Source organism: Accipiter gentilis, chromosome 32, assembly GCF_929443795.1.
Source record: "Accipiter gentilis chromosome 32, bAccGen1.1, whole genome shotgun sequence".
NCBI lineage: Eukaryota > Metazoa > Chordata > Aves > Accipitriformes > Accipitridae > Astur > Astur gentilis.
This window is the reverse complement of record NC_064911.1, coordinates 18,667,789-18,811,967: the sequence shown is the minus strand read 5'-3', so window position 1 is coordinate 18,811,967 and position 144,179 is coordinate 18,667,789.

The following is a 144,179-nucleotide window of genomic DNA, read 5'->3' as shown; positions in this document are numbered from 1 at the left end:
GGAGAACAGATTTTCACTCGCTCTCATCGCATTGATGTGGAAACCCACTGAGGGAGTCTGGAGCCATCAGGACCCTGGTTCTTCTCATTGGCTTCCCAACGTGACTGCTAGAGAGAGGTACAGTGCGCCCTTTGATAGGCCTACATGGCCAGTAACAGTGGGATAACTGCAGTAACAAGTAATAGAAAGTACTACGAGGAAAAGGTGTATTTATAGCTTCATTTAGTCTTCATTAGGTCTTTAGGACTTGAAGTGGCTGAATTTGACACAGTAGAATAGGCACAAGAACACGTTTCTTCTTCCTCAATTGCAATAGCTTTAATTGTTTTAATGTTATCACCGCTATGAATCTCAACTAGCTGTCAAATTGTTAGAAAGCTAGAAAACTGACTGCTGTGAGGATGAGCTTAAAGCAATATGGAGTGGATGCAAATCTAGCATGCTTGAGAATGAAAAACAAGCCGTATGGTGTGTCTGTGCTGTCTACTGTTGCAGGATCATTTTCAGTGATTAACACCCTTGGTTAATTGCCAAGAAGAACTCTGTGCCTAAGTACTGCAGTGAACACTCCTTACTTCTATGAAACTGGAAATTGCCAGTGCAGAGAAGTTATTTTTCTTCTCAACCGAAACACACATTCCAAATCACGTACTTTATATCAGTAGATCAAGATTTGAAAAGTGACCTTGAATTCTGGATAGCTCCTTTTGGAAACTGGAGACCATAACCTCAGTCAAATGAGCAACTTGAAATAAGTTAGAGGCTTCATGTTCAGAAAGATGGCGCTTTTCACTCTCAGACAGAGATGGATCTTTGCACTTATAAAAATTTTTCATCATTTGACAAAAAAAATTTAGATCTTGGACAGTGACATAGACTCATCTTCCAAATAAAGACCCATGTTTCATGTTTATACCACAACAATAGTCTAGGGAATATCATAATAATGTAATTATGATTTTCTTCTTTCTCTACAAATAAACTTTGAGACTCTGATGTCTGACCTTATTTTTAATATTATTTTTGAGTACAGCCACACAATCAAAACTATCAGATGAAGAAAGTACAGATAAACTCAGCCTACCTTTTGACAGCTGCCAGTCATAAGGTCTCTGAGAGAAACATTTTATAAATGTGTCATTTACTCACTGAAATTACTGTGAAGAGGCATACAATGATACCTTAGTATCTGCTCATTAAATTGATCTCTTCTCCTTTTTGTGAAGGATCATGATTTTTTTTCTAATTCAGATGTAAATCAGGGACCTGATTATCAAGCTTGTTACGTGAGTAACAAGTTTATAGGACAAGAGGAAACGGCCTCAAGTTGAGCCAGGGGAGGTTTAGATTGGATATTAGGAAAAATTTCTTCACCGAAAGGGTTGTCAAGCATTGGAACAGGCTGTCCAGGGAAGTGGTGGAGTCACCACCCCTGGAGGTATTTAAAAGACGTGTAGATGTGAGACTTAGGGACATGGTTTAGTGGTGGACTTGGCAATGTTAGGTTTACGGTTGGACTCAATGATCTTAAAGGTCTTTTCCAACCTAAATGATTCTATGATTCTATGATCTGCAATATCAATAAGTAAATTCTGGCTAGCTATGCTTTATTTGGTTTGTGTGATATTCAACACCACAAAAAACAGTGAGAATAAACACATGACACTATGTGTTCCCTATATGAAAGAGCCACATATATTATGTTTTATCTTGTTCCTTTCCTAGTTTTCAGTCTTTGGGATATTTTACTTGCTGAAAAAGTAAAGATTTTCTCTTTTAAAAAAATTGAGAAACTGCTTCCAGGTAAATGTCTCAGAGTACTTACTCCTCTTTGGAAAACCATAAAACAGAGATGGGAGAAAGCCTGGAAGACTTGCAGTTCACCTTGTTAGCAATTCCAATCGCAGTAATGGCACTCAACCTGCATGTCCTGCATGACAGTACATAAAAGCAACCGGGAAAGCCACTGAAATATTTGAGAAGTGGAATTTGATTTTGTAATATGTCAGTGATGTGGCATTCCGTCCTATAAATCAGCAACAAAATCAAACTCCAGGTATAGATAGAGAGATGATGCAATTTGTTAAGCAGTGCATGCATCCAGTATACATTATCTGATATAAAACTGAAATTTCTCATTTGCATGTTATGTTTTTGTAACAGGCCTGGGTGTTAGGTGGCCACAGAAGATGAAACCTATGCCTCTCTGCAGAATTAATGCATGTGGAATATATAATCACTTTAATAATAATGGGAATTTTGAGAACTATGGTATTAATTTATGCTGAGAGAGGTGGTTCCACCAGAATTCAGATGAGGCACTTTCTTGGGAAAACACAAAGAAACTTTCTTTGAAGGTTTTATTCTTCACTTTTGATTTAATCTGTGGTCCAACAGAGCACGTGGAATAAGCTGCCTTTGGTGTCCCGAGCCGTGGCTGACCGTACCTCCTACCAACCTTCACGTGGGAAGGGGGGTTTAGGAGCTCAGGCAGTGCAGCTATCAGAGAGCCTGTCTTGTCATGTCATTCCTAAAATAATCTTGCACAACACGCTCTTGTTACCGATATGTAAGTTGTTGCAATTTATTCCTTGAATATAATCTCTCAATGACTAAAGAAGGTGACCTGCACATAAAGCTGTGTGAAGTTCTATTGTTAAGAGTCCGGTATTGTTCAGAAGTGCTAGAATCAAATAAAAAAGTAACTTAACATTGTTAAAGGGAGCACTACGCATAAATGATATCCCTCTGGAACTGATAGATAAGATGTTAAACATCCTGAGGAATTCTGTATTTCTCCATTTAAAATCTTGGTGTATTTTCCTGGAGATAGTACTGACACGCACAGAAAATACACACACACTAGCACTGAAAAGGTGTATTTCATGAACAATAGACTCCATCAGCACAATTTACCGCGGTATCCTGGGTTGACAGTTTAAGAACTCAGTAAACTACTCTGACAGGTTAAGCAAGTGGTAACAGCGTCATTAGAGCTGTGATGACCCAAGAACGCAAGCGAGGGAAACGTGCAGGGAGCAGTGCATGCCTTATCGTAGCTGTTGGGAAAAGCGGTGCGATTTCTCAGCCCAGAGGAAAGTCCTCCCGGGGCGGAGGAGGTCCCTTTGCCCTGGTGAGGTTGGGGCCACAAAAGCTCTGCAAAGAGCAATCACAGCCTGGCTGTGCACCGCTCACTTGCTGCTGACTTGAGGTTGACGGCTGATTAGTGGAGGTAATTGTGTCAGCCCATGGGAGCCTGGTAATTGCTGGGTTATTGTTGCTTATTTTCGTTGTGGTGTCTAGAAGGCTGGTGCTGGTATAAGAGGCAAGAGCGGTGATTAATGGCTTGAAGTTGAAGGCAATGAGTGAAACCAGACTTTCAGTCCTGACGATCGGGAGGTCACCTACATGCTCCAGGAATCCAGCAGTTACTAATTAATTGAACAACATAATTAAGTTAAACTTAGAACAAATGTTCTCCACCCAACTTAGTTGAAAGATTTCTGCTTCTATTTCAGACTGAAAGGAGATCACTTGTGCTAGCAAGCCTGACCAATATCACTTCTGTTTACAAACCTTTACCTGTTCTACGGCTATGTCGAAATAATTCTTTCTGGTATGTTTGTGAATCTGGCTTGTTTTCCTAGAACCCGTGTTTCTTCCTGATGATTTCCACACTCACAGAATTGCGTACTCCAAAACACAGAGAAAATAACCAACACAATGAAGAGTTTGTTTAAACTATCATGCCAAAGAAGTATGAAGCTAAGACATCCTTAGGCAAGTCATTCATACGGTCAGTTCAGCAAGTACGAAACAGTAACTCCGTCACCACGATCAAAGGGTTCTCACCAAGTCCGTGCTGAAGTGAATACAATACCAGGAAATAAGAACCCATTGCTTGGAAAAAGTCTCTTTTAAACGGAGAAAATTCATTGCATGTGTACTTGTTAATGAATTATGCCTGTCTTTTTAGGTGCTTATAGAGCCTTCATCTCTAGAAGGGGTAATGTAATTAAAGCTAACCTGTGACCAAAAGCTGAAAATGTACTTTTGGATGGAAAGATAAAACAATCATCTGTAATGTACAATATATTGAACTGGATAACAGCGCTTGCTTCAAAGCTCAAGGACACCTCGACATCTGTAATTAGAAGGGCTCTCAGAGGGCATAGACAGATTCTTTTGAATGAGATAGGTGACACTTCTTCTAAAACAGCCCAAACATGAAAGTCTGAATTCTCTTTAACCCTTTAAGGAAGGTAAGTGAAAGACAAGTACAGCCAGTTCTGCTCTTGACTTCGTCTCAAAGCAGATATACTTCAGTGAAAAGTCAAATGGTGCAGCCAATAGCTCTATTTGGCTTTTAAGTAGTAATTTTGAAGTCTAGTGCCAACTGAAGGAGGTTTCCAACCTTAATTTATTGTGGTGTCTGAGCTTTTACAATCTTTCTGGAATTATTTCCTCTCTGTTCCTGAGTGTGCCAATAAAGATTTCCTTTCCTTTTTTTTTTTTTTTTTTTTTTCCCCCAAACTGAAATACAATCCCCTCATAACATAAAAACGATGGACTACACGAGAGGCTGATCCTGACCTTGGAGGAGGCAGCTTACAGAAGGAAACACCTATTTATTTGGAGGAGGGCCCAAGACTGTCTCCCTTCTAAACACTAAAGGGTGAGCGATGGACATCAAGGTTTGAATCCTGTGCATAACAAATGATATTGGAATGTCATACAATTTCCTTCTCCTTTTCTTAAATATTTTAAGCTTCTCCCGCATCTGGATACTTGAGATTCCCAAGGCAATACCTGCCTGTCTGATTCAGATACTGGACGTATCTGTGAGCTTGTAATGGGAACTGCATCTTCCTGCAATAAAGTGAAATAGCATGACTTTAAAAAGCTCATGATTTTGATTATTGAAGTATTATCCCAGCATTATCTGCGGTACAGCCACTGTGGTACAAGAAATAAATTCATCAGCTCTAAAGGGCATGTTATGCTAGCAGGTGAATCTGAACCAAGTTCCTGCAAAAACACGCAGTGAAATCCTACCTCCCTTTCTGGAGGCAGACTGGATTTTAAAGCATAAAATAGATAGAGCAGTTTTAACATTAAACTGTTGCTATGCTTTTAACAGGCTGATGCTATGCACGTAACATAATATAATAATGTGTGTTGACTTTATATATTAGTCCTTTTTGAAGCTTGTACATTATGCTGCAGCATACTGATGGGACGCAGGCAGTTCTGGCTAGCATCCAGGAGATTGCAATCTTCAAAAAATGTTTTTCTTCGTATGAATCGGTATGAAGTAGATTCTGTCTAGGATGGTAGAGACTCTAGAGTGGTAGTGTTGTAGCTCCAACGGTCTGAGAGCGTATGTGAAGTGAGGCTTCTGGGGAAGAACTAAAACTAGTCCCTGGGGAAAGCAGGCAGGCTTTTGGCACAACAGCCCTTCTTTTGAGAACACCGGCTCCTCTTCAGGTCTGAAATAGAAGCAACAACCCAGTTGCTATATAAAGGTTGAGAGCGATTGCTCTGAGTTTAGTTTAATCCCATCAATCAATTAGACAAATCTGAAAGGAAACGCAATTGGTACCTGGGGAACAGAGCAGGATTTTAGCAAGGAAAGATGTGATAAGGTCATTGTGTCCTGTGGGATGAAAGAAAAAGACCACTGATTATCACCTGTGGAACACGCAGGGACAGATTGAAAGAAATTAAATTCTAGCAATTACCAGAGTATGCTAATATTAAACTGTACCAAACAGAAATCATTTGAATTGGTGTATGATTAGCAAACAAATTATTTTATCTGTGTAACGCAAGAAGCTGGTGGAAAAAACCCAATCATTTGAGCAACATATTAAATACTGGAGACATGATTAAGGTAACTGTGAAGGGCACTAATCTTTCTGAAGTTTTGTCTCCAGGAAGGGTTAGAAATCCTGCACGTGGGACACTGCATAGGGATCGCCACACTCCAGGGAGGCTGCTAAATCTCTCTGTTCTTTTTCAGTTGTAGGGACAGATGGGATTAACCTTCAGTAGCCACGGTATTAAAAATAGCTCTTTTCATCTACACCCATGCTATAAGGACAGCATTTAATTATCCCCATCAGCCAGAAACCCAACTGGACTTCCACCGCACCCGTCCAAATGTCTGCCCAGGTGCCAGGGTGATGCAGATTGGTGCTGGCTGGGGTTCGCCTTCTGCCGCTCGGGGCCAGGCGGCGAGGAGGGAGCACTCACTCTCGGTCACGTCACCCCAGACCCGGGGAATTCCACGTGGCGTTTGCTGCCGTGCTCAAAGTTGCAAAGGACGGCCTGCAGGTGAGGTGCGGAAAGCACGTGCCCTCTGAAGCCCCTAAAATAAGGAAAAGAACCTCTGACGGGTCCTGTGACTCTCTCGCAGAGAGGATGTGGGTTGGCAACACACTAAACAGCCGGAGAAAAGTTCTTCAGAGCTTGTCTGCCAGAATTTCAGCTTACAGCAGCTTAAGATACTTTTCGAACGTAGCCCTCCTGCATTAAGTTGAGATTCACAACAACAACAATACAAAGGCTGGATGTTTTTACAAATAGGTTTGAAATTATTTAAAAGCAATGAAAGAGGTAGAAAACAGTTAATAAGAAATGAGTTTCTTTGTTCCGAGGAAGGAAAAGTAAGGTAATAATAAAACCACTGTTCGGTTTTGCACGCAGGTCTTCTTTCTTCTCACAGACAAGAAAATTCTTTAGAGAAGGAAATAAGAATAATAAAATGAAAAACACACTAGGCCACCTTTTAAAGTCAATCTTAATTGCAGAAATATCATCTTTAATTGTAGAAATAACCTGAACTCTGAGGACGGGTAATATGATCAATCTTTTGCTCAAAGTAATTAGATAAATTCAAGAAGAGAGGTGATTAAATGCACATGTGACAGTCATTAGAGTCTCTAAGAACATTCCTTGTCTGTGCTGCAAAGGAGCAAAGCATTTTTATGGAAGTGAAATAACACCAAGTCCCAAGATGTCATGAGAGGAGGAACTTTAATTAGCAGTTAGGATGGCTCCTGGTCCAACAAGACAAACTGGTCACGGTCACTACAGGTCAGGCGGACAAACTACTAGAGAGGAGAAACAGCTTATGTCTTGCCGGTGATTTACACAACTATTTGCTAGCAGACTCTGAATTCATGAGGTTTTTTTTCTGTGTGCTGGAAAGGTTATAAACAACTCCAGCGCAAACACAGCCCTGACAAATTTATTCTGAAAGGCAGTGGGCTTAACGGGGTAACGGTGGCATCAGGTCATATCCCCAACCACGTCAGAGTTGACAGTCTGCAGCCTCTTCCATTATCTACCTGTCAAAAAAGTAGGAGTCCTCAGTTGCTTGAGAGACGGATGCAAAGCTGCTAATTTCACCAGCAGTTGCAACAAGCAGCGGAAGAGCTTTTTCTGGACCCTTCCCGAGCACGTCACTGCCTCATTTTTTTGCCTTAACACTGTGCTCAATCCCACGTGACGTTTCGGCTTTGTGCAACTTGCAGAAAGAGCCGAGACACCGAGGAACGCGCTTGTCGTAAGATTTAGAGAAGCATTAAAAACTGGACGTGAGCAAGTTTTTTCAGAGACTGACCATTTCGCCAGGTCTTGGCCCACCACAGCGTCCCCACCGGCTACATTAAACGGTCAGAGAAGAGGAACTAATAACGCCTCCGCCATGATAATCCTGGGACCTCCTTCAAGGAACGGTCCATGAGCAGGAGCAGAGGCCAGGAGGCTCAAACCTCTGCGTCATCCCGGCAGGCTGCGGGCCAGGAGCAGAGAGAGGTCGAAACCAGCTTCTTGCTGCTGAGGGCAGCCTTGCCAGGAAGGACAAGGGAGTATGTAGCGGCAGCTTTCGAGGAGGGTGCCAACGAAAGGCTCTGGGTACCAAGGATTTCCAGGGCTAGCGACTCACTCCAAGTGATGGGCACCCTGGCGTGAAGAGCCGTGGCACGAACCCCAAGAAGCCACGCTGGTGACTCCCCTGGCTACGTGCCGGACGGATGGAGGTCCCCGCTGCTCCGACACCGCGTACGGAGGAGGAAGGGAAGGTTGCCCTGGCCCCCATTTCTCTTCTCCTGCCAGCCCCCCTCTACCCAGTGGGGGTAATTTCCAGCGGCATAATGATTTCCAGAGGCAGCCGGGTCCACTTGGTCCTGCCAAGGTGCACCCCTGTCCTCACCGGACCCCGAAGATCCTGATGTGGCCTCCAGATGTGTGACGATGCGCTCCCCTGGCAGAGGGTAACGAGCAGCATTTCCCTACGGGCATCACAGCTCGAAGGCTGGCCCTTCGTCAGCCTTTAGCGCGCCGCCCAAGAGAGGCAGAAACCACTTAAACGTTACTTATTCTTCCTAAATTTGTTCTTGGAAACAGCTGAGGAATTATTGTCGAAATATTTCAAAAAAACCCTACCTAAGGCAGAGGCAAGCATGGCAAATTTCAGCTTGAGCAATTCTGCCTAGCGATAAACCAATGAAAATAGGGCTAATGGCAAATATTAAGCAACCTTAGCCACAGGCAGTTTTACTAGCTCCAGCAGTAATATGTGGTGGTTTTTTTCCATAAATACTGCATTGAAGTGCTGTATCTCTCACTCGGCTTCTTTTCAGCTAGCAGCAAAACCCAGAGCAAACTTTTCTGTATGCACAACCCTAATTGAAAGCAAAGTAAATTAAATGAATTCTAAGCAGTGCCAATAATAGCTTCTAGTTATTTTGCAGTAAAAATACCAATATTTTATCAGTTTTTAATAACTATGTTTTCCTGCTGTTTGCAATTGCAAGAAACTTCTTCCAGTAACAGCACAGGATTTCCCGTGTAATTATTCAGCAGGCCCCAAATGAGCAATATGTAAAAAAAAATGCTAAACAAAATTACTGAAATGTAATTGTGCTGCAGAGAAACAGATATAAAGGAGGGGCTATTTCAGTTTCCCTTTGGTGACTTTGCCTTAATCTCACTCCTGGTGAAACACTTCTGTAAAAGTTTTAATTCAATAATTTTCACCGTCACTGACAAATGGAAAGGAAGATATAGTGGTGGATAGCACCAAACAATTTCCAGAGAATATATAATATACATTTAGCCTATTCTATATTTAACATTTATAAAAATAATTCATAATTTTTTTGAGTCTATTCATTACCTGAAAAAAATATTTAAACCATTTATACAAATCCCCTGCATCTCTGGATGCAAGTATCCTGAATTTGCAACTTTTTAAGTACATTATGATCAGATAATAAGTTTATCTAGAATAGTTCTCTTCAAATATTTTTGGGAAAGCTAAAGTTCTACAAAAAAATGAAAGGCTGATTCTTCAGCTGGCCTATATTCTCACTCCAGTGTCTGGATTAATGGTACACTCCGTGTGCCCTTACGTTTTATGAGTTTTGCCAACTAAAAATCACAGGAGATAGCAACGGTTTCCTCATGCAGCTATCCAGGAACAAAATTCCTAGGTTTCATTTGCAGAAAAAGCACAGAAAACATTGCCGTCATCGAGCCTGCACTATGTTCCCAGCTGGGGCCACTGAGCCGCTCGCTCCGAGCTCTCCCCTCGCAGAAGACCAAAAGGGCTTTTGGTGCGTGGCCTGGTTGGGGAAGGGGTCTTTTTTCTTCACTGATTCCGGAGTTTGTAATATCAGAATATCCTCGGGGATATTCAAATCTGCCTTTTTCTTTAACACCGTAGTGCAAAGAGTTTCTTTGGTTGCTGCTGAACAGAAAAACTGAGAAAAAAAAAAATCAAAAGTATCGAAAGGTTTTGTGTTGACAGAATATTTCCCAAGTTGAAAAAAAAAAAAAAGATTCATTCTGGTTTATTGAATATTCCTCAAACACTAGTTAAATGTCAATTCAGCCCCAAATTGTATTTCTCCTTCATGGTACCCTGCTCTATTCAGAAGCCAAATGATCTTATTGTCTCTCCTGGTGAGCCCGGACCATGTGAGAGAATGGAGACTTATGCGAGAATGGAGACTTATGCAACTCCCATGCGGTAACATGCTAATGGAGAAACAGCTTTTTATACCAAAATCATTCTTACAGAACTTGCCCATCCAATTCTAATTAGAAGTAGGAAAATTTTAATGAAACAAAACCATGAATATTTTAAAGACAATAGCCTGCTGGTAAAGTATTTCAATTCAGCTCTTCTGCTTCTCATTCTTTGCCTGCCCTCCAGCCCTTGCCAGTGCCTCTCTTAGGGGACTCGGGGATGCACAAATTGTAGTCTCGCCTCCAAGCATTGGCTACGATTTCCTCCCAGCCAGCTGTGGTCAAAAGACTTGCTGGGGAGAAAAGCTCCTTCTTGCAGAACAGTATTTGTAAGGTCTTGCCAGAACGACTAGACTTATCCTGCACCGCTCCACAGTCACTGGCATGGATTTCTAGTGAGTCATTGCTGCCGAAATAATCCCAAATGGTAGCTTACATCTACAACTATACAAGGTGTTTTCACTTCAGTGACAATGCCATAGTTTTGCCCCTAATTTCATCGATCATTTCTATGGTAAGTACTATGCAGTATGGCTAGAGTTTGCAATCATAATCAAATGTTGTTGTCAGGTGATATTAATATTTAAGGCTGAAACTCTAAGTACACAGTTATGTTAGACATCTTAAGGCACAGATAGCGCCTAGGGAGATTTATTAACTTGGCTCAATACGGTAAGTGCCTAACTTCCAGAGAAATTACACAAATTAGGTACTTAGCCTGCTTAGCTGTTTTGATACACGCTCCTCAATGTGTACCTACATTGGCAGGTCTCTAGACACCTTTAAAACCTACTCCATTAAAGCATAAATCTCCTTACAACCACCTGAACTTTGTTTGTGCTAGGACTACCTCCTGAAGGATATGTAAGCATCTCTCTGCTCCTTCACCCCTTGAAAGCCACGTGGAATTACATATATCTCATTCTGTAGCCTTCAGAGTCCGGGCTCTTGTGCATGAATCAGATCAGAAATTGGAGCCCCTTTATTAGACTATATCTGGATTTTTTCAGTTAAAGAAAGTAGACTACAAAAATGACTCTAGTATTCTGACATGCTAGCAGAAAATTAGCTGGAATGTACCGAAATATGTAGTTATATATAAAAGTCAATGAAGAAAGAAGATTCTATTAAAAACCAAAGTGATCATGAGCAGTAACAGTTACTCACTTTAGGCTCTTTTAACCACATTTTCCTATTCCAGTTTCCATCCGTTAATTTAAAACAAGTGTGAATTTTCTCCGCTTGAATTTTTTTAGCTATAATGGTTGCCATGGTTATCACAAGGACAATTTAAATGTAAGGAATGCACAAAATTGATTTCTAGTGGTTCGTTCTGGAATATACTTGAAGCTCTTGAAGCCTGTGGATGACAGATCTGGTTAATGAAAGCTCTCTGCTCAGTCATGTTTCACGGGTTTGTTCACAGGAACAGTGTCCTGGTTTTGGCTGGGATAGAGTTAATTTTCGTCCTAGTAGCTGCTGTAGTGTTATGTTTTGGGTTCAGTATGAGAAGAATGTTGATAACACACTGATGTTTTCAGTTGTTGCCAAGGAGTGTTCAGACTAAGTCAAGGATTTTGCGGCTTCTGATGCCCAGCCAGCGAGAAGGCTGGAGGGGCACAAGGAGTTGGGAGGGGACACAGCCAGGACAGCTGACCCAAACCGGCCAAAGGGGTATTCCATACCGTGTGATGTCATGCCCAGTATATAAACTGGGGGGAACTGGCCTGGGGGGGTGGGGGGGGGGGGGCGTGGATTGCTGCTCGGAAACTAACTGGGTATTGGTCGGTGAGTGGTGGGCAATTGCATTGTGCGTCACTTGTTTTGTGTATTCCAGTTCTTTCATTATTATTATTATTGTTGTAATTTTATTATTATCAGTATTATTTTCTTCTTTTCTGTCCTATTAAACTGTTCTTATCTCAAGCCACGAGTTTTACATTTTTTCCCCAATTCTCTTCCCCATCCCACTGTGGGATGCAGTGCGAGCAGCAGCAGGACTTCCAGAGGTCTCACATTGCCATGGGGAAGAAGGCAACTCAAATCATCCCCACTGTCGGTAACCCCTGTTAGACTCCTTGCAGCTCTCCAACCTCAACCCTGATTGCTATCTTGCTTTTACTTTTTGTTAACAAAAACCATTAAGCTGGGAACACTGAAATCCCCACTGAGCCTTTTGCTTTTCCAGAACTGCCATATACAGCCTGGCACAGCTGTAATGAGAGTTTCAGAAACACAAAATCAAGCCAATGTAGTAAATTCCCATTGGAAATGATCACTGGCATCTATAAAGTTTAACATTATCCTCTGTCTAATATGAAATCTCTTGGCAGAAATGGTGTAAACTTGTCTTCACTAAATGTATTAGCGGAGATGGGGGATAACCCTTGCTAATAAATAGACTGTAAATACTCCATAGTCAGCCTGCATCTGAAAAGAACAAAGCAAATGGAAAACTAAAGGGGGGGGGGGGGGGGGAAGAGGAAAGGAAAAGGACAAGAAAGAGGAAAGAAAAAGAGTGTTTTCCTGTTCCAGTCAGGATGTTTTTCTCTCTCAAGCTCAAAGTAGAGACTGTACAACTACAAAATAATTTTTCATGCATCCTGCTGGAGGTGGCATCAGATGAATTCCAACTTCTAGACCAAACTAAGGGTTTGTGCAGGCAAGACCTTCAAGACGTGTGAGCTTAACGGTTGCCCTCTGGGCTTTTATGTGATCTTGGCCAAGTCGCTTAACTCTGTGTTTCAGCCTCGCCTGTGCCCTGGCAGTGATAACTGAAGCCAATTGGGTTTTGGAACTATGCTTATTCATAGCATAATCTGAAGGTTGCTCAATAATTATTATTTTGCTTGTTATTTTGCTTTTGGGGAGGATAGAGATAAGGGAAAATTTTCCACTGGGAAAAAATCCAACATCCAGACTCAGACCAAGCTGACATTAACCAATCTGCTAGTAAAGCTTCAGCTCAGTTTATGGGAACAGTAGTCCCTCAGGACTCCCATGGGTCCCGCTTCCCCAGGAGAGGACACCGCTGGAGACACAGCAAGTGGGCCGCAGCGGTCAGTCCGAGGAGCTGTGGGATTCACAGCGGTGGCCCGAGCACAGGCAGAGGCTCCAGGGCACTGCAGGAGTGTCACTGAGGCCGACGAAGGGATTCACACGATCATTTCCATTGCAGGTGTAAAGATGAAACTTGCCGAACTCACATAATTTATGTGTCTTTGGAATTTTTCATGCCGATTTGATTTTCTAGCCCAAACAAAAAGCAACAACGAAACACCTGATTTCCCAGAAAAAATGTTTTTTTCTTTTTCTCCTAATTTTCTCTCACATCCCTTTTTTCCTCTCTCCTTGTCCTCTACCTGCAAAACTTTGTGCTAGCTTATAGGCTTTCTAAGGAATGCCCTAATGCTGCATGTTATAGCATAGTAACACTTTCCTCTTGGCTGGAGCCTAGAAAAGCTACGCCAAAATGAAAGGAAAAAGAAAAAAAAAAGAAAGGAAAAAAAAAAGAAAGGAGAAAAAGAAAAAAAAAAAGAAACAAAATTGAAATTACCCAAGTATTGAGCCTATCTCAAAAGGGAGAACGAGATACATTAAACTTAACAAAAATCCAGGTGTATGGAACAAGCATATACTGCCTTGATTGAAACCCAGAAACATTCTAATTGTTACAAATTGCTAATAGCAAACCCACTGGTTCCTTAATTGAACATTTTACTAAATCACAGGCATTTAATTTCCTCTCACGCATTTCAATGGCATGCATTGCCTGAAAATAAAGCACTAAAAGAAATGTGAAGATTCTGTTTACCAAAAAAAGATTTGTTGTGACAATTAGAGTCATTTCAAAATGATATTTTAAAATATTATCCATCAGCTAAGCGCAGAGAAAGCACATAAATTGGCAGTAATTTGCCTCTAGCTCAAAATAGAGGGCACATTTCAGTAAACTGTCTCGAGTAACCTTAGCAAGGGAATTTAAAGGAGCTTCTCGTATGACTGAGGGGATGGAAAGATCTGGCACTCTGGAAATCCCAGGGATGCAATATCCATATATTCTAATCAAAGCAACTTCATTAGTGCACTTTTGAAAGAACTGTAACTGATTAAATGATAATTAACCAGTGGAATTGATTTTGATTTCAGATCATCAGCCCACACATTGTTAGGACCATTTGACTTAGGGACAGATAACTTGTCTGCAATTTGGAAAAGCAGAATTGTGCGAGAGAATAAGATGTTTTGCCTAGAATGACTCTGCAAGGTTTAGGTTGGTTATCTATGTTTGATACGACCTTCATGAACTAGAAACCTTTTTGATTTCATTTTATTCCTCTGACTGTGCATTTGCAATATCCCTGGTCTTTCTGCTTAAAGCACTGGACCGGCCGTCAAGGTAACCTCAGTTCCCGGCCTGCCTATGAATTTCCACTGGACAAATCACGCTCGCTGAAGGACAACCTCATTTCTTATCTTTCTTCCCTACTAAAAAAGATGTGGTAGTAACTCTCCCCCGTACAGCCATTAAGCCTTGGGACCTGTTCAGACACCACAATGGCAGACACCAGCATTTCATGAAAGCTAAGCAGTTAACATTCAGCTAACGGGACTTTTCGACAAATTCAGTACAGGCATGGGTTGGCATTCACTGTTTGCTAACCAGTCACCCATCATCTCCTCTGTCTACAAAACGTTGCAGATTGAGCTGGCCCTGCTTTATTAAGAAAGTGGAGTTATTAACGTATGGGGAAATGTATGCCCTGAGAATATTGGTACAGGCAACATGAACACTGACGGCTTAAAGGGACAAGCTTTTGAGGAATAAAGTCTGCATTTGGGCTGAAACTACAGGTCCACAGAAATGAATGGCCAAATTCCCAAATAACTTCAAAAGAGCATCTTCTTCATCTCTGAGGTCAAATTCAGTGCTTCAATGAATTTAGAAAATCCACTGGAGATACACAAACTATTAGACATTATTCCCCTATAAGTGGAAGTTCAGCTCTTAATCTTTTTACAAGCCTAATTCAAATAACAATTTTAGCGGAGCTACACCAACAGCTAGAAAACAGAATAATGAGACTAGGCCCTTTGCTTTATCATGAAATGGGCAATAAATATAGCCTTGTGAACTGTGTAAGCCAGCCCAATAAAAGTGCTGCTGTGCAGAAGACTCATAAAACTCTAGCAAAAGCATGGGTAAGATAAACGTGAAACAGTACAGACATGTCAGCTGTGCAAGTCTTACAGTAGTATAAATTATATTTCAGCAATATAAAAATACATTTAATCATATCTACAGAAAACTGTTTTATGAAGGAATGCTGTGTTGTGTTCTGACTGTTCTTCAGCCGAGTACTGTGCTTCCATAGGTCACTTCCACACACAAAAGACAATTGCTTTTGTTCAACTTTTACCCAAATTCTTTCCCATCCATTATAATAAGAAAAAAAATTGAGCTTCCCTCTTTTAGATTTACAGAAGTTTTTCTGCATCTTCTGCATAGGAATTGATCTGATCAATGATGGTAGGCTGCTTCAAGGACACTGACACACGTGACATACACAGAAACCATTCCCACGTCCTGGAAGCCTGGCGTAATTTCCTCGGTCCTCTTCATTCTCACTCTACCATCTCCCCATGCTTTCTCACAAATGGGGGTATCTCAAGTATCTTGTTAATGGGCAAATCTTATAGATCTAGATTTATCTTAATTTTCTGGAAACAGTCATTCCCACCGGCTGTGTTTGCTGCTCTGCTGGGCTACGTCATCTCACAGCAGGCCCTGAAGTGCTTCAGCTCCATTAGAAAGAGTTCAGTCATCCACAGGATTCGGGGATGAAATACTGGCTGAAGTCTCTCCTACTCCCCCCCCCCCCAACCTAAAACCAAAAACGCAAGAAAAAAACCCCACAACGCCTGATCATCTGCTTGCACAGCCCTATCAGCAGCTATTTTAGGGCAGTGTCATTCACCTAAGGCAACCTCTCAACCCCAGATCCGTTGGGCAAATTTGGCTGCCCAAACACTTCTCTACATGATTCTGAATATTATATTCACATTATAAGTCAAACTCTTGCTTTTAATATTGACCTTTATATTTTGACTTCTGTTCACCTTAAGTTCCGAACTGCTCCTTGGTTCTGGTAGGGAATTGCTTTTTCACAGCAACACCCTGAGGCACACACCGACAGAACAAAGAAATTCGGGCTGGCGTGCTCCTCTCTGTGCTCCTCGCTTGCCAACAGAAGTCAACAAAGTGCTAATGCTGGGAGGCCAGCTGGGATGAACCACCTGTAGCAATGCCCAAATTCAGGGCAGTGCTGGTGTCTATGGGCTGCCAAGTTTTTCTGAGTGTCCTCGAGCACCCAGAGTTTTGCGATGGTTATCCGAAGGCTATAGGTTCATCTGGTATTCTCAGAGCATCACGGTTGCTCTTCTCTCCACGGGTGATGCACCCCAGTAAGGAGCCCACGCTTTCAAAGCATCAAGGTAGCAAGCTCATGTACTGGGCAAAGCAGGAATAATTTTGTTGGCCTAGCCTGACAGACAGTGCCGTGAACTTGCCTGGTAAATCCTTTTATGATGCATGGTCCGCAAAGATATAATAGCTGATAATTTTTCTAAGAAATTAATTTCCCCAAAAGAATATACACACCTTGCTCTGTGTATGTTTTGGGCCAACACATGATGTAAATTAAATCACAGCAGTTTTATTCATTCCCATTCTTCCTACAAAAAAAAAAAAAAAAAAAAAAAAAAAGAAACCAACAAAAAAGAACAACAAAAAAAAAAAACACAGAAAAAAGATCAGGAAAGTAAAGTTCTTATACAAATAATATCATAAATATAAAATATTATATTTGTGCTTAGCAAACACCCAAATACTATAGAGTAGGTGCGTTTACATACTAAAAAGGAATCCTCTCTGTGTTTAGGGTCCAGAGAAGATCTAGGAACTGTGCACTGTTGATGAAAGAATGAAAGAATCTGAGAATAAAATGAACATATCTAAAGAAGGAAATGAGATTTATGTGTGAAAGTCAAAGCCACAGTCTTGCCCTTTTAAGCAATCTGCATTTGAGGGAAAAAATGCATCCTGATACTTAGTTCACACAGAATTCAGTAGGTTCTACACATAGACATGGGGACCTGCTTACATAAACTCCAGTGAGCAACATGAACACAGAATAATAGGAATAATGGATTTCTATTCTTAGTACCGAATCACTAATACCAAAGGAAATCAGTGCAGTGCAATTTCTTGTTCAAATACAATTCAGTGGTGTCAACAAACACCATTCCAAATTCATCACGAATTTTTCTGCGCAAGGCTGCATGGGGTAGGACAACATCTCTTTTCATTCCATGTACACCATTGTAATTAAAGACACCATTGTAATTAAATCATTCTGAAATACTCAATCTTGGAACTATTATTTGTTCCAATGCTTCAGAATAATGTTTCAAACTCCCAGCAGAAAGCCCCCATAAAAATGTAGGGGTCCCACCGCGTACGGCATCAGTAACAGTCTATGGTCTAACAGCCTCCACGCCCTCTCCAGCAGAAGCTTTCTGGGTTTATTTGCCCTAGAAGTTGTCTCTACTCCCAGCTCTCCAACACAGGCATGTCAGCAGGTAGGCTCCCCTCCTCCGGCACATGGTTCCCAGGTAGCATTAACGGAGAAGACGTCAGCAACCCTATCTCTGCTGCTTTCTGTTTCACCTCCCAACACCATGCAATCAGCCATTCAAGCTTCTTGCTGTTCCTCTGGCTCCTCCTGTCCCTCCTGCTGGGGGGTGTCACAAGGATGTGCATCTGGAGATCCCGGGCTTCCCCAGGGAACTGCCACTGGGGAACTTCCAGCTCTCGCCTAGGGGCTCTCGCAAACATCCCCACACTGTACCTCTTGGCAAAGGCCAGCTAGTACGAAGTCCCCAGAAAATTACTTTCTTTGGCAGCTTTTGAAGGTATCTGACTTTCTTACTGGCCTTTTTTCCCCTTCTGTCTTTATTAACTTCACCTTCTAATTAGGTCCCATGAAGATGCATCTCCTCATTTTACTTAAAAGGTGCATTGACCCTCTGGCATACTGTTATAACCCAGTAACCTGTGAGTACAGTAATTAAGACATTATAAAACATTGAGTTGATCTGTACATGTTTCACATTCAGAGGAAGAAACGTGTGCTGTGTTGCAAAGGGAACTGGCTGAAGCAAGACAAGCCCAAAGTGAAGCACAAATTAATATTTTTTAAAAAAAAAGTGGGGATTATTCACGGGAAGAGGAGGTTGATTGGAGCAAGGGGGTAGCACCAAATTTGCTTCAAGAAAGCTCCAGGAGCAGGAGGTATAACAAGCAAGCAAAAGACAGGAGAGGGCAGGGCAGCAAGCACTCATTGACTTCTGTAACACGTTCCTACTGCATCAGACTAACTGTACCAGAGCACGTGATAAGAAACTTGTCAAGAATCAGCTCTTGTCACATGCTGCTCCTAGTGGGACCCGTGACATGAAGATGGACCCAAATTGTCTTCACTACCTTCATACAAACAGTCATATAACTCTACAAGGATATTCATGCAAATTCGACAGGCACAACTTAACCATCAAGAAAATCACAGCACCTTTCCTAAAGTGTTTTTCTTGTGAAGACAACTGGCTCATTTTATTCTTATTTATTATTACGTTGTTTTTCAGCCAATAAAAGAAGGAGAATGTGTCAAAACGTCTGACAACACCAAACACCAACAGAGAGATGAAACTGCAGATACAAGCCAGCGCCATACATCACGGCGAGTACAAAGAAGGATTTCAAGCACTTGTTTCAGACATCCCTGAAAGTAATGGTTTATGAGCCACATCCTTTGCTTTTTAATCAATGCAGATACACTGTCTTCAACAGGAGTACACTGCTAAATATACATGTACCAAAACACAACATGATGCACTAAAACAAGTATATCATGCTTAGATCTATGTCAAAGTAAAAAACACATTAAGCGTGTACATGGAACCACACCTAATTGTGCCAATGGAGAACGTAGCTCATTAAATTGCTAGATTTAATGACAAGATTGTTAACAGTACAGAGATATCTCCAAAATCCTTTGGATCATCCTGGATTATCTCTTCAGCTTTTTCTCTTACATCATTTTTAATTTCCTTGGCAGTTAATCCTGTTATAGAGGAGGTTTTGAGCAAACACTTTAATTTTTGCATTTTCTAAGTGGTATATGATGTGAATTGATTTCCATGATATCCTTTTTCCCTTGTGCCCCTTCACCGATTAAGCTCTGCAATAATATTATGTAATGGAGCCCACACATCACCCTTCCCTCTTTTATAAAACAGTCACATCACACCACGTACTTTTACAGGCACCTCAGAAAAATGCCTTGCTGGTTATAAAACCCACATACCATTCTTTTTTTTTCTCCCTCCCCCCCCCGCCCCCCGAGATCCTGATCTGCTTCTTCAACATCAATTATTTATCCCTGTAGCAGCCTGAAAAAATAGGCAATGTTAGTCTCGCTTGTAAATCCTGAGTAAGCGATGTTAACGATTACAGTTTACAAAACCGCTACTGCAGGAGACACCTCAAAGTTCATCAATGAAATAAAGTGCGCCTTAAAGTCTAGTGCTATTCCTATTAATCAAAGTTTTTCCACTTTGTAGAAGCAGGCACACTTTGAGAGCATGTGTGTCTGGGGAACTCGGCTTGCTGTAATTCCAGAAACATTCGTCTTCCCTGCAGAACCATGCAGCCGAAGGAATCAAAGGGGTATGACCTGCAGCGAGAACGCTGGCATCCAGTCCCGCTGACTTAGGTGCGCCCCTTCTGCCTCGCCAGTAGGATGCCTGGGAAGCTGGTCCCTTAAAACAAAGCCCTTCATTTCACGTTTTGCCCACAGAAAGAGGAAAGGTCATGGTGATGCATAGGCAAACGTAACGCAAGTTCAAAAACCTTTCTTCCTCTTTTTAGATTTTTTTTTTTTTTTTTACTTTCCATTATATTAGAAGACATGGTATAACGCCATTACATCCATAGTGCACCTAATAGTTTGAAAGGAAGGGGTTTCTGGAAGAAACAAAAAGCTTTCCCAATTTTACTAGGTATCTGACTAGTGACCATATGCTTTCTCAAATATCATCTTTATCAGCCATGATTTGTTTTCACCTGTTGTAGGAAAAACTTTTTCTCTAGACAGTGATCATGAAATCCAGGTAAGCATGGGATGATAATTTTGGCGTTTGTCTGTTTAAAATGTAGTTCATGCCAATGATAAACAAACCTCAAAAGACACATTCCAGGCAAAGGCAATGTTTTTGTGGATCCCAGGACTCCGTCTCTCTCCCAACAGGCTGCTACTCGACCTTTCCACAATCAGCATAAGAACTCACATATATTTCCATTTTGTTTCCATATTTTCCTTCCTGTGAATCAAAAAGGTTCACACGAAGCTTTATTAAAATCTTCCTAAAAAAAGGATTATGCAATACGTTTTCTCTGCTCGTCCAGGTCTGATGCCCAAACACAGCAAAATCTTGCAAATAGTTGGAACTATCGGAGCCAACCCTTGTCTAAGCTGTCAGAAAAGATTGGGAAGCACCTGCAGAGGAGTGAGGGCATTTGGAAGCATGTCAGAGGGATTAAATAAGGAATAAGAGAACTGTATGGGTCTTTGAAGGAGATAGCCCAGAGAAGAAAAGAACAGAAAGGAGAAGACAGCATAAATAATGTTTCAAAGCTGGAAGTATCATAATCGGGTCAAAAGGAAAAACCAATGGCTTTAGCAATCTTTGTGCGTATAGCTTGAAGGGAGATCAGAGAGCGTGTTGTTATCATAGACAAGAAAGGATGTAAAGGGGTCTGGGGAAGGAGATTTAAAATTGTTTCTGTCTGAGTGTTCCCACTGTAGCATTCATAGCTTCGGTGTTCTAGCCTTACTTCAGAGCATCATCATAAAAATATAAGCAGCATTCACAACCGTTTCTGCTCCTCCTTTTTTTTTTTTCCAAAGCCACACTTCACAGTTTAAAAAACTTGTTTGTGGTGGATGAAAAGACTACAGCTGTATTTATAACACCGAGTTGTTGGTCCATTTAAACAGCAGGTGCAACACAAAAAGCTATCCTTGAGTTTCTGTTCTCCATTAGCCTTGCCAGCAAACATTATCTGTACCAGTTTAGGAAAACTTCCCATTTTCTCTGGCTGTGGGTAGAGAAGGAGGAAAGGAACAGGTAGTAACAACCTCGTATCTCTCTCAGTTCAGGATTTGTGCCAGTTGCATTGTTTATACTTAGGCTTGGTTTTCTGGCATTTTCCCCTTAATCATATATCTCTATGAACACACACATGCATTAGGAGAAGAATACAAGGTTAGGTTTACAAAGTCAGCTACTCAAATGCACTGGAACACCAAAATTCAGATTGTCTTCAAAAATTAGTATCGGTGGGCACAGAACTGAAGCAACATCCTTCAGAACCATGCTGGTATATAATCTCCCTGGCTAAAAAGTAACCGGTGTCTATATTCTATATGGACCAGCTACCGCCAGGGTCAAGAAGCGTGGTGGGCTTTGCAAGTATTTGAAGGCAACAGGGAAACGCACGTATGCACGCCACTGTCCTCCGTTCCTCTGGCTGTGGGGTGTTCAATATCCTCGTGTCTCTGCCATTCATCCTCTCACTGCTTTCCAGGTTGCTCATTTTCTCATCTTCCTTGTACACGTGCCCGGCCCCTGAGACCTCCCTGCTCTGCTCCGGCTCGTGTTTTCCCTGACATCTTATCCCACTGGGATGCCTCTGGTTCACCTCCTGGGTCTCCCCCTGCTCCCTCCCACCCTGGTATTCCCGTCCCGTGCCTGTGCCCCTTCTTTTCGTTTTCTGGTCACTGAGACTTGCACATACAAATCCCCCTGGTCCACGTAGGAAGCACCAGCCTCCGAGAGCTCCCCACTTCTGAACTACATTTCTGACCCTGTCCCCATTCTCCCCTACCTTCTTCCCAGCAATGATGGACACTCTTTTGACACCACACTTGCAGGGCAAATAAAGTATTTTTTCCTTAATTTTATTCTTGGAAACAGCTCTCTCACTTTAGCTGAAATAGAGAGAAAGTCTTGAAAGGAAAAGGCTGCTCTTAGAGTCATTTGTCCTTGCACTGACAGCCTGCCTAGAAGATCTGATCCAGTCCAATGTTGCCCAGAAAATCCTGATACTGTTCAAGTTAGATCATCGGGAAAAAAAAGGAATTCAACTGGAGCACACGACTAATTGAAATTCACCCTGCAGCAAATGTTCTTGAGTGAGCTCTTTCATAGCCCCTGTGGTCAACAGTAAACCGTGTTTATGGACTCTGACCACAGACGAATTTCATGATAGGTGATTTTTTTTAAAAAAAGGAAACATGAACTTCTGTTTGTTCAGCATGTCTACAGTCCCACTTCTGGGAGCCAGCATAGTCATACCAATATATCACTGTCACTGTTTGAAAAACAGCCCCAAATTTATGGCAGGCACAGAGCCCTAAAATAAGCATATAACAAACAGTTCTGGGAGCAGTAGAAGCAACAAAGCCTGATTTATTACAGATGAATTATGGCTGAATTTGCTAACAAACTAAGCTCTGACCACTGCTTTTCCCTCAGCTGAAACAGTCAAAACACCTATTTCACATGTGGCCAGCCTAGTGCAACTGGGGATGAGCTCATGTCAGTCTGCCCCTTAGCGGTCCCCCTGTTTTACCCAGTCACTTAATCAACTTCAAACCTGTTAGAAAATGGTATATCTAAGTCCTCTAGCTCCATGTCAAATTCAGCAAACCAGCCTGAAAGTTACTGGAGGAATTATACGTGCATGTGTATTCTCTTCACACAGAGAACAGTGGGAACAATAAATCTTAGAGTTATGCAGGAAACTGGAGATTTTTTCATCATTTTCCAAGCACTGACATAATTTTCCTCTCCTAAACATCTCTATAATATGCATTGATTCTGTAGATCATACCTGAGCTATTTTCAGGTCATAGAAATATAAAATTCAAATTATAACATGAGGGATCTTCAAAGACCCTAGTGAGAAATAACCATTTCTAGAGGAATGCGTCAAAGCCAGCCCTTGACGCCACTGACTGCTAGTACATGTTTATGCAGCAGAGGCACACACGCTCTGCTGGGGGGCACTTACGTTGGAAGCTTCTGGGTCAAGCAACTAAAGGTCTTTCAACTTGAATTTCACTTTGTTTCTTAAATGTCTTAGTGAGAATACCCAATCTAAAAAATCCTGGTATATTTGATATGATTTCTCCAGATCGCAGGAGGTATGTGCAAAATGATGGCGCATTCCCATTAAGTACAGTTTACACTACAGGGAACAAACGATTCCAAAAGTCAATGACAGTGGAGACAAAGACCTCCTAATGTGAAGTACCAGAGGTGGAAATTACTGGGGAAATAAGCAAGGAGAAAATAAAGAACTGACGAGACAGATGGAATAACCCCAGATTGCTGAATAACCTACAGCAATTTTCACCCCCCTCAGAAATGCAAACAGTTCTTTGAATGAATGTGGTCATGTAGTACACCTACTGCTATTCTGGTGTACCGGTGTGAGTACAGATTTCAGCCCTGGGAAGACTGTGTTCTTTCAGGGCACTCGCCAACGTGTTTGAATACCGATCCTATCCTATCCTTCTTACATCCTCATTCCATGTTGTCAAAATCTTTCAGCTGAACGCTACATAACATGACTCAAAACTGTAACATACAGCGTTCACAAATTCTCAACCATTACTTTGTTCTCCAGAGAATGTTATCCTGAAAATACAAACTCACCAATTCATATTACACTGACTAATTTATATTTTAAAAAAATCTGGATAGTGTCACAAAATACAGAGCGAGACTTTACATTCCTGAAACTACAAGAGGACAATTAGACAGAAAGTAGCTCTTGGAGCCGGGACTGGTCTCCAGAGTTAGCATCCCCACAGCCATTCCTATGGCCAGAAAATCCCAGTTGGAAGTTTTTGGTGAATTTCTGTAGATCAGACACCAAAAAAAAATTTTGAACTTGACTGACTGCCTCTATGAAGCTAACCACTGGGTCTTATCCATTACCTTCTTGATTTCAAGGGGAAGTTCTATGTGTAAACTGGGTGTAAACTAGAAATGTCTATGGATTTGACCTAGTGACTGTAGGTTATAAATTAGAATTGTGTTTTTTTGTGAAAGGTACCTGAAAGCTGCCCCTTCCAAAATCAAAATGGCATTGTGTGCTTTTACTCTGAAGTGACTGCTAGGGAGGAATGCCATCCACTTAAACTTCAATATTTGCTCTTGTTTTAGAGTTTCACAGCTGTGTATGTAGTTCCTGACCCAAGTGTAGTTGACCTGCAAGTCCTAATGATGCATAGCACAAAGTGGTATAACCTTTCAGAGTAGACCTCAGGGTCCCAGTTTACAACAATGACACAAAAAAGATAGTTATGAAACTAAATAAAGAGCTCAAAGTTAAAATTTCTCTTTCAAGATCAATGAAAAGATTTTATTTGAAGAAGTTATTGCCCATTTCTGTGAATAATGAGGCTGCTGCCAGACAACCTAAGAGATATGTCCCCCCAGGCAGTGATATAGAACTAAAACCAAGTGAAAGTGACTACAATATACTAATTAATCAGTGGACTTCCAGCTTCTCATTAACAGTCTCCACTGAAGTTTCAGTAATTCCTAAGCATTCGATAATAAAATAGAACCTACTTTAGGGATCCGAGCAAAACTTAATTCAGCAAACTTCTTCACCTAGTGCGGGGATTGAGTTTTAATCCTAAATCTAAGGAGGGTTAAGGAGGAAAATGCCATGAAGACAGAAAGGCCAAGACAAAAAGAAACAAACATACCAGCCCCAACAAAATGAAAACCAGTAAGGCAAGGCAAGGCAATTTTTTTATCTTAGGGTCTTGAAAAAACGACAGGATTTGGACTGCCTGATGCCATTAAGAGTTTTCTCAAAGGAATAAGAATACTACCATCTACAAATTACTGTCTTTTCAGTTGAACATCCCTGAAAGATTGGGTTATTTTTTAAATTTTGACTTAACACATATAAAATAAAGGGTTTAGTTAGTGGAGCATCAAAAACATTACATTTGCTGAGATGTTCTGAAGAGCCCGTGTCTCCGGTCAGACTGCAGGAAGCCTGGGTTTCAATTACTTTGCATCTCGTGGTGGACAAAGATTTCAGTTGTCTTATGTCAAGGCTAAACTATGAGCTTATTAGATTTATTACCACTTATTAGTCACAAGAAGATCTTGAAGTGTAGGGGGGGGGACAGGCAGAGGAGGAGATAAGAAGGAGGAGACATGCATTAGAGTGCCTGACCAGCCTCTCCCCAAATTCTCCATCTTTAGCGGACATCTGAAGTTCTCTCCCTCAAAACAGGTCTCTCCCATGTGGACCTTCAGGAATTTTGTCAGAATTAATCTCTCCGCGCACTCTGCTGCTCTGTCAGATGTCACTGAGTGACCGGAGGCTGCAAAGTTACTAAGGGCGCGCAGGACATGTGGGCATATGAACCACTATGGCATAAACCTTTTCCTTCAGTAAACCAGGATAAGACCAAACCCTTTGACACGTGCTTTCTGTGGCAGACAGTTACTTAGTCATGAGGAAGTGACGCCAGACAAGGAGGAGTCCTCTTTGGGACCCACATAAATACAGTTTTCTAGGAAATTTTATAGCACGTTGAACTACTGTACATTTTCCTAAAAAGTCCTGCATTCTTTGAAAGAAAAAAAAACAGAAAAATACTTTTCTTTTCCTGAGAGATCCACTTTTCATCTTCAGCATGGTGTTACAAGTTGATGAGGATAAGAAAAAATAGCAAAAGGCAAGGAAAAGCAGTAAGTCTGTGCAGCTTATTCTAATAAGCAATGTTACTGGTTCAGTCAGCCATCTGGCTAAATGGTCCTCCACTTTGAGTTTTAGCATTACAAGTTCCCAAGAAAGGAAAGTAATTCTAAAAATTTTACCATTAAAAAAAAGGTCTGCACACTACAAGAGCCAGTAAGAACGCATTATTCTGGTAACTCTGAAATGAGGTTTGCCATAAATTAGAGGGCTATAGAAAAACGTATTTCAGGGAATGCTGAGTTTCTCCTTAACAAGAGATATAGCCATGTTTTGCTAAATTAAGTCAAGATAACCCCAGAAGGGCTCTTCATCAGTTATTCTGCTGATAAAATACTATTTATGCAAGGCAGTGAAGACCTGAGGAAATCACAAAGGTCTCAAAGAAACATAAAGAAAGAAACTGGGTGACTGTGCTAGAGTGGTGCGCTCAGCTGCACAATGTAAGTGTGCACATTACTTTTCCGTATCTCAGTCTCAGTGCCAGGGATTTATTCAATGCATGGAAGTATGAAGACGAACAATGGCCTTTCTTGCCTTCACAGAAAGCAGCTCCACAACTGCAATAAGCAGATATTCTGCACGGTGCAATGACAGTGAGGGAGGTTTGAGTTTTAAGCTCAATTCTCCTGTGCCTAAGAAGCTGCAAAACTTTCTACAGAAGGTGAGGAATTTCTCAGTATGGGAGAATTGGTGGCTTATGCCAGTTTAGACTCAGTATTTGCTCTTATTTTTGCCCATATTTTAGAAGGTGATGTTAATGATTCTGCTTCAAGTCTGAAAAGAAAAGCAAGACAGGAACAGTGTAGTGATATCTAATAGATCATCTGGACTACCCACCTAAAACGGAGCATATCTGCATTATTCGTGTTACTCTTCAAAGAGACAGTGTCTTAAGCAAAAATTAATGTTTAAAACTGTGGAGCAAAAGGTAGAAAATATGGTTGATTAATAAATGTTCTTGACTAATTCAACAGAACAAGACATAGAAAGGGGAAAGATCTTAGTATTGTGTTAAAAAGCTCATAAAAAAGGCGGTGAGGATAACATCTGCGAGCCATGTATTGTCAGGGGCAGAGGAATAACAAATGAGACAGCCGCTGTCAGAGATGGAAAGACTCACCTGAAGGATAAGTTATTCCATCTAACCATCTCAAGCTTAGGGACCTACAGATCTCCCATGGGCTCTGACTTTTTTTAGCTGGTTTGTAATCTTCCATTTCTGCTGTGAGCTGCAGCACCGTGAACATACTAGAACTCATTTGTACTAAGGATAATTTGATTTTTTGTTAAATCTGGTTTGTGTCAAATGAAAACTCAAGGGATATTATCTGTATTAATGTATACAATGAATAGCATTTTTTAACCAGTTGAATGTCATTTTGTCAATTTGGAAAAGATCAGTAGGACAGCAAGGTGAAACCTACCATGTGCCCAGACAGGGAATAAAAAGAAAGCATGATTTTCAGACAAAACCATTAACTCTTGGAGCTCTCCCACCTTCCTCAATACAGATGATGAACTACAAGCACATGTGGTTCTTTGGTTGCTTCCTGGTAATCCCATTGCACAAACTTATCTGACACCACCTTTAACTATTAACTGATGGGGTGTTGTACGCAGGACTTCAGCAGCTCCCTGGTTATTTCAATCACATTGTACATATTAATTGATAACAACACCAGGGGGATTGGAGAACTCTGCTGTAGTAAAGATGCCAGCCCAAGTCCCTGACCTTAGTGCTATTTGAACTTATCTGTTGAAATCAGAAAACCCCACTGAACTTCATTGTCTTTTACCTGAGATAGGAGGTGCAGGAAGGATGGTGAGAAAAGAGAGAGAAAAGACAAACGTTTTGTGTCGTGGTCCCCACGATGAAGGCACATCCTCTCCCCGAGCTGTGGTGATGCTGCTGCAGGTATCCCACGGGGACCTTCCGCAACAGGGAAGGTAAAGATTGCAGCAAAACAGCGGGACCCCACGAGGTGCTGGAGGGTGTGAGTCGGGGACGAGGGAGCGAGAAAGGCTCGGCAGGCTGAGGGTCTGGGCTGGGCGAGGGGAAGAAGGTGAGAATATGGGGACTTGCTTGGTGAGATGTTAGGCGAGCAGTCAGGGTTGAGGCTCCGGTTTGAGAAAAGGGGTGTCAGAATTAGATATTCTTTCATTATCAGCAAGGGGCTAGGGCTTAGGGTCACATACATCAGCACATAGCTGCTGACCACGGCAACCTAATACTGACGCACACACATGCAAGACCTCTCTTGCTAATACTATATCATGCTCCTGCTTGGGTCATGGCGCTCTGTTTCAACGAACTTTGTAGCTTCTTGCGCTTCCTATGGAGATATACTAATGTGGGTATTTTCTCTCAGTTATCAAATCAAGACCAGCAGTAGGTACCTTTGTACAGCTGACTAAAAAGACCCCCCATGTATTTGCCTTTGACACGTGTAAATGAACATAACCAGTTATCACCACTGAGAGGGACTACATAGCACATTCACTAGGGAAAAACATCATTGCAAAACAATAAAACCCCAAGCAACACGCTTGTTGAAAATCCACCTCTGTGATTTTCACATTACGTATTTGTGTCCATATAGTATTTGAAGTAAATTTCATCTTGTGGTATTTTATATAGGCATGCCTAGTTCAATCACACATTATTAGCTTAGTAAGAAAAGAAACACTGACTTACTAAAGATTACAATGGATCTTTTAGCAGATCTTTGCTCTAAAGAGCAATACGAGGTGTCAGAAATTCCCCATACTTGAAAGTTTTTGGCCCAAGCCCAACCACTGCAGCTCAGTGCCACGTAACATTATCTGCTGAGGTCAGAAAGAGCAGAGCCCTGCTTGTGTGAGACCGGCGGAATTAGTAAACCCTGCTTCTCATCACTGGCCGGCACCCAGGTCTGCTTGGGTTCCTCGTTCCTTCAGTCCTGGGTTTAGCACGCTCAGAGCTCCTTTGGTGGCTTCTCTGCCTTCAATCCTTATGTATCCCTTCAGACTGAGAGAGAAACATGGATGGGGCCGTTCTTTAAAGCAGCATGTTCAAGAGTCATCTTCAGGAACAACAACAACAAAAAAGCATAACAAAAGATGCCCAACAAGTGTCTTTCTAATGGCCTCAAGTGGACTTTGGATTAGGCCTTGGTACCAGTGCTTGTTATCTGAGCAGAATAAAGTCCCATAAAATTGGAACCTAGCTGTATAAAAATTGTGAGCCATTTATATATTCCACTGTTCTTCAGATACACTATAAAGTAGGATTCCTCTACATAACTGATACGTAGAATGGAAGCACTACAAATCTGTACACATACACAAGAAAAACCAAATCTAGCAGCTAAGTGACCCATTCTAGGGGCTGGCTACTATATTGACGTCAATGATTGGAAGGTCTACTCCTTTTTGGTTTTCAGAGGCATCTAAGCTGTGTGGCATATTTAGCATTGTCCATTAAATGGATGTGATAGAAAACTACCACCTGGTTCTTCTTAAAAGTTTAATGTATTCGGACGTTAAGAACAGCAAAGCCCTACAACGCTGAAGCACACCACTGGCTCAGGGACACTCCACAACAGTGAGCTGGAAGAGCCTAAAAATAGGGCCCACAGGTCAGAAGCTGAGATGCCTGAAGCCAGGTAGAGATAAACAAAAGACTTTGTAATTAAACTGCAAAGTAAGGAAAACTCATCAGGTGCCTTGAGAGAAACATGCTCCAGATTCACCAGCAGCTCCTGGGCTGCTTTTGTGGAAGCTGTTGATAAACTGTGACTTGACGTATAACCGCCCTAAGCTGCGTGAGTCGTGGTTGCCTCCACCATCCCTACTCCTCCTCAAAACTCCGTGCTGCTGCTTCTGATTCCTGTGAGCCGCAGGGGTTGTCTAAACTCAGAGTTCAGGAGGTGTTTCTATAGCGGTGTGGACCTCACCCTTTGCAAACTGAAGTTTCAATATATCACCAGTACCGGCAAAGTCTCTGAACAGCTATTGTATCAACGGCAGCCAGCGACCGCGTGATGACAACCCTAGAGCAGCGTGGGAGAAAGAAGGGATAGAAAAGCTTTAACTTGGAGTCAGCTCTCTTGCATTGACATAACTGCAGTTACCATTCTTTCAAGATTACTGAGTACATTTTTTTTCCTTTAAGTGTCTCATCTGAGGCTTTTTCCCTTATTTCTCTAGCTATTTGAGAATATTTATGTTTCTATTAATCTTCTATTAAGACATTTTTCATCTTTTGTTTTATGATCTCACATTGGCTTTCCTTTGATAGAACATCTCTTTTGTTAAGCCACTTCTTTGTGATATTTGGATAGAACAGCCTCTGAAATAAATTAGTCCCTGCCTGCGTCTCCTCTCTCTCTATGCCTTTCCATAAACTTATCCCAAAATTTCAGTGAAATCACAGATTTCAACTTAAAACTTGAATTCCTGAGATTGAAATATGTGCAGTGAGACCCATGACTTTTTATCTGAAGAGGGATAGAGAGCATGTAGCATTTAGTGCATTGCCTTTTTCTCTCAATTACTGTCTGTATTTTTTTCTGCTGTTCTGTACCTTTGCCACATCTGTATTGGAGAGCACATTAGAAAAGGGGAAAAAGGAGGGTGAAATGGATTTTCTGCCTCTAGAGTCATTTCATTCCCCCACTGGTTTCTGCAAAAGGATCAAAGCCGTCTACTAAGGTAGCAGGGAAAGGTTTACAATGTGTTTGTCCTCCGGTTCCCTGCTGCTCTGCCCGAGTCTCTTTTTCCCTTTGCCATTTACAGCATTGGTAGCTTCATTAACAAGGGGTTACAACAACCATACCTGCCCTGATTCTCCAGGGAGCATCCTCTCTCCCTGTCTTCGATTACCTATTTTGCTACTGCTCCACATTCAAACCAGGCCCTTTTCCAGCTAGTTTGACTTGGTCAACCAAACAAGAGCAGCCCTAGCCTGAACGTATATCCCGGTTGAAGGAATCCCTCCTGGGTGGATGCATCCTCACCCGGCACAGAGCCTTCCCAGCTGCATCTCTGCTCACTCCGTAGAGCCGCGGGAACATGGATACAGCCCAGGAATAGGGGGGCAGCTGTGGCTCCTGATACCTTGGCCATTTGTGGCTGGTTCTTAATCATCTGTTGGACCTATGGGTCACGTCCTTAGCCAAAAGCGGTCTCCATGCTCGCCAAATTTAAGCAGAAGAAACAGTCCAGGTTTTGGAGCGTGTGCACCCTGCTCTCCCCCCGCCGCTCCTCCTCACCACCAGGGACTGAAAGCTTTGTCACTGCTAAAAGGCTGGGCTCAGATTAGTATATCACACTTACTTCAGGGAGTTGTAAAGTGTCTGGCTTTTCTGCATAAGAAAACATGGATTTGGATACACTCCCAAAACACTGAAGGGAAACATGCAAAGATAAGTCAGCTCAGCATAAAAACCATGAGAACAATCCTTCTCGGCCAGTGAAGGAAGCTGACAAAAGATTTACCAGTCACGTCTAGAAGTTTGGAAAATCAGTAGTGAAGTATGCTCTGCCACCACAACATGTACCTCACCCGTAGATTTTTATGAAACCAAGACGATGATGAAAATAGAAGGACCTCCCAGAGGCCTGTTTTGCACCAAAGAGGTGCCAGTTCCTTTGGGACCTGAGTAAGAAAGGCATAACTAGCTTATTGTATAAAGAATAGAAGTGCTATAAAAGGTGATAGCAATACTAGAAAAGGTGACAGCACTTCTGATGCTGACAGACGTACTAGAAAAGGTAATAGCAATCTTCCGTCCCTGCTGATGCTGGGAACCCCAGCTATCGCAGCACGGGATGAGCCCCTTCACGTGGACCGTGGCACGGTGCACATATCCCATCTGCAGCCAGGTTCATCCTCGTTGTGGTCTGTAGAGCTTTTATAGGATTTTCTTAGAAGTAAACAATTCTCTTTATGATTCCTGCTGCCAGGGGAAGGAAAGCTCATGGAGACATGCTGCTTCATCTCAAGATAAGACAATGTATGTAGGGGGTGTTGTCCACAAGTACTGCGTGGGACCCTCACACAGGCATCTCCGTTAGAGTTCATCAGTTGAGTTGGTCCAGCAGTCACCGAGTTGGCTGAGAGCGGTACACTCCTACACATCTCCAGAGGAACAAGCTAAGGACAGTCATGGGGTGGGCTCAGGTTATGCTAACGTATGGGTCTCTACAACCAAGGCCTATGGTCATCCTTTGCCGAGATTTGGCTCGAAATCACTATCTCCTAGTTACCATGTCTTCTGCAAGGGCCCACTACACAGATCAAGTGAATCACAGGAAATCTGCTCTATCCCCAAAACCCACTTCCCCTGTGTACAGCAAAGAAAATGTCATATTCTGAGAAAATCAGTTAGTTACTGGAATGTTTTTTTTTTTTTTAGCTGAGTCAAAAAAAGAACTGGAAAGAAAGCTACAATCTACAGTCTCGGTACATTTAAATGTTTCCTTCATTTTGTAAACAAGGTTGAACTGACAGGTAAAATAGCAATGTCCATTCTGTGTGCCTTTGAAAACAGCTGTCAAGGAAGATCAAAACCAAAATTATTTCCAGCCTAAAAGTAAGCTCTGAAAAGCACTGGACTGCATGTATCTCTCAGTCATGCTTTGTTCCTTTTGCGCTGCTCTGGCACAAATGGGCTCTCAAAGCAGCTGATAATGCTGATCACCTTGGAGGGACAGATAAAAGGATTCCTTTCATAAGAAGACCAAGAACATTTCTCACTTCTAGGTTTTGTCTGCCTTGCCACTTGGGAAAGAGCTTCCACCTCCGGAAACTGATTTCTGTACCAAGGAATGCGTAGGTGGTCCTGCTACAATCACAACATGCTCCACCACAGGCCAAAAGTGCAAGCGAGCTCAGCATCCCCATCTTTGAAGATAAATTGCAGCAATTCCCAAATTTTAACTTTTTCCTACTAGCATCTGGAATTGACCAGATGATAGACCAGTTTTAACAAGCTGGCTCTTGACTAAAATATTACTAAAATTAATGGACCTCTAAAACGATGTTCTGCTTTACTCATACTGATGCTCTGATTTGCAGAAGGTAGATGAAATTGTGAGTTGGATCCTCTCTATTTCGACGCAGAGTGCCTAACAAACATGTAGAAATCTTAGGCCACCATCAAAACTTGCTTCATAGCGAGGTAGCTGGCAGGTAAATTTCTTGTATGGCTATTCAGACAGACTCAGAAATAATGGAACAATTTAGGCAGATTTTGGACAGCCTTACCTCTGACTTTTGTACTGCCTAAAGCCCCATTTGAAGTGGGAATTATACCCACCAGAAACTTTTCTTTATGTCTTCTCATAACTTTTTGCATAGCAAAAAAAGTGCTACGAATTATACATTGTTTTTCTCCAGAGACCACTACCAATTCGGCCTCAAAACGTCAGTTCTCCCCTTACGTGCATCTTCTGAAAGACTTTCTGAGCACAGTGCAGGTTATTTGCAGTATTTTATGGCCACTTACAAGACCATTGGCTACCAGATTCTTGTTAGACGTTGCGGGCCAGAAGAGAAGCAAAACCTCAAAACTCTCTGAAGGCCAGGACTGCTGTGCTGATGTAGGTGTACCCCCCCTGAAATGTACGGCACTCAGACCCCTACTGAGCTGCCCTGGTGGGGCTGACCCTGAGCTGGTAACAGTGAGGGTCCTCTGCAATTTAGGGATTGCACTAGAGGACAGCTGGAGAACGGAGGAGACTCTTGCTTCGCATCAGCCAGCCGGACAAGCACTACAGCTTCCTTCCCGCATGGGCTTGGCGACAGCAGTACCACTCCTTTTTGTGGTCCCAGAAGGTAAATGCCACTCTATTCAGACCTTCACAAATCTATTTTAATTGTATTTGGGACATTTCCACCACGGTGGAGAGCGGCGAGTCGATAATTCTGCTGTGGCGGCTGTCCCCCAGCGCTGGTACAAAGCCTTTTAACCCACGCTGCTCGGGACATGCGGAAAGGATGGGCAGTCTTCCAGGAAGCTTTTCACGTGCTGTTTACTTCCAGCAGAAGGAAAGGCTTTCTTAGCTTTCCATTTTAAACTCTGAATCAAACTGTGTCTGAAGATTATCGTTTCCTTATGCAAAATGAATGACTAATTAATTGTCCAGGGAATTCTCTGTGTAGTTCCCATCCCTGAAGAATTTTAGCAGCTGATGGAGTCCTCGAGATTGAAAACGATTCCTGAACACAGGAAGTGCAGTCTCTGCGTGAGTATTTATGATTATTCCACATCATGTTCTGCCAATAATCCCAGTGTTGCTAAAGCATGCATCCAAAGCTCATAATTTATGGCACATGTGATAATGATACATTTCAAATTGTGCACACAATGTGATCACCTGTAATTTCAATGGAATAGCTGGCAACGATACACACCCAGCATGTATTACAGTAGCTGTAGAAGAGTCATTAGGGTGGGATGCGAATATTTGAAATGAACAATGTACAAAATTTGGCAAGAGCTAATAGAACCATTAAAACACAGCTGAATAAAAAAAAGAAGTGTACTGTTCCATACAATGGGAGTGTTTAAAACTATTCAGACCCTGAAAATGAAGCTCTACGTGTTGTTCAGGAAACACAGCGGTGTTACCACCCCTAGCACTGCAACCCAGCCTCTCTCCACCAATTCCTGCCAAGCTCTCTCTCACCAGTACTCCCCGTCCAGCTGTCCCAGCAGTATGGTTGTTCACCTGCCCTACCAGCTTATAAGGGGTACCTTGGGACAGACCTAGCCTAAACCCAAGAAAAATGAAGGATAGGATTAGTTTATGGTTAGCTAAGATCTCTCCATTTCCCCTCTTCTTTGCTGCAGACTCCCCACTATTTTCCAGGACAGACTTCTTTACAAAAACCCTCCGTCTGGAAACAACTTGTCTAAATATGGAAAACCTTTTGTGGCTTGTGGGTATCCTTGCTCTAATATTAAAGGACGTCCCCTTCTTATCTGGAAAGTGCATGGCTGCATTGGGTTTATTCTAGTTCTGACAGAACATACGTAGCGATAACACTTATGTAGAAGTATAAAATTGTTTCAGTGGCTTTTGCAAGCTCAATGAACTCAAATTCCTAGAACAGCTCGGGTGTTTCTTCCTAGCTGTAGATGCTGTAAAGCAAATCCTAGCAATTAATGAGCAACCTTCAAGAAGGCTTGAAGTTGCTTTCAATGAAGACCCAAATGTTTGGAAAAATTTTCACAGCAATCAGTTGCTTGATGGCATAAAACTGATCTGCAATCTCACAAGCACTGTCATTGAAAGGGCAGCAATCCAAACCTATGATGCCACAAAGCCAGTTCATGGTATCCTGAGGGCTGCTCCTGACAGTAGAAAATGAAGATGGGTATAAAAGAAAATAAAAGCATCTTTATAGAGTTGAGCAGAAATAAAATTTCTCCATCTTTTATGAAAACAGTAGCCAAACAAAGCAGAGAGATCCAAGAAGTGTCCCACTTCAGAGGGAAAACCTTCAGTCTGCATTCATACTTTTGTAGATACTGGAGAAACAAGGGAAAAAAACTTTGTAGAAGTCCCAGAGATAGGAAAAACTTCCATCAATTTTTTTTTTTCACATTCTCAAACATAATCAGTGAGGAGAGATGATAATTCACAAATTCTAATATTCCTGGTGAATATGCTGAAACCGTTGGAATTTCCTCAGCTTTGACTTTCAGAACTGCTGCACTTTGACTTTGAGAAGAAAGCCTGGACAGGTCATCAAGTAACCCAGACTGGTTCATCTGTTTACCTTCTTTCTTAACGTATTTTTCACGAAAGACATTAGAAGTACACACTGTCCATAAGGAATCAAAACACCAGGTACTACCGCGTACATCTGCAGAAATGCAGGATTAACATCTCAGTGGATCTTTTGGAAAAAGGGAATGGATCCCGGCTGAATTTCTTAGGAAGCAGAATTGCAAAATGTATTTCTGTTCTCTAGGAATTGCTTTGTGCTCCAGAGGCTGGGTGCTCCAGCTGCTGTCTTTGGGGAGCCTAGGCAGAAGGGCAGCTTAGTCTGGGGACTAAGGCACCACCTTAGGTTGTTCCCTCTCTAAGGCAGGTGTCCTAAATGCAGGTATTATTCTCTTGTGGAGATTATGCTTTTTGTGAACAGGAACTTGTTTTATACAGTTCACTTATGCCTGGGAGGAGAAGCCTCACTGTTTTTGTGATCATTTCCAGAAGCAGTGTCCCTGAAGATGGCACATTTGGAAGTGACATTATTTCATACTGCTGCATAGCAGCAATTGGCACCTTAGTCTATCAAAGATGCTACTTGAGCAACATAAAATATTAGCCAATATCCACAAGGAGAAAAAGATTTCTTCCCTATCCTGAAATACACCTCTGCAGAGTACCTGTTGTATTGCATTTAATCTAATTTACTACAGGGGAGATGAACACCCTCCCCACAACCATGCTATTTTTTAAGAGATTGGTGATTCAGCTGAATGGTGACTAAGCCACTGACAAATTTTCCCTCCTAGCTTGTGTGTATAAAAAGATGCTTTGCTGGAATCTATCATCTGCCGATACCACTATCTTGTTGGAGTGAACAGGGGTTTCCAGTCAAACCACATTACTTTTTTTATCATTTAAAGTTACACGCATATGAAGCTTTTAGCACATTTCAAGGAGGTATCAAGTCATACTGTTTAGCCACAACGGAGAGGATGCAAAATAGCTATTGTATGTGACCGTTGGCAGAAACTGCTTGTTTAATTTACTTTATATGGACTGAATGTATCTTCTGAAAGGATAAACAGATACACATCCAATGAACAGAAAAGCAGAATGATCCCACATGCTGGCTGTTAACCTGCATCTTTTGAGCTGCAGACTAAGTTGCTTGCTCTCTACAAACCGCTGCCTTTGGCGACCACAGTACCACGAGTAAGAACTAGGGACGGCACTGCCGCCTTCTGCGGCCGTTCCTGCCTGCCAGCTACTATAGCAGAACAAGGAAGGGAGAAGGCGAGTTCTTAATTTACATCAGCAGAGGAAAAGAAATTAAATAGGTGAAGGAAGCTGAACTGGAAATGAAGTTAAGGAACAACTATTACAGTCTCCTGGGTGGGGCACTTAATTCTTCTAAAGCTCCTTTGGAAAAATTCCTTCTAGCTACTATAGCAGAAGCTCCTGCTCACGACATTCATCAGGATGTAAGTTTGGAAAAATAACAAACCTGGCAGTTCACCAGCAGGTTTGTCTGGTCCTGAAAAACTGGTTTCCTGGGAAATCATTTTTTTTAAATTCTACCTGTAGTTAGTTCTGTCTGGTTTCTCCGATGCTTTACAAGACTAGATATCCTATTTTCTTGCCATGGTAAGAACCAGTCTTACAGAGCACAAACTAGTGCTTGTCCTTCTCTTCACCTTGATTTTAAAATCTCCCAGCTTGTGTCAGTGAAAGTTGTTGCACGTTTCATTAGCTATTTTGGTTGCTGCAGAATTAAAGACAGTTCAGTAAATAATCTGTCTATTATTTCCATCCTCATAAGTCAATAATGAAAACAATGTCACTCACCAGACAGCATATGCAAATAAATGTGTATATGATAGACTGCAGCTGAATTTGCTGGCATCTAATAAGTGTTTAATTGCTTTGGAGTGTTACTAAAAAAAAGCAATATTATTAGGACTTTTTTCTCGCAAATTGGTTTTAAAAGCATAAGGTCGGTGTTGTATAATCATAGTCTTATAATTAAAACTAAATGGGTTAGAAATTACAAGGCAGAAGCAAATATAAGCTCAACAGCAGGTATACGTACGGCTAAACGTGGATTAGCGTGCGGTGAGGGGTGCTTCTGTGTAGGTCTGAACGCTGTGCTCACGTACTACGCCTGCTAGGAAGCCCCATTACAGCTTAGGAGGAACTGTGGTTATCTAAGGAGGCCTCAGGGAAATGAATTCTTAGCTGGGGCTGGCATGAGTATAAATTAACCAATTAAGGCACCTGTATCAATATAAGCATCCTGACTCATTGTTTAATGGGATAATTGGAATTCTGCAGAGGAAATAAAGTTGATTACAAGGATCAAACAGAGGAAAAGCTCTCTAGGCATTTGTCTCTTGCTTGTGACAAGTTGCAGCTTAGGGGCCAGTGAATCTGTTATGAGGCTGCTGACGTGGAACAAATAGCAGTATGGGGAGTGAAAGATCAGATCATTACTTTTTAATGCTTACAACAAAATCGTGTACATAGTTACCTATGAAGAAATAGACAAAGCTCTGCATGTTTAAGAATAAACATGAAGTCTATACTCCAACCTTTTGTATCTGAATTCCCAGAATGTTCCAGTTTTACCTGACCGTTTTTGATATAATGCAATTCAGCAGATGATTTTTCCCATCACTTTACATGCATCTATAAAATAGTTTGCAATATGGCTACAATCCTAGGTACTTATAGGTGTCTAATCCTTGGCTTTGATGGGTAGACCTGCCCATCAAAGCATATGATGAACAGCTGGTGGAGGAGAAAAAGTCAAAGAGATGAGGAGCTAGTTGGGTTCTTCAGTCCCAGGAGCGATGATGTGGATGATTTACTCTCTACATACAGAAGACAGACTGATCTCCAGAGAGAGGGAAGAATGTAAGGGAAATTCACCATATTCTCAGGAAGCCATCTTTCACAAAAAGGTCAGCAGGCCTTTCACCAGAATATGTTCAATGAAGAAAATGAAATGACATCTGCAACTTATTGTGTCCAAGCATATGCTTTCCTTTGAAGGATTCAAAATAATTTTGGCCAGTGGAAACTGAGGCCTACTTAGCTTCTCCTTCATGTTTCTGAAGAGTAAGACAATTATTTGGGAGAAGAAAAAGAAAATCAAGTAAAATAAAAGACCTGGCGTTACCTTTTCTTTAGGTGTCAGGTGAAAGTTTTGGGTGTACCAGACATGCTGTATTTTATCTGGGATATCCATAGAGAAACAGTAAAGAATATCTAACTCTCTCTTCATTTATTCCCATTCTCCTGGTTTGGTTTGGCTTGGGTTTTTTGTTTTCTTAAACCTGGCAGCCACCATTGGACAGGGAGTTGAACTGAAACCAGTTCCTAAAAAAAAATGCAGGGTACAGTATCCAGCACCAAATACAGTTATACAGTATCCAGAGGCCAAATATGGTTGGATTCAATGATCTCGAAGGTCTTTTCCATCCTAAATGATTCTATGATTCTATGAATTTTGTACCTACTCTCTTGGGAGCTACTGACTCAGGGATGGCATTAGACCCAGGAGGTCCCTCAAAAAAGGCTAAGGCTCAAGCCTGGGCCCCTTCCCATCTCTTACCCTGCACAGGGTAAGTTGTAGCACTACTTGATCTCACCTGTGGAAAACCTGGACAACCACGCTGCCCGCCTGCCTGCAAACCCAGCTCTGCACTCAGGACAATTTGTCACTGAACGATTTCACTAGTATTTGGTCAGCGTGTTTTTCTGCAGTGGGCCACCGTGATGCAATGTGTTTCTCCCTAAAATCAGTACTGAACTCTCGCTTTCCACGCTCAGAAGACATACTTGTGGAATGAAAGAGCGCATGCCCACTTTAACCTTCTCTAGTGCAGTATTCTCTAAAACAAGGGAAAAAGTGTGGTCCGTTGAAGTTTTTATCTATGATGGAGTAATTACTACATATAATGTAGCATTCCACATACCTGGAAAAAATGTAGAGCAGAGCCTAGGAGAAATACTCAACTGAAATATACTGGAAAACGTGGAAAATTCAAACGCTTGTATTTTACACAGTATTTCCCTATATTTCCCTGTATTTACATTGCATTGTTTACTTTTTAAGTCCAGCCCCTACTCTTTGTGGGGCAGAGATGTCTAAAGGACTCCATCTGTAATGCACTGTATCTCTCAGGATGTATTTCTCCCATGCGGTATAGTATGAGAATCCTATAGTTCAATTTGGGAACTGTAGTAGCATCTGGGAACCATGAAATCAAATAGGGACCAGTATTATAACTCTGTTTAGGCTACAGGCCTTTACAAAGTGAAACTCTTCCATTTCAGGAATGTAAAAATATTTTCTTTTGGTTGAAAACATCCAACATTTCTGTTCCAATTCAATGAAACTCTGACATTTCAGTATTTTGCCTAATTTTACATCAAAACCAAATATGAAAAGGGACGGAAATTCTCAATTTCATAATAACTGACACTGCCTAGGACACACAGCACACCATAGCATTATTGAAACTAACAGTAAAAATAAATAAGAGTATTCTTTAAGCTCCAGAACACATGGTGAAATATTTACTATTATTCTCCATAACGAGAGTCTATCCATATTATCAAAGTTCTATGATAAACTTTGCCCCTTCTGGACCTGATGATTTTTGCAAATTGTACAAATGAAACTAACAATTCTTCCCCAGCATTACACACACAGAAATAAAGCATGTACTGACAGAAACTGAGGACATGCAGAAATTCTTTAAATGAAATCACACTGAACGTGCATTAGGATCCGTCTGTAGAAGAAAATCAGAAGAACAATCGCATTAGGAGAAAAGGATGATGAAAAAATATGCACTTTCTACAAGCATGTGATTAAGCTGGTGGCTCAGCAGATACCAGATTCTGCTTTGAAATTTGTTTTATTGACCTGAAGCTTAAGCAAGGGGGATGACTCAAGGGTAATTGACAGGCGAGAGAGAGAAAGGAGTGAGATGTTGTCATACGTGCCCTGAGCTGTTTTCTCACCACAAAACCCTCCAAAACATTATGTAAATGTATGCAGAACTCTTGTAATTAAATATTATAGATAAATCCTTGCTGAATGCAACTATTATGGCTTTCAGATATGCCTGTTCTAGAAAAGCTCACCAAAAAAAAAGTATATATATCACAATAAAATAATGTATTCTGCTCTTGGCATTTCATTTAGCGTAAGGTAAAGTACGCTCTATGTTGCCACTTGCAGCAACAAAGCCAACAACAGCAGCATGTGATTAGAACTCCAGAATCTCTCTCTTTTTTATCTGAGATTGCTTTCTGAAATCAAATTCAGGCAGAGAGAAAAGGAAAAGCAAACAAGTTTACCCCAGCTCTGCAATAGCAAATAATCAAGAGAACTACTTGAGGAACATTAAGTGAAGCACCAGATTCTTCAAATAATGCGATAATTGAAACACAGGTGTTGAATATCTAATTATCAGCAGATCTGTCTTCTCTCAGAGAAGGGAAAGGGCACAGAAGGGTTAGCTTGTGGTGAATGACGCCACAGGGGGGGGAAAGAGCCAGTCTGGGAACTAGAGGACAAACCTATCTCAACCTAAAATTTGTCATCAGCTATGTTGAACAGGCAGTCTTTTCAAATACATGACAAACGACACTGCTATTCATAGAGCAGGCATAACACAGGTTGCCACACCGTAAATTGTTACCGATGCTGCCCCGGGGACCAAGTGATGTTACGCATTCAGCTGTAGAGCACCACAAAGCGAAGGTGTGCTCAAGTGGAAATTACAGCTAATACAGTAAGAATTATCTAACAGTTATGTGTGACTAACCTTTTATGGTTTGTTGCAAAAAAAAAAAGAACGTCGAGGCTTTTAGCATCTCTCTTTGCACTTGCACTGCATTTCAGGAAATGAGAAACCTTTCATCTCTGGCTATAAGGCAGTAATGTTTTTTGTTTTGACATCAGGTCTGGGGAGCAGATTCATCCAAACGCTCCACATCAGTCCTTGATTTGGACAGCCACAGGGAAAGGGTGCACCTTCAGCCTATTTGTAGCCTCCTACTTACTGTCTTTTAAAATATATTTTAAGGGCGGCACCGGTTCACAAGCCAATCAGTTCAATAATGCTGTATGCGTAAAAATATGTGGATAATTCTCTTCTGGCTTTTTCATGCAGCTTCATGGAGAATCTTGGTTTCAGGCCAAACAACTGCAAAAGCAAAGCTTTTCCCCCTCAGCATTTTAGTGAAATGCACATAATGCATCTTTAAGTAAATTAGTGTTGTAACAGGTTTCAGCTGATCCATCTTGGGAAGTCAAACAAGAACCGAAACCAGATCCTGTTTTCAATTTCCCCTGAGCAGCAAAGTGATTTGAAATCCTCCCTTGCCACAGGAAGGAAACAAATAAAAAACAAATTTGGCAACTATTCAGTAAATATATGAGTTTATCCAGTATTTAAATTCAGGATCCAAGGAACTGTTTACTGGGGAGTGGCAATCAAAATATCCAGTAATGGTAGGAAGCAAGTGGGACGCTTCAAGAAACCCCCTTCCTCTGTAGTCAGATGCTCTGCAGCATTTACAAGGGAAAACTCAACCTGGAGTAGGCAACGGTTGTCAAAGACACCCCTGTGAAGAGGTGCAGAACACCTAAATAGCCGTGTACCGTAAGTATACCTATGTTTTAAGGGACAGGCAAAGTATAGGTGACGATATGAGCAGATGCCACTTATGGGAAGAAACAGTACAGTGCTGTCTAAATGATACAGATTGTAACTTCAACTTGCATTATGAAAAGGGGTGAAAAATAACCCTTGGAAGATTCCTGCAGAAGGGTGTAGCCATCAAATCAGTAATGAACGCAGCAAGCATTTTAAAGCAGAAGAGCCCTCACCTTTATTGCCTTTAGGCCTGATAGGATTATGTGCAGTTTGTCATGTAACTACTACTGGAGTTGTCTGAGATAAGTAATTGTATTTTCAAAACTGGAAACAAGATGGTCTCACTTGAAAGTTCAGTACTTTCTTAAAATATTTATGTAGTAACAGTGGTCCCTGGCAAGGAAATCTAGATGTGTTGAATGAGAGGGCAAAAACAGTAGCTAAGCATTAAATTCCATTTTTAGTACATACTTTTTCCAAAAGCATAAAAACATAGTGTATGGTTCCATAGAGATAGCTGAGATCAAAACCCTGAAAGAAGATTTCTGTTTCACTGAGTGTAGTTGACTAGCATAAATCAGACTGCCCCTGATTTTGCCAAAGACACATGCATGTTAAATTATTTTTCTTAATGCCTGTTAGTAGAACTGGTACCAAGTAACTAAAATTAATCACTTTTTGTATCATTGTTGCTAATGTGAGTGTGACATTCTCATTTGCTTTTCTGAAGGTCACGTCTGTAATGCTCATCACCAGTGGCAGTTTCTCTACGGGTAAGGAGGCAGCACGGTTATCACGACATCGAGCTAATTACGATTAGCTTGAAGAAAGCAAAGGATCCCTTCATCACCAACTCTGCAGGACAAAAGGAAGGGGGAGAACAAGGGAGATACTAACATTTTATATCGGAAGCGCTTGATTTTGTTCTGCTTATGTGGAATCACATCTGAAGAAAGTGAAAGGAGAGAAAGGGAAAGTATTTCCTGGGTCCTCAGAAAAATAACAAATGGGTTGTTAATTGGCAAGTGCTTAAATGGCTGGTTCTAATCAGGGTAAATGGGCTTGTTTTTCCAACACTGGGTCTCACATCAAAACAACAAGAAACAATTGAAAAATCTCTGCAGAAGAAAGCAAGAGGAAGTGGGTTGTCACCAGCTGTTCGAAGACAAGATCCTGCAACAAATGTGTAGCAGCAGATGCCATGTGAAGCACGGGGAATGTAAATGCGTATGAGTCATCTCGTAAGCTTAGGTGGGGGACAAGCTGCAGGACAGATCCTGGGGGGAAAAGATTTTTGTGGCTTTAACCGTTTCTCCACTTGCTTTGCACTTTGTTTGAGTACACAGTATTTTTTTTTTTTTTTTTTTTTTTTTTTTTTTTTTTTTTTTGGAAGAATGTGTCCTTAAGCCCTGTTAAAGAGCCACAAGCACCCGGGAAGTTTCTTACAGAGATAGAGATATATCATGCTTTGAGCCTATGACGTCAAAAAGCAGATGGTCCAGCATCACTGTCTGTCCAGCAGGGAAAGTAGTTTAAGACATTTCCCCCTTTCCCCTCTCCTTTTAGGTTCATGATAATAATAAAAATTGTTAAAAGGATCATTTTTATAATTTGCAACATTTTACTGATTTGTTTTCCACTGCAGCTTCGTAAATAGCTCAGCTGGCACGCTGTGAGAAAACAGAAAACGGGTGCAGTGGCAGCAATAGAAGAACTACCCCCTGGGTCTCACAGCGATAATCCCGAGGATCCCACCTCAGGTAGGGTGTCCCTGGGCAGGGGGGTAAGTCCTTGTAACAGTTAAAGCATGACGGAACTGGAACTGCAGGTGACAGTAGGGTGCACTCCAGGAGATTTCAGTAAAATCCTGTTTCTCTGAAACAAATAGCAAGAAAGAGACAGAGGGAGGAGTCCCAGACTCAGCTCCTGCCTTGGCTGTCCCAGCTGTACGTATCTAGGCACTCTTATGCTCTAGTCATTATAAAGTACACACTGATTTACACGATCCCATAATCTTGTCACAAAATAGGCCACCAAGGATTATCAAATTTTCATCTAATTGCAAAATTTTCTTCTTGTTTTTCCCCAGCAACACCAAGCTCTCTAAGGCATTAGCAGAAGACATTGCCTAGAGGTGGATCTACATTTTGAACCCATTTTTATGTCTCGTGATACCATATTACACCATGACAGATCTTGAGAATTCCCTCCTGCCAGTCACCCTTGAAGCAGCCATCCCCAATTTCTCTACCAAATTTGTACTGCTTAACGAATCACAGACAAGGAGAGGCTTTAAGGTCGTTGAGCTCTGGGGTTTATTGTGCTTTAAAGATGAACTCCAAGGCTGACTGGAAACAGTGATTTCATTTTGTGAAAAAGTGATATCTTTTGATAATAGAGTCTTTCCTGGTTTAAAAAAAAGAAGGGGGGGGGGGGGGGAAATGAACAAAAAGAAAAAAAACCTGAAAACAAACCAAAACCAAAACCCACACAAAAAAGTGAGAGAGGATGAGAAGGGCAGGCCCTCAATAGCCAGTGGCGCAGAGAATTGGAGATTCACCTGTGACACAAGGGACACTGCGTGAGTATCAACCCAGTGGAAAACCCCTTAGGCGCTGAGCTGCACAGAGTTATCATTTTCAGACTCCGGCAGGGTGATGCCGTGAACCCGGCGGCAGCAGGGGTTCAGCTTGAGCTTCTGCCACGTAAACCTGGGGAATCCATCAGCGGTCAGGACGGCGGCATATAAGATTATAGTTTCTGTTGAGATAATTTATCTGCAAAGCTACTCTTTAAGAAACAAAAAACCCAGACGCATTTGTACCTGATCACAAGAAGAAGGCTTGAGGATGGCACTTTGCTGTATCTCACTGCAGAGTTCAGGCAGACACCGAACATTAACGAGTCCTTCTCCTGTACCTGGACAAATTAAGTGGGAAAGGAATGAAATGAGCTCCTACTGCTCTTCATCCCTTGCTTGTCAGACGTGCAGTTAAAAGAAACTCCTCGTGCCATTATACGTGATTCGAGCCAGATTTTTCTCCTGGCCCATGATGCTGTCACTGCTCTGATGGTATTTCCCACGGCTGGCGGTCAGGGTCCCACGTGGGGAGGGCTGGGACAGCACTGGGGACCCTGACAGCACCCACGCTTGGTCCTCACGCCTGGGAGGTAAAGTGTGAGGTGACCAAATCTATAGCTCATAGCGGTTTGTTCTTCTGTGACAACAGCAGAGGGCAAGGCAGTTATTGTATTTCCAAGGGAGGGGAAATCTAGCCTGTCTTGGTTTTGTCGTTAAGTGATTAGATTTTACGTTGTGCTTATGTACTTCTCCTAATCAAATTAGCGTGTTGGTTCAAAAGCAGCCTAGCAGAAAAGCTCTCATTTTCTTACCCATTCCGCTTCATTTATCACCTGGATTTACCAAAATTGTGAGGATTTTTCTTTTTCTCTGCCTAGGCCCAGTTCTGCTTAGCTTATAAAATTTGAAACATTCATAGCCCAAGGTTGCAAAAGCAATGAATATTTATAATCCCATCTTCCCAGCACACTCAGAGGTGTCTCACAGCTTGACTTCACATTAGAAATGTCCCACCTGTGGGGATCATTCAAAAAACCACAGATTACAAGTCTGTACAACACAGAACAAGGTCAATACCCAAATTATGGGAATTATCACCTTAAGAAAGGTTGCATATCTGATGATGCACTGCACCAACACTGATTTATAGGTGCTGTACTAGCACGACTCTCCCCTGTGAAGATAGTATTTCAGCTATTCAGTTAGGACACTATTTCCTGGTTCTTGTTCTGAGCCTTCTCGTGAATGAGCTACAAACTGCGTAATGCACTCCTCTCGCCATTGACAAAGTTATCCCGTCTCCAACAGCAAGGAACAAAAACAGGTTTCTCACCTAGCTTCAGAGCACGGGGAAATATTATAGTTTAAAGAACATAGTGACTAGTGACAAATCACAGGCAGGACTCCAATGATGAGAGCTGCTTAGAAAATACCGTCATTGAAACTGCGTGACCCTGCAGGTACCTTCTGTTAATTCATTGCAAATATCTTTCCTTTTCTAGAGTGAGGCCACACTTAAAAAAACCAAAACCAACCAAACAAAAAACCCCCCACTCCATCTGCCTCCAAAAATGCAAGTAAAACTTAACATTAATTCAGATGATTTTCCTATTCGAGACAGAGCTATGAGTGTTACAGTCCATTTTAACACTTGTCAGGAAAATATGGTTCCTTCCATTTTGCAGAGAGGAAATTAAGGTTCAGCAGCAGCACTGGAATTAGAAACTATCCAGAGGCCATTTTAGGCCAAGAAAGTTTTGCCATTGATTTTAATGCACCAAGATAGAATGTATCCTCCAGTATCCTGCCCTTTCCTATTTTCCCCAAACTTAGGGTGAACCATTAAATTGATGCTTGCCCTGTAAATCCCATAAGCTATTAATGTAGTTCCCTTAGCTGGAAAATAGAATAATGACCTGAAACTACTGTAGAATATTTGCTACTTCAGTGAAAATTAATATCATATTTTATCCTAATTTTATACCCACATCCAGCCCTTCCTTCTGCAAAGGATACCAGAAGGAGCTGGATATTTAAATGCCAAAGTTCTAAATCTTATCTTCAAATTTTTAATCAAAGCGTTTAACACAGAAGTCTTGAATTTCCGCATTTCCACTTTATATACTTCTCTCACCTCATTTTTTTCTGCTAAGAACGAGGAAAAATTTAAAAACTCAGACGTGTTTAGGAGTTTTTTTAAATACTAATAAAGTTTTAAAAATGCTTTATGTTTTTCAGGATTCCACTCTCCTCCATACTCCATAGCTTGGGCTGGGACTAAATACAAACGTCTTCCATTTCACTCAGGTCTAAGTTCTCAGTTTTAAGGTAGGTGGTTTTAAAGTTTCAAGGTATTGCGTGCTATCCTGCAAATCACTTTTTGTCCACAGTCTCCTATTTTTTATTTTTTTTTTTTTAAATTAAAGTATCAATTCTTCTTCTACTACCTAAAACAACATGGTTCACTAAACACATTTTTCTGATATTGGATGCAATTTCTGGAGAAAGCAAAATCATGAGAACATTAAAATGGCTGGATGCCCAAGACACATGTTTAGCTATAGAAAGCTCCAGTCAAGTCTCCTTTCTGTAGGAATTAAAATTTATGGCAAGGTCTCCAGTTCCTCAGGCAAACACAGCAGGCTATTAGATTTTCTCTTAGTGGTGTTTAGAGGAAATAAAGGAAGCGGCAGTGGGGGAAAAGGCAAAGTTGTTTTCTCTCACTGTTCCTTCTTGCCAGCACTTTTCAAAAGTTTGGTCTTTATTTGTAAACAGTAAAAATAAGTCGAAACTTCAAACTTTCAGGAATTTTTTTTCTTTCCTTCTAAACTTCAAACCCTCAAAAATGGAATGCCACCATTTGTGTGACTGTGCTGTCAGTCCTTCTCCCTTCCAGTTTGTGACGGTAGACTGGCAGATGATAGTCCGTGCCCTGAGGATTAGCTCAATGAACTGACCATGAGAAATTACTGGACATGGCATAAAACAGAGCAAGAACTTAACAAGTGTTACAGATAATGCCATGAAGGATGACCGAATTTCACAGATGGTTGAGGGAATGATGTGAAGATGGCCAAATGGGAGGTTTAGATTGGATATTAGGAACAATTTCTTCACCGAAAAGGTTGTCAAGGATTGGAACAGGCTGCCCAGGGAAGTGGTGGAGTCACCGTCCCTGGGGGTATTTAAAAGCCGTGTAGACGTGGCACTCGGGGACATGGTTGAGTGGTGGACTTGGCAGTGTTAGGTTACTGGTTGGACTCAGTGATCTTAAAGGTCTTTTCCAACCTAAATGATTCTATGATTCCATGATTCTATGCAATCTCACAGATAATGGAGGGGAGAACTGTGGACATTCGGAAGAGTGAAACCTTGCTAAGGCCACCAGGGACTGCTAAATGATTGGCCAGGTAACCCTGTCAGAAACACCAAGTTTGGATACAGATGCAGCAAAAGTGAGACCTGTGGGGGAAAAATAACCAGAGCGGGGTTTGGTTTGAGAGGAGACAACGGTGGAGAAAGAGAGTTGATCAAGGTGAACGGGAGAACAGGCACGGGAAACGGAGCAGAGGGGACAGAAGGGGACAGCTGAGTTGCTGGTCAGTTTGCTTGAGCTCTGCGCCTGATCACCGCAATCCGTCCTGTCTTCTCATTCAACTCAACTCCTAACTATTTTTTGTGTAAGGACTTGGGTTTGCCTAGCCCGGGAATTATTGCACAGACCCTTTGTGTAAGAAATAGTTGCAGTCAGGCATCTGTTGTTGGATGATGTATTGCCCACAGCTTCTGTATCCTGTCATCCTTGTTTGCTTCATTTTTTCCTTTGAAGTTAGGAAAGAGAGATAAAAGACTACAGAAGCAAGAGAGGCAGCAGCATAGGGAACATGAAAAATTTCAGAACGACAAACTCCCCCATAAAATCCTATCCAGACGCTGCTGTTTATTGTTATTGGTTCATTGGTGCCCAAGTTGCTAAGCTTTTTGGCAGGGAAAATCAGAACATACTGGACTCCACTCTGCTGTAGCCAGCATGCTTCCAGTACCCAACGTAATCAGTTTAATGCCAGCTCGAGTATCTCTGCACTGCAGCATTGCCATACTCTGTCTCAACAAAGAAGATAGAGAGCTAAACAACTACACCTCCACTCAAAGCTTCCTCTTGTTCTTTTGTCCTGGAGGTAACACTACAAGCAGCACTAACAAAAAGAAATAAAAAATAAATAAATTGGCAGTAGTATTGCCTCTGAGATCTCAGTAACTCTAACTGTAATAATCTCAATAAATTAGATCATTTGAAGACCCAGCAGAAGCTTTCACAAAAGCCACTGAGACCCAAGCTATCCTATATATAATACTGACAAGGGGAAAAAAGGGAAACTCGCTAAACCAAAATACAATCTTTAAGCTTCAACCTTGAATTAATAATTGAAACATCGTGTACCCTAACATTACACGTGACATGCTGTGGCATGGCTCCTCTGATGTGCCAAACTCACAGACAACTCCCTGGTTTAGATATTATTAGTCTGCTAACTGACACCCTGTGTGCCTTAACTCTGCCATTTCTAGGTAAAAATAAAGCCACGGCTGTAAAACATGGTGTCGACACCCACGCATGGCACTTGTCTTTCCACTGGAGCCTTCCCAAACGATCAGTTTACCAAGGCCAACCCCATTTGGCTGGTACCATTCTCTTGAAACCCAAACTGAGAAGAAAGATTATTGTTACTACACGCATAACACCTGACATATTTTACCCACTGAAATGTGCTATAAAATACATTTCCAACGACTGGCAGTGAAAGAAGGACTGGCGTTGGCTGCCACTATGACAGGTCCCTTCCTCCAGCCTTTTGCCTGAGTTGTGCAAAGCCCCTGTGAAAATTAATCCACACCCATGAAATCAGACTTGAGGAAAACCTCGGCCTGGGCTCTCGGGTATTTCTACAAATTCTTTCAACTTTAACCTGTGAAATAGATGCTGGTTTTCGACTGTTAGCAATTAGCTCAGTGTGAGAGGATGACAAGGAGGAGACTCTGGGCTCTTGTTCAGTAACGATACCGCTGCTCTCAGTTTGTCAACCAGCCAGGGACAAACAGTTTGTTGTGCAAGTGTTATCATTTTACCGAGCAGATCCCCGGTGTCACACTACAGCTGGCAAACAGCAGAAACAGAAGTAGCTCCATTAAAAGCATGTGCTGTGCACCAGCCTTCGAATGGGACGCTCTTCCCACATTCGTAATCTTCACTCTGGCTTCCCCACATCCCCCCTTGCCACCACAACTTTTGAAGTACCAAGTTTGAAGGTTTTCAGCCTGCTGAAAAAAACCAACACATTTACCAGTCACACAGTGAGAAAGCTATTTTTTCCAAAACGTTACATTTAAGATTGATTCAGAAGCGTAATGGAGTGGGACCCTAGCTGAGAAAAGGGAGAAAATGAAGTTAATTAAAGTGCTGTCCAGCTGGAACTTGAAAATTCTTCAATCGAGGGAATATATCATACCCTGCCCCTTCCCATGTACACTGAAAAATAGAAACTGCTGTGGATTTAATTAAAACTTTGACATAGTTTTTAGTTAATACTCTTTACTTGATTTATTATTATTCAATCAAGATGCAAAGTTATGACCCCCATCATGAAAAATAATGTTTTCCTCCATTATAATAATCTATGTGATTTTTTGTTGCTTTTGAATTTAGGCAGAGTTTTTTATAATACCGGGGGAAAGCTGAAGAACATAAGTATTGCTAGCTCAGCTGGTTTAAATTGGCCTTGTTCACTTGATTCAAAGGCGGAGATTTTTGCTTGCTATATTTTGCTCGATAAATTTTAGTTGTTTCTCAACAACGGATTTCAAGCTAAAATGTCGTGTTTAGAGACAGACACTCAGAGATCACACAAACCTCTTTCTCCATCAAAGCCCATAAACCAGGGCCCTTCACTAGTGTGGAACTACTCTGCAGCTAATTGTTTACAGGCCCACCTCAAAGCACCGGTGTACTTCATTATAACCTCTCTGTGGTTTCCTCATCACCTACAGAACCCAAATCCCAGCTCACCAAATACACCTGTATATAATTACAAAAAAATTCAAACGCATTCCTTCTCCCAACTAACTGCCAGCACAACAACTCAGAGGTCTTTTGGCACGAAGAGCAGTAACTTCTGTACCAGCATCCTTCGGGTCCAGTGCCACGTTATGAATAAAGGATGAATTGGAAAGCACTGCAGGGCTGGATAACTCAACGGCGGTCGTTGTGTAAGTACCATCTTTTCACAGCGTAATCTGTAACCCAGGCAACCCAGATCTTTTTTTCGAAGGGGGCAGGATCGGAAAATAAGGTCTCCGCTACCTATAGCCTGAGATAACCGTCGCCAACAGCGGAGGCGTGGGCAGGGAGACGTATCTGGTAGGAAGGAGATGGGGAGAAGCTGAGGAGGCTGCAGAAGGGTCAGAGTCAGGCAACTGGGGAAAGGAAAATGCTCTCTGATGCCCACACACCCTCAACCGGCACCACTGCTCGCTTACAGGGTCTGTTTTGTTTCTTTCTTTCTTTCTTTTAAGTTGACCTATGGTTTTCATAAATTAAAATGTAGTTAGAAAAAATACAGATAAGTATAAGAGAATTCTAAAAGAGGTTTCCCTCCCTCAGCATTACAATAGAAATTAAGAAAGATAACAGATGGCCACAGTGTGCTCTCTGTGGCTTTCTGTCCCGCTCTCCACCTCAGCAGTGAAGATTTTATGTCACATCAAAGATTCATAGAATATGGATTTAGATGCAAGAAAATTCTACCTAGAGTTCAGAGAGACTATACTCTTCATGTTAACAGTTTTTAATCTCTGTGGTTTTTCATTGTTTCGTACCCGTTGCAAAAGGAAAGGAAAAAGACTCACAATAATTCCTTAAAATAATAAAAACCTTCCTTTTGATGTTTTCTGTCCTGTAGACAAACTCACATAATGAAAGAATATGCGACACAAATTAATCCCCCAGTTTAACATAAAATGTGGTGGATAAATCCATAGAAAGCATGAAACAGTATTGATATACTTCTATTCAAGTATTAGAAATGTGTTTCCATGGGCCTAGGATAAACCAGAAAAATAGATAAAAAGACTCAGTATACCTTTTAATGTTAAAAAAAAAAAAAGAAGAAAAAAAAAAAGACATGAAATCCATTAGGTATGGGAGCTGAAATTAACAAATCGGTATTCCTGAAATTAATTTTTCATATTCATAGTAGTGCAGAAAAACTAAATTTAAGGCAATGTGGTAAAGAGAAACAACATTTACATATCTTCTTCTAGAGCAGGAAGTAGTGCTGACAAATACACATGGCGCAAGAGAAAAGGAAACGTTACAACCCTTTCAGCAACCCTAGGAAGGTCCACTTAGAAAAAATGCTTCTCTTTAGAAATTGTCTACTGTAGCCTTTGAATTTTCAGCAGGCTTATTTCATGTTAGCCTGTTTAATCAACAGAAATCAACTCGGTGCCTCACGGAGCACACTGCAGAAAGCAAGGAGCCATCGAGGACGTGCGGAGAACAGAGTTAGTGCATCCACAAGGGTTCAGCATAGTGTCGATTTAAATTAACCACCACCATATAAATGGTAGCCTGAAAGATTTGTTCCACGACATGCCTGCTCACCGCTCATACTCGGATGAGTCTGAGTATACACCACAAACATTTGCCGAGTGTCTAGATAAGCGTTTGCACTGGTATTAGCTGAGTAAATTTACACTGAGTTCGCACAAGCTACAACAGAGCCGGGAACGTCAATCTAGAGAAGGCCAAAAAAGATAACAGGTTTATCGCGTGCAGTCAATTCCCATCTTTTGGGTAACACAGTGGGTCAGGCAGATCCACGCAAGAAAATGCTTCAGAAAAGAACATGAAACAAAAAAGTAAGAAGATGTCTGTATGCAATACCATGCAAGCCAATGCGTTAGGATAATGGCAAGCTCATGTTCTACTTGCTTCAGTTTCCTATTTCTTATTGAATTAAGTAGTTGGAAAGGATGGATGATACCTTGTGGCAGAAAGAGGTGAATTAAAAGGAAAGAATGAAGAAAGTAAGAAGGCGAAGGGAGGCAATCAAGAGAAGGTTGAACAAATTTTGCCAATTCACTGACCTTGGCATATTCTGTTAGATTTTTAAACCACTATTTTTTGCTTTAAAAAAATACTCAACATTGGCCACGTGCCTGGATGAGTCAAAAAGGAGACACATGGGCACTCATTCAGACAGAGCTATTTAACATATTGTCATTGTTCTCTGGAAATTATTTCAGATAATGAATGTTCCAGAACAGAAAATTCTTCCTTTGGTACAAATATTATGGAAAATATTTAGTTTAAACCAGTCTGCTAGTGTATTTTTACTATAACCCTATATCTTTGATTGTAATGATAGCAGCCAAAAATCCATGAAATAAACAATGGAGGGAAAACTAGGGCATCAATCACACTATGGAATGAAAAATGCAATCAGAGCTACTTTTAATAAATGCTCACCCAGCATTTCCGCAGTTCTGTGTTTCTTATACAGAAACTTTGACATTGCTAAATATCCTATGCTGATTTTTTTATTTCCAAAAGAAGTCATAAATTAAGCAGCCTATTGTGCTCAGAGGAAGGTTATGATCACTGTACTATACGTCAAGTCATTCTTTCAGACTCTGCACTAAAAATACAACTTTGCGAAAATCCCTGCTACTGCTAACAACCCTGTGAAGTTCTTTGAAGTGCAGCGTGACTGTCAAATATGTCAGCTGCTGAGGGAGCCTCTTGTGGTGCTCGAGAATGAAATACTCGATTTGTGAATCAGGAAAAGTGGAATAGAGATGTGCTGACATAGAATTGCACAGGTTCAACGGTCCCTTCACCAGCACTTGAGTTGGGTACGCAAACGTCAGCTGCCAGAGGTAGATCAAAGCACCCCAGGGTGCCCGCGAGCTCCGCGCGGCACACGGGGACGCTCGGAGCCGTCGGAGTCCGTCCACGCGCCGCACCGCGACCACGTTAAAGCCTTTGCAGAACAGAGGCCAAAATGCAGAGGTAGGCGTTACAGGAGTAGCACGGGGAGTCAAGTATTTGGAAAGATGATCTGGGCAAACCAAATTGAAGAGAGCGACCCTGTGGCTTGAGGCATCCCGCGAGCCCTCGGGGCGAATGTAGCATCTCCGGCGCAGTCGCAGGTTGTAGATCTGCTGTTTGGGAAGGGCGTTTCACAGCCTCTCCCCCAGAGATATGTTTTTTATGGCGTAAAAGAATACAGCCTCAAATGCTGGTTGTCGGGACTCGTTCCTAGAGTTAGGCATTATACGGGACAACACCTGAACCGCTTTGATTATGACCCCGTTATGTTAGCCACTACCCAACATACTGTAAAACCCCCACTCCAAACCCCAAAATACTAACATCCCTCACATTCGCACAGCTTTGACTGCGCTAAGCATTTTTTCAACATGTTAGAAAAAAGCTGAGCAATGAAGAACACTTAGTCCTTCTCATTTTCAAATTATAACTATGCCTCCTAACCAGAGACTGCAAAATAAAATTATGTCAGGGGACTCGGAGTTCGCTGCTTCTTTTGTAACATAATGCAACACATTTTAATTTCTTCATCTTTAAAGTCATAAAAGAAGCTGCTGTCACTCTGCTGACAAAAACAGATTTCTCTTCTTATTCCCAATCTCAAGATACCCCCAGTTTTTGTCAAGTTGAGTCTGAGCTAGTTTAGAGATTGTTATTTTTTTAATGTAATGGCTTAGCTCTTAAAAAGCTGACATATTTATTTGAAGGAAATAAACCAGAGCAGTTTTACATCTCTTTCTAATATCTGAACATTAAAAGTATTGCTGTATGCTTTTATTCTCCAAGGTTGAAGTCTCACTCAACCAGCTTATTACAGTTTTAATTTTTGTATTTATATAAAAATTTGAATCTGTCTCCCCAGATTCCTCCCAACTCATGACAGAAGGTAGCCAGAAGTGAAGACTGGCATGTGCTATACTCCTCAAAATCACTTTGACATGTTATTCCACCTGGTGTACGTGTGTTTGGTACACTTTTTTTGTATTGTCACAAGAGGCCGCTACTCTGGTGAGCAGCTCCGTGGTGGAAGAGATCATCAGGTTTGCTAAAGGTGGAAGATGAAGCACTGAAGTCCACGAAATTGCAAATCTTACCACAGTTAATCTGAAAATGCACGCCAAGCATCTGCCAAGACACAAAGGCATGTGATTAAAGGAGATGGTGTCAACCTTGTTTGAACACTGCCTGGATTTTATACCACAGCCTTAATGTTGTTTAAAGCAAATGTTCATATCAGGCTGTCAAAAGGGTGAATTTGCTTTATTTAAAAGAAGATGTATAGCTAAGGAAAGGTGAGGGCAATTACCGGCCTGTAGGGCTACGCAGGCAGAGCATCAGTCACACCCCCAGTAACGCAGGGATGTCTGTGAAAGACATAAGAAATAATCAGAGTTTTTAGAAAGAAGACTCTCTGTACCAGTGTGCAGATGAACCTTATAATCTTGTAATGAGTTCCACAGATCTCACAATTCATATGAACAATAACTTTCAAAGAATCTGTTAGAAATAATGAAGTTATGATTAAGTGCAAATAAGGAAAGCATGCCAAACCTCAGGCTGAGGTGGCTGGCTAGCCACTGGAATAATACCTTCCCATAGAAACGTTTTTACGTGCTTAAACTAACAGGAGATTGGAATAATTGGTTGGAAAATTTCAGAGGAAATAAACTTTCATTGGAAAATATCATTTTGCGCCCAGGGGGTTTCAATCAGAAAGTTCATTTGGCGTTCAAGCGCTCCACTCCCGACGATTCATGTCCAGGAGCAGGAATACCACCTCCGCAGCACATCCAGGCCAGCAGCCTTGCCAGCTCACTAACTCGAGCTCCGTACCGCAGGGATGAAGCGACCTGGCCCCTGAGCTGAGCCAGCCTGCCCAGACCCAAGGGGCGCACGAATCTTACTGCTGCCTCGCAACTCATCAATGGTGATTTTTTTTTTTTTTTTTTTTTTTTTAAACTGGCATCCATTGTATTTATTTGTTGATTTTTTTCCAATATGTACACAGGGTGTAATGATCCACTAATGTGCTAAAGTTAGCTTCGGAACACTATATTGAAATGGAAAGGGAAAATCTATTACCTTTTCAAGGTTCTCTCTCTTTTTTGTCCAATAATTATTTGTTGAATTTGGCAGAAGTTAATAATAAGTTCCAGGTTTGGGCTTCTTTTTCCAGAAAAAATGTTTTGTTTTAGGAGTGAAAAACTTTGCTCTAATTCCAAATTGACTTAGAAAGGAAATTTTGTACCTCCATTTCTTAATGATGAAAGCATATATAACAATAGTAGCCGCTCCTCTGTTAGTTGTTACAGAAAAAAAAAAAAAAAAGAACCCAGGTATTACTATTTGATCTTCTTTTATAATTCCTAGTTCAGGTATTTAAAACCCTACGTCTGTGACATCTACATGTCACAGACGTTTACATTCTACCCCGTGTAAAGCAGAAATTCTCACCCAGACCCAATTAAGAATCACATCTGCGTGCGCAAGGTAACATTCGCTCAACACCGCATCCAACCCCAGCTTGTACGGGAACGGCCTGGGGGACACTGGGAGGTCAGCAGCAGACCGCAGAGTGCCAGGAGGTAGGTGCCTTTGCTATTCCTTGCTCCCGCATGCTTAGAGATCAGTGGCACTTTTGAGAATTGGCGTTGACAAGACTTGGCATCAGAATGTTATTTTTCTTCCTCTTCTTCCCCCAAAATGATTCTGCACTCTGGTCTTAAAAACACAAACATATGTTTTCACACTATGGAGTCAGTTTGTGGAGTCCAGGGAACATAAACCCTGGCTTGAGGAGGAAAGAGCTTGGTTTTGCCATCTTCCGTCACACTGATTTGTACTTTATTCTGCAAGTACTTCAAGTGGGGCCAACAAACCTGCATGCACAGAGGAGTGCGCTAATCAGGTTAAATCAGGTTGGCAGATTCGGGTCATGCCACAGGTTAAAATATCCATTTATTATTCAGAAATCAAAAAAGCAGATACCAGAAAATAGGAAAAGACAGGACATGTTTGACAAAACCTTGGATGAAGAGATGGGCCTTGCAGACCTCCAAAGGCAAGCAAAGACAGCAGTCAGCAGCTCTCCATCGCACCTCTCCTCTCAGTGGGAGCACTGAGACAACCAACAAAACCTGCCAGAAAATCACTACCTGGGGAAGGACCATCCTCCTTCATTTCTTTGATTTAGAAATTATTCCTGGGTTCTAGTCAGCCACAGGCTCAGCAGATAATTGTTTTATAAAAAGAATTACAAGTATCAGAACTTCAGCAGCTCTGAAATGTCCCTCAGCAAGCAAACAACTAACTCTTCCACCCACTCAGTACACCCCCACTTGTGAATTGCAATTAGCATTGCAAATGCCTTTCCCTTTTCAGAACTATTGATTGTGCTGTTAAATAGCAGCAGAGATGTTAAAATGCCTGAAAATCTGCTTTAGTTTCCATTCCCCACTATCTATCTATCTATCTATCTATCAATCAATCAAAAAAACTTCCAATTCTATACAGCTACCACCACTACACAACCTTCTAGTAATGAACAATATATATTATTCATTCACTCATCTTTCAAAACCCTTATTTGACATGGTCTAAATATTCTTCCCAATATTGGGGGAAATGGTCGCATTGTACATCCCCCCTGAGCACACCCTACATCAGAATTTCATGCCTGGTTAAAGGAACAGTATTCGGCCAGCTCATCTTCTATGACTCTCTTTGGTTTTCCCACTTAATACCTTGCTTTTTTTGAACCTGTACATATGGGTATATATGGATATGCTGGTGTCCTGGTTTTGGCTGGGATAGGATTAATTTTCTTCCTAATAGCTGCTATAGTGTTATGTTTTGGGTTCAGTATGAGAAGAATGTTGATAACACACTGATGTTTCCAGTTGTTGCCAAGGAGTGTTTAGACCAAGTCAAGGATTTTTCAGCTTCTGATGCCCAGCCAGCGAGAAGGCTGGAGGGGCACAAGAAGTTGGGAGGGGACACAGCCAGGACAGCTGACCCAAACTGGCCAAAGGGGTATTCCACACCATGTGACGTCATGCCCAGTATATAAATTGGGGGGAGTTGGCCAGAGGGGATCGCTGCTCAGGCACTAACTGGGTATTGGTCGGCGAGTGGTGAGCAATGGCATTGTGTGTCACTTGTTTTGTATGTTCCAATTCTTTTATTATTATTATGGTCATTTTATTATTGTTTTTATTATCATTATTATTTTCTTCCTTTCTGTTCTATTAAACTGTTCTTATCTCAACCCACAAGTTTTACTTTTTTCCCCCTGATTCTCTCTCCCATCCTACTGGCTGGAGGGGAGCGAGCGAGCAGCTGCCTGGTGCTCAGTTGCTGGCTGGGGTTAAACCACAACAGTTGGTTATAAGGAGGCGGCAAGAGAGCGAGACATTAGATATACAGTTGCTCTTATATGCAGATGTTGCTTGGAAGGGTGGACAGAAGACTGTATTATGATTGGCAGGAGTTCAAAAAAATTCCAATGGCAGGCAGCGAGCAAAACACCACATTAGTACCAGTATTCTTAATATGCCTCATGCAACCTCTGCACAAACCCAGCCATTTATCACATGCCGCAAGACTATCACGACCACCCTATACATAATCCTTTGTAAATTGCTGTGGCACCATGAAAAGATTCACAGCACAAGCTCTGTGTCCAGGAAGGGAGGAGTCAGAAAGATTGCAATTCAAACAGCTTTTGAAAGAGGAGGATGAGCAGGGTATGGAAAATCAACGCATCAGAAGGGCTTTGTCTACCCCAGCCACAGCCGAACTCGAACAAGGCTTCATTTGCATTTGCACAAACAGCAAAGCGCGCCGCAATAAGCTTCCCTAAATTGATTAGCCAGAAGGAGGGGAAAGCAGACCTTCCTAGCAAGTGCTTTGAAGATTTATTTGCATGCAGGGGCATGCTTACACTGTGCAGGTATCACAGGAATAAGGCGATCCAGAGCAGGAGCGTCCGCTCCCGGAGCCACCACCGCGGGAGAGCCCGCTCAGCTAATCCTCAACCGCAGCGACCGAGGCAGCTTTCCACCGAGCGCTCAGTTACAGCTTGGGGAACAGATTAGTTTTTGACGCAAGTTTACCGTGCTTAATTTGATGCTTTCATAGCAGCAGCTCCATCTCCGTAATCAAGAGCTTTTCTCTCTGCTTTCCTATTTTGTTTTTAGGCTTGTCTGCTTGTCTAGCCACAGTATTTTGACAAACGCGGAGTACATCAGTGTTAGGAACGTAACACATTCAAGTAGTGTTGCAGACAGGCCGTATGGAAACTGAGACAAGTCTGGGAAACCATGGGGTCACGGTGAAGTGCTAGGTACAAAGGGAAAAGTTTCACGGGGAGGGATTGTGCAGTGGTTTCTGACACAGAGTTTCAAGCTGAGAGAATCAGCTGCTTTGAAAAAGTCTCACTTCATCACATATGTCCCTTCTAATAAAAACATCAGGTAACCTTATGTTCCAGATATAAAGTACTCAGATAGCTTGGTTATTGACAGCACAATGGCAAATTCTTCATTAAAGCTGGTTTCTAGCTGTATCTCAGAAACTGAACGTTCATTTAAGTGAAAAGTGACCCTGAAACCATTGCTACTGAGGAATCTGACCTTACGTGGGAAAGTCTGCTCAACTCATCAGACAGATTGCAATAATATATCTGAGAGGTGAAAGATAAAAGCCAAAGTACAGTTGGCTTGGCAAAAAGTGTTCTCACAGGAATATATTGTTCCATCAACACTGCCATTCACAGAAATGTATCAGCTTTAGGGAAGATTTCTAAGATTCAGGGGAGTCTGGGGACCAGACAGAAATACCCTCTTGAAAATGAGGATTTGAATTATTTCCTGGACTGGGCTGGACCAGTCGAGCATGCAAGACCCAGGCCAGGAGAGCGGGTTCCCCCAAGAAAACTGCCATCCCCAAACAAAACTGCCACGCACACAGCCGGTCTGTACGAGGAGAAGAGGAGCCTCAACTTATGACTCCTGCACGCCACAAACTTTCTTAACTAATTGGCTCTTCTGAGACCATCGGTTTCCTAACTGGTTAGCTATTCCTTCCTTCCTGTATCTGCAAATGAGAGGGTAAATTTTCCTGTGATAGGAAATTCAGCCACAATATTACATCCTAAGGAGAGTAGTTTCAAAGTGCTTGTTTTTCTCTTGAGACACTATGAGACAGAGTCTATTTGCTTTAATGTCTATGAGTTCAGGAACTCAGTGACCTTTTTATGTATGTATATGAAAGTAAGATTGTTCACCAAGCAGGCAGTCCCACACTCTTGCAGCTCTAATTTATAATTTTTAATTGGAACTACATTTGACTGCTCTAGTTCCAGCACTACATGCCTCAGATTTCAGCCAAGGTAATTTCCAGCTAATGATAATTTCTATCACTCTGCTTTTACGTTGATTTATAGAAACTGCAAGGAAAGATTGGAAAAAAAAAATCTGTTAGCTTTAAACTGTTTCTTTTTTTTATAGCAAGCTGGTTACATTAAGTCAAAAAGGATATTAAACTGCCACTCTGTCATCCAAGAGTAAGCTGAATTAGATTTGCTTATTTGACAAAAATCAGCCAAAATGAATTCATATTTCCTTAAATGTTGCATGCATGCAAATATTCTTAATGCTCGGTGAGCAGGCAGTTTAGGAAACATACAGCATGCTATAAAACCTCAGCAGCATCTGAATGCGAACATCACAGAAAAAGGAGTTACTCACACAGAATAATATGCTTGGACTGAAATCACCATTTCCCTGTACAATTACATACTTTATTAGAGGTGCTTTTTAAGCCAATTAGTAAATTAGATCAGGGTGTTCTGAGTATCTTTTTCAGCAATCTGCAAAACATTAAAAACAGTGAAATAATAAATCCAGGCATTTATACTGAAGCGGCCATGGGCCAAGTTGCAACATTTTGGGCTTACTAAGGAGTTTATAGCCAAATCCCAAAGTATGGGACTCTGACATAAAATGAATCCTTTTAGTGCAGCTGTGTTTATTTTCATACAGAGCGTGCCTACGTTTGTGCTTCAGTTCAGATCATGAACGTACTTTTGAAGGCAGATCTCGCAATTGTTGCCACTTAGCACGCTTTGATTCATATTATGGAAAGGTCTCAGAGAATTCTTTTCAGATTAACCAGATTTTTTTCAAATTAAATCAAACTGGAAGATGGGATTGAGGAACACATATACTGCCCTCCAGCTGCTACAACCATTTTGTCCTTTGGATCAGACCAGAGCTAGTTTGAAGTAAAGCTCACCTGAAATGGGGAAAAATTGCCCACATCAGGTCCTCAGCACCAGCTGGATCTCTTCCTACGGCACTGAACTTCTTGCACGTGTAGGTGTAGCCTCCAGAGACCTACAGTAAGCACCAGAAGTTCCCTTCCCCTCTTCACAAGGAAACAAAATCGCAACCACAGTGAGCTCTGGGTTTCCCAGGCAAAAGCTTTTGAGTCTCTGACGTATGAGTGAAATCATAAATTACCCAACTACTAAACCACAAACAAGGAGGTTTAACCTGATCTTTCCCAAATTGCAATTACCCTAAAATTATCCTACAAAAACACCAGTGACATTTCAAATCAGGCTGGCGTATGCCATTAGGAGAATACTGCCTATGTACTGGCATATTCGCCGGCTTACATGAAAACACCCAGAAATAGATATCTACATTTTGTCTTTATTTTAGACCATAAGGTCACTGGCTTAGGGACCACATCATTGTGATGACTTGTATTTGCTACTGCTAATCAGTTCAGCAACATCATCTCCCTCTGTATTTATTTCACGAAAGCTAAGCGTGCTGGTCCACACTTTTGGCAATTAGGGATTTTCATCTCTAGTTAAGTTATGCGCTGTTACTGAAGTGCCTCACAAGGACAGACAGCCGTAGTAATACATAACCTCCTACAATACATAATGGCATTACTTCAATGTCAAGTATCTAGAGTTGTTAAAATATTTCTTTTAATTTTAAATTTTAAATCAAACCGTAAAAGTTGAACTGCATCTTTTAAGTCAAGAATAAGCTCTGCTTCTACGATCTTAGACTTATCTATATCATTTAGTGCTTTTATTTATTTTCTTTCTGGATGACAAATAACAGCAGTTACAGCTAGCTTTCATGCAGCCAGGTACTGATTAGTGCTCCCAAGGACAGAGTTCAGGTGAACGTCACCCCTTAACTCAGTACCCCCTAAGGGAAGTTTAGCTGTTAATGCAATCTGAAACAAGCGCCAGTAGTATGTAGCACATACAAATTACATAATTATGTAATTGTGCAAGCCTTGAGTAACAAATGACACTTGTATGAAATACGGCATCCATAACAGAAAAAATATTACTACCAAGCCTTATTGAAAAGGGTTTCCTGCCTTTATGGGAACTAAATTTGGATGCGTAATCAAACACCAAAACGGCCATTATCTGATTCTGTTTATCATCTAAGCAGGCGATAATTGTACCTGTCTCTGCCAAGGAACAGCGTAATTTCCAGAGTAGTGGGTGGAAGCCAGTGATATGCTGGGAAGCATTAGGAAATCCATGAGCTGGATGGGAAAGTCTTTGATTCTGAATGGAAACAGAAGGAGAGCCTGGCACATCAGGGCCAGCAGGCTTCTACCAGCCAGGACTTTGAGGACGTGCTGCGTAGACCATATTTGAGTTCTTGCCCACGCATAGTAGATCCACTTTTATACCTTGCCAACAGAAGGAGTTCCACAGGGTCTCCTGGATTTGATACAAGGATAAACTCTATCTTGGGTTTCCCGCGTTCCCATTGCCTACATTGCTCTAAGGCTCTGTGACTGTGTTACTTAATTTCGACATTGCAAACATATAGTTCACTTTCCTTTTATTTGTGCCATGCCATCCCTCCTGGCATAGCAAGCTTTAAGAGGACAACACTGGAGCGCTCTTCAAAGCCTCCCATAGCAACGCAATCCTCCGGGGTCTCTGTAAAGCAGCAGGGTGCACTCCATTTTAATGCAAGGGCCATCTTGGGAGCTCGTAATGCAAGAACCCGTGCGGAAGAGGAGTCTTTCACTGGCCAGAAGCACAGGACTAACACTGGGAAGCTCTAGGAAAGCGAGAAGCAAACGGTATGCCTGAACATTGAAGGTCCTCCAGGAGCTCTTCAGAACAGCAAACCTGAGGCAGGACTTCTGCCTGTCTGTCATTTAACTTAAATCATAGCTGTTCCCTGACAACACAAGACCAATTTGCAATGCTTTGGAGATTTGGTGTACATTTGCTTTGTTTGCCTTCTCTTTATTTGGAGAATATAAATGAGGGAAGAAAAAAGACAAAATTTTCAGAAATCTTGTTCCCAAGGCAGAGAGCAAGCAACCGGAATAGAAAAGCCTTTTCTTGATAAAGAACAGAGGTGTATTACAGAACCACGAACAGAGCAGCACTAATGCAGTAAAATGAACTAAAGAGTGCCTGATGGGCCAGTCAGGTGTATAAACACAGAGACATCAGAAACCTGCTTACACAGAAGCAGTGATGGCATTGAGAAACTTCCCGAGAACTTGGACCATAGCTAATATGTTAGTGCTGCAAGGCAGGTACAGAGTTCACTCCAGGCTGGGAGAACCGACTGCACTTTTGGTTTTCCAAGGGAGGACCCTGCTCATAGTAAAGCAGGAGTTATTTCAAGTCTAGAGATGCAGAAGCACGGAGCAGAAGAAGATGCTTGTGAGAGGTGGGTGGAATCGCCCAAGAATGTTAGGACTGGTTGGGATTTAAGGCTGAAGTAAGTAGCTGTAGGGCAGCTGAATGGCCATATCCCATGAGGAGAATTGGTCGTGCTTGTCTTAATGAGAAGACTCCTATACTGAGGATTAACTTACCTTTTTTGAAAGAGTGCAAAATGTTCACAAGGTAATAGAAGGTCCCAAGATGTACGTTATCTACAGCAAGAGTGGAAAGCTCAGCCCACTTTAGCACTACACAACAGAATGTGATATAATCTGTGTAAAGAAGCTTTGCAGTGAATATTTGACATCTTTTGAGAGATGCAGTGCCGAAACCACTAGAACTTCTAGAAAAAGAAGGAGAGGTTCATGGAAATACGTATTCAACTTGCTAGCTCTGCTAAGTGGATAAAGTGTAAGGAGAGGCTGATTTACACAGAGAGACCATAATAGGCTCAAAGCCAGCTTTCAGCAGCAGGGGAAAAACTGGGCATCTCAGTGGGCATCCAGAAAAAAGGCAAGAGAAAACCTGCCTGCCGAAGTCAGGACTTAGCACTCATTCACAGAGCAGAAAAAGAAACTAAGAATCTGAAGGCCTGTGCAGCTAAACTCCAAAACTCCAACATTCAACACCTTTTGCTATTCTGAAGCTGAAACTTTCCCAGCAGATGCTGCAAATCCTGCCAATTTTTGTAGCGGTTTTGTGAGGTGGGCAGATGTGCCCATTATAAAACCATTGGCTTGAACACAGCATTTCGGTACAGCTTAGTTACTACCAGCATGTCTATTCCCACATTTCTATTCCCACTTATTTTCTTCTTTGTAGTGGATGAAGCACAAACATAGAGACCCAGCAATTAAACTGTCGTTCACAAGGCCTGGAATTGAAGCACATCTTTCCAACAGGGGCATCTGTGCCTAAGTTCGCATTATAGCTAGATCCTGCGCTGTTTCTTTTTCGGTGGTTTCACAGTCGCCTCGGGGCTTATTTCATAGCCAAGCTGCTCTTTAGTTCCCCTTGAGCAACCTCTACTGCAGATGAATTTCCTCTGCCCTACAGCTAGAAAGCTCCACAGGACGGTCTCATTTAGCACCCTTGCGTGGTAATCTCTAAGCGATCAAGGAGCACATGTTTGCAGGGTTGGGGCAGGATGGGGCAGGGACCTCTCCCCACAACCCCATCCCACTGCAGCCAGAGGTGACGAGCAGAACTGGGCCAGCAAGGTTGACCAGGTCCTCCTGCAGCCCTGGCACAGGCAGGCACGGCCATGGGGATGGCACGGCTGCAGAGCCAAGACAAGGAGGCGAGATCAGCTTGGTGATGGGCAGGCACGGGCACGGCTACGGCGACCGTGCAGGGACGCGGTGCCAGGGCCGGAGCTGGAGCACAGCTCCCGAACTAAGGGCTGGTCTCCAGAGGTGGCTTCTCCCAGCCCCTCTTCCCAAGCGGGCTGTTTCCCAGCCATGGCCGACCCCTGGTTGCACAGCAGTACCCCACCAGAGCTTGATGGCCTCCGGCACAGGCAGCCAAACACCAAGGGAGGGAGGAAGAGGCTGCAGCGACGCTTGGTGGGCTCGGGGCCCCGATGCGCACCTCCCTTTCAAGACCCCTGGGCGAGGAGTCCGTGGACTATGTGGTTTTACATAGAACTGAGTACAGTGGGACGCAGCTGGTCACGACTTTTAGGCATTACGACAGGATAAACGCTAAAAAACAACTGTGGTGCACATTTAAACTGCATGTGCTTATTCAACAATTAACAGGGAATGGGTGACTCCAGGGTGCACGTAGCTTCCTACAGTATTCGTATAAGGTCAGATGTTAAGTGCACTGTCTAGCACCGCCAGTAAGGAATAACAAAGCTCAGAGAATTGGAAGCTCCCTCTGCTTAGTAGATCTGTTGTCAGCCTTAATCTCACAGCTCCCATCTTAAGCAACTGCAAAAAAGGGAAGGAAGGGAGCTTTTGAGACAGCAGCAATCCACCTGGAAGCAAAAGGCAGTGTTTTAAAAAGCTGCTTGTATTTTTCAATGTAATCGAACACAGAACATTTAGATATTCAGTTAAACTGCTCAAGAAACTCCAGGAAACATGATATGAAAAAGAAAAAGTAAGTGAGAAAGTCCCAAATTCAGATATGCTGATACGATTTTTGGTATCTCTGTCAGGTATTGTGGTACATCTGTCTGAGCAAATGCAGAGAAAGCCAAACTCAATTTGTCTGCATTCAGCTGTGTTGACATCAGCCATAGATTGTCCAAAAGCCACACACTTGCATAGTAGGTAGGGCAGCACATCAGTTTGCACATCAGAGGTGAGCATATTGGTTTGCCACCAAGCAAATGTGGTGATCCAGCCTCTTGGCCAGCGCTGCCTCATGTCCTGCCAGCCCTGACCACATCTGAGGAGACCTGCCCAGTCTTGCATTCCCCCGACGAAATTTATCCCTCTGTAGAAAGCCACCACAAATCTTTATCTTCCCTAGTTTCTCAGGCTATGATTAGATGATTTATTCCCCTTGCACTGACCTTCTGCTTTTGAATGAATTTTGCCTCTGTTGCTAGATAGGAAAAGTCTTTTCCATATGTAACAGGTTTTCATTAATCCTTTTTAACACAGTGTCCTTTCAAAATCACAGGCCCCAGCATATCTCCAGTTAACACCTGGTGACAGCCGTTTTAAAATCTTGGGATGTTTCAGTATGCAAGAGTTGACTGACTGGCCAAAGAGGACAAAGATACTGGCGTTATGGCACAAATAAAGGTGGCAGGTCAGGTCAGAGATGAACGAGGACGGCGTCCTTCAGACTAGATAGGGAAGGAAAGGACAGGGCACACGGGCACGGCGAAATTGAGGGGCAGAAGGGGAACGAGCGATAGGGAGACAGGGAGAAAGGATGGATGATCCTGAAGTTCATAAACCCTTACATATTTCTTGAGGCTTAGCAGTATTCAGCCAGAAGCAGGAGCTCATTTTATTTAAAAAAGCTCCATCTCAGCACTACAGAAATAGACTGGTCTCTGACTGGCATTACATTAATCGGCCTCATTATCGCTATTATAAGAAAACTTATCTCTATAGTTATATAGGGTATAGCTATAGACACGTACAATATGGCTCCAGCAGAGCGTGATCAGGGACTACCGAAACAGCTAATTTTCTAACAGCAGTGGAGCTATTCCCGTATTTATCCATTCCACTTAGCTCTGTGCCCCGCTCCTCCGAAAACCGGCCTCTGCCACATCCCGACACAACAGATGTATCGCAAGATCTGCTCGTTGGTGACCCAGCATTGCGCATAATACGAGGTGCAGAACAAGAGATGATATCAAGCGGTTGCTTAGTTATCTTTGCTTGCTCAAAGTCTGTAAAGGAACAATGATGAAGCTAATTAATTGAAGGCAATTAGTTGCAGGTATCCGAACAAAGAAAAAATGTACAAAAGGAAACAGAACCACTTTGGATGTGGTCATATCTTTTTCTACCTTGTCTTGATAATTGAGTTGCACATTTGACATCAAAGGAGGGATTCAGTCTGGTGTGAAGACATTCACATTTAGGCATTCGCATGTAAAAGTCTAAACTATTTGTAGTTAGTGAATGCTAAGGACCTTCTTAGGAAGAGCTCATTTGGACACCTGCCTGGGATTCAGATACCTAAACATAGGCACCTTATGTTGTTTGGGGGCCGTGGAGCCCCCAGCCCCTAGCTTGTGCTCCGGGGGGTGCAGAATATCTCCTGGCCCCCTCTGACACCGGCCAGCCCCATGCAGACGTCGTGGGGACCTTTGGGCACCTCAGAGGGCCCTCAGAGTTATCTGTGGGCAACTGACAGCTGCCCACCCTTGGGAGAGGCCTGGTTATGAAAGATGAGGTACACAGGCAGTGTTTGTATTAGATCTCATTCTTTATCTCTAATCTCACCGGTCTTCATATGATAACAACACCTAATTTCTGATACTGTTCCTCAGTAACACAATTTTTAAATTATCTAATTCTATTTATTAAATTATTAAGTTAGCATTTAATTGCTACATTCCACCTCCCCTTTACATGTTTTGCTCTAAACAGCTATTGAATAAACACATTTTAAAAAAAGAACTAGAAAAAGCAAATGCAGAAATTATTTTGACTATCTAAAAAAATTTACTGCATCTGTTTCCATGAATAAATAGCATGGTTTTGTGCTTAAATGTGCATACAAATAATGCTCTGGAAGGTAGACGGTGTCTGTCAGCTGAAGCTCCAGTTATGTAAATGAGGTAATTTACTGGATCTTTATCAAATCCATGAACTCTTTTTTTGATTAAAAAACCCCAAAGAAATCTATATTTGCACACAATTTAGTTGTTTTTATGAGTATATCTGTTTTATAAATGAGCTCTCCACATGTGTCTCCATTAAGGTTTCAGTTCAGATCAAGAATGCATTTCTGAAGCCAAATGTCCCAGTTTTTCCCAATTACCATGCCGTGGTTTGCACTGGGGATCAGTCTCCGCGTACATGGATTGGATTCCCTTCAGGTGAAACTAAACTGGAAGATGAGATTCAGGGATGCACCCATTGCTCTCCAACTCCTAATATGCCTTCAGTTCCTGGGATCAGGGTAGAGCTCATCTAAGGTTAAGTTAATCTGGAATCAGGTACAATGTGTACATCAGATCCTCAGCACCCGATGGATACCTCTACAGATCCAGCCCAGCTGAGCTGCAATATTTGGGAAGTAGATGCAGGCTCAGAGACCTAGAGCATTAGATCCTTAGAGCAGCAGAATCTTCTTCATGTTTTAGTAGATTCCAACAACGCAAACAAATTTGCCCAAAACAGAGTATCTATACAGCTTGCCTGTCTGAAATACTTCTATAGCATCTTTTAATATGAGGCCATCCTTCATGAATAGTTTTCTGTCAAAATACATGGTAGGTTTGAAAGTGCTCTTAGTCCTATTTTTCAGTTAAGGAATTAAACTGTGCCTGAGGATGCCTTCCCAATCCTTCCCAAAAGGAGACACGTGGGTCCCACACAACAAGCTCCTGTCCAAACCACAGGATTATTTTTCTTGATTGTTTGTATATGTAGAAGATTATCCCCTTTGTTTCTTTTTTTTATATGGTGTAAAGGACCATCTATGATGCTGCCTAACTGCTAGGGACGGGACAAAGCATTATGGTGAGCAGGGTATGTGACGAGTTCTCTTATGGAATTCCAGGTACTCCTCCAACACACCTTATCCTAGACCCTGTCAGAGACGAGATACTAGACAAGATGAATCACTGCTCTGATCCAGTATGACATCTCTGGCAATCAAGAGGAAACGTTTTTTATGGCAGCATTGTTTGTAGTTTTAAAAATGCTCCCAAATGAACTCTTCCTTTCTGAGTACCACGGTTTGAATGCATGCTGACTTCCAAGTCTTGTTGATGTCTTCTGATTTCAGTTCTATTCCAGATTTCCTTCAACATACTTTAATTTTCCTGTTTCTCTATTTCTTTGTGCGTGCACTGTGTATGCCCACGTGCAAGATCTATGTGATTCTGAATGATCACCTTTCTTCTTCAAGTATTATGGTCACATTCAGTGCCGAAACACATAGTGCGTTCTTTTCAGAGGATTAATTTGACCTCCAAATGGCCCATCTCTTTGTCACTCAAAGATATTTGACACTCATTTTTCTTCTGGGTTTTCCTTTACTACTTACAAGTCTAAAGATATAAAGATACACACACAAATGTGTGTGTCTGTATGTGTGTGTACACTTATATACACATACACACGCCCTTTCTTTCTACACATTGATCTACCAACATTTGCAAAAGATTGCTTTGCTACATTTCTATGCAGGTGGGTCTCAATCTCTTGTCTGAAAACTCTGCCTCTCACCTACATGATTTTTTTTTTCAATTTTTCACATCTCTATAGCAAATAATTTTCTAGTCTGAGCTTTACCGCTCTTCTGGCTGTTCGTGGACATCACTAATTGTGATGGCTTTTCCTCTCGATCTACACTGTCATTGTATGTCTCAGAATCAGTAGATTGAGATTGTACACGTGATGGGGGATTACAAAATTAAGATTTGGAGAACCATTTAACTACTGTTTTTCAAAAGCTGTGATGAAACAAGGAACCACAAAAGCAGCAAGCAGGGAGACCTTCCAAAGAGGCAAGAATCTGCAGAACAAAATACAGGTTTATCCAAGTGTTACCATACAGGAGATCAGCAGCATGCACAGCAGAGAATCAAGCAAACAAACATCCAGATGAATACATTGTATGAATCATGAAATATTAATGAATAAATAGTGCATAGCATCTTGATAGCTTTTTTGGCAGGACTGTGAACTACATGTTGATGGAACAGGATATAAATACAAGACTTGGATTTTAATAAGGCATTTGAAACATTTTGAAATATTCTTAGGTTCATTGGTTTGGACATACTCAGGGTACCATGTTTTATCTACCTGTAATATCACACTGAAACACCTGACGTGGTATTTCTACTACCCTTCCCCTTGACACTGCCTTCACATTTGGGAAAATGGGGGGTGAGGGGGATGCTAGTTTTACAAATAATAATAATATTTTTGCTTGTGGATGGGACAGCAATCTCTTCTTTTAAAAACTGACCCGAGAGTTCTCCATTATCTACAGTCTCACTTTCAAGGCTGCAGAACCCACTGTTCAAGCGTCACTGGAGGTCAACAAGTGCTGGAAAGAACTGTTAATTAACTGCAGTTCCAAACGGGAAGCATAGCAGGGAAACCTGTTGAGAAACCACGTAGCCTGTCTTCTTGACTAAGGCTCTGAAGAGAGACTTGGGAAATCAAAAAAGAGCAGCAAACTGAGCCAAAATCTGCTGTTTCTAATGTGGAGATCATTATGTGACTTGATCTCATAAAACCCAGACAATAATCAATTTCTTAGTTCGTGGGAGGAGCCCACTGAGGAGAAACACAAATACCTAAGGCAATACACTCAGGAGCCTGGCGATACTGCCTAGAGACATTGGAGGAGATACATACTGGAAAAACGCAGAAAAGCGCATCTGATGAATCATATACTGCAGCATAGATATTCTGTGAAAGGAAGAAAACAGAAAGGTAGCAGTGCTGAAAAAGATCTAAGGAGTATACACAGGGAGAAGGATCAGAACTGGGACTGTGATGTTCAGTAACAACAAAAAATAAACCAAAACTAACAGCCAGTGCAATTTGCAGCTCCTTAAAACAGTTAGGTAGCAGGGAGGCACCAGGGCCACCAGTGGCCCCATGAGCTTACCAAGGTGGCCTGGGACATCCAAAGGGTTGGGTGCTTCTTCCTGATAGCATATTCCTCAAAGCACACCCCAAATATCCCCATCCGGCTACCTTCATGCCAGGATGAATTGGAAGGAGTTCAGACAAAAGCAAGACAAATGACAAAGAGCTGGAGGGAACGACTTCAAAGGAAAGATTAAATGAGCTAAAATATGCATAGCATGGCTAAGGAACAGCTCTAGGTCGGGAGACAGGGAATACAGCAACTACTAGCCATCCTTAGAGGTGTAAACAAAGAGGTCTCTGACAGTAAATAGGGAGGGGGAAGAATTGGTCATCTTATCGATATGCTTTGATTTTTGCTTGGTACATGGTAGCTTTACCACATCATCATGGACTGCCAGCAGCAGGAAAGAGACAAGCACTGAGATAAAGCCCCCTCCCTTACCAGTGCACTTTGAATTCTGTTTTATAATTCATTTGATTGCCTCCTCTCCTCTCTTGCTGCTCTAGGCCAGGCTAATCATTACACAGGGCTAAGGAACCAGTTCTCTCTGAAACCAAGAACATTTCAACGGGGCACGTTCAAAATAATTTATGAACATTTCCAGTATCGCTACCAGATTGCTCCTTCTTCTATCCCTTGTTATTGCAGGGCCAAACAGCCTTGGAATTCTTTGGACTCACATCATTTCAATGAAACAAAATCACAGGTTTTGAGCATGAGAATTCCTCCTCCCATCTGGGTTTTTTTTTCCTGTTTTGTCTTCAGATGACATGCAGAGAGATCTGAAAACAGAGACACCAGTCTCACCTCTCAGGAGGAATACGCCTTGTCCTGGCACCATTTCCCTGTTTAGGTAGATTGCAGCTAATCAGGGAGGGCAGAGACTCCAACTGTGCTCTCCAGCAGCTCAGAATTTGTGCCTAGGACAGTTCTTTCCATATTATTCCCCCCTATCTTCAAATGCTAATTTTGCAACAGCCACCTTTGTACTGTTTTCTTTCTGTTAGATTCTCTGTTGATTACTGATGATGGTAAGCTTTTCCCAGTAAGCATTTTTTTTTTCTAGTAAATCCTTTTGAGGCTATCACTCCCACTATCCTTTTTCTTCCCTCTTCCCCTTTACTCACTGGTGTCATTTATATAGCTCCTTCTGTGTTACCTTTAACATCAGAAGGTCAGTACCTAGACTGCCCTTAATCATACGAGTGAATGGTTAGCACTGGGGAATCTTTTCTCGGAGCATGAAAGACTGATATTCTTTCAAGCAATAACATTAACCCCAATTGATACGAAAGAGTAGTTTTGCTAACAAATGTTTTAAAAGTATGAGTTAGAGCATCTCATCCTTTATGTTCAGTAGCCATTTGACCAAGAACTGGAAGAAATGAAAGAAATATCACTGAATTGCCCAAGTTACACCTGTGCAAAACTCACACGCTGGGAGTTGCTTCGTCTGCTTTTCATTACGGAAGAGCTCCCTACGCTACCATTTGCTTTCACTTTCAGGTCATAGATTAATTTCCATTCACAATGCAAAAAAGGAGTAACACAAACCAGGACGTGAAAAACTGCATTTTAAACCAAAATAAGCCTGTGGAACCTATGACAGGTTGAAAATTTTTAAATTGAACAGCTTTCACTGGAGTTAGCAGCTTGAGTGGTATGAGAAAATTCATGGGAATGTGTTGATTTTGATGAAACTTCCCCACAAAAATTGGGTTTGAGTAAGCTATTATGAGAGTGGAATGTTTAATTTTGCATTTTGGCAAAGTAAAGCCTTGTGGTTTTCTTTTTTCGTATAGAAACCTCTGTGTGATATGTATTTATACTTCAATGCAGTATCATGCATATTTAATAATAAAAATTATATTTCACATTGTGATTTTTTATATTGTTAAGACTGGAGGATTCAGAGATAATAAAGGTGTAGTGATTAGAATGCTACATAGGAACTTCTGATTTTTTAATTGTATTTAGAAGTGAAAACAGATGGAATTCCATTTCTTTACTGATCTGGTAAAACTTTTTTTTTTTTTTTCCTTCTTGTTGCTTCCCTGGTGAGCAAGCAATCAAATTTTAAAAGGATAATCTTTTTTCCAACCTTTGGCTATAGCTAACAGTACTACTTACAGACAGCAGTTTGAAAAGTTACAGTATAATTGATGTAGCATGAAGTGAATCAAGAGGGCAAAGTTGACATGCAGATATTAATGTAATCCGCTCCTCACATTCCAGAGAAGTTTACATTCTTTCCCAGCATGTCATTTCCTTATAGAAAACCACTTCTACCTTCAGAGCACAGCCCTCTCTTGGATGCACAAATGACAGCTTTCACATCCTGAAAGACAGTCTGCAGTCTTCCCTGCTGTCATAGCCTGGACGTTTGGAGGAGAAAAAGACAAATGCCCGCATATTTATTTCTTTTGCATAGAGAGCAGCCAGGCAACAGCAGCCTCTACATGCAGCTGTTTCTACAGACATAGTACATATTTTTACATCAACTCAGAACCAAAGGCGTGAATAAACCTTTTAGCTTCCTAATAACATGCAAACATGCTCAAATCACTTTTGCATTAGATTACTGATTCTCATTTATTTTACTGCCTGAAAACATTTAAGAGTGGCTCAGAGCAGAACATTTTCTTGGTTTTAATTTATTTAATTGTTTGAATAAGCAGACATAAAAAGAAAAGGGCAAATGAGTTTGTTCTCTGAAGGGATGAACGCACTGCTAGCTTTCCAGTGGGGCACTCTATTTTCTCTCTGCAGCACGCACGCTTGCGCAATTACAAAATTGCCAAATAAAGCCAAAGGTTTAGAAACCGCCTTATTTGGGCTGACGATTAAGCTTTCAGGTGCCCTTTAATTAACACAACCACTTGCCAAATCTGACCACGCACTTGTGAGATGAACCGGTTTCCAAATACCTAGTTTGCCCGTGCGGCACCCAGAAGTAAGCAGTTGCATCTGTGATATCTCCCTCTCCAAATGAACACAGCGAGGGTTTCATCTGCTGGTTCAAATAGTCTCTGCCTTCAGCATGGGCACCAGTGTGTGAAGGAGAAGGGGCAGAGGAGCATGAAAAAAAGGAGTAAAGAAGTCAAAGCAGAAAAATACTTAATTAGTGTGCGATGGGGTTTCTCCCTCAGCATCTCTGCTGGATTCCTCCCCAAAGATTACGTAGCCCGTCAGAAAACCCGGCACCACTTCTCCGTATCTCCAGCTGTTCTCCTGTGGCACGTAGGTACTGCAGGCATGCTTGGCTATTTGCTAGCTAGACACGTCAGAGGAGATCCTATAGGATCTCCTTCCTGACAGCTGCTTTTCAGAAACGGAGCCAGCCTTAATAGCAGAAGCCATCAGATGCAGCAGTTGCACAGCACGTCTGAAACGAGGCCACTTGCACTTAAGAGCTTATAAATGGATTTAGTTTTCTAATTTCAGGACCTAAATTTGGGGGGGGAGGGAAGTCTAACTGATCATATGGTTTTCATTATTAACCTCTCTGTCGATGTGCAGATCTTTAATTTTCAGCGCTGTGTATACACACCATAATCTCTCCATGTATAAACCAGTGAAATGGTCTTCCTATATATAAATTCAGCATTCCCCGACCAGTGTATGTACACAGATGTACATGAAAAAACTACCACACATGCCAGCACAGTCTCATACATTTCCCTGTTCTTTTATTCAGCAGTATTGGGTTTTTATTTTTTTTATGCAGTCATATTCCTTTGACAGTATGTAGCTGTCATGGTTCTGTCTCACAGGTTTCTATACATCAGAGACCAGCTTTAAAACTGTTTTGACAGGTTAAAAGCTGGGATTTTTCCAGGGACGGGATGGAGAGAAGCAGGAATGTGAGAAGTGAAAAAGAATATTCCTTGACACCCCCTAATCTCCTCAGTGCAGATGGCACTGTCTTTTTCAAGTAGTTTCTGTGCACAACAGCCATTGCAAAAGAGTGAAAGCCTGAATGCTGAAAATAGTCTTCTTGAGAGATACATACGTATCTGTGTGTACATCTATCCAATGTGCACAGCCGTGCACGCACGAGCAGACGAATGTGCAAAGCTTACCTTCCCTCTTCTTCCTCCCCCATCCATTCACTAAAATTAATAGCTCCCCAAGATGCTGTAGGCCACATTGTTAATTATTGTCTTTCTCTTCTGCACCTGAGGCATCACACTGGTTTAGAAAACAGCCTGCAAACAGATGGAGAGCTGCTGGAGATGAATCTGCAGGTATGTGAAAAAATGGATACAGACTTTACGGTACTGCAGACTCAGATGGTCTATTAATTTTCAATAATATTCCGGAAAAAAAATGATGTCTCTACATGTTTTTAGGCATAATTTGTTTTCAAAAAAGGAGTTGCAGGAGCCAATTACTTTTATGATTTCATCACCATCATTTACATTTAAGGAATATTTATGGGAAAATATTCCAACCATCACTGCACCAGCCTCGCAGCTTCTCAGGTAAGCCTGCCCCTTGGCAGCCAGCTGTACAAGCACAACGCCTGCTGGTACCACGGCCGGGCGTCTTGCAGACCGGCGCCGCTTGAATGGATGCTGCACGCATCCCCGAAGTCTGCCCTAAAGGTCTGCTCCTGCCGTCATGCCGTCACGGAGAGACGCAGCAGAATGGGGCAAAGCCCTTCCTTCCGCACTCAGCCTGCCTCCGTCCCACTTCCAAGAGGCAACGGCTTGGTGCAGTTCCAAGGAAAACATTCCACACTCTCATCCAGCCTGGCAATTCCCAAAAAGTCACTCCAGCAGTTGACGCCCACTAGTTTTCCATCTTCGGAGGCTGAGGATCAAAGCTAGTACAGCCACAAGGAGGAGGCAGGTATGCCGCTAATGGTGCTCAACTGCAGAGGAGGGCACCGCAACGGCAGATAAAGCACCGGCGCCCAGACGACCTAATGCACACCATGCCTGCTTCAGACCAGGTAAAAGGGTTTCCCTTTCAGAAGCACTTCAGTGTGGCCATTTTCTGTGTAAATGTACCCAAGAGAGGTATCTGAAAACCAGAAGCTGTTCTAATAGAGCCATTTTACGCTCTTCTAAGGGAAAACTATTGCTGCACATAGGGAACAGTTGCATTTTCTAAACTGGGAAAAAAGCCTTTGAGACTTGGCTGGAAGTTCAGCTCTGCACAGCAGCCGAATTACTTTAGAAAGGGAATGGAAAAGTTACCAATACATTTATCATATGGCCATCCAAAGGGATCCAGATATTGTAGCCAAGAAGCAAGAAAAAGTGAGTTACTTGTACCATAACCAGATCTCTGATCCATATAGGAGTGAAGAAGAACAGGTGATACAATACAAAGGCCACCCCTTCTTTGCCAGTGTTGGTGTCGTGCATATTTTGTGGAGCAGAGTCTACTTGGTAGGGATTGGGGCATAATTTGTCATGCGTTATACACAATTTGTCATGCTGTTACATGACTGCGTAAAGGGAACTCTGGAACTTAAACATGGTTTAATTTCCTCCAGTACCCAAATGCTGCACATTAGTATTTTGCAATCCAGCGGAGATTTTCAACATCTGCCATCACTGTATGAAATGCTTGATGTATGCAGAAACAACTAAATGCATAATGCATTGTATATGCTACCATACATTTAGCTTAGAATACTAAATCTACTGTCTCTCACTCTTAAAAAACATATCAAATATAATACTTGTGACACTAGGGTCAGCCTATATCGCTATCACCTGCCCAGGTTAATAAAGAGTATATTGTTGCATGACCTTGGCATTCCTATTCAAGGACTGGAAGTGAAGGATTCTTCATTTGCCTTTCCTCCTGTTCTGCAGATGGTGCAAAATGTGAAAATTTAAAGCCAGTAGGGTTAGATACCTCTCCATTTCTCTCTCTCGCTAAAATTGGTTCTGCAAGAGCAGTATCAAGGCCCCAGGCACTCCATCGGCCCCATGGGGAAGAGGTGGAGGTAAAGGTGGTCCTTGGGGAACCGGCTTCTCCTCGGTTCTGCAGAGGATGAGACGGGTAACCCACCAGCAGGGCTGCTTAGCCAGAGCACCGCAGAATTCCTAAAAGCAGTGCTGCAAATACTAACATTTGATCTGAAAAAGACAACCTATTCCAACTGTATTTTAGATTCTTTTCTTTCTGCACTGAATCTTTTGTTTCATTTTGGACAACAGTTCTTCGGTATAATGCAATTGTCTTTAATAAATTGCTTTTCCCAGCTGTCGCTCTCATTGTACCAAAAATTCAGGGTGATTTATTCAAGCTGTAGCAGGGGTATAAGACTAAGACTTTAGCTCTTCTCCGTTCTAACAGGACTGTTTCCTCTGTTAGCTGTGGTTCATTGATGGGGACTATTGACTATGGATATGTAAGAAAGGAAGATGCCCGTTTTTGGATACCTACCAGACAATTTAAGGTTTTTAGGCTGGGCTCAGAGCAAACTTGTCCAATGGTGATGATATATCATAGGCTGCTCCCTGGCTGTCATAGGCCCTAAGATGCTTCTTCCATTGCTGGCTTTTATGAGGGAAAATGAGAGAAGCTCTACAAAATCAATTCACACTCTCAAAATGGTGCTTTAGTCATGGGTCACACAATTAGCCACATCTGCAAAGCAGTACCTTTGCTGATTAGCAAATTCTCGTCTCCAAGAACCTAGGCTAAATTTTAGTTTAAGCACTTTGGTACATGGAAAAGGCATTGCCATTGCAAGCTTAAATGTCAGGCACTGCAGTGGACATATGAGTAAAGGAAGGCTTTTTCTCTGGAAAAAAGGTATGTGGATTTCTGTTTGCAGGTGAAAGTTCTGGTCTGTTTTGTACTTCCCATCTCATTCGTATCCCCTCTTGCTGTTCCAAGATCTTTCTAGCCTTTTGAGCCATACGATATCTTCGTTGAGAAGTATATCTCAGTCAGACTTTGATTTGTTAACTTTAAACTCACACTTGGTAGAAAAACCTTTTACGTCCCCACAAAATAAATCCCACATGACCCATGCTTCTACAAGAAGAAAATCTTTTTTTGTAAACATTTTCTGTTAATAGTGATTAGCACCACTGTCCTGGTTTCTAACTGCAAATTACCTAAGACAATATTAAAGGTATAAATTTATAATAGAGGGACTGGTTTAAGAACAGACAAACATTTTTGAGGAATAATGTAAGCACAGTGGGGAAAAAGGGATGCACTAAGGGGATCTCAGGAACTCTTTTGGTAGCACTTGCTATGTTTCTTACCCACTTTCCTGCGAACATCAGACAGACTCATGCACCTTTACAGGCATGAAATCTACACTGGAGAAGAACAAGTTTCAGAGGAATAATTTTAATACTCCCTACGTCTGTATAAAATACCAGCTTAATTTACATTCAGATAAGATGGTTGTCGTAATAAATAAATATGACTAAATTTTAATGTAGAAATATAACCTGTAATAGTTATTATACCTTAATATACTAATATATAAATATATACGTATAGTTTAAAAATTAATCCTAAATGAATCACACGCTCCAAAATAATTCATTACTAAGAGATTTAGATTGGGTTGCTCTTCCAATCTCTTCCCTCCCAAGATACGGCCAATAATTCTCATTACTGAGGAACCGTGACAACAAAGTTTAGTAAAGCAAATCACTATGATTAATATTGAAAGCTTTATATAGAAAAGCATATAGAATACACTTCTTGCTTTCAGACTGACTTAGTCTCACTGCAGGGTATTAACACAGCCTAAATTCGAAGGTTTACTTCCCCTGGCTCCCTGTACAGTTAAGGACCAGAGATAGGCTCCTGCAGAGCTTTATTCAGAGTGAGAACCTCACCTGGAATCAAATTCTCCAAAATCGTTGAGGGAGCCTAACTACTACACAAGTAGCACTTGAGTCTGGAGTTTACCACTCGACAGCGTATATACTCTGATTTTGCCTCTAGCATCAGTTATCATTTATCTGGGTGCTGAAGAAGCTGACAGATCTGTATTCTCCTCGCTCTTCTTTTTCCTGCACCTTAAAAGACTTTTTGTCCTTCTTTCACCCAGTGGCACCTCACCATCCTCCTCATTTCTCAAGGGTATTGGCTAACAAGGCTTTCAGACGTCATGATCCCACTGTTAAAAACCCAGCAGTGACAGCCATACAGGCCACCTGATTTAAAATTGTCTTAGTCAGCCAGGCGACCTCCGATAAGCCCCTTTTCAAGCTCACCCCACAGCCTTACATTGCTAAGTAACATTATGATCTACCCAAGGACTACCGCTGTATGCATGTAAGCCCTGGTACGCTTACACAGGTAAAATACGGTAACCAGCCTTCCAGGTCTGACAACTAATAACAACAAGGCCTCAGACGAAGTGCTGGAATTTACAAAATCTCAGATTTTGCTAATAAACATCATTGCGTACCTCATATGGATCATATAGGATATGCTTCTATAGAAGACTGCCAATGACTCCAGTGACTGTGCTGAGGTCACCAGAGAACGATCAGCCCAATGCAGACACGTCAAAATGGAAAGAAAAAGCAAAAGAAGAAAAAAAAACCCAAACACAAAAGTTCTCTGTCGTAGGATTTAGCAAAGCGATCTGCTGCGTTTCTGGGGGAAGGGTGTCAGCACTAGCTGGCACCCGCTCCTAGGAGGGGGAAAGAACAAAGTGAATGGCAGAGGGGAGTGAAATGTTTGAACAGAGACGGGAGACTTGATCTAAACTTCAAACAGGAGACACTGCAAAAAGACAAGCAGAAAGGAAGTGTATGAGAAAAGGCCGTAAGGGATGAAAGCAAGCTAGCATGAAGACAAAGGAAAGTAAGATAAAGAGAGGATAATGAGAGCTTCATGAAGAAGCAGTTCTGCTGAGGGACCGTGCCAAAAGCCAAAACCGGTGCAGCTTCAGCCATGGCGCTTCAGTACCAGAGGAGAGAAATTCGACTGAACGGTAGCCAGGAGAGGGCCTAGAGGTACATAAAGCCTGCACTGAATGGGTGCACCATGAGTAAAAATGTAAGGAAGAGAAGAAAATTTGCACTCGTAGCTCATACGTTCTCTCATAAAACCTGAACTTTTCACAAATCAGCGCTGCCGACAGAGCTAAACTACTTACAACACTTGCATGTAGTGCCTGCACCTGTCAATAAGAGTGATTATTAATTTTGTGTGCATAGGTCATGTAAAAAGTCATGTAGTTTCTCTGTGATTTAGTTCCCCATCTGTAAAGCTGCCACTTTTGCTTCACTAAAGGCAAAGAGGCAATAAATTGACAAGGAACAATGTAATAATAAAGAAGCACAAAGCAGATGATTTAACGGCCACATCAGGCTCAGTTCTGGATCAGAAAAAATGCATACAAAACAGTGAAGCAGTTAACTGGTGTATTCTATTATAAAAAATATAAGCAGCTTCCAAAACAAATCTGAAAAGGGAATAGGACAATTCAAAATATCAGTATGAAATTAACGTGCACTCTTTGCTGCAGACAGTCCCAGGCTCCGCTTCCCTGTTACCTCCCATCTAGTAAGACTTCTCCCCCTTCTTTACTCTTGCTCATTGTCAGGGTTTAAAGGACACTGAAGAGCACAGGACGGGTTCATTAGAATTGCAAAGTATCGCTGCTTACCATTTGCAGCAGGGGTACCCTGAATGGTACATTCATCTCTGTTACCACACCATACTGCGAGGTGGCACCAAAAACCAGATGCTGCAATCCAGAGCTAGGGAATGCTAATCGTCCTACATCAGCCCCAAACCCATGCGGAATTCAAGGTTCGCTGTGGTTGACAACATCTGTTCATGGCCATAAATGACTCTCAAAGGCAGTCTGGGGTGGGCTTTGCGTTTTCGACAGGGCCAGCCTCTTTCCAGTGGCCCAGAAGACCTGGGTCAAATTCTCGGCCGTTTCTTTTGACCCCTTGCATCTACGTGAAGGACACAACTACCTCTCCTCAGATCTTTTGAATACCGGGATGCCACCCAGAGTAAATAATGAACATGACCATCTTTTTATTTTCTTAGCTGCCGATCGGTGAAGTAACAATATAAATTACAACTGCAGCCCTCAGCATAGCAGTCTACGCATAAATCCTATCGCATAGCTTAGCGAAGGAAAGCTGTCCAGCCGGTTGCACAGGTTCACCTTAAAGTCATGTCCAGACTGCCACTTGAGTTTAGGCCACCTCAGAAATTTCTACCCTTCCCTGAAGTTTACCTTAAAAATGTTTATATTTTACTGTCTTCCATATTAACACCAGGCATTGCGTTCTGTCCTGTAGCAAAAAGGAAGCAGAACTGAAAAAGGTACACAGGCAGCACTACACTGTGGTGCCAAAGCACGACTAAAAAGTAACTAGGAGGTTGCCGATCAGAGGCTGAGTACTAAGTTACTTTGCATTTGGTAGAAGTCTGCGGTCCTCCTCGTATTGAAGTCAACAGCAAGCCTGCAGTTAATTGCAACCGAAGTAAGATGTATTTTAGGGAGCAACCGTAAAGAGGTAGGCAGGATTATCTAATGACATATACGTATTTTACTAAACGTGTTACTTGTCAACCTAATTAGTTACCCTGTAAATGAAAAGGTCAACCCTGCATAATATTTGCATCTCATCTTTCTGAGTCAAATTTCCTGTGGTAGGTGGAAAGAAATAAATTGTACTGAAGTTGTGAACAGCAGACAGGAGCACTTCGGCAGGCAGAGAAAAAAAAAAAGAGAAAAAAAGCTGTTTAAGGCTGATCTGAAGCTAAGAACATGGAACGCATCCATCAGGAAGATACCGATCCCATGGCCGCCAGCTCCACATGTGCAATTCGTTTTGAATAGCTCTGCAGCCATGCAATACATTGAACCTGTCAGCCACACTTTTTTGACTGCGTCTGTTGCCCTTTACTAATCCACATATGCAAGCCGAGAGCCAAGGCTCATGAAACCACTCCACAGCACCAAGACCATACTTTTGACCCCAAATTGCCATTCCCTAGAGAAGATTTACCTGACATCCCACGCTATTGTGTGCACACTCCAGCTGCGTGCATATTTTCCCCAATTTCCACAGCTGGAGGCACAATCCAGCACAGTACAACCATCCCACACCTGCAGCTCACTAATTTTGCAGCTCTCAGAGCCTTGCACATCTACAGCAGCCTGGATCCCCTTTCTTTTCCAACACTCTTGTCATTTACATATATCTGAAGTATGCAAATTTGACACGAAAACAGATGCTTGAAAGGTATTGACAAAGCCATTCTAAAGAGGTTAAAAAAGAAGCAGCAGCAGCAGCTTTCTTGGGAAATATCAAACAGAAACAAACAGAACATTTCAGGGCAATCAGCAGATTAACCGGGAACTTTTGGATTTTTTTTTCTTTCTTTTTTAATGAAACAGCCGGTTTTCTGTTTCAGTCTGTAAACATCCTACACCAGGAGAGGATCTTCTGAGGCTCTTTGTCCTTGCTAAAGGGCTTTACTTAATGGGGTGTTACATGAAAAAGCATATCTGTCTTTCAGGAAAACGCGCCCTGCGGGCTCGCTGAAACAGTGGCAACAACTAGAGGAAAAGAAAACCATGATATGAAATATGTCCCAGCTAATACAGGTTTAAATATATATTAAGTCACTCTGCCAGGACAGAAAACTCCGACGTTATAAATCTCCCAGCAACCTGCAAGCACTAAGTAGGTGGCAGGGGACCCCACTCCCTCGCAGCAAGAAACCACATCTTCCAGCGGCGTATCCCGCTGTCAAAGGGTCGAGTCTTGCTTGCAGAAGCCGCCCGAGCCAGCTCCGAGCTCGCTCTCCAGCCGGGCTCCTCACTGCAGGGCAGCCACGGCGGCACGGGGCTCGGCGTGCGTCCCCCTGCCCGTGGGCTGACCCTCTGCAACAGTTCAACGGGGACCGGGACATCAGCTGCGAATTTCAAACCACTATAGGTACATCGCAGAGTTGCCTCCTACTTCAAGTGACAGATGATTTGAAATACCTGAATTACGGCAGACTATTTCCTTTGGGAGCCAGGGTAAGAATTTTGCACCCCGTTTTGCTGGCCTATATGTGAGAGGAGCAAACGGATTGCTTAAGATACAATATAAAGAAAGTTTAGCTGATGGCTCGTATTTTGAGACCCTTCATTGCCCAACTGTTTGAACCAAAGCTTTAAATTCAGATGGACTTAAAGAAGGCTTTTTTTCTGGTGCATATATGAGCTTAGGGCCAGGAAGCGCTAGGAATCAGCTAGTCCGTTATAACTGAAGTGAACACAAATTCGGATATAGGCCTCAGAGGAGACCCCCCCAACCTCTTCCATCAGGAAGGTTTTTCCTGAATCCAAACAGCGATGAACTCATGTGCACACTCCTCTACTCACAGTACATCTAAGAACTGCTTCCTTCTGGCACTGAGGCACCCCTCCTACCTGTCAGAAGAGATAATTACTCCTCTGTATTACCTCAATTACACAGAAAGGAACCCCCCAAATTCCTGGGTTTACTCGTAACACTTGCACAAGAGAGATTTAGGAGGTAGCAGTAAAAACTTACATCTCTTTCCCACATGACTCTGGCTAAAAGCTCTCCCTCCTTTCTCATTTGATTTTGACATGGTTCAAGAGTATCTGTGTTGTATGAAACTGCAGAAACACTTTAGGAGCTCTCAAAACCCCCACAATATGTACAACTGTGGAATGAATCTGAAAAGGTTTTGGTGTTTGGAAGGAGAACATCCTGTGTCGGTTTTAGCATTTTATGAGCAATGTGGAAATTCCCAGTGTTTACCTTGCGGGCCCGAGTACCTTTAAACCCAAATTACCTTTGAAGCCAGAAACCAATGGTTCCATTTTGTACCTCTCCGACTGGGAAGAGGAGTGTTCAGCTCTGTGCTGTGCTATTTCCACTGCATCAGTCCCAACTGTCCTAGTCTTGGGTTGCTTTTTGTCCTGCTCTTTAACATACAACTTGATGTAGAAAGCCTGAACAGTGATGCAGACTTATTCTTAAAATAAATGATCCCTTAATCAAAATTGGATGACTAACAAGCATAAAATTACAGCTCTAATACCACGTATAATCGTTTATCTCATTGCAAAGAGGCATACATCATTTGCATTGTGTTCCAGTAGTGTTTTATACCCACTTTACCATAATCTAAATGAGCATGCACAGCACAGACAATTGGAGATTCTAGCCCATCTTATGCATTTGCCTGAGGAGCATGATGTTGTTTGTTTGTGGGTGCTTTTAAAAATTGTGTTGCTATAAATAAACACGTTAAAATGTAAAGACAATGCAGTGGGCAAGCACACTGCCTGAGCAGTTGTGAAATAAATTTTCCACAGAGAAGGGATTTTTTTTAAAACTTTTTTTTTTTTTTTTTCTGGACAGCAATTTTAATAAAGTGTATTTGAAACTTATATGAGTTATGGAATAAGTTCACTGAAGAGAATTTAAACCTGTGGATACATCAGCTCAGCATGTGGGTACTGCCAACCACATTTACAGCTCAGAATAGATATTATTTTCTTTTGCCCACTTCTCATTTTCTGGGATTTACTTAACAGTCCAAGGCAGAGTCTCAGCTTTAAGCAACCTTAAAAACTTTTAAAAATGGCAACCACCAGAGTCTGTATTTCTTTCCTTGAAATTCTGCACAAAGGCCGTAAGAAGCTTTTGCTTCTCCATCTGCAGCATCCCTCCTATACCCAAACCCACCACAGCTGCGAAGTTCAATAATGCATAGTGCTTCAGGGAGAGCAAGCATGGCTTCACACAACAATATTCGCAAAAGTTGATTCCCAGCTCCCATGTAGGACTTCACATCTTTTTCTGACCTTGCAGGTCTGCAAGAAACTGGCACTTAAAACTCTGACATTTTTATGAGAGAGAAGCTGGTCTTCTATTTAATTTTAGAGAGCTTTATGTCTTTTTCCCTCTTCATGGGGATAACTCGCTCAGCACAACTGATCTTACAGCACAGAAGTACAAGGCTTTACAAGCAGAAAGATACACATGGTAAAATACATGGTAAAATGCTCTTGTATGGTCTTAAAATAATTTATCGGTAACATATGCAGCATGAAGATGAAAATATGATATGGTCAAAAGGTTTTATTGTTACTTCACTTGGACTGACCTGCATTACTCACTGCTTGATTCACCATTTGTGCAATATGCTTTTCTGATTCTGCCCACAACCTAGAGTTACCATCCAAAAAAACCAAAGAAGCAGTACAAGCTTGACACAGATTAACCTCAAAAATAAACTACAGCTACATCAAAGAACTGTCAAGTTCTACCTGAAGATTATTTGCTTGAAGAATGGGAACATGACAGAGATGCTAGGAGGATGAATTGAAGATGTCCCTGCTCATTACAGTGGGGGTGGACTAGACGACCTCTAAAGGTCCCGTCCGACCCAAACCCTTCTGTGATTCTGTGATTCTATGAATGATCCTCAGCAAAATAAAACAGATAGATAGATGGATACTCTGCACAGCACATTAAAACCTCTAGAGCTCAGCACGGTATCGTCCATCTTTTGCCATCAATCTATCTTGTAGGTATTTAGCACTTAGGAGAATAACCATATTACATGTAGGTATGTGGTATAAGTACATTTATATGTAGAAATTAAGTATTCTATTTTATTAATCTTGATAAGCATTGCACAGATAGTTTATTATCTGTATGTCCAGCACTGACTGACATTCAGTGTTATGCCGCTGAGGGTGGGTTAATTGCACTCTACTACTTTAAATTCAATGAAGCCGTCATGCTTTCTTAGCAGCATAGTATTAAAACCATTATTTTGTCTTTATTATTTTTGCATTTGTTCCATTCATCTTTTTGCAAAATCAGCTCTTTCCAGTAACCTCCCCTCTTCCATACCAGAGTGGTGATCAACTTTGACCACTAGTTCTGCCTCATTTGTTTCATCTCTTCTTATAAAGCATTTCCCTTTAGCTTACATGCTTTAGTTTTTTCTCCTAAATTCATTTAAAATTCATTTCACCAGCCCTCTGTGTTTATCTCAGCCTAGCTTTTTAGAGTACTCTATTTTGTGCATGTCTACTTATGACATAGTTTCAAGAGGCTCTTATGTCCAGGCGAAATATGTACTTCAGTTTACTTTTCTCTAGCTATTCAGGACTATCCACACAGAATCTCGCTCATTCGTCAAGTTTGATCGCCTGGTCTTTAAAAAGCAGTGATTGTTCTTTCCGTATTAGACATTCCACAGACTTCTCTCTTCAACCTTCCCCCACAAATACAGAAACACCACACTACCATCTTTCTCTCTGTGGATGTTTCCCTAGCTGTTAACAAGATGTGAAAAAAAGACATTCTAAAGGCTTTTCTTACTTTACCTTAATGATTCCTCTGGAATTTGGGAATATTATTCATCTAGATCAGGTGCCTCGTCAAACTTTAATGGTTCCATATACTTAACTGTGTGCTCTGGCATAATCATAAAGCCTTTAATATCTTCTGTGGGAAAATATATTCTCGTCTTCCAGATGTGACCTTCAGCTTATTTTCAGAAATGTCTATAGTATGGAAGAGAAAACACAATGAGTTCTCTGAAATAAATTCTTTACTAACAATAGCTCTCATTCATGTTGCTTTATGGCCTTGCAAGCTAGATTTGACAGATAACTCTGTACATATAATATGCTTTTAAACCCATTTCTTTTTACCATATTAATGTCATTAATTAGCATTATTAATACCAACATTAAAGTCTAAATTTTGCTTATCATCAATTTATCATCAGTATCTCCAGCCTTCCTTGCAGCTACAAGAGCTCTCCCTTTTTCATGAGAAGCATTTTCTTCCTCCATAAGTAATTTTATCCAACTTGAGGTAAACTCTGGATTATCTGGTCCAACCAATCTAGCTTACATTTGACATTCACATACTTTTCACATATGTAAGCGTATACTTTCATAGCTCTTACCTTCTGCAACAGACCGCTGTACAGAACAGAACCATCTGTAGCCATCCATAATGACACATACAGAGAGGGGGAAATTCTAAATTTGCCTCACGCTACCAGACTTGTGACTGTGATACTGGGTATTATAAGACAGAGGTAACAGTTTGCAGGCCTAGCAGCACTTCCGAGCAGTGCTGCTAGTGGTGCAGAGCACCGGAGTAAGAGGACGCATGTAACATCCATGCCCTGCTCAGCCCATTCATTCATGTAGCGCAACCAACAACTGTGAAACTCTTTAGACAGAACTTGAAGATGCTGCCAGGGCCACTGTATAGATGTATGATGTTACGCACACGAGAAAACCTCAGCGTTTCAACTCAGATTTTTCCACGCTGCCCAGGTACGAAGCACCTGTCTGGGGCTCCCCAACATAGGTTACAGCCTGTTGATAGGTCCTGTGTTATTAGCTCTGTATCACTTCCCTAAACGTTCCCTGACAAATGTTTTCTGCATATGCAGAAAAAGGAAGGTGGGTGTACATATGTATCCGTGCGGTGCAGAGGGGCTGGAGAAACTAAGTACACTACCAACGATAATTAGATACTGTCCAAAATACACAAGGAGGCAGTCACTATTGTAAAAGTCTTACAACGTGACACACCACGGCACAAGGCAAGCATTTGACTATTTAAATTAAAATACATACACGTTTATATATTTATACATGTGCTAGATAACTACCTTTGCATGGCCTTCTCCACAGTTTGATCATTATCTGAGCAATAGCGGGTGCTTGTTTAAAACTGCTGCAATGCAAGTTTGCTCTTTCCAAGCAGTGCCACTGAGTGAGTCTACGCCAGTTTGCACCGATCCCACTTGCACCCCCCATCAGTTCATGCTATCACCCTCCTTGTCTGTCTTTTACTGCTATTGTGCCTTTCATCTATAGGACACTTCCCTTTCATGTACTGTCATCCCCACCTTTTTCCTTAGAAGAATATTTCACTTCATTGCTTCTGTATTTCAAGCTTGCAGCTCTCCCGTCTTGCTTTGTCTAATTGGCTCTTAAAACCTTTTTCACAATGAAGTAATTAATGAAATTATTTTGATCAATTTCCAAAATTTTCTAGAGGAAATGCATAATGCATAAGCTTGCATTATAATTTTCTTAGGTATTTAATGTAGGTCATTTTGGAGCTTTTTTGCATTTATTGGGACAGAGGTAAAGAAGCAAGCTTGGTTCTGTCGGGTAGCTGGCTAGGGAAACTGTTTCCAAAGGGAGAGTCCTTAATACCGATCTCTGCTACAACAACTGTTGCCATACATTATCCACCACCTAGGTAATAGAAAATAACTAAACTGTCCTTGAAGCATAGATTAGAGTCTTCCATACTCATGGAAGTGGCCTAACCACTACATTGCAAAATAGGGGTTACTCTTACTCCTACTCCCTAGCTCATTAAGTCTTTGAATCTTCTATATAGTCTGCCATATCATCCTGGGCAGAGTTCGAAAGTACTTATCCTCCCCAGCAGCCTATGTACTGGGGAACTTTCCAGGTCAGACTGAGCTTGTACTAGCAGACAAAAGGACTGAAATGAGATGTCCTCTTGAAAAGGAGCTGAAGAGGAGGTGAGAGGAATCACCACCTACTTCTCCTCTGATTCCCTTTTAAAAGAAAAGATTGATTCTCGGTCTATCTGTTTTTCTGTGAAGAAGAGGATTAAGTGCCTACTTTCATGGCTATAAATCATGCGTGGAGAGAAAGGCACAGTTAAGCACCTAAGCCTCTGAGAGGGTGGGAATTAAAACACGAGTAAGTCCTCAGGGCTTTGCTATTGCTACCTCAGATGGCTCACTGCTTAGGGTTGTGCGCACCATTATGCATCACACAATCTTTCTTTCACATTGTATAGGAAACCTTTGACTCCAACTCAAGGCTAGGGATTCTGCCGTGAGTCTCCAAATATTAAGTAGTATCAAAGTCCTTCTTTGACCAAGGCTTAAATGTCTATAACTTACAAATAACACTTATTTACCTCTTTCATACATACAACACTGTAAATGAAAAATGAAAATGACCAAATGAAAAAATAATGAGAGAAAATGGTGCCTAACAGAAAGAGAAACTGTCAGCTGGGGTTCTCTCCTCATATACTGAAAAAGTCAGTCATACTGAGGGCTGGACACTGGTCTTGAAACATCTGCGACGAAACCTCCTAACTCTGACAACCTGTGCTAGTAAAGTTATTGAGTGATCATGTCCATTTTCTATTAACTTTTGTTTGCGTGTTTCATTTGCTAAAAAGGTAATTTTAGCTCCTAAAACAGTCATTCTAAAAGTGAAACTCAGAACTGTGACCCGGAAAGATCATATAAATGGGATTTTTCTCTGTCATCTCTTTAGGCTTTTGATTATTCTTGACATTGTATAATGTTAAGTTATAAATAGAAAGCATTTTGAAAATGTCATAATATCCTGAGTCTAATAAGAGAATACCAGAGCTGGAAAACATGCTTAAGAAATCAAGTTTACATGGCAAACTCAAGATGAAAAATTAAACTGGGCTTCACTGCAATGGAACTTAACTCTTTTGCAAAAAATGTGAATTGTGAGCTCAAGCTGGAAGCTACAATTGAAATGTAAACATTCCTTATTGAAAGCAAGATGTCGCATTAATAACAACAACCACAAAAGCAGAAGACTTCTGGCATTACTGTATAGAGCAGTGATGCTTTTTCACCCTTTCAAGTGGATCTAATTCAGATGATGTCCCCCAGCTAACCCAAACGTTCAAAGTCCTTGTTCTTGTTCCTCCAGCAGAGCATGAATTTGTTTTGGAATATTCTAGCTGAATTGATTTCTTTTCCTCTCTCCTTTCTTCTCCATATATATTCTTCCCATCTCTTTTTAGGTTTCCCATGTCTAAGCTCAGCACAGGTAAAAGGACCGGTACTGCTGAATACATGACGAGCCTCCCAGATTGTCATAAATTAAATCAGAATGTTTGCTAAAAATCAAACCAAATTCTTTCTTTTCTGTACTTGGAACTAAAGCAAAGAACAATTCTGCTTTAATTTGTACAGATACCTTTGCTAACTATACCAATAACTACAAATTCGCCCCAGACTATGTGGAACAGAATTTGGCCCCTAGAACACGCCTGAGGGTATTTCATGGGCTCAGCATCGCTCTGCTTCACATGCCCAGGGGTCCCTGGAGGCGGCCACCGCTGACTCCGTCGGAGTCTGGGGATGGACCAGGAGAATCACAAACCCAGGGGAATCGCAGTTCCAAGGCTCCCTTTACAGTTAATGGGAAAATAAGCATTCCTCAGAAATGGGTTCACAGCACCTGATTACACTCCTCTTCTCAATACTCTTTCGAAAGAACTCCACTGATGATAATTTTGTTAAGTTTTAATATTTCTTGTCTTGCTAGAATTGTTTTTGACTAGTAATGAAGTTATAATAATAATGAAACCATGGCAATAAGATGATATGTGCTGATGTAACTCTGGTGAAAATTTCAATGAGTGATCTGTGAGATCAATAAAAATTAGACTCTTAACATAGTAAATAAAATGGTTTGGAAGTATTTCAGAAATTAATATGTGAAGCAGAAAAATTTACATATAGATAAGGCAATTTCAGCAGAGCTTTGCCCAAACTGAAATTTCTTCCCATTATACCATCCCATTCAAACAGTCCCTGGTCTAGACAAACAAGGTAACCAGTGAAAAAACAATGGAAAATAACTCTTTCCACTCTAGAAACTTGGCTTCTTGATTTACAATGAAGTGAGGCTAAGACTTTGAGTAATTAAAGGTGATTTGTCAGAAAAGAAAATAGTAGCAAACAGTAACTATGATCAATGCAATCTGAGAGTCAAAGCTGCAGAAGGATAAGATCTGTCACACTGTCACTGCCCCATCGTGGAATTAACACCCACAGTAATAAGAAAGACAACGGGGGTCTTAAACACTCTACAGCTAAGAACGCGGATTTTTGTTCACCTGATCCAAGCATAAATATTTAGCTATAATTGCACAACTGGAGACAGAACACCCTTTGAAGTTTAAGAGTCGTCTGTCTACTTAAAAGCTGTCTTCTAAGATAGTTCCTTTTTCTTCCAAACGTGGCTGATCTGCCTCAGGCGTACACAAATTCTCCTCATTTCTTTTTTGTCACTTGATGTAAAACCAGAAAATTGTCCCTCCCTTCAATCAAGAAAGTTACAATCAATATTATTGTAATCCAACTCTTATATGCAGCGATGAACCTTTTATTTGTCTAGATGAATAAAAATTTGAACTGAGCCTGAGCTCAGCATTTTCTGAGTTTCTGAAAAGGATGTGTGACTTTCCTTTTCACTTTTAAGCTGTGAATTATGGACCATCTAATTGCCTGGCAGCAAATGAAGGTCTTAAATTATAAACAGTGAATTATCTTCTTGCTTTTGTTATTAAAAAGAAAAAAAAAAAAGAAGAATGTAGACAACTTTTGGAGATAATAAAAAATTAACATCATCAGTAAGAAGTCTTTATAAATTGACATTTCTATTTTCTTTTTCTTCCTTTGTCAGCTTTTAAGTGAACATTTCCTGGACTTGATTGCATTAATTCAGTTTTATAAAAAGGGTCATGTCGGACTTGCCTCCATACATAAGTACCAAAGTTTTACATTAGCACTAACTGCAGTCATCAGACGTTATGGGAAAGTTTTGTGTACCCACCTGTGGAAGAGATGAATTCCCACAACCCCAAAATCCTTAAATGCATACAAATGTTTCTTTGTTAATTTTTTAGAAAAAAAATAAAAAGAAGTCCTGTCATGATCCATATTACTTCTGAATGCCTTAACTGCACCCAAAGTGACAGTCCTCTTTTGGAGAGTTTTAGCATCTGTAACAAGTAATATTTATAACAAGTGAAAAGTAGGTCTTGAGAAAATCAAGCTGACATTTAGAGAGCTACATTTGGTGCAACTCAAATTTACTGCAGCTGCAGTATAAATAATCTGAGCACTGCCAAAGATGAGCTACTTATGTCTGTATACACACAGAACAATTTAAACTTCTCCACGTTTAATTTCAAATAAAGGATAGTTTTATGGCTGATCAGCGCAGTACACACGATCTCCAGCGTGACAAAGCCATGAAATCTGAAGGAACTGGCATCACAAAGAGCCCAAGAACACACCGATTTCTTCAAAACTACTCCACAGCCCTCTCCACTGAATCCAGCTGTAATGTGGGAATTTGGTGTAATTCCTACTTAATTACGTTGAATGCTGCTTGCAGATACAATTTATACAAAGGCAGAGACCCAGGGCTCTCTACAGCACTTTACATTTTTGACAGCGCTCGACAGAGGGGGCTGGGAGAATACAGGCCAAGAGGTGACTGGAATTTTTGGACCAACGATCGCTGCCGACAGCATCCCCGCGCTAGCTTCTCACCAGAAGCTAGCTCTCACAGCGAGCTCTCCGTGCCGACGGTGACGGGAAAGCACGGGGTGCAGGAGCCCAGAGATGCTCAGCTCCTCCGCAGGTTTGGAAGGGTCGCGGCCAGCACTGCGACCACCCCAGGGAAGGCGCGGGAGCCACGTCGCTCACGGGGACTCGGAGGCTTCATCCCGTTGCTTTGGCTCCATGAGACATGGGAGGGAGGGAAATGAGACGTTTAGGACTCGGGTGGGCCAAGCCAGTGCTGGAAGATTTTCACAGTTAAGGCATACTGGATTTAAGGAGGGATCTTGGCTGAAGCTTTCCTTTTGAACTCAGTTTATTACTACCTCAAAGTCGATTTTTACAAGAAGTTTATGGAGCATGGACTTTAAGGAAACATTTATGCTATTACAAGTTAAGGTATGAGGGAAGTAATGGTGTGCTGGTTCTTTTAAAAAATGGCATTGGGTACATTGGTGCTTGCCTTATCCACATTTCAGCGGCGACTCACAAACACCCACAAGTATGGGCTGTAGTAGACTGGAAAAGCAACAGGCTATAGAATGATGGTAGAAATGAAAACAGAGAACGCTGCTGACAACCCTTTATTCAGATGTGGTCTCTCATCGTAAAAATCACAGTTCCTATTTCCAAGCTTAAAAATTATATAATTCAGATGGAACTTTCAGGTGTCTTTGTCCCTCTTCCTTTTTTTGGTTTGCACATCAATTCTTAAACTCTTAGAGCTGCGTTGTCATTTTAATGGCATATGAATAACATCCAGATTGCTATAATGTATTGGGTTTCATTGTCAGTTATCCTTAATATTTGAAGAAATGCTGGGCATGCTTGAAAATGTTCCAGAATTTAAAAAAAAAAAAAAAATAATTAGATGTGTGTTAATGTTAAAGAGCATTTTTCTTAAAATCTGTAATTTGTAATTAATTAACTCCCTTTGAAATCTTTGAATTATCTCATGAAGGAATGGAAAGTCTATGTTAGATTTAGGAGAGTAGCCATGCACTCAAAGAACAAATTAATCCAGATTCAGGGTGATCTCTACAGAAACAGAGTCATACTTTAAAGTGCTCATTGCAGCCATTTTATGAACATTTTTACTTTCCAAGATAAATGACTCAATTGCCCAGCAACATCATAGGTTTTGCAGGGATATCATCATCTAAAACCAAGACGCTCTAAACCTTGTAAATTTATAGTTGAAGCTACAATTAAGACTAACGCCTGATAGATTTAGGGAAAAATATGAAGTTACATTACACAGATGCCCTTAACCTTGCCCTTCAGAGATTATATTTAATAACTATATTTAAATATCCTATCCTATTATGATCAACTGGATTTTTTAAAAAAGTGTTCCTTCTTTTTGGCATCCTACAGAGAAGAGATAAAGTTGCTAAAGTACCATACCTATGCATTCCTTCTGTTCGCTCAGAACAACAGCTGCACATACCTGTGGGCATAATTTTGCAGGTAGGACATTAACCAATATATCTGTCAGTCAGGAAGACATATAAATGACTTAAGTTGCACCTGTAATCGAGTGTGCCTACAAAGCGGGGGCCAAAAAAACCACAGGCTGCAATTAAAAAAAATCTACCCCTTCTGGCAAGCCTGACGTGAGTCTGATCTCTGGTGCTATATGCCAATCCTGCCACTAGTGCAGCTCTTCTGAATTTGAAGGGGCTATTCTTGACTGGCCCCATCGGGGAAGGCAGAATCAGGCCCAGAGACGCTCAGATCATCAGATGGATTCCACAAGTGTGATGACTTGCCCGGCCTCATTTCGGACAGCATCTGTCACCCCCACTGCCGATGGCAGTGTCTTTGGAAAACAAGCTGCACTCTTCATGCCCGGTTTCTCAAGAGCAACCGACATCAAGGTGCAGCTGACCCCCCATGCTGTCCCCTAGTTTTATGATTTCTGACAGTGGAACCAAAGCACGGACCAGCATGACGGGGCAATTTAATGCAGGTGCCCTGTTCTGAGCATTGTCTGAACTGGAAAGAGAAGGGTGACACGGTCAACACAAACTTACTGGCGCAAATGTAAAGTCTGCCCCTGTCTGAACTCACACAGGGAGGGCTCTGTGATTCCCTCTTGGCAATGAGCTGAGGATGGTTCCGTGCCTGTATAGTGCAAGGAGCGGAACATCATCTCTTCCACCTGGAAATGAAGAGGAAGAGCAACCCAGGGGCTGTGGCTTCAGGGCTGATCCTGTACTGGGTTGGTCCATCAGATTTGCTCCTCTTCTGAGAGGGCTGCAGATCCCAACGTTAATCTTCTTCAGAAGAAAACAGATGAAAATATGCACAGCGGAGAGGTATCTGTGTACTTTGCCTTTTGTTTGTTTGTTTAGGAGACAGTTATTTCCTCATTCTGTTTCTATACATTTGAGGAAAATATGCAGTGGTTTGAATTGTCTACGGCTCTGTAATATCTTGAAACAATGCATTCAGCTGCTACAACTTGAGCCAAAGGGAGAGGAAAAAAAGACTGATACTATATGACGCTCATTCTATTTAAGATAGACTGCCAGATATACATATGACTGAAGCAAAGGCTCCTGAGTTGCTCTGCCTTGCTGGCCTTAGAAATCGTCAAACTGGTTGATTTCTGCTGTGGTACGCTAAGTAACATAATTAAAGGAGCCCTCTTCTGTCAAACCGTAAGTGTGCTAGTATCTTCTTTGTTATTCAGGTGAGAGAGACGGGCATCTCTGAGGGGGAAGAAATACTATAAGCCATATTTTAAAGGTGGGATAATCTTTAATGTTGGGGGTAGTGAATGACTTGCTCAAGGTAGAAAGTTATGTCTGCATGGAAGTCACAGCCGTTAATCGGCTTCCCTCTACACATTGGCTACAGGTAGATAGGGCAGAAGAGGAAGGGAACTTCCCTGCTCCTGACACCAGCAATGCACATATGACATCCAAAAAAGCACATCTTCTAATCCAGCATGGTTGGTGAGGAGCTGGGCATGCATCAGCTCAGCTTCTACATGCTTATCAGTCATTCCTAACCAACTTTCTTATCATAACTACTTCTTCATATCACTTCTGGTTGCTGCAACGATATGGCCCACAGGCAAACAACTTCAATTTTTTAGCTCATAATTTCATGCATTTCTAATTTATTGTCTCACTTTAAATCTCCATTAAAATGAGAATAGGAGGGGGAAAAAACCCAAGCCCTTTGCATGCTTATTCACCAAGCAGTTTTCTTAGGTTCTTAGAGGTCTAATTATGATATGAAAACATGATTTCCAGCTTTGCAGATGATACTAAATTGGAAGAGAATAAAAACAAATGAGGAATAATTAGGTAGTGCAGCCAGATATAAAAGAATTTAGATCATTTTATATTTCAGGAGTAATAGATGGCAAATGCAGGGCTGTGCAAATAAATTGAGAATAATTAGCCTCACAGCATGGCATAAAAAGAGGGACCCTGTTTAGAAAGATGAGAGGCTATAACACACTGAGTGAAATAACTCCTGAACTTAAGAGGGCAAAATTCACACCTAAGCTTCCCTTACCTATTTGACTTGCTAGTGACCTCAGTGGTACCCTGCTAGAAATAAGATCGCACTCAGTGTCAGCAAGAAAATCACCAGCTGGCCTCTGGGAAAGGAAAGGCTACGTGGCATAGTCTAAGAAGGACAATGTCTTCCACAGTTAATACGCAGGACTGTATTGCCCAAATATTGGGCCACAGGCTGGATTCAGCCTGCAGGACGTCTCTGCCCAAGCCGGTGTCTTTCTCCAGGGACAAAAAGAAGAAGAGCGGGGAGGATACCCCAAGGAAACATCAGCTTTTGTTTGCTTTGTTCGAGTGCTCCTGCAGAAGAGGCTGCAGCAGAGACAGACCGCTTGGCTGGAACGAGCTCTAGGCTGATCAGGAACAGCTATTTTTTATATCCTTGCATTACGTTATGTTCCTTAATGTATTCAGGCCTGAAGCTAGAAGAAGGTTTCCAAGAGTTGAGCCGGGGAGGTTCCAGGAGAGCTGTCAGTGGGAACAACAGTGGGAAGACACCTTGCGGGTTTTAAAATGTTGCTTCATGAACCATGACAGATTATATGCTGAGATAGGAGAGAGCAAGGATGACAAGGGACATCACCCTAAGAGATCACCACGGTTTCCTATGCTGCTGTGAACTGCTTTCCGCTCTATATACTGCTGCCTGCTTCTCTGCTCTTGACTGAACCACAACCTGTCAAAAATGCACTCCCTCTTCTGCATATATCAGCACATTAACTCTCAGCTATGCGATATAGGTCTTCTATATCGCCCCAGGAAAAATTATGCTTTTTTCACAGCAAATGTGGACAAGAGCCTCTTTTTTTCTTGAAGATAGGAAGTTTTGTTCAGGAAGTTGATTTTGTGTTTTATTGAGAGTTGTCTGTTCACATGGAAGGTAGGAGGAAGAAGGGAAATGGACAAATGCCTGAGGGAATTAAGGTCACTGCTGGTGAATCAGTACTGCAAGGGATTACTGACTACAGAATATTTCCACCGACAACAAAATTAAATAGATTTCTCTGAAATAACAAGGTCTAAAATCCATCATTAGCCCACAGAATTTGAAAAGTATTAGGCTGATCTGTTTGTCTATCTAGAGATGCCTTTATGGGGGTGAAGATTTACCTGCATAGGTCTTCTTATGGTAAACTTTTAGCTTGATCAACTATAGCAAAATAGTGACAAAAGCTGCCTTGTTACGGCATTTATACATTTCTTTCTAGCCATGCTTTCCACGGAATAGGTCTGAATTATTAGCCATCTTTCAAAGTATGCAAATGAAAGGAGTTTCAAATCTTCCAAATGCAATGAATCGCATTTCAGCATTGAACGCCCGCGTAATTTATGGCAGAGTGCACAAAATTTCTATGCATTGCTATACCTAACGTGGGTAGCTCATTTCACATTTGAAATTCAATTTTGCTAGCTGACTAATTGATTCGTTTTCATAAACACTCTAAAATTTGTAATAAGAACAATGCTTTGCTGTAAGATACTGTTTTGGGGCTGTACCAAAATTAACTATGAATATTTACTTTCAACAAAAGCCAGTGGGACCAACAGCAACTAATGAAAACATAGTGATTTATCATTTCTTTTCACAATCCCTATTGTTCCATGAGATTCAGCAAAATTTTAAATCTTTTAAATCATCCTCTTAAGATACCGGTACTTTTATTCAATCTCAGTTTTCTCTTCTCTGCCTCCTTCCCACCCTCCCTCTGCTGGCATCCCTCCAGTTCTGTCTTGGGATGTGAGGCACTGAACAAGCTTCAGACACGAAGATTTGGTAGCCACCGTGTCCGTGATCCTTCACCAGAAGAGTTGAACTAGGATGTTTTCAGGGAAGGTGGGACATAGTTTGTTTCCAGAAAGATAAGTCATTCCAAAAACCTCCAACATCTATTCTGAAGTCAAGTCACACCGGTTTCCAGAGCAAAGACCTGGTTAAAACCCACAAGCTGAGACTTCGGCAGTGTCCTCGGGAAGTGCTGCCGAGGACTGCAGCTCAGTTCCCACAAGTCCTAGTGGGTCAAGTCGTGCAGCTGTTTTAGCAATTGCATCCCCTGATCTCAGACAGAAGTGTCCTTCCTGGGAGCAAACATCCCTCCAAAGACCACGCTATCTCACACAGAGAATATAGGAAAGTATGTACCACATGAAAATGAAGCTGGACATATTCCAAGCTGTGTTACAGAGGTACAGCGGGTGACAACAAACCTCACAGAAAAAGTGGCAGAGCCTTTGCACCCATCCTTCACCATCCTTCCTTTCTTCATGCCCACGTACACACTGTGGTGGAAAAAAAAGTACCAGACCCGTCATGGGAAAGGAAACAATATTAAGGGACAAATATGACTGAGAGTTAGGGCACTCTGAACAGGGGACTGACAGGTAGGTAGTAGAGCATCTCTTTCTGACCAAAATTGATGGATCCAGGACAAAATAATTTTTAGATGGCTCATACCCTGACAGCAGCGTGCAAAACGTTTATTTCCAGAAGCCAGAGCCCAGCTCACGAATCCAAGGAAGCACATGCCTTCGGCACGCGTTTACATTTCGGAATAGCAACGGGAAGCATGGGCTTAGCATGGGGGTGATTTGTTAGCCCAAGGCAACTCTTGCATGGTCAGGCTTGGAGATCAGCACCTGGACTGCCCTCCAAAAGGGGTCTGTGGTCTGCCGTAGCCAGAAGGAGAGCCAACCACAGAAAATCTCCCATCAAATTCATCAGCTCTGCATAAAAAGAGTCCCGACTTTGTCTCCCCGCTATTTGGAAACCTGTCACTAGAAATCACAGCTACTGGAAGTCACTCCATGCGGGCTAGGAAGCAAACGCCCCGTGAACTTGCACTGCAACCAGCGTGTTGCTCCCAGCGGGGCTGTGCCCCTGTGCCCAGTGCTACCATTAAACATTTACACTGCTCGGCACTGGGGACCTGCAGCTTTGGACCAGCAGCAGGTGCCGGGCATCACGCTGCCTCTCCAGCAAAACCTGGCTGTGTCCTCCTCTGCACCTTGGCTGTGTTCTTCCCTTTCTTCTTCTGCAGAAGAAATGCAAAGTTTGAGCTTTTTTTGTCTCCACAAGGTTTTCTTGGCCCAAGAACAAATCCTGATATTTAATCCAGGTTTAAATTTTGTTAGTGATAGATACATAAGTAAGTCCTTAAATATGTTTTTTATTTGAGAAAAACATCTATGTATAAATAAAATAAAAACTATTAAAAGGTTAAAACCAGCCCAACTTGCTCTGCAAACTTTTCAGTCCTACAGGACTCGGCAAAAATAGAGTGAAGTACTTCCATCTTCAAAAAGCATTTAGCCAAGCGCTTCATCAAAGGTTAAAGTGCAGAAACATGAAATAAGTGAAAAGTTGGCTCACTAGCCTACAAATTGGCCAAAGAAAGGAAGTGAATTTCAAGAGGGAAAGAATTTATAAGGGGTTGTGATAGAGATCAGCAGTAGATCTTCAGTCTCTCAATATTATATTAACGATGGCACCAAAAGTAAGTTTCTGTTGTCTGCTCCCGATAGTAAATTCTGGCTAACAATAAGCAAAGAACAACACAGTCAGAAACAGAAAAATGTAAGATATTTATGCAGTGCAGTACTGATAAATAACAACACACGTTAAAGAGCACAAAAAGTCAAGAAAGAGATCACTATCTAATGGAAAATTGTTGCAGAATTACAAGGAAAATACTTCTGTTCCAGAAAAGATTGTCTATAGCCAATTCAACTCAAAGTGCAGCTCCAGTAAATAAGACAAGCTGAATTACTGTAGAATTAGGCTCAGCTTTCAGGAAGGCATTTCTTGGGCATATATATATAAAAGGCATCAGTAAAATATATCCTAGATTAAAGTGAATTCAGTACTTTGGTAAAGAGTGAAAGCATATGTATAGGTATGTGTAGGTGCACATTTACACAGTACAAATTGTAGCTACTGGACAGCCCTACAGTGTCTGTGGTTTGTCTCAAACCACATTCCCAAGTGGATTCCACTCCTATTAATTTCATAATCTCATAGGGTGCTCTGCTTTATCAGCATGAGGTCCACTGTAGGTCTAGGAAAGATGGGCAAGTCGCGGCCACCACCTGCCCTGTAGCACCCGAGATGCATCAGGAGAGATTGCACCAGCAGAGATGGAACCAAACACCACCATTATTAGCTAGAGTTTAAAAATAGGGTTTTCAAATTTGTTCAAAGATTCTTCATTTATTCCTCTGAGCCCTGTAGTTTGCTGCACAGTCCACAGATCTGTGAAAGCAGACAAACTCACACCTTCCTCTAACCAAAGAGGCCATGGCTGGCCTTCCATTTGCTGCCTCTCTGCTGATGCCCTAGCAAAATCTAAGATGAAGAATAATATTTTAAAGTACTTTCGCACTTCTTTAGGAAAGAAAAGAAAAGAAAAAAACAAAGCCACAAAAGAAACCTGATAATTTATGTTTTTACGTTGTGTTTGCTACTCCCTATGGTGCTGTCTCTCTAACCAGGCACTCTTCTTACAATTTTACCATGCAAAGTTCCTGAGAAGTAAAAGAGTCAATGTATGTATAAATGTAATACATTTCCTATATCCTTTCCCAGGATGCTGGTTCGTTCTTTGTCAGATCCCAACACTATTTATAGGAATCTCTGCAGATCTTTTTGTCTTCCTGAATTCCAAAAATTAGAGAAAAATATAACCTGTTTGAGAACAGTCTCTTTCAAGCGTGTAACTTTTCCACACTCTGATCTTGAACAACTTTGGCTAGGAATGCAGACAAACACTGAGCCAGGAAGGTAAGAACTGACAGGTGAGATTTCACGTTGGCACTGAACTAGTGGGTTTAGAGAAATTATGGGTTGCTAAAACTTCACTGTGGCCGCTGAGGACACGACCAAAGGATCTGGAGAACCTCACAGAGAAGATGCCTGATGAATACTAGGCTAAGGATAATATTAACAGGGGAGAAAATCTATGCTACTTCACTAGAAGAAAAATGTCATTCTGTGCTCCTGAATGGCAAAATATGCAAATGGCACCACTGAGCCAACAAGTACCGGAGTGGCTAAATCTTTGCACAGAATCTGATTAATTTCTTCATTGTTGAAGGAATCTAAGCAAAAAGTCATGAAATATCTTTCTGGGAACAGGTTTTCATGGTGCAGGTTACAAAGGCAGTGTTGCCTTTGCAAGAGACTGCCTCATTCCTTGTTCTTTGCAGTCAGGTCATAGCTATTTTAGTCCATAAAATATGATTTCTGTCAGAACAATGGCAGATTTTTTGAAATCTATGATGCAAGGCCTATATTAAATGTCTAGGCATGAAAACAAGAGAGCAAGACAGAAAATGTAATTTGTTAAAGACAGCAACTGTTTAACAAAATATACAATGTAATAATAACCATAAAGAATATCTCCACAATAAATGTTCAAAATGAAAGGCTTTTGACTGCTCTTGCTTCTGAAAATTGTGTTTATCTGAGTAAACCTAATTCTCTTTGAAGACCAGACTATCCTTTAGCAAGCATTATTTTCCTGTCAATCAACATTTTGCACAGCCATGCAATTACAGCATCGCCAGAGTTCTCTCGATACTTCATTACCAACAGCTTCCAGTTGTGCCAGTGCCACTCTGGTTTTTTTAAAACCACGCACTCCGGGAATTAGCAGTTTTCATAAGTGAAGATATTAATGAGAAAAAAATCAGGGAGGGAAAGAATGTCTCCCCAGACAGCTTCACGAAGGGCACCACTAAAGAGATATAATACAAAGACAAAGCAAAAGCTGAAGATAAATATTCTTGTTTCAGTTTGCACATTCATTTTCCAGGCATCCAAGAACATTCATGCTAAAAGCAGCGGGAAATAGCCTGGAGAGATTAAGTGACTTCATCTTAATAGATGGTGTTTTATAAGGATGAACTACAGCAAAATCTTCGATACCTCTATGCCTTATAATGAAGGTTTTCCATTTGCGTAGCTAGGGACAAATCCCAAAACAACTAAACCTTGAATTCCACCCAACTGTGGATTCTGGTGCAAATGTGCAAGACTTCTTCAAGAGAAGTAGTAAAATGGGGGATTCATAATTGTACCAGGAGTATGGAGGTGTGGAAGACACAGACTCTGATGCAGTGATTTGAATGGCAGCACTAGGCTTCCAATGTGTAAAACAATAATGGTTTTGGAAAGCAGCAATGAAAACAAAAGCTATTACAGGTCTTTTGGTTCACAGCTTACCAAACACAACTGTTCTTTCAAGGGCAATCCTATCTCAAAGCTAGGTTTACATCTTTTCAATGAAAAGCTTATGATTTTTCCTTTATTAGATTCATGGTCATCTGTGTTCATTCCATTTGACTGATATCCGACTTTCTAGCATTTCAAGTAAATTCCAAAAGCAGAGAAGAGAGATAGTGGGTTTGATGTCAGCTTTATTTTGGCCAGAACTAGATTCCTACTTTCCACTGAAAGACTTGAATCCTTTATTAGAAGTAAGACTTACATGAAAATGAAGATGTAAATTTCAAGCGTATATGTAAAATTGAAAAGTAGGAAACTGAGGACAAACATGAGGCAATGCATCACTGAGAGCCCCAGTTTCTTTCTGACATATCATAACATCTCCCACGATGTCATGGCTGAGTTTTCTGTCATGGAGAGAAAGACCCCCTACTGCAATACATAGGCTTAAAAAAATGGTTTCAATAGGCCAGGCCTTTAATTACTAAGAATGGAAGACACATTCATCTACTGCACTAAATAGATCCCCTTTTCTTCCCATTTTCAGACCCTCCAAATACTGTAATTTTTTAACTATGTCTCCAAAAATCAGTGGGTTTTGTCAAGCTGCACATTACCTTCTCTGGTTCTCATCACATCTCTCCTTCCATTGTTAATTTCTTTTTCACCAAGGAGAGAGAAAATACTTAATTCAAATGGAAATTTGGTATCATCACTTATAAATTGCTTTCCATAATCAGTTACAGAGAAATAACTGAAAGTTGAGTAAAAACTGTCTTTCACGCGACTATGTAAACTATGAAAACATAAATAAAAGAAGCGGTAGATTAAACATAATGAGCAGGAAAAAAAAAATTTAAAAAAATCATTGAAGTAACTTTCAATACACTCAAGGCACTGAGCTAACCACCAAGTCCAGGGGTACTAACCCAGAATACTACAGCTATGGGCAGAATTTCTCCCTCCTTCAAAGTGCTGATGTTGAATCTAATCCACGTGGCTTGACAGATAAAATTAACCTACAAAACTAAGCAAATAAAGTCAGTGTGTGCTGGTCTGAACACAGACTTTCTGTTCTACTGGAAAACAGTGGATTTGTTTCCATTATGAATAGGGACAAAAGGAAAAGCTGAATTTTATTTTGTGAGGAAATTTAATAAAACAAAAATTATTGGATAAATTAAATGTTCCACTTCAAAAAAATGAATATTTTTGTTCATATTTTGACATAATATTATGTTCAGTTAGACTACAGATTGTGAAAATGAGAAGTATTTTTAAATCAGAAACTGCAACATTTCATTACGGATAAGAGCGAAAAAGACATTTTCATCATTTTTTCCTAATTAAATTTTATTGAAAGTGATGTTTTACACAACGTTTTACTACTTATAAATAGAAATGCTTTTTCCAGTGAGAAACATTTATTTCAGAAAACTCTCCAGTTCTTACTTTCACAACTGAGAAAATAATGTGACTGTGTTATCAGTTCATAGGACAACTTTTAAAGGGTTGAGAATTTCATCAGAACCAAATCAAACCAAAATCCACATGGGCAAAAAACAACTTGTTGGAGCTGACAGATCGTTAAAAGTGCAGATGCTAGAGACAAGCCAGAAATTAAGTGCAAACTGTGTTTCCTGTACACTGTATACACTGAAAACCCACTAAGCAGATAAGATAGTACGACAGAACGAAGAGCGTTAAATGTCAAGGGTAGCAGATAGAGAAAGAGGAAGGCAACGAATGCACTTAAGAAGTCGAAGCGATGAAGGAACACTCACACAAATATGCTATAAGGTGAACAAAAAAGATGCTCTTAGTCAGAGGCTATTGCAGCAGCACACTATGGGAAGGAAAAAGTCAGAGTATCCACCAAGACTTTAAGTGTGACCATTACAAAACAGGCAAAACAGGAAGAAAAACAGTCAAGGTATTTTATATCTTGCAGACAGGTCTTTATTCAGAAATCGTTTTGGGGAACTAAAAGTCTGCAGAGTCCCTGGTTATGCTAAGTTTTGTATCAACCAGCAAAAACAGGGAAATAAACATCCCTTTCAGCAAGGGATTAAACCAAGCAATGGCTCAAAATGGCTCAAACCATCCACTTAGCCTTTATTCATACATGCACAATTAGTCCAAACACTAAGAATAAGTCCAAAAAGATGAGTGAAGAAGCTGATAAATCTCAAAATTAGAATACTTATTATGCACTGTATTATGTGCACTTACCCACCCAATTGCAAAATTGCAATCCAGTGAGATGAAGGAAAAGGCCGCACTGCAGACTGTCGTAAAACGCTGCTTGGAGCGGTCAGAGCTGTAGTTTAATATCATGATACAGGAGATCCCAGGTGAGGAAGCTAAGGAGAATGGACTGGAGGTTTCTGCAGAGGTCAAGGGGCGAAGGGGTCAGCTCCAAAGGATTTGCTACGAGCAAGTTTTTCTTTGCCTGCTCTGGGACAAGCCCTGAGAACCTTGCTGCTTTGGAGGACGCATACAAAACACGCTTGACGCCTACTGGTCAGTAGGATGCCTCCTTTAGGAGGCAAAAAACGTTAAGCGAGGAGATGAAGTTTTCCCAAGCCAGGTTCCAGCACGAGACAAGATAACCGGAGGCACTCAGCCCGTGAGACCTGGAGTGCTCCGGCAAAGAAACACTCTTACCTCAGGTTTTAATTTTTATTTGATTTATATCAGAAAGAATATTTAATAGCTCCCCTATTCACCTACGAGCTCTGTAATGCTCACACACAGAGAGTATGCAGATTACGAGACAGACTAATGCCTCTCTGCACTGAAATTACTGTAATAGCAAAGCCATTTTGCAAATGACAGTGTAAGTATCAGCTCCGATAATTCTGGAAAATTAATGCCCCAAATGAAACGCAGCCTCAGAGCCGAGGGAATACATTTTATACTTTAGCCTTTTTATTCTTATTTTGTATATATTGTTTACTACGCTGTTACTATATATAGATATAGCGTCAGATGTGCAAGACTTTTGCAGTATGAGGGGTATGATTTCTTTGGGTTTTTTCCCCCCTGTTTTTCAGCACAAGGATAATGCAATCATTTGGCAGCTTTTAAAAGCGAAAAGGCTTTGGATCTCAAGCTTTGGATCTCGGAATCAGCTAACGTGAATGCTGAGAGCTACTGAACAGAGAAAGGTGACCAGCTTGCAGGGCGAGGTGGAGATCAGAGGCACGCAGCAAGGACAGACCCAGTCTCTCCTAAACTGGGGAAGGGGATGGGAAAGCCACACGCACCTCCGGGCAGCAATTCATTCATCTTATGTGCCTTCAAATTGCTCTGCAGAGGTGCCACTCTCTCTCCGCAGTGATAGATGGAGGCCAAATCATTAGCATGGACTAAAGCAGTTGATTTTTTGAAGGCTCAGACTACTTTAGAGAGATCCTACCCGTAAGACTATCTGACTCTGCAGGAGAGGACAAGGAAGAAAAGCTTCACAGGACATTATCAGAAGAATAATAAGGATGGAAGGACAAGGTGACTGGAACAGTGATGCAAGTTTTCTGGTTGTTCGTTTTTCAATTTGTTGACATATTTCTGATTTTGAGACACAGAGCTGCCTCATCCTATGTATGCTACTAGTAAATCAATATTATTTACTACTAATAACAAACAATTATTTCTAAACTGAGAGTTTTCACATGCCTCTCAGTGTATCAGACTACAATCATGGAACAGAAAGGGCAAATTCTTTCCTCGGCCAGATCCTTGGAGGTTCCCCAATCCATAGGGAGCTAGACACAGGCTTTAGCCATTAAGAGAAAAGCATCCATAATACATTAAACAAGCTACAAGAATCCTCTGAAAGGGTTGGATCTAAAGTAAAATCAAGTAGGAGAAGAGCAGGGAGCCTATATACGTCAAAGACGTTCTGAACTACGGCACATTTTGATCTGACTTACACAATGCAGATAAAGGACATTCACGCTTTGTTCATATACCACTTAGTGCACCTAGCTCTTCCAGGCGATGACATCAATTTTAGTTTATTATCAGCCTTTTGAGCAATTTGATCTTTTCTCTGCTTCAAGGCTGTGGTAGCTGCTTTTGATACTTTATGTTTGAGTCATCATAGGGTTTTAATTGTCATACTAACTGTGGCAACTCATGCCTTGTGTTGTCTTTTTACTGAATTCTGGCTCCAAGTCAATCTCACAAATGGATAAATTGAGCTCTCTTATTTTACCTGGTTGCAGGACACCAAAAAATACTTTGCAGAAATTTCAATTCCTAATATGCAAAGACCCTCATGACCATCTGAAGGTCTGAAGATCCTGTTCAGGGTTTGTCAATAATTAGTTTAAAGTTAGAGCTAGGAAACAGATTTTGTTACAGAATCTCTAAGTCTGCCAATTCCTTCTGACTGAACTGCTTGATAGGAAACATGGAACATTATAGTCAAAAGGAATTATAAGGACAAAATTAAAAGCAAATGAGGAAAAGACAGAAGATGGAGTGACAAGCTCTTTTTGTTGCTAAAAACTACTGGAAAGCAAAACTACATCCTACCACTTAGAGAGTAATTTCCAATTTATTCTTACCTCCTTCCCTTTCTTACAATTTTCTTTGCATGCAACTACATTATTGCTTTAGTTAGGTCAAAAGTGAATCTTCTCTCCCCCCCCCCCCCGCCCCCCCCCTTTGGTTTGCTCTGGTTCACTGGTTCGGAGACATCTCAGAGCAAGTGAATTAGACTCCAAGCAGGGTGTCTCGCTGGTCAGTACTACCGGGGCCTTGTACATTCAACATTTTCTTGATAACCCAAGCGTCGTAACAGAGGTCATGCTTTGTTAGATGACAATGGGATGCGCAGGACTGGAAACAGTGGGAGACATTAAAATGCAAGATGTTCTTGACAAACTGGAGAAACGGTCTGGAAAAATGCAATTCAATAAGTGTAAATTCTAGCTCTAGTTTAGTGTACACAAATACAACATGGAAACAAAAAACCATGGCAGCGGCCATGCTGGAAAAGATCTGGGGGATGCAAACAGAAAATGACTCAGCAATAGTCTACTGCTGTGGAAATTAGTGGTCCTTATACTGGGATATTCCAACAGGAATGTAATCTCTAAGAGGTAGGAAATAATCCTCTTTCTCACTTTTTTCACCAGCCATGGAGTCTCAGCAGGTCTGATATGTCAGGTGTTGGGTATCACCTTTCAAGAAAGATGTAGACTAGCAAAAGAAAACCCAGAGGAGAATGCTGAGTAAAGTCAGAGAAATTTGATCTCTGAAGAAAAATTCAAAGGATTGGAATTGTTTAATCTGGAGAAGAGTGCTTGCAAGGCACAAAAGAAAATACGTTCTCTATGAATCAGATTAAATACTAAGAGTTTAGATTGCAGCAAAGGGCTTTGAGAAGTTTTTGTTGTTGGTTAAGCCAGTAGAATAAATTTTTCTGAAGGGTGATGAAAACTCCATCAGCCCAGTTTTAAGCACTGTTTGATTCAAACCATCAGAAACATCATAGGTAGAGGGACCTTGGCTTGGAGCAAAGAACCCCCAGTCCAGATGGCAGACACAGCTCAACTGAACAGCCTGCAGCCTGCCTGTTACGTCCCACATTTTTGCTCAGCAGATGACAAAAAGATATACTTTGAAAATTCTACCAGAAGATCCACATAGGCTTGCTTAGTCCAAAATTTCCACAAGGCATCACACCTACTGTGTATGCACAGTCAATCTTAGATGGGAGAAGGACTTTCTATATGGGATGTGCGATCATCGGACAGCCCTGTCGGCACTGCTGCTCAGACACATTGCGGCATTAACATCACTGCAGATGGTGGTGCTAATGAGGGAGAGCAATGTCCTACTAACCTCTGCCCTTCATTTGATGACCCCCTAGTGTCCCCTCCATCCGACTTCCATGTTGCTTTTGAGGGATGGTCTGTCAGATCACTGCTCTTTTCCTCTTCCTCACTGTTTCACCTGACCCTCCCTCTGCTTCATTTTTCTTGTCTTTCTACCCCATGTGCCTCCTCCATTCCTTGTACTTGTAGCATTTTTCAGAGCCATGCCTCCTTTTTTCAACACGGTTTGCATCCATTTAAAACGAGTACATGTGCTATTAGCTTTCTCTTCGGCTCTTGCAGCTGGGGTTTCTTCTGCCCCTGAGGCCTTGACAGAGATCATCGCTTTAAATGCCAAACACGGAAGGGCTTCACAATCAACATGGACATGCCAGCAGCTCTGGCTATATCACTTAGAAAAACAATCCCCTACCACGTCAGTCAGCCCACTTAGTTTTCTGTCGCCCGATTGTTGTAGGTTATGACCAAGCACCTCCAGACAGAGATGTGACCCTACTTCTTGGCACTTGACAGAAGCGATGCGGATAAGCGAAATGCAAATCAAACCCGCTATAATTCAATACTGTTGGAAGAGGTGAGACTGGGTTCTTTGACTGCTAGTGGCTTATGAAAGAGCAATTCTTAAATATTATTGTATTTGAAAGACACCAGTTAATACCGTATAATATACACTATTAGCTATTGATACACTTGCTTTGTTTAGGGAAATCAGAAGAATAAAACAGATTGCTGTTTCCATCAAAACACTTCAAGCTGGATTTAATAGTGCTGAAATGCTAATTGTGAATTGTACTTCACATCATACACTGCAGACTAATTTAAAAAGAGGAAAGCATATTATGTTAAATACCACAATGCATGCACTATGAGTCATTTAAGCATATGATGAACTGGAACAATACCAGCAGCACAACATAAAGCAGCTGAATTTAAGCTAGAGGGAGTACAATACCTTTTGATCAGGCCTAGTAGATGACCGAGAATATATACAGCTGCACATATACCATTAGATTTCTAGCAAAGAGAACAACACGAACATTTTTTCTCTCTCCCTCTTCTTTCCCCCAGTGCAACCCTTCCAAATATATTTGCATTAAGTCACTAAGAAGCTAAATAAATACAGTCTTGTTTGTATGAAGAACAGGCAGCTTCAACATCATTTCCCCATGCTCCACTGTGAAGCTGACCATACTCATGTTACAGATACTTGCTTTTAGCATACTAATGAGAACTTTCAAGAATTCAATGACTATTAAATTAGCTTTACTAAATGTTATCGGAATGCTTCTGAGGGTTTCGTATTATCCTATCAGCACAGGAAGGAAGGAATACCACGCTGTTGATCCAATTATTTTTCTGTACATTTTTTTGCAAGGAGGGGAAGCATCAAGCACATGACTTGTCTTCCTCAGAGGAGGAAGAAGGGAGCCGTCATCTTTGGGAATTCAGTACCAGTTCTCTGGAACTTGAAGAAAGCCACTTTTGTCAAAGCCTCTCAGCCCTTTCGGTAACCACCAGCTTTTAGCTGTCACTGCAGCATTTCCAGAGGCACTGGCTCCCTCTGAACCAGCTATCGAGGGGACACACAGCCATACAGGATACTCCGCAGTATCCACAACACAGAGCTGAAATTCAAACAAGTTAGTTTAGCCTCCACCTCACACAACAGCAAATCTTTTCCGAGGTCTACTCGGAAGAAACTCTGGAAAAGCCCACCTGGCTTCCCCTCTCAGCTGGGCTCTGAAGCCCTCTCAGAAGTGAGATACCTGGGTGCGGAGGTGCGGTTGCTCACAGGGAGCCCTCTGCTTTCAGGAGAAAGGCCAGAACACTGGTCCCTACTCCTTCTGTCCAACAAATTTCCATGTTTTCCCGGTACCTTGGAGCAACATCCAAAGCAGTATTACAGAGGGTAGTGTACTTCAGTTATAGTTACATTATGTGAATGCTAGATATTTTTAAACAGGCATTACACAGACAGTCTCCTTTCTCTCGGCATTCCTCCTTCACATCCCTGGATACTCACATTTTCCTCTAAAATACGCACTAGAAAGCTTGTTGGTACTTTACTCTCTTGATTTCCATTCTGGTAGTTGCGTTTCCCCAGCTCTTTTCTGAGGCTCAAGCATTAACAGGCCTCCATTGGTTCAAAAATTTTATTCAGTTTCTGAGACGTGTAACAACCCTGTTAAGAACTGAGCCAGCAACTAGAGTAGGGATTTTTATATATAAATCCTCAGAAGTCCCACTGTGCCCATCATTCATCAATAGCTCAGTCAACTGTCCTGCTTTTAGAAACGGATGATGTCAGCAGGGATCAAAGCACAAGGGACTCTGAGTACATATTAACTGAATCAAATTGTAAATGTATTAAACTTCCATGAATTCACAGGTTGATTTTAGCTTGTTTAGCAGCTAAACTTCTACTGGGTGGGTATAACAATACCCACATACAAATATATACCTACAAAAAGAGGGAATCAATACTCTCAATACATTGCAAATTTAAAAGAACCAAACACAATTAAAACCTGCTTAGTTTAGCAGTAACACAGAAGAATATAATTATTTCTCACAGTGCTTAGTTTACTTTCTCTGTTAAAACCTTTTCTTCTGGAAAAACTTAGCTGTTCAGAGAGCATAAAGAACAGTAAATAAATACGTGGCAATAGTAATTTAGTTATTCATATTACTGGAAAAATGGTTGCATTTAATGCTTCAGCATACACAGTGCCATAAGATTACCTTTTCTTATTTTTTGTACTAAGCCAGGAAACAGTTACCATCGAAACATGCCAAATCGCTAGGTACGCATATACCCAGCTAACTCGTGTTGCGACTTGGCAGCGTGTACCGCTGTGCCGCGCAGCAACAGGGCACCTCAGTGACACCGTTAGGTGACAAAACCCAGCACTGCGCTCCTGAAACAGCGGCACCGCATCTTTCGTGCGGGAGGTAGCAGCCAGAGGGTGCTGCCTTCTTTCAGCATAAGTCACTTTTGTGCCAAGCGGGTACCATCCCTGGCACAGGGCAAGAGGGAAGGCGGCAGATGTGCCCCCATCTCCCATCCTCCTAAGCCAAGGCAGGACGTATCCTGCTCCTTGCACTCCAAAATGGAGATTTCTGGGGAACCGCCAGCTCTCACAGCACCAGGAGCTTCTGCTGACGGAGGGCAACGAGCAGCACCGAGAGGAGAGCATCGCATCGCCCTCCCGCGCTCACGTCCTGGCTGCCCACCTGCCTCCTGCACCAGCACGTAGCTTGAAGAACCACAGAAAAGATTCCTGTGAACAAGTGATTTGGATTGTACTCTTGGCGGCTGACGACCAATGCTTCTTTATTTTAAATGAACCAAGGGGTGTTGACTAGAGCGGACCCCACAAACCATGCGTCAGCGGGCTTTGTAATGCCAGAAAATGCATCCACTTCAGCTGAACCACTGCAGAGAAGTCTCCCCGCTGCTAGTAAATTGGAGAGTTAGTTAGACACCATGTCTTCTAAGCTGTGCAAAACCAGGACAGTTGCCCAGCTGCTTTCCTTAACTCTTCTTATACATTCGTTTTTATACATGGCAGAAAGAGATTTTAGACTAAACTCTGAAGGCTTTTTCAAAGTCAACCCTATTGCTTTTTCCTGTGTTTATTTTTACTCAGCTGAGCTTCCACTGACTTTGATTTTAACCCAGTAAACTGGACTGTGCAGAGCTCTGGAGGGACCTTGGTATATGTCTCAGAACAGCAGCTTCTAGCTTTACCTCCTCCTTTGCTCCTCCAGGGCAGCAGCACCACACAGCTACTTTACCTCTTGTCACCCCACAGCAATGATCAGTACAAGCTAAAAAAGGCGATGAGGCTATTATTTGAGAAAAGAAACTGCAGATGCCCATGGTCTATGGTCTGTGGAGATGACTCATTCCACAGCACAATCTAATTCCAAAACAATTACAGCAAAATCAAAATCCTCGCACAAAAGAGAGACGAAGCACGAAGTCTGGACCTCTGCTGAGCACATGCCTTTATAAAGCTGACATTACTGCAGCGATCGCTCTGCCATTTCACCATAAAGCACAACTGCCCATTTGCCTTAAACTCCTCCATGGAAAATTAAAGGTAAAGAAAACAGAAAACAGGGCAGCGGGGGTTCAAATGTGAGTGCTTGTGCACCAGATTTGCTACAGCAGTTTAATTCAAAAAGAGAATTAGCACTCTTTTCCTCCACTGCAATTTAAAATAAATGAGTCGCTGACCAAAACCAATAGATTATCACATTAACTGGTAACTTTTATGTTCCTTGTACAGTAAGAGAAGACCACAGTTTCTCTAAATATGTTCGTTACTCAGATAATTATCCAAAACAATTACACAACACAATTATCCAAATGATTATCTAGGAGGGAGATTATCTCCAGATGCATCACGAGCTATTCTATGAAGTGCTCAATATTTATTATTTTAGTTGTATTGGCTAGCTGTGATTGATCAAATGAGTCCTACATTGCTCTGTCAAATCTCCATTGGGAATATCCACTAATTCTAACTTCAGGTGGTTTAAATATCACACATGTGAGCTCACACTTCACATTCATACTCCGTGACAGAAAAAGTCTGAACTAACCAAAATCTAATCCAGCCAAAATGCCACTCGACTATGCATGGCACTCTCTGTACTTTCTCTTGAAGCAACATTTGCTTACAGTAAAAAGCAAACAAGGCCAATTTCTGTGAAACATTCAGATGAATACTCAGATTCCTTGATCTGAAACTAGTCACCAATTTGGTAGCAAAGCTATTTAAAAAAAAAAATAAAAAAAATCAGTTTTCCATGTCACTGCAGAAAATTAAGTGCTAACTAGCATAATCTAGTAGAATATCACAATTTGTCAATCGTGAAAAAAAAAACCTTAAGCTTTTATTTTAGGTCTGACTTAATGAGGTTCTTGTCTTGAGCTTCAACTAAATTTTTAGCTTGTCTTGAGGTTTAGAATGAGCCTAAGAATTCAAAGCAAAACCACAAAGGCAGCAAATTGTGTTGTGGGCAAAAGGAAGGGAAATGATAACCCAGGCTTCAGCATCTATTAACTGTGAGTAAAAGTTTTAACAGATTAGCTGTTCTGAGTCCATACTTATTCCCATGTCATGTTTTATAATTAAAGTCTCAGGACATGCTACAAAAGCCCTAAGAAAGCGTATGTCCTGAATAGCTAAATTCTTGAGCAAGTTCACCACCAGCTCATTACTATTTCTGTATTATTGTATTTCTAACATTTTTTGGAAGTTTCAAGGGTCATTATGCCAAGGCTCACAGACATCCAGTATGTTCTCTGAATTATCTTAAGCAGCAAGGTTTAAAAAGCCCAGGAAGTACATCTCATTTTATTGTTTTAAAACATCACATAATCCAGTTTGATCATTACAAAGACTTGCCATGGCTTACCCTAATAGCACTTTCTTCAGCGTATTCTTGGGCCTTATTTTCAGGTGATTTTCTCTTAGTTGGACAGATTTGACAGTACAGATAGGCAACTAAGCCCTTAGGCTAGGCATGAGTTTGACTTCTTAACAATATTGTATCTACAAAGAACAGCATACAAAAAGACAAGTCGCTCTGTACTCTGCAGCTTCTATTGACTTTAAAACGCAAACTCATATTTCCTCCTCTGCTTTCATAGAAGAATTTAATTGGTGCCAAAGTGAAAGATCCCAGCATGACCTGTCTCCCCTATAAGCCGCTCCAGCTGTGATTGTGAGCAAATTTGTACATTCAGACACCACTGCAGGAGAAACCTTCCTAATAAGCTGAGTTTTTGCATTGATGGAGAAAAAAAGAAGTGCTTGGTTGGAAACAGGGAGAGCTGAGGCTGCCCTTACCCCACCCTTAGAGTCAAGCAAAGCTTTAAAGGCTCCAGTAAGGACCAAATTAAATCAAAATAAGGACTTGACAGTTTACTCCCCACAGAAGAGTTAGTACCGGTACAGGCACTAACAACTTGTGTAGGATAGGTGTTAACCTATAGTTTATTAACCTGTATTGTATAAGCATTAGGATTGCAGTTCCTCACACCGTTTCTCCACCTTTCTGACCAGAATCCCACTAGAGGTACGGCTACTTTGCAGTCACTAGGTTTTTGGCTGCGTCACGAGCAAATCCGAGGTAGCTTTAAACCACCTGCTGCTGCTGCCTATAATGAAAAGTGAGTTACACAGCCTCAGCATAATACGTTAGCTACCCATCACTGCAGGGTGGGCACACTTTATGAACCGTGGTGCTGCTGGATGGGCATCCCTGGTTTTCAGACACTGGCCTCTTTTCTCCGAGTGTTGCAAAGCAGGTGGTTTGATTCAAATATATTATATGTGCCCATCAGTGACATGAAAATATCCACAGTCACCATACACGTGGCAACCTGCTCCTCTTTCCGATTTTGACTTTACAAAGCTTAATCATTGCGTGTTAGAAGAGGAAGTTAACCACAAAAAAATGTAAGCAGTGGTTTCTCTGAGTATTTTGAGCTACATATTAGGAAAAGAGGTTGACTTTTTCAGTACTGCCAATGGAGGGCCATAGCATGCAGGTAAAGAGCAACAGAGTGAAGAAATTATTGGAAAGACAATGTCAGTCCTTTAAAACAGTACTTCAGAGAGAGCTAAATGTGAACATATGCAAAATGCTCTCAGTGTCCCCATAGTTTTCTAAGGAAAAACTGAAGCCTACTGAAAATAGTCTAGCTAGGAGAATTTTCCCAACCCTAGGTACTTTTCTGTTTATCTTTAGGAGTACCACAGACACATAAAAATATATCACATGCACATCTGGCCAGGGTAACGATTTCATCCAATTAAATGTATTATTTTGAAGCTAGGAAAATAATGACCAAGCAGAAATACATAAGCAATAGAAAGAGCTTTAAAATTATGTCTTCATAATTAAAACATAAACCCAAATGGTTTCCCATAACTTCAGTTTGAAGCAACGGAGTATCACCTCCGCATGCTCAGAGGAGTGCTTTCTGCAATCAGTGGAACTAGAAAGGACAGACAAAGCCAGAGGTGAAAGGTAAAACTGGCACATGGGTATATTATTCTTTTCTTGCTTTTTTGTGCAACTGCATTGCTCTATATTCTGAGTTTGCTTATTTGTTACTTAAGGCTCCTGTCATGCTCACTCCTTTCCATCACAGTCATAAGCAGAGAACCCAAAAAAGTCCCTCTTCCAGTAATGATACTGAAGGATGGATAAATCAAGATTTTAACTCTTACGTAGATGTTCTTCCCCCAGGTAGTTTGTCTGAAAGCAAAAGTTTCAGCTTGGCACACTGCGAAGCAGTTCATTACTAAGAAAGAAACAAGGTCTTATTGAGCTGCTATGCTACATGAGAAGGTAAGAGAAAATAATCTGCAGGATGAGCTCAGGACAACAATCAAATACAAATAACGGCCCAAAGATTTAATGCCCTTTGTGATACCACTACTGCTGAAATTTGTGATCTGATGAAGCATGGGTTTGCCGCTGACTGCAACGGGACTATGATTTCATTGTGTGTTTGTGTTCCTCCCAAAGTGTGGAGGACTCAGTTTTTAAACTTCAGGCACAAATCTGGAAAGAATGAGAGGAAAAAACTCGTCACAAATCAGAAAAAGTAAACAGTGATTATAAAATGAGCCTTTTCTTTAGCATGATTTTTGAACAGAGAAATAGCCATGTAGATTAAAGTAGGTCAGACTGGTTTTTGGTAAGCCTAAAACGTTTTGCAAAGTCTAAAACGTTTTGCAGAGAAGCATACATTTCAATGACATTTTAAAGAGGGTCCATGCCAGTTTCAGAAGGAAAACAAGGATGAGAAAAAGGAATCAAAACACTTCCTTTCTCAATTTGAAAACTGACATTTTGATTCAAACATTTTCACATAACAGAATTACAAGGTTGTGACTTTGTCCCAGGATGGAACAAAAATAGATGTATAACCTTCAAAAAAATCATTCTAAAAATCAATCTTTTTCCTTTGACCAGCTCTCTAATTGTCTGAAATTATATCATATAGCTTAAGAAGCTGTCAAGAAATGTCCACAATTCAAAGACATTATGAAAGCAATAAAAAATAAGAGCTTAAAATCCTTGGCTTGATGGCCACTTTAAATTGCCATGTTCTTCCATATGTGGAACTACAAATCCCTTCTTGCTACGAGATATTTGTGAATCACTAGTGATGTCACATCTAAGTTCTTCACTTTTAATGGAGGAAAAAACCCACCAAAAAACCCACGTTATTGGCCATACCACCAAAATCTGGTATTTTCATTAACTCCTATTTTGTAGGTGAGAACAGAGTTGTAACTGCTGTTGGACAGGCTTTAACTGGAAGTTCAGTTTTGCTTTCAAAAATATGTATCAATGGTGGGATGGGCACAGAGGAGGCTAAATCCCCTTCTTCCTGGCAGACTGAATTTGTGATGTTGGCATATAGGAAACAGACATTTCTTTGGTCTGGAAACCAACACCGTGAAACGTAGGCTGGGCCTGAGTTTTTTCAGTGGCTCTACACAGCCAAACCTCAGCTTAGATGCTCCCGGAGCCCATTTTCAGAGCCCCGTCGTTACTCCGTAATGCTGCGCTACCCCTGCCTGGATGTCGAGGAATCCAATGGAGGCAACGTTTGGCACAACTTGAAAAGGTGTAGCGAGAGACCACCTAATTACGGTTGGACTCGATGATCTTTAAAGGTCTTTTCCAACCTAAACGATTCTATGATTCTAGGCAGCCCGTCACTAGAGGGCAATGTGACACAGTAGCTGTCTCATTCCTGCCACCTCCTTCCCCTTGCAGGCCGTCCAGCCTGGGTTCTCCATGAGCCTCGCACTCCCAGATGTGCTCCAGCTGCTTTGGGCAGCGCCTCGCCCCTGCCAGCAGCGTACGATTTGAACCTGCAACGCCAACTTTTGGACCTCCCTGTGGTTTTGCGCATCGCGCACAAACTGGATGAGGCTCGACGTTGCAGCGCAGGCGAGACCAACCTTATTCTCAATCTAAGGTAAGATACTGCTTAAAAATAATCCATTTAATTAAACTGAGGGATGTAGGATTTTGCAAAAAAACGCGTGTAATGTTCGGTGTGTAATTGGAAGACTGTTAACTAGGTCGGGGGACATCTGGACATAACTGGATGTCCTGGCAAGGTGACACAGTAGGAGAGAACAGGCAATAACAGAAGAGAAGCAAGAGCTTGAACAAAAACTGAGTCTTCATCTAATCAAGCAAGAATCCCCTTTAAGACCAAAGGCCATAGTGGTTGTTAGATATCTGAAACCGCATATATTCACAATTAGTTTTGTCCAGAGAGAGAGCAAACAACCAAGTTCTGCGCAGGCAGAGTCCAGAGGATATGTCGAATCTTGAACTCAGTGCTGAGGTAGAATAGGTTTGGTGCTACTATGTCATGTTACTAGAGTTTGGTCTAAGATTCTCAGTATTTAAAGAAAACCCTTATTTCCACAGAAATGGAAAAATCTCTTTTTAATGCAGATTAAAATTCTGTACCCAGTTATAAATCAAAAATTAACAGCTTTATCTAGGTCAGGGCATTGAAACTACATGAAAGTTTTATCCTCATTCACTAAATTTTAATTTTAATGTGGCATGTCTGACAAGTCTTGTGGGACTACTTAGAATCCATTGACATCCTTCTGTCATTGGTATCAAAGCCTCATCTTTGAGACTCTTGTTTCCAGACAACTAGCTGTCACTGGATTATTTTGTCTCTGCAATGGTGTCACAATCGATGGCTGTGCAGGCATTCTCATGCACATACGCCATCTGTCAGCTGAAGTTCATGCACCACAGAAATAATCACCTTTAGCTATAGAAACACAGGTTTCTATGTAATCACTTAAAGGTGAGGCAATAACTCAATTTTTTGTCCCTTCCAGCCTTTTTAAAGTTACTGGAATTGCTTGCCTGTAAATTAAAACTCCTAAAGAACTCTACGGTTTAATTTGCAACCAATATTTTATGCCAGGAATGGCTATGAGAAGAAAAAGTATTTGCATATCCCTGCCATCACTTTTTTATGACTATTTATGGCAGAAATGTTGATGCACTAATTGATAAAAGTCTCAGTGGATCTGGAAGACATCTAATCCTGGAGTAGAAACAGTATGACATGATTTATCTAGTCAATCAGTCCTGAATTACGGAAGAAATAATTGTGGCCTTTAGTGTTTGAGCAATTACCAGGCTTAAATACAAGCCTTTTAACTGAATAATAGTTATGATACATTCATGGAATGTCAAAAGTACATTCACAGAGCATTCACTAGCAAAAAATCACTGTCAATATTTCAAAAATACCAATGGCAAAATGCATATCTATAAGGTAGATGCAAAAGGGTTCATATCAACTTGTTGGAAACTAATTTGACCCAGAAAAAGCTTTTTTTCTGTTACCATTACCAAGCAGCAGCCAAGGTTTGTCCTCAGATCTCAGATCTGTTGTTAGCATGGCTGCAACTCAATAAAAGAAATACCCTGTCAGTCTGGGCAGCTAACTCGTCCTGGACTTCTGCACAAGCGTACAGAGAAGGGAAATATGTATGACACAGAGACATTCACAACACATGGCAAAATTACAAAGAGATATTCTTTTTACTTGCAGTTGCATTCCATGACACACACCCACTGCTGCCGTCTTGCTTACAGGCTTCTGCCAACGTACTCGGGTTCAACTGTCCTTGTGTTTCACAAGACCCCAGCCTGAAGGTGTTGCACCAGGTCTGAACTCACCAAAATATCCCATCACCCTGCATTTCTCATCACAGTCCAGAAACTTTTTGCTGCTGGAGAGTATTAAATCTACTCTTCCTTCTGTGATTTTGCACATAGACCAACTTTCAGGGACCAGAGGCCTCTAAGAAACATTGGGCTGGGATGAAGAAAAGGAAGGATAAAATACATTCAATAACATACGTTCCACCCGATTAACGTAACTTGGCAGTGCTCTCACTGCATCCCTGCCTTTCAGCCGAGCATGCACTCCATTCTGCCCCAACCTGCTCACATCACTATGTAACAACTTTTTAACCTGAATTTACAGAAAATGTTAAATGTTTTTCCTGTCACAGTCACCTGAAGCTTCCTGCACTGTTTCCTCACTTCTGTCCTTCAGAATCACTGCCTAGTATGGGGAAACTGTATGTTTCACTTACTTTCTTCTGTAAGGAATAAAAATGAGATGATAAAACTCCAAGAGTGCCTAGAAATGTTTCTGCCCATTAGAAATACTGTCCTAGTTCTACCTGAAATAGTCAGCTGGGAAGAGTAAATATCTGTACCTCACAGCCATAAGGCACTGGGCAATTTTTCTGAGGAGAAAAACGTGATCTTATTTACAGGTGCTTGGTATTGACAAATGACCTTCTAGATCAAAGTTCAGATACTACTCCTGAACCCAGCTACAACTAAGCCCAGAGTATTCGTTCTTCTTGACCTGTCAGGATTACGTTTATTGAATTTCAGCGCTTTTTTTAATTGAATGCTGATGCAAAGTCTTACCACTTTGTAATATTAGCCTTATTTCCCTTTCTTGTTGCAGGTCCGTGAGTGTTCCAAGTACCATTCCTCCTTAAAAATAAAGCTCCTACTTGTTTGCTTTTTCATTTCCTTAGCCAGATTTCAGATTGCATTTTCCTGAACACCACCGTTATTCATCCAGGGGAAGGACTAAAGGACAGATTCCTTCTGACATTCTCAGCACGCTGCTGTGAAGACTTCTGGCTTCAAGGACCCATAATGATGGAAGATGAAAGCTTTTTAATGGTTCAGCTTCTTGAGTAAATCACCAACACACAAAGTTCAAAATAGGTTCAAAATTCATATTCCCCTCCTCAGGAAATGACACCAATGAAAGCAAAGTAAATCTGTCAGGACCACTGAGCACACACATATACAGTTACATGCAGAAAAGAGAACAGAATTACTTTTTTCAAAAAAAAAAAAAAAAAAAAAAAAAAAGGAAAGAAAGAAAATGTCTTTTCATAGAGCCTAATTTCAAGGATATTCCAGGATCCATTCTACATTATTTGTGTTTGGAGTAATATCTTCAGCCAGGCAAATCAGCCAATTCTGCAAGTTGGCTTCATTTAATTACTTTCTACATAATTCCAGATGGAAGCAAATTCTTTTCTCCTTACTCACACCTTATAACAGAGGTTAATCACTTCCTCCCTCTTTACACCTGCAGTCAGTCATACTATTACATTTTGGTAGGTAGGACAGAAAACTTTTTCTACTCTTGCTCATGCACCAGTGCGTTTGATTTAAATAATGCAGGTATTTAGGTAGACAGCTACGTCAGGCACAGTGCATGTTTCTGTGGCTACAGGACTCCCGAAGTTGTTCACAAAGCCCTGCATCAGGACAGAAACCCAAGCCACCCAAATCATAAGCTAGTTCCCCAGCCACCTTTCTCTCGAGCTGTCATGGGAATGCCATCTTCACTGAAACGGCAGGAAGGGAAAAATCTGAGTTTAATAAATATATCTTCATCTCAGCTGTGTTCCTCATTGAACAGCTGCCAAAGTTGCTCATACACAGGTTCCTCTTTGCAAGTGGAGGCTAAATGGAAGCGGGGGGGGGCTTTTAAACCTCCTGACAGTAACAAACCGAGAAACATCTTTGAAGCATGGCCCATTCCTGTGGCTGTGGGCAGGGAGGAATTCCAAAGAAGTAGTACTTCAGTGAACCATATGTGGGCCCCAAGGATTGCGCTGAGCATCCGTACTAGCGTAGTCCCTGAAGCCGTGAAACCATCCAAAGCAAACAGAATAGCTCAGGACACCGCTTTGTTCCACTGACCCACGCTGACCACTGAGCCCTGCCCGTTCAAATATGCTGCTTATACGCCCTTACGTCCTTGTATCAGTTGATGCTTGTCACGGGTTAGCATCCAGATATCTCAAATACCAGGGATATTTCCTAATTCCAATCACATAAGGACCACAGATGTTACAGCAAGGGAACGCTTTGATGAATGTTGACCAATATGCAAAAAAGTGAAGAAAAAAGTCACCACTTTGTTTTAGGCACTCTGCACCAAGGAAAATCCCCCACTGGGTTTGTAATTGCCTAGTAGAAGAGGAGAATTCAAAAAGGAACTCAAAGAAATAATTTAAAACTTTGCTGATCAGTGATATTACTATCAACAGTTTTCCAACTTTAAAAAGGTCCTGAATAGTGTGTAGTAGGCCTAAAAGCAAAAATAGAAATAAAAAGCTCCCCAAACTCGCTCATCTTCATATTAAGATGGATTTTTGCAATGAATGAATAACCTCTTTCACTTTTAATTTAGGTCTACCTATCAACATGGCTGTTATTATTCACAGTAGCAAAGCCCTTGCCACATTACAGCAGAAATAATAGCTGCATCTCCAGGTTCTTTTTTTCCCCAAGAGTTCATAGTGTTATTTAAATAAGTCTAATAGGGCATAGGTACAGCAGAGAAGGCTGCTTTTAAGGGAGGATTATTTTCATTTCTGTCCCAGCTTTATATAACATGACTGGAATTTGCTTGTGGAAGAAAGGATCCTTAATAGCATGCCATCTCTCCCCTGCGTCCAAGGTCTCATGACACCCTTGGACATTTTCAATATTCAAGTTGACGTCTATATTCTACCAAGAAGCACTATGCCATTTACTAAACAGCACAGGCAAGACAGCATCTTTGATGTTTCCTTAATACATGATGGTGTGTTTCCCCAAGAAAAAAGCAAAGCAAAGCAGGAAATAGATCTATTGCCAAGTAAGTCATGAACTGTGGAAGAGCCATCAGCTTCTTCATTTATGCCTGTCCAAAGCCTAGCACAATGGGACGCTCCTGCCTGGCTTGTGCCTGGGACTCTGATCCTGCTGCCACACAGCTAATGCCAACTGAGATATACCACTGGGTCTTCTCTCCTGCATGGCAGGAGAGTGAATTATAGCATCAAGTAAAGCTTTTTCTGCTCTAATGCCACAGTTCGGTCTTTCAGAGGGACTTCAGTGAGATGCCCAGACCATGTGCTGTTATGATGGGAGCTGGGTGTTCACATCCCCGGGCCCCCCCCCAAGTTACTCCCTCCTCGCTTTCCATAGGGATACTTTTATTCAGTGTCCAGAGGAGGTTCCTCTGCAAAACTATCTGAAACAAAGTTGGATGTGTGCTTCCCAGGCTACTTTTTGAAAACCATGTAGAAGGAAACAAATCCAAATATGTGCAGTCTTATTATTCACACCCACACAGAGAACAGTATAGAAAATGAATTACAAGTGATGCAAGTGGCTAGGTTACTGTACTTACAATTTTCAACTTTGTTGTGGACAACCTCTAAATGTGTTTAGATCTCTTCAGCTGAACCTCTGTAGGCTACTCAGTATTTGTACCAAACAAATTATTTGGGTTGTATCAATAATGCAATTACTAACATAAAGCCTACCTTCCAAGACAGTTGACAGACAGCTGTGATGGAAGATGTAGGCAGAGTCATCTTATTTTAACACGATCTGCTGAAAACCAAACGGGAAATTAAGGAATGACATAAAAAAGGACCTTCATGTGAAGAATCTCTGTGTAACCACCTGGGAAATGCCCGTCTCCTTGGTTTCAGACACATTATTGGCTTATTTTTTCCAGATCTATGGGGTTCACATTAAAGCCACCATTTACAGCTGTTGCATTGAGAGGTAAGTGACCACAAAAATCAGAGAGGGAGGAGGAAAGTGTTACATGACTCAGGGAAGAAAATCTACAGCTAGGCTCTTTGCCCCTTCCCTCTTACCCACCAACCAGAAGCAATTTTGGAACTAGCCAAGACTTGCAAGTAAAGGCTAAAATACAAATAAGACTTAGATGGATAGGCTTTCCTTGGTACAGCTCTTTTATCTTTTAGCTGTGTAGTTTGGGGAAAGATACAAAATACACCAGGTTATTAAAAAAAAAAAAAAGGGGGGGGGGGCTATCTTGAAGTATGTAATGAGGCCTGATCGCACTGCCAGGAGAAAAGAAGTTTCTTCCAGGAGCTGCTTCCCAACAGTGGAGCAGATGTGCTTAAACCTTAAGGCTGCAACCCACTGAACAAGTGCAGAAGAGGCTCTGCCCCCGGCAGAGGTGAAAGAAGTGAAATACCTCACCTAAGAGGTAGGGCACCTGGAAGACTTTGAAGCTTTTTGCTCATAACTTGCTGAGAGATAACCTTGCTGAGAAACAGGAAGGCCCTGTAGACTGCCTTTTATATTGTACGTGCTATATTGTATATAGCCAAAATGAGAACCTGTTCTGAAGGCCTACCAACCTCAAAACAATGCTCAAGATAAAAAGACACACAACTAAGTTCTACTGAAGTTAAAATTGTACTGTTTTTCTGATTGACCTTCTATGAACTTTTATGATTGTTCAACTCAGAGTTTAATACTGACCCAGTTAGGTATTCCATGTAAAAAAGATTTCAGCCTGCACTGCTGTGAAGCTGGGATCCCCTTTGAGCAATAATCTGTTTTAAAATAAAACTACGTGCACAAAAATCCACAATATTAAGAGGAATCCAAATCTAAAATTCTTTTTAAAATCAAGCATGGGTTTAAAATTGTGCCACTTACATAAGATTTAGGGCTTAAAAAATAAGATACTTTTACAATAAAAAGTAATTTTATGACATGGTTGTGACATAATAGCTGTCTTTTAGTTTATTCAGAGTAACAAATGGCTTTTTTTCTGAGAATGTCTTATTTCTATCAGTATAATTATAGTGTTATACACCACCTACATGCATATGTAACAGCAATTCCCAAACTCTGATCGTTTTACTCATTTCTACCTGAATGCAAAGATAAGTGATTAGCTACTCATTTCTCTGATTAAAGTAGGTAGTAAGAATATTTCACAAAGGAAAGAGGTGTGAAAGGTATGTTGCTAATGAAAAAATGTGGGTGCCTTGAAAGAATTGCAGTAATTTCGATATTTCTTATTAATCAGATGACATAAAGAAATTACTGACATACTTCTCCAGCTGCTCACTCTGACACCATACTGATAGATAAGCTGCTCAAGACTTACGTCCGAGAGACTTAATACAGCTAGTAATAATGAAGTCTGAACAAGGATATGTGTAAAAGGACTGTATCCACACGACATTTCTTATGCAGGAGGAAAGGCTTGAGTCAGCAGGAGGCTAGGGAGCTATAGGAACGAAACAAAAATGAGCTTTTCAGCTTGAGGGACAGGAGAGAGCCGGGGTTCTAACTCCCAGGGAAAGCCGGCAGGCAGACCATATAACCCACCCGGCCCTATACAAAGTCACACAGTAAGAGAGATGCAAGGCCTCTCCCAGCACCATGCCTGGGCTGGAGCAATGTGCAGAAAACATATTTATTCTAGCTTTGGGCAGCATTACCTCTAGGGCTGCAAGCTTCTACTGCAGGGTAGGATAGTTAGCTTTCGTATTAAAAATGGCAGGATAGGGCTGGAAACTGAAGCTGAAGTGATTTCGTTTAACTAAACTTCACTGGCTCTTACACTTCAGTGGTATATTAGGGCCTAAAAGCATTTTAGCCAAAACCTTGGACTCTACTGCAGAATTCAAAATGGATACCTTCTGTTCCAGCTCAAGCAAATGAATGATGCAGCAGTCTATCACTGCTGAGAAACATTGTTTTCTGGGTGTCTGAATACAGCCCTTGGGGTGACTAATTCTCTGTACCTCAGCTGGAAACCCCCAGCTTCAACAGATGCATCTCCACTAGTATTTTAGCTGGGATCAGGAGCACGCTTTTGAAGAGACTCTCTTGACTATTCCCCTTTACTTCATTTTGCTTTTCACTGCAGGGCAAATCTCAGAGCACGCAGACTGCGTTTATTTGGGATGACACTAAACTGGGGTGCACTGAGCGTGCTCCATCTGCTCACGGGCATTCCTTCAGCAGGATAGAAGTGCAGCTCCAAGAAGGCGTTAGTGTGGATGTTGGGTCTCCCGCATTCTCGGCGTACCTCTGCAGGAGGATCCCCACCTCCTAATTTAGACATATGACGGCACACGCCGTACATGCGCTACTAGTGCCAACCTGTACATCACAACCACCAAGTTGGGAAAACAGACTTTTGAGGTAGGAATTGCTTTAACTGAAGCGAACACTTGAATAAATGGGTATTTGCAGAATTTCCAGTGTTATCCCTCTGCTCAACTTTACAGCTATGTAACAGGGACAAGGAATATAAAAGTAACTATGGGACATACAGACAGACTATATGAGCATACTGTACCCATAACATGCTCCTGATCATCATCACAAGCACTAGTCTCTGCATACTAGGTATGTAATTCTTGTCATGTTTTCTGTAGCATCATGACAGAGGTTACAGTTCCAGGATGTGGGCTGAAGGTGAATTAGTTTCATATACATTCACGTATTTCCATAGAATCTCCTATACAGAAGGGGCAAAAGGATAGGCAGCTTTGCAGGAAAAATGTTTCAGTGTTAAACATTCTTTCCTAAAATTAAGTACATTCTTTGGAACAGTATTTTGGTCTTCCATAAAAGAAGGTTGGAATAATGAATAATAAATAAAAATATTTCTTAAATAATGAAATATTGGAGCACTGTGTCTGTTTCTTTCACTTTTTTTTTTTTTTTGTTATTACTTGATTTTCCATTTCAGTGACAATCTGTTTGATACTTGGAACCAACAAAGAGGCACACATCTGTTGAATACTGACAATTCATATTCAAGCTGTGGTACCTAATTACAATGCATTTTTCATGGTACCATCACAGATTACCATGGCTGATTCTTGGTCAGTCATAACCTACTTAATTAGCAGAAACTTTGCTATTATATTTTTTGACTTTTCATGTACTGTATAGGGTATGCCTTTCAGCTCTTATGATCAAACATACTCCCTCCCCAAAGTATAGCATTAAAGCCAAGTTATATTGATCAAATCACAAGCAGGCAGCTTTTTGCAATGCTCTACAAATGTAAAAATGAAAGCAATATTCACAAACTGAATGCGTTACAGTGTATGAAAAACTGAGTCACTCCTCTAAAAGCAAAACACAATGTATCTGAGGAACTTCACCATAAAAAGCTTCGCTCCTGAATTATTTTAGGAGTATTTTTAGATATTAGTGTGGGTGTGGGGGGAAAGCCCTCATATCTTTAAAGCCTGCCTTTCATTTAAGCCACCATTTCAAGAGATGATGTTATGCAACAAGAACTGAGAAAGGAGAAGAGTCTAAAATGAAGTGATTCAACCCAGCTGTAGTAACAGAATTTCACACAGTCTGTACAAGGTTCTGTCTTAGAAAACTTTACAAATATTTAGGTATATAGTTCAGATCATTGAGGTTTATGTTCATCTTAGGTGCAAATATCAATCTAATTCTTTCTTTCCAAACAGGTGCACACCAAATTATATTCTCTTTACTGGCAAGTCTCAATCCATATGCCATTATTACTCTGTCCGAAATACCAAGTCCTGAAATAACAGGAATCTTGAATAGACGTTCTTGCTACCTGCTTTAGATTAACTGCAGTCCTTTGTGTCATGTAGTGGGCACTATACCAAAGAAAAATTCCTTTTGTGTCTGGGCTGGTACCCGAGAGGTAGGACGCTATCTACAAAAGAGGAATAATACAGCAAAGGAAAGTTAACATTTTTTTCCACAAACCTCAAAGACAGAGAGAGTTTCTAAGGGAGAAAAGACTATTTACTGCCAAAAAACTTGCACATACTGGGTCGCATCAATAGGATTTTCCAAACAAATGTCTTGTTTCTGAGGAGAGCCATTAGCAGATATTGGGTGGGAGTCTAAGGACAGAGAAGGCACACAATCATGCTCCCCTCTCATACGCTCTCCTTACTTCTGGCAGTTTGGGCATCATGTTTAATAGGTTGTCAGCCACCTTCTTCCTATAAATCCCTTGAACTGCTTTTTAACCCAGTTATATTTTGTGCACTGACAAACTCAGGCTTCAGTTCACGGATGAATGCTTGGTGTGGTTTATTTTAAACAGCTTTCACTGGGTATCCCGTAGCTCCAGACTCGTGAGAAGCAGTTATCGGAGAAAGAAGAGGAAGGACAGGACTGAAGGAGATCAAATCACTGTCTCAAGGCGCTTCAAATCACAGAGGCTTTCTGATTGTATTGGAAAACTTGCCCACGCTTCTCTGTGCGTACTTACCTGGATACCAAATCTTATACACCAACATCTGTTTTATTTAAAGTCTGTGTAAAACAAGGCTTAAATTGTTTGCCCTGGCTCCCACTTGGATCGTCTCTTGCAATACATCATCCCCAAAACAAGACCCTTATCTCTCAGGAAGGGGTGACTTTGCATATCTGAAACACAGGTGTGGCAAGAAAAGGAAAATCCACAACAAACTAGAGATTATTGGGGAAAGATACTCCACTGGGAGCTTGGGGCTACTCACTAAACATGGCAAACAGGCTACAAGTCTCCGGATTTATTCCAGTGGAGCCTGCAAAAGCTGGTGTCACTGCCTGCATGGAAGGTTTAATGTCTTCTCGCGTACCAAGCCAGAAATCTTCACAGGGAAGTCTCAGTACACCACAGATAACATCAACCCCTACGAAGGTGGTCACTTAGGACAGCAGAACATTAACAATGAGAATAATAAAGCTTTCGAGTTTTGTTCTTCTGTAAACCTGGCTGGGGAAGTTCAGTGCCTGTCTTTTAGTCCCATTCCGCTGAATAACAGCGGCACAGTATTGATGACAGAAATGGCAGGGTGACATGCTGGTCGGTTGGTCACACTAGTTCAGACCCTAAAGAAATAGCAAAGGAAATTTATGCACTGAAAGGCCACTTCAGTGGCTGGCACATTTCTACTGAAGTCCAGGGTGCCACCCCAAAAGAGTATTTCATCCTTAAGGATATGACTGATCCCAAGCTCAAAATTAAAGATTTAAATACTGGTAATGACAACAACATACATATTTAGGCTTACGTTCCAAACGCACCAGGGTAATTCTTTATCTATAAAGTTCTAGGGTCAGACCTGTTTTGCTGGGGGTACCAGGAGTTGCAGGAAGATGCCCAAGTATTTTAGTGTTATCGGCTCACCGCCTCTATTCACCTGTCAGGTGCTGCACCATCTATAGCAACTGCTGCCACCACCACGACGACGTTTGTCATTGGCTTGCCATTTTTGTGTATTCCCGAATACCCTGCAGCTGCTTCTCTGAAAGTGAGTCATCCAAAACTGTTAAATCTGGAAGGCAGTCTCAGTTTGGCTCCCAGCAAAATCAACACATACGATGAACCATCAACACTTGTGTGGAGGAGTTCAAGGGACTTGAAGTTAGACCCTGAAGTGCCACGGGGAGGCAAAGAGCAAGACAGCTGCACACTTTGCACGGTATAGGAGCTCAATAACTCCCCTGTAATCTCCTGCAGACTAACCCGGAGGGCCGGTCGGTGCCATGTCATGAGCTGCAAGTCAGCTGTGCCGAGGCACCCATCCCTTAAAATGGGCTTGAGGGGCAAGAAGCATCCTGTCCCCCCAACCACCAGCAAACTTGATGTGATTAATGCACAAGGTATGCAGATGTCCCCCTTCTGCTGTATCCAGCCATGTATTACTACAGCTATATTACACCGGAACCAAAACCAAATTTAAGATCAAATCTCACCAGACTAGGACAAAACACTAAGTATATGCTATGTACTTAAAATACTATATACGAACTTATATAGAAAATTACATGATTGTGCATATGAAGCTTCTCTCAAAGGAAGGTGCCTTCAGATCAATAAGCATATTAAGAATCATTTAAATTCATTTCTAGTTGCTCAATCTTTATACCACTGAGAAAATATAAAATTGACTTTAGCTGGACATAAATTGCTCCCATTTGGGATCCTCTTAAACTCAAACAGCAAATAAATTGATATTTGGCTGCAGAAATTTTTTCAAGCAGCAATACCAAATAAACAGTAGCACATTTAGTTATGCACATATGAGAATGAAATAGCAAAGTTATATGCTGACATTTCCTCAGCTGTTTGCTGTAAATAATGCATTTTTAAGATTGCCAGTGATTATCTGCTATTCATTGGTGTTCAGTGCCTTCACCTACAGTGATGTAGGCACTCAGGCACTCAGACGCTATTTGAATTTTGTCTGGGGAGGTCCCAGGAAGTAGTTTTATCTGGTTTTAAACTTTTCTCTCCTCTAGAAAATCTGACTTGCATAGTAGATACTCTTTCAAGTGGTAAATGTCAATGTCCTATTATTACTTTACATATTTCAGGTTTATAACTGAACTACTGAGTGATGCTAGAATATTTTGTATGCTTCAACCTATTCTAATCCTTTGCTTCATAAACTTCTGAAAATAATAAAATCTTGTTTTGATGAAGCAGCTTCTAAACATGACCATGAGGTAAAATACCAAAAGCAAACCTTCAGGCTGTTGGTGTAAGTAGTAGGGGAGTGATCACAAAGTAAACCCAAGAAGTTTCAGGAGTAAATCAATCAGTGGCAACACTAAAATATTAAAATAAATAATTTAAAAGAAAATTTTATAATGCTTACAATGTACATTTCAGGCTACCCACTGGACATCACACCTTTCCTTCACCCTCATAGACTTCATCTCCTCCCCTTCCCACTCACAATACTGATTTCAAAATTATTTTGTCATCTAGGCCTTTTTTTTTTTTACAATACAGGAATGAGACTAGGCTGCCAAAGATAAGCTCAACTACATTTATACATTCAAATCTGCATTTTACAGGAGCTTCTGCTCTTTTGGCGTTGTTACTGTTTCTCAGTTCCTATTCTACCTAAAATATTCCTTAGAGTCTTCCTCCTGCCTGGCACTTGTCAGGCCTGACGCACGTCCCCTTGGGGTCTGGAAGCGGTCAGGGGAGACAGGTTCTCTCCTAGGAGATTCTTGTTGCAGAGTTGGGGAATACAATTCACCACAGTCTTGAAAAACTAGAAGCGTCAAACTTGGGAAGTTGAGTGGTGATTCCATTACTTGAAGGAGGCAAGGCTGAGAGTTTCTTTTCATTGAATTTACTTATCTATAGCTCTGCAGTTCTTAAGAGCTTGGAAAAGCTGTGCATTATCATTTACGCAGAGGTTGTTCTCTGCCAGAATTTGAATTATTCAAGGTGATTTCAAGGCACGCACACACAGATTCTCACACACAATAGAGGAAATAATGCAAGTGACCAAACAAGGACCTTAAACATATCAGTGAAATGATGCTTCAGAGCAAATGTGAACTTTTCTGTATACATTTAATCAACCAGCTCTTTCTAAAGCCAGAGGAACATTAAATCAGAAATCTATTGTTTATAATCATAAAAATAATTCTGCAGACACGAAGGTGGTCCTGCTTGAATGATGAAAAAAAACCAAAGATTTGGAGATAATGTATTAGAAGAAAATGCCAAAATTCATCACCCAAACTATTCAGGCAAAATAATGACAAACTGATACCGAGATCCTTGGAAAACCCAGCAGTTTAAAAGGGGAAACATCGGCCCGAAACCAAAACCCAGTGGAAGCGAATAGGTAGGGAGTGAAAGAACAACCACCGGACATATGGAGGAAAAGCACTGGCCTTAGTTTTACATTGCTCACATTTGCGCTGGAAAACGACTCCCAACACTTTCAAGAAAAGACGGCACAGGCACTGTCCAGGCCCAGCAGCGGGAGCCTGGCAGGTCAGAAGCACCACAACCTTTCTGAGCACGCTGCCACGGGAAAGCCGCACAGTCTTCACCTCGTTTGGAGGCACCCCTCAACACCTCTCCCCAAAGCTTGCCAAATTTCAGAGGATGATCTTCTGGTGGCGGGGAGAGAGGCTTTGCCTTTTTTGTTTGGTTGGTTTGGTTTTCTAAGCGACCTTTGGCCAACCTCTGAGTTCACCCCCCTTGAAGAATTTAAATTTCTTCCCTCTAACACAAGCACGACCAAGGCATTTGTTTCTTTAAGGAACGTAGTAAAAAACTTACGGTATCTCAATATTTACTTGCGGGAGAGCTCCGTCAGTTGCATATGTCAGGGCACCAGGGGGTCCCCACATTGGGGGCAGCAGGGCAGGGCTGTGGGGAGCTGGAGACCAGTCCGGCTGTGGTGTCACTGGGGCACGGGCCGATGGCATTGGGGGGGCTGATGTGGGGTCCTGGGGCAGGGGAGGGGGAGCCCCGAGGGGGTTAGGCAGGGACGGGCAATCCCTCAGGGCCCTGACAGTGTGGGAGATGATTTATGTAGCTTTAGGCCAAGGATTAGGTAGTAAAGCATAATCTGGCTTTCTCCACAGTTGAGCATTTGCTGCTTTGATGCTAATCGACATGAAGCAGTATCTCTAAATAAGATTTGTTGGTGAATATTTGGGCTGTTTTGAAGAGTGCTCGTACTGAGTAAGGCTGATTTAATGTTTTCTCTTTTGCACAGACTTCCTTTCTAACTACTGCGCTGACGACAGGGCCAGCTCTAGGCATGAGAACAGTGTTTCTACTGCCTAACGCATCTGAGGCAGCAGATTGCTACAGCCAGCAAAACACATGGCCTTGTAGGTTGGCTGTTGAGTCTGAGGAAGATATGCGTAGGAAAGCAGCTATTGCTGGGGAAGGGTGGGCGGGAAAGCAGAGGAAATATTCCTAAGAGCAGGACACCCAAGACCTCCAGGAATATCCTTTCCCTGACAGCACAGCAGCAAAGCCCCCCCTTCCCTCTTTGCTCCCCAGCCAAGATGACAGAATCAGCGAATCACAGAATGGTCTGGGTTGGAAGGGACCTTTAAAGATCACCTCATTCAACTTCCCTGCCATGGGCCGGGACGTCTTTCACTAGAGCAGCTTGCTCAAAGCCCTGTCCAACCTGACCTTCAACGCTCCCAGTGATGGGTCCCTGTAGGTAGTAGGTGCTGCCTGGCACAGCTTCAGTTCTGGCTCTGGCTTGTCCTCTTCAGGACTGCAAAGTTTACTTTTTAACTCAGTTTTAGTGAAGCGTGAAGGTGTTGGAATTGCTGCAGACTTAAGTTCTCCTACAGATTATTAAAATGTTTACCTTAGTAAGTAGCGTGATGCAATAGCAGTGGATGTACAGGAAGAAAGAGGTTGGCTCCACCACAAGACAGAAAATTACCCAACTAGGTAGATTCTGAGGAAACTACCGAGTTTGGACTTTCATAGAAGGAGCAAGAAGAAAACAGACAGGAAAATCGAAGAAACTGATGTCTTAAGGAACTTCAAAGCTAATTTTGCATTCATTTTTCAGCAAGACTCCTGCTGGGTCTTGAACATATCCTATATTCTGATTTCCTTTGAAATGATCTTTGTAAGCATGAAATCTAATACAGTAATAGTGTCGAGCAAGGGAGATAGTGTCTCCTCATGTGCAGTAAGATAGTTTATATGCAGTTCAGAGTGGGAAGATATTCTCCCATTCCTCAGTGAAACTTTTATTCTAGTGTTAAAAGTTCATGAAGTCTAGCCAACTTTTGAAACCAGCTGAACTCCATTCAATTCACTCTCCCTCTCAACCTTCTAGTAAATAACATGTTTTCCTTTTAAGCCTGATGGAATTTCAGAGCATTCAGGATTGGGGGTTTTTTTCCTAAAATAAATGAAACTGCAAAGCTGTGGGCACATTTTGTCAGGCAGGTGCGTCACCTTGTGATTCTGCCAAACACTAGAGCTGTAGAACAATGTAGATCAATACCAGTACAGAAATCAGAATTGGAGGAGGACACTTTTTCAATTTGGTTTGGTTTGTTACCCTCATTTTATATTAAAGCCACTGAATTAGAAACAAAGCAAGTGGCTATTTTAAGAACCTTTTCTGATTGCTAAAGACCTGCGTAAATTTTGCAAAAACAAAAGAAGTTTTCCACAGATAAGTACTCAACTTTTTATATACTTTTGCCGAACTACAACATAGCAGTGCACCATGACAGTCTTCCACAAACCTCGCTCCTTCTGAGGTTCCCAGACACACATTTTCACAGCAATACGCAACTACCTGTACAAAATTAGGCAGCTGTTAATTAACGTGGGACTGCCTTTATCCCAGAAGGTTACCAGGAATTTCCTAACAGGATGAACTGAAGGTGAAGCAGCACAGAAAAGCAACCGAGATTAACCGAGGGCAACAAGAAACAAATCCGCTGATTGAGACTGCTTGTGCTGCAACAGAGAAACTTATTTTGTTTCCTGCAGAAACAGAAGACTACCATTGCACAGCCAGAAAACACAAGCCTGTGTTGACAATCTGTCTTATTTCTCCTCAGTGTAACCTGCTTCACATTATCATTTGTAAATTAAAACGACCTGAACCAAAGAGGCCCTAAATGCAGGCATCTTCCTAAACACTTTTATCAGAGACGATGAGAGATTAGAGGTTAAGATAGTTCCAGCAACATTAGCTCTCACTCAGGCACTCAGAGCAAATTTTTAATCCACTCCCACTTTTCCTAGGGAGAGAGGTTATCGCACGCAAGAGCTTTTCCCCTGATTCTTTTGTACATTAAGTAACAACCCAGTGTTCCCCATCCACAATTTTGCATGGTAGTGCACAAACTCCAAAGAGTCTACAGCCTAATCGAAAAGACACAGTAGGTTATTTTCAGAGGAATACCTCAAAAGGATATTCAGAACTTGTGTCTTTTCAAAGTCCTCAGCCAAAAGAGATAGCTTCTGTATATTTTACACAGCTATGAAAAGGAAAGGGAGTTCTAGTGTGAGAAGAGAGTCTGCTGAGAGGAAGGGACAGGTTGTTCTCAGCAGGCTTGAATATGAACAAACTCACAGGCAGGCTTTGAACCTTACCTCGTAATTGGTGTTGATATAAGAAGAGTGACTGCGTGCAAGAAAGGAAGACGATGCCCCCGTCCCTGAGGCACGCACTTCAAACCTGATTGAGGGAAATTTTTCCCTTGGTACAATCATTTCTACTTTAGTGAAACTCCAGCATAACGAGCATTTTATATGCACTGCAGAGGGACTGGAATACTAATTTCTAAATGGAAAATGATAAACATCTTCCTATATTTAGGCTTGTGGCTGTGAAAGGGAAGGCAGGCGTGGCTGGAACTCCAAACAGAAATGCCTCTGCAGAGATGAAGGTACTCAATATCCAGTAGAGACACAAGTTCTTTATGACAAATAAATCCCAAACAACAAAATTTTTCTCATACTGGAACATTCAGTCACAGAAAGAACCTTTAAAAGTCATCACTTGATTTTGCTTCTGGATAGTAAAAAAATTATTACATCCTGAAAGGCAGAACATATTTGAATAATAAACTCCTTAAAATAATGATATGATTATGTATAAATATTTGCCTGTCACAACAGTGTGCTTGAACTATTGCATCTTTAAAATTATATTAGCTATCCACATATGTCAAACTTGAAGTGAGATTAATATAAGCAAGACTCTCATTAACTTCCCTTCCTGCATTGGGAAAATGAGCCATGAACAAATTTCAGAAGGTATGAGGGTTAATTTGGATAAGCAGGCACAGTGTTGGTGTTTGCCTGATTTATCTCTTGAGTCTGAACCATAAGCCTCATAATCCTGAAACTTTGCTTAATTTAGCAAGGTTTTCCCGATTTCTTAGCTCGCACAGAAATGAATGGGAGTTCATGACATCCTTGTGCCCCAGGCACAGGACGTACAGGCCTTGCAGGACTGGATTTTTTTGTCTAAGATGTTTTTATCAGCAGCAGAAGTCACTTTCCTACCGTGCCAGTGTTCAGGACAGAAAAATCACATTTTTAAGGAGCCTTTTTTTGCTTTTGGAATGGTGGTATCATGAATGACCTCTCTCCTGCCTGCCTATTTTGAAAGCTGCAATCTAGACATACACAAGGAAGACGAACTGCTAACCTCATCTTTTGAATGTTTTACAACGACTGTTCCCCATTGTCTCTGAAAGTTAATCTCACACACTTCAGGTTATTGACAGACGTAAGTTTCTCTTCCTTCTCTCAGCCAACATAGGGACACTGACCGTGAGACATATTGGTAATTTTATCGTGAGCATGCTGTCCTTGCTGCCACCTAGTCCGGGGTCTCACAAGGGGGGTGGGCAGCGCGCAGCAGGAACCGATCCCTTCAGCTTGGGGAGGGAAATGATGACTTGTAGGTCTGAGAGAGAGAGAGAAGAAGAGAGACCCCACTTCTGGGACACATGCTAGAAGAAGGGATGACAGCAACGGCAGAAAGCAGTGTAAGCAAAACGATGAAGGCAAAATTCACAAGAGACAGGACTGCAGCACAGCTACAGCGTACGGGGGCAGCTGGCAACACGTAGCTCAGGAGCTGGCTCTAGCTTCAGGCTGTGGTTTAACCAGCCTCATCTGAACCACCCTCAGTGTTCCTGCAATAACGATAACTTTTCTCCGTGTTTGTTCCCAGAGACATTCAAGACCGTTTCCATTATAGTGCGAAAGTATGATACTTGTAGACAGTGAACAGTTCTGAACTGAAATACGCTAATAAAGTCACCACTGACAATTTAAAGACACCCAAATTTTATCAGCTGCAGTAAAAAGAAATCTGTCCACCTAAGTCTGTGGAGTTTTATGTTAGTGCGAAAATAGATTGGAAACTTACAGACTATTAGAGAAAATAGGATTGTTTTCAAGATACTCCTTTTTCCTCAGAAGGAGCTCTTCACCATACAGCCACACCCACTGGCGAAGGACAACTGGGAAGCAGTTACTTCTGATTGTTTTACCTGAACTTTATATAAACGATAACAGTTTCTCACTGAAAGAGCTTTACATCTGCCATTCACTTCTGCACCGGTAGCACTCCGCACCCTCACCTCTGTTCTAGGCTTGGTAACTTTTCTGAACATGACGCAAAACGTACGACAGAAACCACTACTTTTATTTAAAACCAATAGCTGTCCATCCACTTCGTGATCACAGATACAAGGATTGTTAGCACCTAAGTGACACAGTAAATAAAATTTCCCGTAAAATTCAGTCTTAAATGGATGGTAATTATTCAAGATGTCCCAAGGCACTTTGTGGGCAATAAGCAAAAAAGGAAAATACCCCTGCTTTTTAATGCATATATTGAAATTCCAGTATCTTGCCTTAAAACAAGCTAACCAACCAACCAACTGGAGAACAAGTCCACTGAAAGGCATACACAAATTCCTTTGTTTTCCTATCAGAATGACAGTAAGTCTTAAACGAAGGAGGTTCATCTTTTTTGAGAGGAACTCAGTGTTTTCCTACCAGGTTATACATATAAGCTAGCACATGAACGAACACACTTTTCATCTTCATTATGAATTACATAAAAAGAAAAGACAGATTGTGCATATACCCTTCCTTAAGAAAAGATTATACTTACATGAATTTGTTCATGGCTTAAGCCATTTCTCTCACATGCCTTCAGCTAAACAGCCCTGTTGTCTCTTCACTCCTTTTGCAAATTAGACTGTCAGTAGGTCATGCCTTGCTGGTTGGTTATTTTTAGCCTTCTCATTACACCTGGAAATGTTTGCAGTTAAAGTGCTGCCATCTGGAGTTGTTAATGGCATGCTGGTGGAAGTGTAATCACTGCATGACTTTGTTCTGCACTTCCCCAGGGTGCAGAAAAATGTGATACACATTTAATTTATGTTAGTTTGTGCTTACAGCTGATCATCATCAAATGTGATAATATACAATTTGGTGCTCTCCTTTGGTATCTCACCATCAAAAATTACCTTTGACATATCAACAGTTGCTCCCATCAACAAAGTACACCTGTAGACACTAAAAATAGCTTTAAGTGAAACCTGTTGTTTAACTTTTCTAGGAATTACAAATTTAGGAGTTTTTGAAATCAAGATGCAATTATATTTGTCTTAGTAGGAGGTTCCTGTCTAGCTTGTATTGCCACTAAGAATGATTTGGGGATTCCAATTTATCTCTGCTTTTCACTTACTTTAAGCTGCAGAAAGGAGATTTTAGCTGCATTATCTGATTTGTCTCTGCTATGTGATAGCAGAGAATGAAGTATTACTGTCTTAGCTACGGCAATTTATAAACCAAGACCCTAAATTCTGCCTTCCATCCAGGGGCTGTTTAGGCTTTGCAAAGGAACTATATAATGTAGGTGATTTGCTGTTTGTGTTTTGTTTGTTGTTGTTTTGTTGGTTTTTTTTTTTTTTAACCACAGTATTTTACCAGGGAATAATGAAAATCATGCTCATATTCAAAACAAATGGAGTCTTTTTTCCATTTAAACAAGCTATTCTGACTCAAAGGAGATTTGGGCTCCTGACTGGAAAAAAAAGAAGCCTGATTAACAGAAGAGGAAACAAGAAAAGCTTCAATATGCATGTAACTGCATAATTCACAGAAGAAGAAACAACACATGCAGCATGTAGCCTGTTGTACAGAAGACCTATGCTTTAAGGTGCTGAGCAACATTATCAGTCACAGATCTCATCATTGCTCAGACATATTCTCCCTAAGTTCCTCACTTTGGTGAAAAATCACCAGTTTTCACTCAGAGGCTTGATTTCATCCCACAGATGGTACTTGGCTAAAAAAATGTACCCCTAGCTTGGGCTCCACCACCACAAGCTCTCTTCTTGGTCATTAAGTACCATGAAATGCTACTCAACCTATAGACGAGACTCACTCACTCTCCGTTAACTGGGGAGCCCAGAGACGGTAGGATTTGCTTGAGTGTAAATAAATATCTGGGATGGGGAAAGCTGGTGGAGCCTTCGCATCCCAGAGAGGGAGCGGGAGGTTATCTGAGCCGCAGCACTCACACGGATCCTCCTCATCCTCTCCCACATCAGTGTTGCCCAAGGAGGGGGCACTCTCCAGCCCCCCTGGCACAACAGTTTCCCTGACGGGGCTCAGCCCCCCCTTTCAGTGCCACAGAGGCATCCAGCTCTCAGTGAAGTTCAGTCCTTACCCTTAGGAGACAGTATCAGCTGGGGATTTACCAGTCCTCTCTTTCTACCCCCTCACACAAAATATATTCAATTTGAAAAACACGGTGGTGGAAAGGCAACTGTGAAGAGAAATCCCAGTGCTTCGGTCTCAGGGGCAACCACGGAGAAGTTGAGCTGAAATGAGACAGTTTTGAAAAGCAGGGCATGTTGTTAAGCAGCCAAGCTGGAAAATTTTGGCCCCTGACTTTTATGCTAAATGTACACGTTTGACAAACAACAATTAGAGAAGTCTACTTCACACATAACTTCTATGTTTGAGTCACACCTTCTTCGAAAACTCAGACCTCACTTAAAACTCTAAATATCAACCAATCTGAGGAACTGAGAGTGGACATGTATGGATGGAGGGGTATGCAATTTTTTGTTCTAGATACTATGTCGATGCAGTCGCAAATTTCCATATTGTATTAGAGCAAAAAGCCTACCATTTGTCACGGTCACGCAAAAAGAATTTGGAAAGCTGTCTTTGCAGCGTTTTTCCTAAACAAACTTTTAGCGTCTCTCAAATTCCCCCTGTTAAAAAGCATGACAATAGTTCAAAAGAGGTACCCCTGAGCTATATTTTCCATATTTGCTCAAATGCTTTAATGATTTGTTTCTAGCTAAATTTTCCTTACACATTCTTTTTTGGTCTCAAATCACATCCTATATACAAGCAAGAAGAGAATACATTTGTAGAAACAGAAAAATGTAACTTTTCTGGAGCAGAGATTGCTTCATTCAGGCTAGTGGGAGGAAAAAAGGCTACTCTGCAGATGTGATTGGCCATTGAGATGAAGGTGTTGGAAATGCAAGTGAAAATGCAAGTGTTAATGTTAATATTCTGCCAAGAGACGAATAAGGGAACTGATATTTATATTAGAGGATGTGTACATGAGGAGAATGCTGGACGTGTCAAGAAAGCCTCTATATTTGGTTCAGTATTTATATACCCTAGGTAGAAAAAAAAGAAGATAAACTGGGAGGCTGTTCCTGTTACTAGAGTAGCAAGTTCTAAAGTAATGGAAAGAAATATCTTTGGCTGAACTTCTTTTTCCACATTTGCAAAACACACACCTGTAATTCCGCTGTCTTTGGACCTCAGCTGCTGTGATTTGCACTCCAGGCTTAGCCGAAAGAAAAGAAATGAAAAGCTTTTTTCTGGGAAAAATACAGGTACGGCATCTGAACAGGATACAATAGGATAAGAAGGTTGCATTACAAGACCAGTGGTAAACTTTGGCTTTATAATCGCAATATGAAAAATTCTACTTTGTTTTTACTGTATTCTGAGGTTTGTATTCTTAAAGGAGGGAAATGTATAGTTTCCTTTCTGGGCATGATTTTGGGCGAGCTGTAAAATTTGTCAGAGGTGAACAGTCAGTGGGATTATTCTTCAGTGTGATCCTGTTGTTCGGGTGATCATGTAGGCAGCGTGACCACTATGGTTTTATTCAAGGTACTTAAATATATATATTTTTTAACTGAAGTGCAAGAACACAGTGTAATATTCTGAATTCCTACTATCATTACTTAAAAAAAACAGGGAAAAGTTTTCATATGCCAGGTGGAATCAATGACCTTGTGAGAACTATTTACTAATATAAGAAGACATCTGAGGATAGAATATATATAATAATTGGCAACTTAATTAGATATCTGGCAGTGTTTAAGCAACTAATTTTTTTTAAAAAAGGCCAGATTGACTACAGTCACCTCTCCAACGAAATAAGAAAAGTAGTAGCATTGTCTTCTTTAATCAGTATTCAGAACTAAAGTCTTTAAGAATTATTTAACTTTTAAAAAGAATGTTTTGACAGAGAAAAGGATTTCCTTTGGGGTTAATTTACATTAAAATTTCAACTATGGCTGAATCCTAAAGGAAATAAAGGAATGTCTCCGGAAACAGACTGCATAAAAGAAAAAGCTAAAATTTCCCAAAAACACTTTTGAACCTTTCTCTACAAAAACGAAGGCGGTGGGAACACAGCCATGGGTACATTACCACATAGCAAGTCCAAGAGACGAAAATGCTGTCGAAACTTTGGATCACAACAGGCTGGCTCTGGGGTGGGAGGGGAGGTGGATAGAGGAGTCAGGAATGAAGGAGCGAAACCAAGCCTGGAAAAGGGTGAGGAGAGGGCAGGTGTTGTTTTAATTTTTCTGTTCATTTCTCACTACCCAAATCTATTTAATTGCCAATAAATCAAATTAATTTTCTTCAAGTCAAGTTTGTTTTGGCTGTGATGGGAACAGGTAAGCAATCTCCCTGTCTTTATGTCCAAGCATAAGGTTTTTAATCTAATTTTCTCCCCTTGCGCTGTTGAGCAAGGGGGAGGAGTGAGCGGCTGGGTGGGCATCTGGCTGCTGGCCAAGGCATTATAACCCACCACACTCGGAGTGGAGGAACCAAAGAACACCTCTTGCTGCCACCTCCCAGCTTCCGTCCTCTCCCACCACAGGTATGTCTTACCCTGCTAATGCAGGTGAAGGTAACAGCAAGCAGCATAACCCACTCCTACAGCTGGACACCTCCGAGGAAAGAAAATTGCACTTTATTATCAAGAAGCAGCTGCTTTTTAGTTCTGCACCGTAAGTACTGTTGATGAGATGAACTTTCTGAAACCACACAAAGATCAGTACAGCAGGAGGTTAAGATTCAATGCTTGTTTTAACAAAGTTAGTGGGATACAGAAAAACTATTGTAATATATAGAAGCAGCTTTTTCTGCAAATTACTATAATTTGAAATTCTATAAAGCAGCAAATGGGGAAGATGAAGTCTTCTACTTGCAGATATGTAAGCTAACCTTAGTAAACAGACAAAAGGGTACAATTTAATTTGGGTCTAAAATGCGTGTACGTGCTACTACGTAGTAGTAAATTAAAAATAAAAATACTTCAAAAACCTTTCTACCCACAATCCTTTTGAGTTACTTTACATACCTTGGGGGACCCCTAAGCTTTAACAGCAGAAAGTACATCCAAATTGATTGAAACATGAACAGAAACTGTACAAGGTCAGCAAGGCAATGTGGAAGGGAGATCTCAATTATTGGGAAAGGAAATGTATTTTCTTAAAGAGAGGTCCTGTTTATATCTAGGTGATTTTATCCCAGTCCTTTCACACTTCTTCACCTGAAAACATGGTTTTATTTCTCTTTTTCAGTTTGTTTAACCCAATTTCATCTTGAAACCGTTTCTATTTATTGCTGAGGCATACGGTTCGCTACATAGTCTCCCCTTATTTGGACACAAATGCTCCACTGCAAGGGCCTGTCTACTAGTTTCCAAGCCTACTTGTCAACTTCATGGTATGTGACCCCATGTCTTTGAAGCAAGTAGTCTTAAACCACGGAGAGGTATCAATCTATAGCATTCCTTCAGTATATTTCATCCCACTGTGAGATGCCCTCTTAGCCTCAATTTATCTATGCTGTCTAATATACTACAGCCTGTAGCTAGGTCTGTCTAATCTGTCTTCATAACTCATATCCTCACAGTCCTAAGCACTTATACAGTTCTTTGCTGCAGCCTCTTCAATCTTGACAGCGGGTTTTGCAATATGGGAAAGGAATTGCTCGAAGCATTTAGAAGCTGGGTGAAGCTCAAATTACATGATTATAAGTTTTATCATAAACTAGAGACTCACTGGAAATAGTTTGAATGACTCGTCTTTTTACATATTCTTACAGAATTTAATAAAGATAAAACTATTAGAGTTCAGTTGATAGTATCTTTTGAACATTTTAAAGGAAAGTAAGGAACTTAAAATTATTGCGGAAAACAATTTCTTCAGTAAGCACCATCAGCTTTTCATGTGGATTTGAGTCTATGTGGCATAAATTTGGGAATTTGCACCAAAAAGTCTTGCAAAATATACATATATTCAATGTCAGTATGAAACTCTTAGAAAATGGGTTCATTTAGATTTCCAAGGACAGTAGTGTCAGTTTTCCCAACAGTTATAACCATTGAAGTATTTCATACAAGCATATACTTGCAAGGACAGACCTGGACAAGTTCCCTTTTTGTTTGTGGGGATTAAACAGCACTGAAAGTTACACTTTGCATCTGAATAGGCAGCAAAGCAGTGAACTGGTACTGGTATGGCATTCCCCGGGTGGGGGGATCCAGTGAGGCAGAATCCCAGCCCCAGGAGCTGACTGCTCTAAAGGAATCCAATACCACTCGCTCCGAAGTCATTAAAAGAAACACCTGCTCTACCAGATTCATCTTGGAAGATTCCTGGAGACTGAGAAGTCTGAGCTGTGGGTAAAGTGAAGTCATTTTATCTTGCATTCTTCAACTAGTAGCTCATTTGCATTGACAGAGAATCACATTTCAGCCCTATTACCACACAAAAAACAGACCCTCCCATCCTTCCATTTGTCTCACCGAATGAGTGCTTCTACTCAGGTGGAAAAAAACTCCAGCACCATCCCCTTGTAATACCTATTTCCAGCATCACTTTCAGCCATTTTTGCACATACTATCACACACACACAAAAAGGCACAATCACCTTTCAAAGATTCATGTGCAAGAAAATAATGCAGAATGCCAAAGCAAATCAGAAGACCCAAAACTGCATTTTATAGGTCACAAAAATACTTTGGGGTAAAAAAATCTGTTGTCATCCTCCTTTGGCACTTTGGAGCCCATTACACTGAGATAGAAAAAAGACTGGGAATTTCTGCAAAATGTAGTAACTGAAAAGCAAGTTTATAAAAACACATAATTAAAATAAACTATTTTTAATATTTAATCATATTTCACCACCAGTGAAGTTATTCTTTTATAGAAGTTCCAGAAGAATGGGACCTGAACTGATTCTTTGACTGGATTCTCAGCAAGGATGAAAGCATAACCAGAAAGAGATTAGTTAATGGAGGAAAATCAGAAACGGAAAGAAATGGAATGAGGAAGATTTTGAGCCTCGGCTGCACGCATAAAACTGATGTTACCTGAGGCACCACTGGACAGCCCAACGTATCACAGAAATCTTACATCTATTTCAGACAGTGGGCTATTATTTCTACAGAACAGAATGCTGTCTTGTCTGTGCTTCGCAGGCTTGCGGATGTTAGTTTCAGTGACAATGAAATTACATGTAATCTCTTCTGATTACACCAAAATTGCTAGCATTTGCAAAGAACATATTTGAATTCATACATCCAAAAAGTAAATCAAGCTTATAATTTAGGCACCATAACTTTTGCAGATCTGACATCAGACCATTCTGACTGAAAGGTTTAGGGAGGCTATTTTTGGATACATCAGTAAAAGACAGTTTCCCAAGGAACTGCGATATTTATGTGGAGGAAGAAAATCAGTTCTGCCTGCATAGATAGGAATGTTCACTCTTTATCTGCAAATGTGACATTTTCTACTATACATTTCGAAATAAAGATTGTTCCCTTATGCTAATGTTATTCACCAGTGTCAGATTTCTATAGCCATGATGTGTTGTATGAAAGTAATTAAGCAAGGGACCCTATGCACTTCAGTCACAGCTTCATTAAACTACACCAGTACAGCACAGCGATAATTTCCCAATAGTTCAGAAAGAGACCTATATAGCTATCATCTACCATAATCACTGAAAGGGAAGCAGATACTGAAGAGAGTACAGTGGCAAATCTACTACTTGTGTTTTTAACACAACGCTATTTTTCAATGCTGAATTGTCACCTGAGAAAATGGAGAACTGCCTTGCTTGCTTTTGCGTAGGGTCTGCTTCTACAATGCTTCGGTTTGACTTCAAAGGTGATTCAATAGGATTTCCAGACCTGAATGGTTGAACAATCCAAACACTCCCTTGGTTTTTTTCATTCAATATTATTTAATAAAACATTAATTTAATTAAATTTCTTGGGAGATATAAAATCAAATAGCAATTCAAATGCCTTTAATTCCCTCTTTGCTGATCCACAGTGTTAAATGAAATGAGAGAATGGCTTTTCTTTCCAATACTACTACAGCACAACAGCTGCTTCTTTGCCTGGTTTTACACAGGTTTTGAACACCTGGTTAGGCAGCTTTCTTCAAACAAAAATTCAGATCTAGCCTTGCAGTGACAGGAGGAGAAGGGGCTTTTAGGATTCAGATAGAAATATCAATTCACATGGAAGACAATGAGATTTGTATTCCTAGTTCCCCGTGACAGCGTTTGAAGTTAAATTTATGCCTTCTCATCAGCAGGACATCATT